We start from the raw sequence: 105,700 nt of genomic DNA on the forward strand, positions 1-105,700 counted from the left end.
CCATCACAGCTCCTGCAGTAAGACGACAGATGTCACCTCCTGCCACCTTTTTCATGAAGATTGATGCCTGTTCACCTCTTTCTTTTTGTGTAACTAAATATCGGCTAAACATTTAGCAGATGTAAAGCTGCATAGTCTACCTGAAGAGAGTGAAGCTTCAGGTGGCAGTGCCAGTGGACAACCTGATAGTGTCAGGCAGAGTGGGATAAATCTCAGAGAGGTCTGTCTGTCTAATAGCTCTGGACCGTGTCTCGGTTAACCAGCTATTCAGTGGTGAACTGTCTGTCTCAGTGGAGAGATATGAGCACTTATAGGGGGTGGCTTATCCTGTCCTAATAGGGGTGCTTAAGAGCAGCGGGATGAATAGCAATTTGGTACCATCTTTCCCTTCACTGTGTGATGACAGAAGACCGTAGGTAGACACACGTACATTTTACAGTCCTCTCAGCTGGCTGGGGGTACTGTTCTTGTGTGAGAACACAGAGGAAAGGGAGGCTGGTCCTGCTTTGTTTCATTTCTTTTCTGCTACATTTTCTTTTTGCTGTCTCCTCTGACTTCAGGAGACAATACAGGAGAGATTTATTACTACGACAAGATGTCAAATTGCTGCGATTAGATCCAGGTTAAATCTACAGTTTCTTTTAGCCCCACCGGCTCTTCCTACCTGTATTCTGAACACCGGGGGAGAGCAGCTTATGAGCTCAAAACTCAAAGGAAAACGAAGCAGCTTTAGGGAGAGAGAACTTTGTGTGATGGGACCTAAATTACCCCCGCTGTAAATCCATTGTAGCCTTAGACAGATTGGGCTGAGGGCAATGCAGGTGATGAACAGTAGGCAAAGGCATAGTACAGGCTGACATTTCTCTGCAAAGCCTAGCTTCTGTCTTACTCATTGCTGATCATGTTATACAGCCTCTATATTTAATAACATAGCAGTAAACTTCTTGATTCTTACTCTTCAAGTTACGCCTTAAGTCTTAGGGGTACTGCTCTGTCCTTCCAGCAAACAGCTCTCGGATCAAATTGCAAAGCAAGTTTCCAGAGCTCTCTGCTGTCTTTGATTGCCAGCATCTTGCATTACTACATTTTATCCTGCAACATCCACTGGATGGTGGGCAGTATCAGCACAGAAATGTTTCATGAGTGAGGGGGCGAGGGATGGCTGTAGTTAAAGGACACAATTTGGGAGACAGGGAACATCCTCTGCTCCCCCCTGACCCATTTCAGAGGTAGGAAAACTGAAAAGTGGAGCTCTAATACTAATGTTGGATGGGAAATCTGCAGCAACAGTAAGGTCAGACCCCTCTCCCGGGGGTCCTGTGTCCCTCTCTCCTCCAAAGGGTTGTACCTGTGGAGCTCCACCTTGGTTCACCCAGCACGGAGAGAACAGCCACAGAACCTGGCTTTGTATCAGTGCTCTGAACGGGGACACCTCAAGCCCTGGATTGTAAATCTGCAATATCTGGACTTCTGCTTCGAGCCAGAGCTCATGTCTAAAGAACAGCCTGGCTGCCTGAAACAGGGGATTTGCTGTGATACCTTCCTCTGAATGCTACCCCATGACCATTATTACTTTTTCCTCTCCTCCAGAGCAATAATCTGAATTTAAGCAGAACAGGTACGGCACACTAATTAATGTGATAAATATGACAGCTAATTAAATAAACAATTTGAATTCAGCCTTTGCTGCCATTTAACTATAATTGAAGTCAAAATATAGTCCTTAAAGCATCCAAAATGAATATGTATTGTACTTTCTGTGGCTGTTTTCATTGTCCAAAAACAATTGAGTCTCAGGAAGCAATTACAATGAACCAAACTGCTTATGTGACAGCCAGGTAAGAGAATGTTCAGGTTGTGATGAGCTCCTTTCACATCATAAAGCAGAGTACGCAGGTTATTAATCTCAACTGAGCAAGGTTTTCTTAATCCATGCCAATGTCCAGACTCGGATTAAAGCATTCTAAATGACTGAACAGCTAAAAGAAAAATTCAGTACCTATTCCTGGACAGTTTGACACCGAAGAGTTGGTATTGATCCAGAAAAGGATAACAAAAATTATTTAAAGGAAGTGATTTGTCACAGGTGAAAGAGATCTGCTGAACTCCTATTTCACCTCTGTATGCTGTCGCTCCTGTTTTCTCTGCTGGGGAGGAACCAAGGCAGCTCAAGCCCCAGCCCTGCTTGCCCCGCACTGAGGCAGCATGTCAGAGACAACCAAAGGAATTTTTAATTCCTCACCTTTTCTGGAGACAGTTGGAGATTAGGCTACAGTGGGTCAAGGCAGGTCCAGCACACACCAGACCTAGTTCCACCTTTTCTTTTCTATTATCTGATCCATCCTATAAGACCATTCCAGCAGCTTGAAACACCCAGAGAATATTAGATTTCAGTTTGTCCTGTTTTCCCCTCCCACTGCCACTACCTATTAACCCTTAACAGACCATGAAGCACCATGTTTTCTTCAGGCAGCCTGCTGGTCCTGTGCAGAGAGATCCTGAATTCTTTGTTGGTTGTTGTCCTTCTCAGTTTACCTGCCTGCAGCACAATTAAAAAGAAAATTAACATTTCTCCCACAGGCAGAGGAATTCATCCTTGTTGCAAATCCCAGGCACTTTGTGCTTTTTGGGGGTTTTGTTTATTCCCCTTGGCATCCCTGCATGAACTCACCTTTGGGTTACCCATTCACATGATGAACTTGATACACAGAAGTGTGGATAATCATGTTACTGAATGCAGGGCCAACGCCAGGGGAGGACCGTTAGTAGCTGCCCATGCCGAGACAACGTGGCTCCATCCCCTTGCCATGAGTCATTCCAGCTGCTTGAAAATGCTATCTTTGTAGATTCCCCTTTGGTCAGGAAGAGGAGTATGGAGATTGCTCCAGTTCAGCAGTGAAAATATCTCCCCAGTTTGCAGACAAGAGAGCTCTTTCAGAGACATTCTTTAACAAAATACCTAATAGTGATGTGCATGGCACAAACACACTCCAGTTGCTGAGGCCAGTGGATAAAAGACACACATGCTGTCACAGATTAGATATGAAACGAGCATATGTTTCTGCACTGAATCAACTACAGAATCGACTTTACTGGTATGTCTGGACACAGGACAGGTCCCTGGCATATGTACAGGGAGGGAAGTGCATAGGTACACAGAGTCAAAAGATTTAGGCTGCTTTGGAGCACTGAATCACAGATGGGGTGGAATGACAGCAATTAGAGATAGAGATTAACGCTGCTAGGTCTGAGAACATAATTTCAGTGGAGTCATTTCTGATTTACAAGAGAAAATGCAGGTCCAGCAGCTCCACAGCCTTGCTGAGGTCTGCTTCATATTTTCTCTCTTGCCGTAACTAAACAATACAGGACACATATGTACACGCATACATACACATATACACATATGATTCCAGCACAGCATTTCAAAAAGAGGGTATGTTTTAAATTTCATCTAAGTCCATTTTTGTTTGCCTTGCAATAGAAGTTAAACATTTTCTAGATAGCTGAGCATTTATTTATTTATTTCTCTAATAACAGGCTAAAAAAAAGTGAGCTTTTTTTTCCCCATTATATTACTTGTTACTGCCAGTTTGTAGACGCAGGTTATTATTCAAAGTGAGGTTTGGGTTAGGTTATTCTCACTTTCAGTTTTCACTACTGCTGATAACTGACAAACTCAGTTGCGAGATGCTGACCATCCCATAGATAAAGTTTCAGACCCTGGTAACTGAAGTTAAGCCTGGCTGGACTAGTCCTGTCCTGTTAATGGCTTGCCTTCTCTGCTGCAGTGGCCGCTAAGCAACTAAGGTACTTCTGACTGTCTAGTCATGTAATCCTTTTATTTCTCCTTAATTTCAAGGAACTGTTTGCAGTTAAACACAACTCAACATTTGACTGTAAACTCATTAGAAACAAGAGAAAGACCAAAAAGTTGATTGCCTGTGTAGTGAAGGAAGGGTGATGATACTGTGTCATGGTGAAAAGTCTAAACGTAGTGCCTCTTCTTGTTAGTTTTTGAACGGTGTTGGGAAGTTAGATGTCTGAAATGCCATTGGCCTGATGAACTTCATCCTCTAATAATTACAGGCTGCTTGGTGCAATCTCTGTACTGTTAACAGCTATCTCTGAGAGCATGTGGAGGATGAGGGAAGAAACAAAGCACACACATGATGCTTATCTCAAAAAAAAAAAAAAATATTGTGCAGGGGAGGTGCGAAGTCCGGGAAGCGGAGAGTCACACACTAGTCATTTCAGTGCCAGCCCATGGAAAACTATTGGAAAAAAATAATTGAAGCAAGTATTTGTTCACACCTAGAGGATAAGAAGGAGGAGAACAAGACAGCACTGATTTGTCAAACAAACTGCGCAAGCAGGCTGACGTCCTGTTCTGGGATACCCAAAACTAAATCCAGATGAAATCAGGTGTTACAGCCAAATTCACAGGCAGGTGACATAGGACACTTTGTACTCTTTATGGTGTATAGATGATAGCAACAGCTGCCTCTAAAAACACACTGTCCTGTGCTTGATTCCATTTCACTATCGGGATGTTACAAGGACCTGTTCTTCAAGGTCCTCCGTGAGTCTGGGACAGCTGTATCAAAAATCACCTCCTGAGTCATAGATGACTGGGACAACACTACTCCTCCCAGGCAATGTGTTCGACAGTACCCAGGAATAAGCACTCAAGAGCCAGAGATTTTTAAAAAAATAAAATTGGCAAAAAACCAGTGAGTTTATTCTGAAGTGTTTCCAAATGGCCACACATCTTTGTTTCAGTGGTGAAAATCCCTTTTAAAAATTATTTTATTTGATCAATTAAATGCTACCAATTTCTGGATGCACTAACCACAAATTTGCTAAATTCCTGAGCTAATGAAAGGCTGGCTTGCTTTGACATGAATGGGAGTTTTGTTTGAGTAACAATCGAAAAAGAACTTGGCCCAAAGACAGCAAAGAAAACATTTAGATGTTAAATATGTATTCAGAAGACCTTTCTTCAAATCTTTTCTATTACAGCAACAGGATAGCAATTGTGTTCTCTGGAAGGGATAGTTCAGCGAGATGTCCAGCACCTCTCAGGAGTTAGCAGAGTGAGCAAGAAACTATGCAAATATTTTAGTTTAGAAATACTTGTAGCTCCTTTTCAAACAATGAAAGCCTCAATTAAAGCCAGATCTCTCTTATTTAAAAATTCCAGGCAGCAACTGAGAGAGAAAGAGAGTGAGTTTCAATTTTTTCCTCTCATTCCCAAACATAACATCCAAGGTATTTGAGAGTCAGGAAAATTGTGTCTAACATTAAAACTGCAAGAGCTGAGAAGTCTGAAGCTGTGATTCTTATCTTCTGAGGAGTTTTGCAGTCATCAATACCTAAAGTAAGCTGAAGTACAAGAAATAGGTGACCTTAATAGATATAACTCTGTATGGGTTCATTGTACCATGAAATTAAATTTTTAATCTGAATTGATGAACAAAAATGCTGGTTTGATCCTCCACACAAACACCAGCTTTAATAGCTTGGTAATATTTCACTTCCAGAATGTACTTGCACAAACAAGATCAGCAACAGAGTAATCCACTTCATGGACCATGGGCCGGGATGATCCAGAAACAAAAAGGTCTTGGAGACTTTTGTTTTGTTTAATTGTTGCAAGCAAGCTTTAAGATTACTGGGGAGGTAAAATTTTGTTCTTTTGCTTCTGGTAAATTGCAAACATAGGGATTAATCCCAAAGTCACTAAAATCAGTCATCACTGAGTCTTTTGATGGACTTAACTGGCTTCGGGTGCGGTTCCAGGCTTCCGTCTTTCACCAGCAGAAGCCATCGGTTTTGTGTATAAACATATTCAGCAACACCTTACCCTCAGAGCTCATCTCATTTCAGCAGGCTCCCCTTAAAAGCGATGCGCTTCCTCCAGGTGTACCTTTGAAATACGTACTGCCAGGCTGAATTTAAAGCAGATATGTTGTCTAGAAGTGAATTGCTAACTATTTGGCTTATGACCACTGGATCTCAAGAATGCTAATATAACCTGTAGAAGCTGAAAAGAAGCTATTAATAGATGATACCCTGCCAAAAACAAAGAAGATTACTTTATTTTCTTAATTTCATTTTTAAAATCCAACTACTTTTCTATTTTTTTAAAGTTCATCAATATTAAAAATACCTCTCAGTCCATGATCTTATTTATGTCTCCTTTTCCCCCTAAAACTACTAACAGAGATTTGACAAATAAAAACAAACGGGGGGTGGGGTGGGGTGGGGTGGGGTGGGGGGGTGGGGAAATTGTCTCTTCGTTAGTATAGAAACCTGAACTTGGATGTTGGTCAGCTGAAGCTGTCACAATGGCTGGAGGAATTATCTGCTGTTATCTGCCAAGTAAACACCATCACAAAGTGAAAACTGATGCCATAGCATTTTTTATAATGCAATAGGCATGGCCCTCGCTACTGAGTATTGGAGCCAAATGTTCTGCCATGGCCCTATACAATAGCACTCTTTGACAATAGCTCAGCATTTAGTTTGTTATGAAATCCAGTCTATTTTGGGAGGGCCCTATTGTTTCCATTTTATATGTGCTGCAGACTTGTGTCTCAGAAAACACGGAACTAATTGCAGAAGTTGTCACTGTTGCTGAAAAAGCTGAAGGCTTTGTCCCACTGTGAGTGGATAAGTGTCTTTATGCCAGCTAGAGCCTCGGAGACAGCTTGGCCCTGCAGGACTGCACATGCCTGTGGAAAGGATCAGCAGAGAGCTACCAAGCAAAGCTTGTCACCTTTTTGTAATAATTTCTAGAAGTACCCATGTCTATCCTGGAGGTATCTTACCTTCTTTGATAGTTCTCAGAGAAGGATCTCATTGTAGCACCAGTCCCTGAAGGAGGATATGAAACAGTAAATGTATAAATATCCAGCTCTTAGAACTCTTCATTTCCTGAAATAAGGTGGTTTTGTCCCCATAATGAAGCTGACTCATTGCTGCCATTAAATAGGAGGGATTGTTTTATCTGTTCTGCTCTCTAATGGCCTGATTCTGCTCTCCTTTCTCTCACAAAAGGCAAGGTCATGCCATTAAAGTTAATAACATGATGCATACAGAAGCGAGAGGAACGTGAGCTTATTGTGCATTCTCCACCCCTCTCCCTCATGTGCAGTGGCTCGCTTTTGCTCTTATTTTCACCATGGGAAGCAGGACCCTTAGTGAGAAGTGACTGCAATACCAAAATGAATGTGTTTGCAAAAGCAGCTCCTTGGGCAGTTCTCGTGGGTTGCCTTGCTGCTGCAAAAGCCCCCCGTCCCTGAGCTTATCTATGCCCCTACTCATGCCCCAAAATGCCCACAGCTCTTGCCTTGCTCTCCCTGTGGGAACCCATTGCCCAAGTCTGTAGCTGCATCAACTCCACAGATCACTTCTTACCCTTTCCAAAATGCCAGTTCTCACTGTAGCATTGCAGCATTGCTTAATTTAATAGTTTCAGGTAAATCAGTAATCTAATAATGTACTGTAGCTGTATGTAAGGTAATCCTAGCCCTGGCCCGTTTTAGGGAGAAAACAAAGCAGACAAGGATTTTGTGGGGTTATGTAGAGAACATCAAGAAGAAAAAGGGTATTTCCCCTGCCTGGTTTTAGTAGTGGGCAGTGATGCCCTGTGGTTGATGAAGGGGATTGATGCTAATATTTCAGACATTCATTAATATTCTGACTCATGATGAGGCACTGGACTAGTCACTGCATTTCTGCTGCTCTGTGCCTCTATTTCTAAGTAAAAAAAAAAAAAAAAAAAAAAAAGACGTTAATATTCCACTCTAGAAGATCATCAGCAGGAGTCAGAGATTTATTTGAGCCTATGAAGATGACTAAAGGAAAAGAAAAAAGTCTCACTGACTCCTTCCTTTAGCTTTCTTTTGATTCGTCTTGGGTTTTATATGTTTCTAAATAATTATTGGCTTTTCAAAACTCCCCGTATGCTTATACAGATAACTTTTCCAAAACTGGAGGCTCAGAGTCAGATCAACAAATGGACTGAGGCTGGCAGAAGGATTCTTGAGGCCTTTTAAGCTTAGTCGTAGATCCACAGAAGAAAATCCTTCCATTATTTTAGTCTCGGACTCTTTGCTTTTGTTCACAGTTCCAGAAGCCCATAGCACAGCTGGGAGCAGTCTGAGGCCCAGGCCTTTCCTAATCCATAGAAACTGTACTTGTGCATCCTCATGCAATTTTGCTTAAGTTACTGTAAGTTTGAACAGTCAGCCTTTCTCTGCTGAGATCGATCTGAGTAAATTTAGACCTATTGAATATCATTAAATATATATTAATGTTTGCTGTAGGTGTATTTTTTCCCTTTTTCCCCATTTAAAACAACTCAAAGTCTGTGCATTGAATGCAAATCGGCAAATGAGAGCTGATGTGAGTTTGCAGACAAATAACGTTGGTGTACTGGTTCCTAGTACCTGTTTCACCTTTCCATTTTAGAAGATAAGTGACAGGTAGCACAGAAGTTGTTCATTCTTATAGTGGCAGAACCTTCTGAAGGACTGTGGCCTCCCCTGGAAGCATCCTGTGAGTATTAATGGAAATGAGGAACACATACTGAGGAGAGTGCAGGTGGAGCATACAGAAAGAAATATTTGTTGTAGAATGTTGATGTCTAGACTCAGTACAGGTGAAAGGAGCTGGGCTGACAGCTCATGGGAAGTACAATATGTTCCCACATGCAACCCAGCATGACAGTAGCAGAATACAGGAGGAAACTTCCCCTAGTTCATCTGTTTATTTCCAGCACTGATTATGGGGAACAATGCATTTCAAGTTTGTGTTTTAGCTTACTCATGGGCTCTGAGCATGACTGCGAAGTGATTTCAGGGATGACAGCAGTCTGGTGTGCCTGTGCTGACATGTATGTTTTTGCACGTGATCCACCTTTGTTCTCCAGTAATGTACTCCACCTTTAAAAGAAATAGTGCTTGGGCTCATGGGCCAGATGCTTACCTGGTATGAATTAGGGACAGGCTGCCAGAGTAAAGCTGAGCTGTGCTAGTTTGTGCTGCCTGGGGAGCAAGCCCAGAGAAATGTAGGTATTTGTGTTATCTATTTTGTAAAATTGTATGAGAAATGGCTCGCTTTGGAAGTTCACCAGCCTTCCCATTCTAAATTTGGATTGCTTACATGCGCCAAAGCATTTCTAGGTGAAGGACCATGCAGTCATCTTCTAGACAATGTTCATATCCTCTAGTGACTAGCATGGTGTAGCCCCACTTACTTAAAATATAGCTGCAATCTGCAACATCAGAGCATTTTACGTCCAGTGTGAGTGCTTTACCCTTGAAAGTAAAGTCTTTTTCTTTTCTCCCTTAGGCCCCCCAACACAGCATGTAAAACACAAGAAGACGTAGCCTGAAGGGCCCCTGCCTTGTACTAAATCATGGGAACTATCGTTTAGTATTGGTATTGCCTTATTAAAGCAATTAGCCAAGCATTTCAGAAGCTTGTTAATGTTTCTAGAGTGACTTCTAATGAGGGCTAATGATAACAAGTATGGAAGGTCTCTGGTGAACTTTAGATAATGATGTAAATCTGAGAAAGGTCAATGGCATTCGTGGATTCAGTGATGGCCATTCCATTTCCATTCATTACCTAGTTCAGTTTTACTTTCTCTTCCCAGGCCATTTACATCTGCAAGAACATGTTCCCTATCCAGTCTAGAGCCCCACCACTTGGTTCACAGATTGACTTGGCTCCAAAGGAAAGATGCTGAGCCTTAGCCCTCCTTGTGATGAGCTCAAGTCTAGACAACAACAAATCAATTAACAGAAGGAAAGACAATACAACAGGAGGCACTACTACAATGACAATGTTCTGCATTTACATAGCAAAACATTTCCCCAGAAGATCCCAAAACAGAGGCCTGGACTTCACAAGGAGCATTGTGTGGCTGTGGAAAGGAGAATGCCAGAGGGAAGTCAGATCAAACAGAAAGATGTAGAAAGCTCATACAGGGCAGCAAGAGATGGAGATTCTTTGCCAGAACTGGACTAGAAAGTTCAGGTATGACAGCAAGGTCTAGAGCTGTAGGAACTATTTGTGTTGGTATTAAATAGGCATTTTCTGGCATAGAAATATCACTAATGTGTCTGCGCTGACAGTTTTCTAGTTTATCCCTGTCCTGGTCACAGCCCACAGAAAGTGCAACACAAACGTTGTGCAGGAGTGCACAGCAAGCCTTCCAGAGGGGTACGGTGTTCAGGAAGGGAGCTTGAGAAGGCTGTGGGGGACAGACTAGACACTGCTTCAGTGCAGGCTGTCACGTGAGGCTTTGGCTCAAGTTCTCATGCAGTCCTCTAAGGAGGCAGATGTGAAGGCAAGAGGAAGGGTATTTCCACCCTTACACAAAGTCATTACAAGAAGTGGCACTGTATATAATTCTGGTATGAACATTGCTTTTATAAAGAGTCACAGAAGTATTTTGAGGGATAAAGGCGATGTCGCTCAGTGATAGACTGAAAAAGCTGTCTATTTAGGAAAAAGAGTAGAGAGAGATGACTTGATTACTCCATGCTGGCATTTCATCGGTACATTCATGAGAAAAAAATGCTAGACACCAAAAGGCCATTTAATCAACTAGAGATAAGCATAAAAGCCTGTTACCAAGCAAGGCAAATTCAAACTGGAAATGAAGTGCACACTCAGACCTGTAGACTCGTCCTCCCAGATTGATCCTGGACCTCCTGCATCACATCACCTTCACTTGATGATCGTAGGAGCAGGAGGTGCATTCTTGCTGGTGAGGCTGCCCTTACTCTTCCCTGTGCCTTAGTTTACCCATCTGTTCGGCAGACCCACTGATGCTTGTATTGCTGACCTGATGGGTGCTGTTATGAGGATTAATAATTAACAATGGGATTTGTAAATCTGGGCTGACTCTACAGGGCTCAGAGGGTTGTTCCAGGCTTGTACAGAAATCAAAGGAGGCAGAAAGTAATTGTAAATCATTTTCAGGAAGTAGTTTTATGTCTTTTGGTGGAAAGAAATACATGAGCGAAACATATTAAAGAGAATGCTTTCCATTCACACGCTCTTTACTAATATTTTGAGTCTGTATATCACCTTTTGATTATTAGTGCAAATATTTGCTCTTTGTTTATTATTCTGCATCTCTTTAAGATTGAAAAGGAAGGGAATGAGGAACAGCTAGTGAGAGGGGGCAGATGGGAATTATTAAATAAGTACATAAAAGGCGAGTCATCACATTAATCACTACAGTCCCCACTCTGTAAAGATCCCCTTGTCGGTGAACCCCTTCCCCTGAGCTCAAAGTCACCGGAGTTGAGAGAGCCTGTGCCTGGACGTGTTTACCCTCTGGCAGGAGCTGCTGCAGGACTGGGCTCTTCATCTGCATCTACCACTCCTCCATCTGACCCTACTTTTTAGACTGCAAGCTCCTATGTGTTTGGGTAGCACAGCACAGTAGGCGACCTGACTCAGTTTCATAATAACTGGTAACTGTAGTGAGAAAGAGAATGGTTTTTTTTTAGGAAATAATCCATATTACTGTGTGCTTGAGCTGAAAGAAGCCAAGCCATCGAGGCTCACTGTAGAAAAAGAGAAAGTTATTGACCTTAAGAGAGAAGAAAGCTTAAAGGGGAGATGCAGAAACTAAGTGACTTGCCTAAGGTTACATGTTTTGTCAAGACGGGATAAACCACTTGCTCAAGCCCAGCCTGAGGGATCGCTGCTCCTTGGGCTACCACACTTTTCCAGGTATATAAAGAAGCTTCCCCCAGTCCTGCCCTCATTTGAAATTTCTTTCTTGACTTATTAATTTGAATTTACCACAGCCAGGGTTTGCCTGGATATCTGCACTGCTTGTCCTCTACACCTTTTACACTTCAGTTCTTATTTAAATGAAACCACCCCACCCAAACTAACACAAAATAGCCCACAAAACCCACAGTTTTGCCATAAATCATCCCTTGTCTTGTCCCTAAGTTTCTCTCTGAAGAATGTGTGAAGAGTAAGAGTTGTTTCATGGTTTGAATGAAATTATGTATCTTTATTAGGTTTCTGTTCTCAGGAAACAATTTATTAGACAGAAGAATGTTACATTATAATACCTCCTTCTTTTTGCCTGGGAATTTACAGTTCACACACTGCACCAGCACATAAATCCAGTTTTATTTCTCAATTTATTCACCTGGAACTAAGTGGATTAAATCTTTTTTTAAAGGAGACCGGCACTGCATTTTCAAATAGAAGCACTGCAAATAATCACGATTGTTAGGCAGACAAATTAGAGGTGGCTGCGGACATGCAGTTGCTTTCTATGCAAACTTTTATGCTTGCCGAGATTAAATGCTGATTTTTTTTTTTTTTTCAGTGCAAAATTTACCTTTAATGACCCCCTTTCCCCTTAATAAACCAGGATTGATTAGAATTTGGCTTTAAGAGATGAAAGGACCCTGCAATTATCTACTTGTATATGCCCTTCAGTAAACTACCTTGTCTCCCCCTTTCTACCTCCCCTTCTTAAGAAGACTTTCCCAGGTCCCTCTTGGCTGCGGTTGAACGATGTTGGCTCATGTCCATGCTGCAACAAAGACCTGGCATTCCAGCTGTCTGCTTCTAATCTCCAGTGTCAGCTCTTGTTAATGTTTCAGCATGAAATCAGAGGGGGCAAAGCTGCATGGAATATTAAAACCATGATCAGAATTCCACTGAAATGCTGATAGTCTGCAAGCACCATTAGGAGGGCCGTCAAATCACTGTCTCGCATTAAATAAGAAGAAAAGATTTCTATCGCTGGGGCACACGGGAAGTACAATCAGTGAATCACTGAACTAAATTAGCATTTTTTCAATTGGAGATCGAAGTTGATTTATTGTTCTACACAACATTAATGTAACTATGTGCTTGACCTGTTAAGGCAGCTAATTTTTCATTTAAATGGGTTCTTTCTGTATGCAAAAAGGTTGTAATCATATTTCAACTTTGCAAAGTGATCAGGAAAGTACTGGACTGTTTCAAAATTGTCTTAAGGAGTCTCTCCTCCCTCCCTCCCTCCCGTCCCCCCTCCCTTATGCCTAGTGGTCAAGGGCAAGCAGTTAAAAAAAACAAAAAACAAAAAAACAAAAAAAAAGCTGTCTCAAGTAATAAGCTTAATTGTCATTTGACTTGAGCTATTTTACACCATTTTGACCATATAGAAAAGCATTTGAGTGGGTTTAAGTTTCACTCCCCCAAGACCTGCAAAAGGGAGCTTAGTGTACAAGAGGATCTGTCCCATTAATAATTTCAGGTTTTGCAAAAAAGAGGGGTTTATTGTTCTACATTTATTTTTCTCACTGTCCTGAGTAAACAGTTGCTGGATATGGCCATAGACATCTTGTATTTTCTGCAAGTTAAAAAAAAATGCTCTGAGTTCAGTGGAAGCAGACTGAATTAAAGACTCAGAAATGTAGGCCAATACAAAGCTCAGTACAGAAGGAGTGATGCAGAAATTCCTGCTGGTTTTAATAGACTTTGCGAGGTCCTATACATGTAGAATAAGAGTTGTAGTTTTCCAGTGAAGTTTGTTTTGCAAATGAAAATTATGACTTACTGGAAGTGAAGCTGCCTGTGAGAAAGTGTTGCTGATGAGTCTGAAAAAAGCGTAGCTATCCAAGAGGAAGTCTACTTTTCTGGTCTGAAAGGCCACTCCATTTTGCAAATATAATTTATAGTCTGAAAAGAGAGGAATGGTTTTTTAAAAGGCGGAAATCCAATCTGTGTGTGAAACCTGCTGAGGTTGTCCCTTTCTTCTTGGTTCAGGAGGGTGAAGAGGTGGAGATTTGCAATCTCCAACACTGGCAGGATGGGAACCCATTTCCCATCTGACTCCAGTATGTTTCCTGTTAAATGTGTCTACTTTAAACCCCGTCATTTCCAACTGTTGCTGCCTCATAGTCCAGCATCCCAACCTGGGAAAAACTTTTGTACGAATGGACATTCTCCAGATGACAATATAGAGCACCCCGGTGCCTCCTCCCTAACAAAGTGAAGATAATATACATTTCCAATTAGTGGTACACATTCTAGTCATGTTCTCTTTTTACTCCCTAACTATCTTTGTTTTGCTAAAAAGCTGTTCGGTCATTAATGAAATCCTGCAGTTCTGCTAATCCTAGATACAATGCAGCTTTTCTCTAGCAAGCTATCCCTGACATAAAACTACAGTTACCCAAGCTCCCCACCACATTAAGATTCGTTGTCATTTGCCTTTCATTACATACCTGATGTAGCACAGTAGCAGTCAAATGTCCTTGGCAGGCAAAGCAAAGTATTTAATTGTATTAGTTTCCGCTTGCTCCACCTCAGGAACAATTTTTTTTCTTGGGAGGGAAGAAAAAAAAAAAAAAAAGAAGAAAATACTGTATCATGGAAACTTATACTTTCTGGTTGGGCATAAATGTAATTGTACGTAAATTCTCAAAGCAATCTTGCACCACCACCACCCACCCCCCCCCCAGCAACAGTGTATTGCCAGTGCCATATGAAATGCCTCTCCATAGAGGCGAACAATGAGGCATTCATCAAAGGGAACTAGTGATTAGATGTTTTTCATTTTCAGAACTTTAAGAGATAAATAGGGGCCCTGTTCCTTCATTTGATGTACAGTACTGTTGGGATTCAATTAATCTCTTCTGATAAATACCGATTTTCTGCAATATTATTTCGGAAGAAAGAGTGTCACACAGAATGTTGACTTCAATTCCTCAGAATACGGGTGCTGGTTTTCAATAAAGAAATATATTATAGAAGGCTTGGATGACCATGGGGCCTGGCCTGGAACAGGGCTGTGAAGCTGTACTGAACAGCCTTGTTTTTTCCCCAATACTTCCCTTCAAAAACCCAACACTGGATGGAATAAGGAGCAAAAGTTAAAACTCTAGCTTATGTTTTCAGGAAATCTGAATTCTGACCCTGGCTTTTCTGTGGAATTTTTGAGTCCCTTGGTGTGTTTGTGCCCAACTCTTTTAAAGGAAGTTAATAAACTTTTTCTTTATCAAGATGTTGGAGGTAGTTTAAACTCTTTTGAAATGCTTAAGTACTACAGGGTTAAGCAATGCAAGGATCTTTATAGATAAATGCAGTTACTATGTTTAATTTCTGCAGTCTTCATTTGAATATGCAGAATTAAAACCCAAGGCAGCTATCAATGGGTGGCTGATCTATGGTCTCTGAAAAATGAGAAAGCAGAGTCTAGGTTGTGTGTCTGTGTTACAAAAGCTGTCTCCGCAATTGATAATAATTTATTCCCATTGACAATTTTATTAATAAGATCAATGACTGAACAGGCCTCAAACACTGAATATGCATCTTGTCATTGCTGGAGAAAATGAGGGATATTGATGGAGCAGGGCGGTGCAGGCATGTGGCGTCGCTCCTGCTGCATGGTACATTATTGGGGGGTGGACCAAGAAAATAGGTCAGATTTGATCAATAGGCCTGCTTTCATGAGCGCTGGATCTACTTGTATAAATGGTCCAGCTCAATTAAAAAAATAAATTAGGTAACTATCAGGCCCAATCTGAACTTAATCTAGAGAAAGAGTAACCATGCTCCTGGAAGCAATGCTGAAGTTGTGCAAGTGCTGTGAGGAAGCTCAATGAGGATGATGCCCATCAGAGAGGTTCCTGACTGATGTCACGGTGTACTCAGGTGGATATTTCGAACTCTGCCCATACTGCCATGAAGAGCTGAGACACTCAGCTGCTATAGCCCTCTGGGGTGATTTACATGGTTAAAGCCCAGCTCAGCACACTCCCAAGCCTGCAGTATTGTGCAGGCATTTTAATGAATCTGGCTTAAATTGCTGCAGCCCCTTTTGGGTCCATTTGTAGTTTTTATCATGATCACATTTCGCTGCTAGAATTTATGATCGGTCTTTCCTTGTGACTATTCTGCACCAAAACTACTTTATATGTTTTGATATCAAATGAGCAGCCATTTATTTAGTGGCACATGCTGCACTGCTAAGTTGAAAGACTTAACAAATGGTGTTTATTAAGGGTTTGATCCTTCTCTTGTTTACCTCTTTGGTAAATCTGCCACTGTATTTACTACAGCAGAATAAGATATTGATTAAATTCAAGTTTACCACTGAGGACAAGATAGGGATTTGTGGTCAAATGCTGCAGTTTCCAGAATATTATGGAAATACCAAGGGACGAGTGGCAGCTGTACCTGTGAAATGAGAAATGTTTCTGACACAAATCTTCTTCTTTGTATTTTAAAGATGCAACAGCTCCTTTGTAGTCTTCAGGATTGATGTTAGACTTTTTGAGGTCAATAGGAACCTTTCAAATGATTTCAAGGGCTTTGGATCAAGTCTAAAGCCAAACTGCTCACAAGAAGTCAAGAACTAGAGATACATTTGGGGAGGGACAAGGAGGTCATTCGGTCAAAAAAGTGGATTTTCTGATTTTCTGCTGGTTTTATCAGGTGCTTTCTGAATGCAGCTCAGCTTGTATTATCTGCAAGATTTTATGTCACTGCAGTATCTCAAGCTACACCGATAACAGGATCTCACAATGTATTCTTAACACAAAACATGTAGAGAGTTTTGGAAGATTTAGTCTCCGGATTAACTGAGTGGAAAATGTCTTTCATTGTAGCTACAGATGGCCCACAACACAGGAGAGGAATCTGGACAAAAAATCAGAACCTTTTTGTCTTTGCAACTTCATTAGATTTTCCAGAACTCTGAGCAAGATTGTTCATAAAATGAGGGAAGAGATGGAGTACTATTGTTTTCCATGTTTCCTCATTCTTTTTCACCTTCTTACTGTTTTCCTAACAGAAAACATTAAATGCATTTCTCATTTTAAAAATATGAATATGGAAAAAAAGATTCAAGCCCTTTGTATTTTTTACTTTATAGGAGAAGTTAATACTTGAAGGAAATCTAGCAAGCCACCTTGCAAATGATATGAAAATGTTATAAACCCAGTTCTGAATTTCAAGCAATGGAAAATAGCAATTTGATGATATTTTATTTCTGATTTGTTTTTCTCCATGAGGTTTCTCCCCATGAGGAATTTGATTCCTGATGTGCTGTAGTGAGATTGCTGAATATTTGGTGTCATGAGAATTCACGTTCCCCTATGACGAGTCATGCTTCGTTATGACTATCATCAAAATCAAAATAGCAACCTTTTTGCTGACTGTATTGCTAATCCAATGGAGACTGGAGAGAGAGAGGTGGGTGGGTGGGTGGGCAGAGAGAAAGTGTAGCAGTGATAATGTCACTTAGTTGGGAACAGGATATCTTCCTGTATGAGATTAAGTTATCAAATTAAAGCCTAGTGTCATGATCAAGAAACTCAATTCTCCATATGATACAATTGCCAGTCTGGGCCAAATTTATCCCTGACAGAAAGCCATCTGTGTGTATAATTCTGTTCAGGTTGAAGTGGGACCCTTGATACTAACGTGACCACCATCAGTAACTAAGGTATCTGTATGTAAACACCATTCTTGAGTCTTGTGAATAATATTACTAAGATGTCTAGGGTAGTTTTCATTCAATTTCTTGAGCCCTTACAGTAAGAGGGTCATACCTCCATGACAGAATATTTGCAAGTGAGGAGACATCTCTGCTTTGTGGGAAAATGAAAAACTAGACCAGCCAGCAATTGCAAAGGAAATCTGCAGCCTGTATTTGTAGCGCATTAATAACATGGCTAGTGACCTTTCTGAAGACAAGAAACGCGTAAAATTGATTGTCCTACCCAGGAGTTGTGCAGAACTATAGATCGGTTGTTTTCAGACCAATCTTTGTTGTAGTCACATTTTTGGTGAGTGCAGACGCAGTGTGGGTATAGTTTAGTCTGGTTAAATCCAAATAGAGCTGAGTAACTAGAACAATGCCTTGGTATGGCTGCCAAAGGTACGGCTGCTGGTAGCCATGCTTGAGCTTGTGCATTACAGAGTTTCTCCTAAAGAACAGTTAATACTCTCTGTTATATTTAAAGCTCCAGAATCTCACTTTTCCAGAATATATATATACCTACACACTTGGTTTTTCATTATGATCTGGGAGGAGGGTGGTAATTCATGTCCCCAAAAGTTTTTATTACTTTGGTAACTTCATACTTTATTAGGGAATAAAAATCCCAGAGTCTAGTGTCCTCCCTTATTTGGAATTAATCCCAAGGGCAGCTCCATTTTTTACTGCTGTGAAAACCCAGAGGTCCCAGGCAATCAGCTTTGCTGGTGGGTTTCTCCAGCCTGAGAGTCAGAGTTTTCAGCAGCTCTCCAGGGTTGTATTTGGAAACCAGAGAGGGTTCCCTGGGTTATGTCCCTCCCTGGGAAATAGTTTGATTTTGCAAGCTAGCAGTTTTCACAAAACTCCGATTTTCTTGACAATTTCTATCTTCCCTAGTAAATACCTGCCTCTCCCATGACTTGTCACTCCCTGAAGACAAATGGGACGAAGAAAGGCCATGTGATTTTGCTGTGGGCCATGGAAAAGATAGAGGAAGTGTGATACTTCTGATTTCTCTCTCACAACCGCAGCGATGGCCTTCTCTAAATTCTAAGGTAATGACAGACCCCAGAGACCCCTGCCAGAACGGCCTGTTTGTCTGTGTGCCTAAAAACTGTAGCAAAGCCCTCTCTTTTCTTGAGAATCCAACCAGATAACAATGTCCGTGTGGCATGGGGTATTCCTGAGAAAAGTCATTAGATAGTGTCACCTGCTCTAAATTTCCTTTAAAATATTGCTGTATCTACACAGTACTATAAACTTCCATTGCAACAAGATAACCGAGAAGGTTAATTTAGGGAGCAAACAACTGGCCTGAAACCTAGTAGGTAATTTGCAAGTTGGGTTTCCGGCATGAGGGCAATAATTGTCTGGTACCCAGGAGTGGGGTGGATGTCTGCTTCCTGTGTGTATCCAGGATTAATATACAGAATCCATTAGAGGGATGCCTAATCATCTTAACCTGTCAGATCCAAACCACCCTCTTTTAAAAGCCAATTTGTTTTCCTGCCAGATCGATGTTCTTATCTGTAATTGCACAGGCCATGAATTGCACCCAATAACCAGTTAATATTCAGTTCCATTCCATGCCAGGGTGGGGAGCAGGGAAACATCTTCATTTAAACATTTATTGTACAACTGTGAAAATGTCCTAAGTGAAATTAATTGAAGCTCAGGGAGAATAACTTATGAATCACCTTGTCTGGCTTGCATAAAATGATATAAGGATATGCTGAAGCCTTTTCCTGGTGCTCTGAAGAGCCGCAGAAAGCTTTAACCCTAAGGTTACTGCTGTTATTCTGGCTCCAAGATGGAAGAAATCTGACTCCTACAGGTTATGTGATAAAGGGAGGACTGATCTAATTAATAATAATCCACAAATTTCTACTGTTACTTTGTACTTCTCCAACATCTCTGCAATGGATTGTACCAGACAATTTGAATGTAGTGTTAATAGTCAGCCATTCATCCCTTATACTTCGGCAGCACTTTAAAAAGGGGTAATAATCCCATCAGGCTGTGTTTTTCCCAGTACAAATGTGGCCAGAAAATGGAAAACCAACCATAGTGATGTTAGCAGAATAGGATATAAACAATGCTGGCTAAAATGCAAGATGGAAATTAGGAAGGCTAATGGGGAATTTGAAGAACACATAAAGATGCAAACAACTTGCAGAGAATTTATTGATTTGCTAGAAACAGTGGAACTGCAAAGGAAATATTTGTTACACTTGAGGAAGGTTAGAAGAACACTTAAGGAAAGTAACAGTATTGCAGACAAATAAAAGCCATACCTACCTATTAAATCTTATGACAGTGAATAGTAGGGGAAGAGGCAATGCAGCGACAGAGAAGGAAGCAGTGACACAGGGATGGAGGGGTGAGATGGACGGTGTCTTTCAGGTTGCTGCTGTGCAACATTCAGCACTGGAGGCCTGATTTATGGATCCTACCTGCTGCTGCAATACGAACGGTAGAAGAGCAAGAAGTTACAAGGACCAAAAAGCGCACACCTGTAATCTGTGAAAGACATGACTGAGCTATTGGGAAAAAAAGTGATAATCCTTCTCAAATCAGCTGGTCTATAGGAAGCCTGCAAAAACTGCCTCTTTGGAAACGTTCATCCTGCATATTGCAGACCAGCAAGGCTTAATTAAGTGCTGGGCAGGCTGAACGAAGAGATTTTTTGAAATAGAATTTGGTCACAACTACTTGATATGATACAGATGAACCAATGCAACTCCTGTAAAGGAAATTCATGTCTCTATAGCAGACACTTGGGAACAGGTCATCAAACTAGTGAATAAAGGAGAACAGGTTGACATAATTTATATAGACGTGCAGAAAGTCTTTGGACAAAGTCCCTAACAAGAGGCTACTAAGGAAGCCAAGTACCTAAGGGCTGACTGGTAAAGCACTGCTGTGGGTTAGATGTGAGTGAAAAGCCCCTCTGCCCCCCTCCCCACCCCCACCCCACAGGATGGGAAGTAAATAGTTGTTTTTAACACGGCAAAAAATTAGTGCTGTGCCTTGGGTTCCGTAGCTGCTTGAATATACTTACTGTTGAGTTGGAAAAGTGAAAATCAAGGCAGGAAAAGCTGGTTTGGGCTAAGCTGGAGGTGGCTAAATGTTTTTAATGGAACCCTACATAATAAGAAGGAAATGTGAGGGGCAGGGTGGAAATTCCTGGCTGACAACTCCAAGGGACTCTTCAAAAGAGTATTTGGACAGCCCATATCTATCTAAGTTATCACTGAAGTGGGAAAAAAAAAAAAAAATAGGTCTGTAACAGAACAGTTCAATGGTATCACTGTTCAGTTTACAGCAGTGGCTAAGAAAAACACCAGTGAAGTGGTAGGAAAAAAACACCAACTAGCATGGAACATGATATTGAAAATATAAAGATATTATATCAGCGTCCCATGATATTGGTCACTCCTACACAAGTATGATACTGAATAAATAGAAACAGCTGGGAGATGGACAACAGAAATAATTAGACGCCTGCAAAAGTTCTCCAAAGAATAATTTCTTGAAAGAGATTGTTCAGATGAGAGAGCATAGAAGTAAATAATAAAAGGAGCAGAGAAGGTGGATTGCAGTACATTCAAAATGGTTAAAAAGAACTGGGTTTTGTACAGTTTACAAAAATCCTGTGGAGTTCTTTGTCTCTTGACATGGCTGAGGCCAGGAATCTGGTGGGATTGAAAAATTCATTGAACATTTGTACAGTGAATGGAAACATCTGCAGTAAAATGGGTGGGACGCTATTCTTAGAAAAGAACCAGCACCAACCCTCCTACTTTGGGGCATAGTTTAAATGGTGACTGAGCAAAGGACAGGGAGGAAACTTCCTCATTAAGGTTTTCCATTGCGATGCAGGAGGACATATGTACTTTCTTCTGAAAAAATTGATTATCAGTGTCAGATCACTGTGACAGGTTAGACATTGGACAAAATAAATATGATAACACATAGTTTTTATTACAGCATATTGTCACATCCAAATTTTTGTGAGAGGAAGGGCAGTTTAAGAGTGGATTGAAATTTCTCCTAGTGGCAATATGGCATCATCAGTGCACATCTGTACATAAATGCTGAAGGCAGTCACTGAACAAGTTTATAACACTCAATTAAAATTTATTGCACAGGTATATTTAAGTGCTAGCAATAAATGACAGACTGAGGGAGATTATTTGTGGTTATTCTTAATAGGGGGGATGAGACTCCTGCATGATTCTTGAATTATTTTCCCAGTTGGGAAAGGACTGAAAATAACAATGAATTTTGATTTATGGCTGGGTTTTTTTAAAAGAAGCAGACAAGTAGCATTTGTCCAGTTTGAGAAGCAGCCCATCCTCAGCTGACATGGAGGACAAGGTGAGAGAGTAGGTGTCTTGGGGGTGCAGGGGATGCCTGTGGGGTGCAGCGCTGGGGGTCCTGGTGCAGGGGCTGTGGGCTGCCTGCCATGCTTGCCCTGGCCAGCACCTCAACACTGCCGGATGCCTCCTCCCAGGGCAGGGACCCAGCCTAGATTTGCTTAGTGCCCCTGGATCACTTCACTAAAGCGTCAAAGAAACCTGAGGAGTCCAAAATTCAAGAGCCAAAAAATTCATTCCTAGGAAAGAAAAGAAACCAGAACAAAACAAAGCCCCAAACCAGGATTTTAAGACAAGCTGAAACTTTGTGACACAGGCAGTAAATCTGACAGCTTCTTGCCACATCCTCCTGGTGTGATTTACTTTGAACTTTTCAATATAAACAGTGCTAAAACTGTACTCAGGTAAGGCTTTTATGGCCAAGATTTGCAACTTTCCTGCAAAGTGCAGAACAGGACACTGACAGTCCTGTCCACCTTTCCCTACTGCAAAACTGTTATTAACTCACTGAAAATGTACATGCAGGGAAGCAGAATCAGATCTCCTAAAGCAGAAACAAAGCACAGAAAGAAAAGTATCATATAGACCAGAAAATGTATCAGGCAAAATAGTTTTGCTTTATTCTTCAATGCAAGTAAAAAGGATTGGGATAAAATATGCATGCGTGTGATGTGTGTGTGTGTGTATAGCTGCACAGGGAATTTTTTTTCTGTTTTAAAATCCAGATCAGTGCAACAGGAAAATAAAATGCTGAGCCACCACACAAACCTCTTGTCTTTCTTTTCTCTGTCAACTCTTACTTGCAGAGAATAGCATTTCATTTCCTACTGTTGAGGCAGCAGCAACTAAAGTGAATGTTCATATGTGTGGTGAGGCATTTGTCCCTGGAAAAATAACATCTCTCCTTCTATTAACATTTTAATTAATCCCTTTTAGTTATGAAATGTAACTTTACATTACATAAAAAAAAATTACATGCAGTCCCTTAATCTGCTAATCCTTTCTCCAGACAAGCTGGTTCTTTTTAAATCAACTGCCATTTTATCAACCCAATGGAGCAGAGATCCGGACTCAACTCTATTCAACAATACATTCTTTTCATGAGAGACTGGCCTAGCTAATATGACACCACAAAGGGCTTGAGGAATTCCAAATACCCAGCTCTTTGGATTAAAAGCATAATAATCCCATGCAGTTTTTTGTTCAGAATTGATAGAATGGTTGTATAGTGAGTCACACTTGTTTGAACTTATCAAAGAAACAATATATCAAGCATTTCATAGGATGATATTTTATTTTCTCAGGTTGATTCAACCTCTTGCAAGTCTTTTGTGTGTGTGTGTGTGTGTATTTGACTGCCAAATGTCCCTGCAGTTAAACAATTAAAACATATAATTAAGCACAGAATCTGATAGCTGTTGTTTTATGACTAGATTTCTATGCAGTTTTTATATAGACATAAGCATTGTTTTCACCAAAACAGTAACAGCAGCACAGCAGAGTACACAGTGTGTACCAGTGTAAAAGTAATTTATACTGCTGCAACTCTCTCCCCTACCCATAGGCATGCCTTTACTCTGTTTCCAGGCTATACTGCGGAGCCAAAGCAGGACAGCTTTTGTGTGTCAACAAGCCCGCTGGGGAGAGAGGAAACAAGGCTGTTAGAATTGGTGGCCCAGTAGCCTTAACGAAATCATGTGTGAAGCTCAAGTTTTGGAAAGAAGGGGGAGACAGAGGAGTGGTGCAGAGGTGTTGCTGTCTGCCCCCACCCGAGACCTGCTCCTGCCGCAGCAAAACCCCCATCCACCCACAGGAAGGGTCCGGGCTCCTGCACCAGTTGGCTCTGCCAGGCACGTGGGGGGGGGGGTGTCGTCTCCCATTAATGCTGTCCCGAATTCAGCTGCTGTGAGCCCGCCCCACATGCCTCACTGTGTTCCCTCCCACTTTGCATTGAATTAATCGAGAGGAGGCTGAGGCCCAACATTTTCTTTCAGATAGGTTTCATAAGCTTATTAGAAAAGCTATCAGCTGCAATTACAAAACAGATAGCCTCTTAAAAGTGAACTGAGATATTCATTGCCATATTGCAGTTGTTGTTGGAGGAATGGGTGTTTTCATTACTAACGTGTTTTCTGCTAGCGTCAATAGGTCTGAAAGCAAATTTCATGCCTGTGAGCTAGGAGTTAATGGGCTGGAGTGCTGTGTAAGGACCTGCACTTCAGCAAGCACGGGAAGAGCACGTTGCAACTGGAAATATTTGACAGGCTCCAACACAGCAGCCTTATGAGGGGGCTCCTTGGCCGTCACTCTCTGCAGGCTTCCAGGAGAGCAAGAAACAGTCTCCCCTCTGCAGCGAGCAGCACAGGGTACTCTGCAACAGCCTTTCACTCCGGTTATGGCTGTATATACAAACCAGGATCCCTGATTCAACATCTTCCCAAAGGAGTGTGGGAGAACATCTTATTCTTGTCATGGGGCAGCCACAATTCCCTATTATGAATAAAAACATACAGAACTTGTCCGGCCAGTGGGGCTGAGCTGGCAAAGTGCTGACTAGAGCATGGCAAACTCGTCCGGTGGGCCTCCAGGGAGGCTCGTTCACTTGCTGGCCTCCACATTCTCTGTGAAAACTCAGGACTGAAAGAACCCCCCATGCTGTTGCCATCTTATCCATGCACTGCTCAAGGAGCAGAAATTTCTTGTGGCTGGAATGGTGAGTCCTTAGTCATGTCCCTGCAGAGAACACAGAACTTCCTTTATTTTATTTATGTTTTTGTTTTCATTGTCATAACTCTTCCCTTGAGTTCCCACCCCTCCTACTCCATATGGCATCTCACAAGGGAACAATAGAGAGTTCTTCAGGGGTTTGTACCATAACTCTTCAGAAGCAAAGTACTCTCTAAGGAGCTGGTTGAATTTTTTATCCCAATTATTTCAATATTTCTACTGAATTTCAAAACTAAATACATTCACAGAAGAATTGGCAGTGTTCAAGTGAATATTTTTCATTTTTACTTTCAATCAACTGTGGAGCTAACCAGAACATTTTGAAATTTGACTCTCTTGCCAATGTCTGCTGCAAAGAAGGGAAATGTGGGAAGGGTGGTGGCAGAAATGTTTGCTAATTTCCCTGTTTCTTCTCTTTTCAGTTTGGGGCCCGACCCCAGAATCAGTGAGCCAGCTCCTCAGGCTAGAGGAATAAAAGTGTTAATGAGGAAGCAAATACAGTTTAGAACTTCAATTCTTATAGTCATGGGGGGAAAAGCAAGAACAGCCACAATTTTTCAGGCCAGACTAGTACGCCTTTCTTTTGCCAAGTTAATATTGTTTGCATGCCTCCTTGAAGGAGGACTAGGTCCTTCCATACTGTGCCAGTGCCCCTTTAAACAAACACCTCGTAATACTATAGCTATAAATAGCACCGAGGTGGAAATGGCTGGATATGTTTCTATGCCCTCCTTTGTATTCACATTTTTCAAACATACAAATCTTCTCCCCTTTTCCCCTGCTTCTCCACAATGTGCAGTTATATATAGAATATTTATAATAGTCTTATTTCTAAGCAATTTTCACCACTGCCACACAGCAGGAAGAAATTGAGAAATTGCTAGTTGTTTATTTATTTATTTTTCAGTGGAAATATGCACTTAATCCTGCACAATATGGAAATATATACTACATATATGGTATGTATTTAAACACATAGCGTGTATATATAGATAGCTAGATGCATGTTTGTGTGTGCATTTTAAATGCAGACCATATTGATTTCAATGTGGAACTTATAAACATGGGAGATATTCTTATCTCTGCAGGAAATAAAAGTGTTTTGGGTAATATTTATGGGCAAGATGGTGACCAGCTTATACACCCCATCATTCACAAAGCTTCTCATTTAAGTCAGGGGAGGGACACTGGGGGCTAACTCTTTGCTAGTAAGAAAGGAAATTGCAGTCTAAGTACAAAGATCCCACCCCTGTCCCAAAGTCACTGCAGACTACTTGAAACTACAGGACTATATTGGGGAAATACCAGCATACACTTGCCCTCCTCTCCTGCCCCTCTTCACTCATCCCTTGTTGGCAGCTATTAATGGGATATTAGACTTAATGGCTAATTGCTGCATAGTCCTATTAGCGATGCCTCCTTTTTGTCATAGGAGAGGGGAAGAGGTTTAAGGGGATCGTGGCTCAAGCCAGCCCGGTGCTGTGGCAGAGGCTGGCCAGAGTTTCTGCAGTGCAGTTTGATGGGGGCCACCGCTGCCTGGAGGGCTTCAGGGTGTCAGGCAGCCCCGGTCAATGCCGCACAGTGTACCTGGGCTCCACATGGCGTGTCTGAAGGATATGGCCCATATGAGAAGGAAATGGAATTCCTATCATTGAGCCTGGCTTGCGTAGGGCAAAGGTGTGTTTACTCGAGGTTTGCTTCTCACTCAGGACCCACCCTGCCCAAAAAGAGAGGATTCAGATCTTTCCATTTTTGAAATCAAGCCTGGTGGCATAGAAAAAAAGAGAGGAGAAAGGGGAAGGGCAAAACTTTGGTCAGCATTTAAGGCAGTCCCGGGTGCTGGGTTTATCCTAGGCCTGCTGTCCTCCTAACCTTTATGAAAGCTGTATGAAAAACCTTACTGGTTTTAGCAGAGTATAATGCTTGTAGAGTTTTCTGTAAGATCTGCTGTGCTGTCCTCAGTTCAGGGTCCTTCTCAGTCAGCTTCGAGCCTCTAGCGGGAGCCAATAGAGGATGCTCAGAGTTCAAAAGCAATGCCAATAATGCCTTCACAGATTCCCAGAACGTGGTGTTAACTTCTGGCAACCTATAGCTTTTGTGTTTGTGAGCTCAGGTGGGCTTTTCTTCTGTTTATTAGCCTACATGCACTTAAAATCCCTGTTAATCAATGGACTTTGTAACCTCCTGCGACAACAAGTTCCTCAAATCCGTTGTGGGCTGTGCGAGAACAAGGTATGGCTTTTACAAGATTTTTCTAATTCAGAGTGGGAGTTCTTTAGGACTGGGACTTCCCTGCTACATGGAGAACATGAAATATGTAATAGAACAGTAGCAGGTTTTGAGCTATTTTTTCTTGAATGCATTTGACAAGTCCTGTCTATCAGCTTAGGGAAATGAAAAAGAGCAAGCATCTATCTCAGCCCTTTTTTCATCGGTATCAGGCAGCATCTGAAGGAAAGCACTATTATTTGAAAGGATTAGACCCTGAAGAATGTGCATGGGACATGAGAAGCATTGAAGCACAGTGGGTGATACCAGGAGCATCTGTGATCTAAGAAGCCCTCAGAAAAGTGAGGAGGAATGTGTGGCTGTTACAATGGGTTCCCTGGAATGTCAAGTGAACATGTGGGTGCCACTGGGTGCTGCTGAGAATGCAGAACTGTCTAGGTGGGCGCCAAGATATGCACTAAACAATATGAAACATGCCATGCGAAGCCACTGTGACAAAGGAGAGGGGTGGGGGCAGGGAGCAGGGTGCTGGAATTAAAACATAGATTAAGCTCCCAGTATGTTTTGCTCTCACTTCTGAAGTATCTGTCTCATGCTGTTCTCCTCTTAATCTGTCAGTTACAGTTAATAGCTGATCAGAGCAGTACTTTAATGAGTCAGCCAGATTGTTTGCATAAACAGTTGCTAGGCTGATGTAACCAACAGCAGTTTGATACTGAATTCTCCCTGTATGACTTACACCTGCACTCTCCTCTCTCTCCCACCCTCTGGGTTGTTTTCTGCCAGAAGGGCACCTGAACAGGCATGGTTAAGCAGTAGGTTGTTTTTTAAAATGTATTTACATCCGTGCAGCATCCTTTTCCTTACCCACTTCCTCCTCTCCCACCACCTAGATGAGATTTTGTGGCTAAAGCACTCCAGGACATGACTTCAGGTGCAATAATTTATAACTAGAGCTTTGCCAGCCTTTTGGAACTGGGTGTGAATTATTAAGCTCTGTTTCTCACCTCAGAGTGCCTTTATCAAGATTATAATAATAAAAGCAGTACAAGAAGAGCTAAGTGCAGAGCACAACTTGGGAGATTACATTCAAATGCTTTTCAGTGTGCTCTGACATATTTACAACTTAAATATTTTGCTTTGAAGTGATTTCAGGCATTTCGTATCAAGGCAATAGTTTTGTCTGAAAAACAAATGTTTGCAGTCTCGTTCATTAATTACTATTATGAGAGATTCGAGCAATCCAAGGCTTAGGGCTACACAGGTTCTGATCCAAATCTGTTTTCCTTGGCCTCATCTCAGCACTAGCAAATGAAAATGGCTTTCCATTTATGCAGTGCCTTTTTCTGTGACATTCTGAAAGCCCTTGATAGAAATTAATTAACCCATAATGCAAATCTGTCAAAGCTGGAAAAAGAACCCCTGACTCTTGAAAGGTATTACTTTGCATGAATATCTGGGCAGAATGACTCCCAGGATGAAACTTCTGATGATGCTACCATGCTTGAAAATGTACCTTTTAAAACATTTTTTACGTAATGCTGTGTGGGCAAAGTGAGCATTCAATATTATTCTCTTCCACAGATGGGGAAAACAGTCACCAAGTGACTAAATAATTTGCTCATAGTCACATAGGAGAAGAACATAGTGTTCCTCATTCAAGCCACGTGCCTTTCTTATTCGTCTCCTGCATACTCACGATAGTACAGGGAATCTGAAGGTTTAGATTCGTATATTTTGCAAATAGTGTAAAGTAAAGATCTGGTAATGTTCTTGTTGTGGACTAGGTATTCCTTCCTAGTAGACTCAAGTTAACCTTAAATATTCTGCATTGTAAAAGGCTATAGCATTCCATCATTGAAATGTTTGCTTTGCAGAAGTTAAGGTTCCCCTTTTAAATCACAGGTGAGAGAGACTTTGAGATCCTCCAGAGGACATGGAGCCATGGAAATGCCTTCCAATTACTGGTACTAATGAACAGAGATGATTTCTTGCAGCTCCTTTTAGGACATTGCTCACGCAAACCTGGAGAGTCAAAACCTGGTGACGTCACTGCACATGGCTGCCTGTCCAAGAATATTGGCACAAAGAAACTGGCACCATTTTGACAGAAAATGGACAGGGATTCACTTGTGCAGTGGGAGAGAGTGTGATCCATGTGATGTTTAATTTAATTTACTTTCAGAGGAATATGCATAAAGAATATAGTGTAACAAAACTACAAAAATGGTTTATGTAAGTGTTGGTTTTTAAATAGAAAATCACACACCAGTTAACAGTATTTTAACATGACTCTAATTCATGTTCCTTTTGTAGTTTTGATCCTATGTGTTATTCAGCATGATGACAATTGGACTTTTTGTGGCTGAAATATCAGGTATATATGGATGTGCCTCCAAAATTTCTCTCTGTAATGTTGCTTTTATTCAGTTTGTGATCTCCTGGGCCTATTTTTTAGACATGCTGTGGATTCGAAGTGGCATTTCAAGTACACAAGATGTTTCATCTTCTACAGTCTGCAGGTGATGCGTATGTTTGGGCGTGGTGATGTTCTAAGGATGAAAAAAAGGAAATTTCATTAAACAAAACCCAGTACTGAACATCTGTTGAAATTTTGGTTGTCTTTTTTTTTTAATTTCAGCCAGTGTACTGGTACTGGAAAAAACTGAAAGTAAAGCCTTTTGATTAGAACTATCTTCCCTATGGAGAACACATTTTGTGGATAGCAGTGTTTATTGGGTGACAGTGGCTGCTTCCCTTGACGGGCTTATTCAGGTCAGCTGGAGCTGGTGGAGGCAGGTGTGGTGCTGCAGCGGGAGGGCGGTGGGGATGCTCAAGGAGAGAGGCCAGCAGGGCTAGTTTGGCTCCTGTAGAGTATGGCTCCAACACCCCTATGGAGAGTTTGTTCCCCTTGCACCAAGGTAATTCTGACTTCTTCTGTAGCAGTTTTGGTAGTGTTGACTGTAGAATGCATTTAAATGAATGTTCTGGAAGTTCATTTGTACAAGTGGACTTGTGGACTTGTCTGTTTCTGTGGTTTTAGAGGCTTAATTAAGGCTCTTTGGTCTTAATTTTCAGAGGCTAGACCTGCTTAGCTCCAAACAGCTTCAGGGAGAGATGAGAGTGCTTGGGAATGGTGTAAATCAAACCGATTGTTATTTATTTCATTTTTTTTAAAAGTCTGAATTGCACCAGCACCTCTTTGATTGAGAAGGTTTGTTACGGTATTCATTATATATTACAGCAGTCCTTAGGGAGCTGCTTGGAACAGGTGTCCCATGCAGCTGGGAAGCAAAAGTCTTCCTCTTGCTGTTGCCAGTTTCTTCCCTTTCCCAGACAAAGTGAAGCTTTGCCACGTTCTGGGCCCCTCACTTGTACCCAGATTATCAATCCAGTGTGTAAAGCTATTGTGCTGTTCAGGCTTGTGGGACATAGTAGTAGTTCTCAGCAGAACTACGGGAGCCTGATGGCCAGTGCCATTTCTGTGTGGATTTGCTAATGCTGAGGTAAGGGTGAGCTTCACCTTTCTCTCAGTGGGGCATTCGTAGGGCTGCTTGCCTTTGTCTGGTCCCTATTTTATTGGCATTTGCATGGAATTGAAGATCTTTCAGGCTTTTACTGTGTGTTCTTGGTTTGTCTGAAATTAGCCAAAAAGTTTAAAATTTGGGATGTGGTAGGAGAACACAGACTGTAAGAAACCAATATGTACCTTTCTGCTGAGAAACCAGGCTGAAAACAAAAATGCTCCTTTTTCACCGTGCTTTGATTGCTTCAGTGCTACTACTTGTATTTTGCTTTAATTTTCAGTTTTTGTTAACAAAAGGGATGCAAAATGATAAATAACACAAATGTGTACCATTTCTTGGCCATGCCAATTTTATTTTTGTTGTTACCCGTACCAATAGCATATCTACTGCAGTTGCATATGTAATAGCATCTCCCAAACTTCTCCTGGTTGTGGTTCCTTACAGAGAGGCTTTTTTCCTCCTAGAACCCCTAACTGAAATCAAGTAACACTCTGATTACTTGCATAAATATAAGATGAAATTTTATATTGTCTGTGTTTTGTGATTTTTTTCATGTAAGAACTACTGGCCCATAGGCAGCAGCTAAGATCACTTCCCCACACCTTCTGGCTATATTCTTGATAAATGCATAGGGGGAGATAGTCCCTGCTGGGGTACTTATAATCTGAATAAACAAAGGACCGAAAGGGAAATGGGCACCAGCAACACAAGGTGACACACAGGGTTAGTGGCTGGGCTCAAGGGGCAATGTGAATCTCCTGATGCGTAAGGCAGTGCTGCAGCCTCTGGTCTAGGCTGCCCTCCCCACAGGTACTTCCCCACCCCACCCCCACCCCCCACTTCATCTACCCGTAGTCACGCTCATTCCTGCTCTCTCCTTCACACACATGCTTCTGCTAAAATATTCACTGGGAGTATGAAAGCAGCTGCTCTTGTAAAGAAACAACCTTGATTGTTATTAAGAAAATATTCCCAGCCGTTCAGGCTTCAGCATGATGTTGTGAGTAGCCACTGATATTTTCCATAAAAAATGCCCAAAGGGAAATAGGTGTCCAGGCTTGTTCATAGCCTGTTGTGGGATGGATTCAGCATGCAAAGGGTTAAAGATTAACAGAGCTGGATATGACAGGCTGATGTGCTTTCCAGGTAATCGGGATAAACTGAAGCTCACTATAACAGGGCTGAGCTTGAGCTGCCTGTAAAATACAAGCACCTTAGAGGAGGGTGGGGCGGCTTTCTTAGAGAGCGTCAGGGAGTAGAGGCAGGAAGGCAGGCTGGAGGTTTTATTCCTCCCAGTCAATAGGTCTGAGGATGGCTGCTTGTTCATTTATTATTTCTTTAGTGAGGCTGTACTGGATAATCAATATGCTGCAGAGGAGGTTTTGATAGTGTTCGTACATCCTGGGTGTGGTACACGGGCTAATCTGAAAGCACTGCTCCGAAGCTGCGCTGGGTTTTTTGCTAAGCTGCCAAGACAGATCTCTGTAAGTGGCTGGGGTTTTGTTTTGGTTTGGTTTTGGTTTTTTTTTCTTCCTCTTCTCTCTCTTCTTCCAAGGCAGGCAGTGGGAAATGGCTGCCTTGCTAAAAGAATGTCAGTGAAGCTTTGTGCTTCCCATTTATCACTATTGTTTTCTGCATCCAGCCTATGTGAAAGGGTGGGGTTCTAGAAACAGGCATCCTATCTGCGATGCAGGGAGACTGAGAATTTCTTTCTGTCTATAGGAAGGCTATAGACCTGTGCTGTATAACTAAGCATATCTGCCCTGCAAAGCACGGGGTCCCTCTTCCCTCCCCTCAATATGTCAAGTTTAAACCTTTGAAACATACTATTTTCATGCTCTGCAGGGACTTTTACAGGAGGATTAAGGTACTTCTTCAGTGTATTACAGAGAAAGAAACATTATTCCCTTTAAAATAAAAGTATTGGGGGAAAAAATGCTTACAAGTGCACTACAACTAAGTATCATGTTTCCTAGCATAGTATAAGTGCTCTTGCTGGCAGGCTCCTGTTCTTTATAGTGCTCTTGAACCTGTGCTAAGTCTTGCTGAATTCAGTCTGAATTGGATATTCAGTTGAAGATAGTGTCCGGCTGATGATACATCTTCTGGTAAGGCAGCAAACACTGCAAAACAGGTGAACTTTGGTCTCCTTTTTACACTCACGTGAAAAACTAAGTGGGGAATATCTGGCACTGGGAAGTATAGCAGAGCTCACGGCATACTTTTTATGATGTACTGGGTGTAGCCTTGGGATCACAACTGTGATGGTCCTTAGACATCTTTCCAAACTCTTTTCTACATTAGGGTCTTGCAGGTTAAGTTCTAGTTACCCAGAGCAATGCAGAGCTCTCTGGTCTTCCCTCTGTCAGGAGGCTCATCCTGTGCCTCAATCTGCCAGGCAGGGTGATGAGGAAGGAAGCTTCTGACATTCTCTAAGGGACTTGGAGACTATGAGAAAGCAAAGTGGAATTTATTATTACAGTATATTAGATCTTCGCAAACCTGTAAAACAGGGTGGGGGGTTCAGCTTAATAGAATGCTTCTTGTGGCCAAAATAGAATTGCTAATGATTCTGAGATTAAAATAAATAAATAAAAAATTCTTATCAAATACGAGCTGTAAATGGTTTCCCATACCCAGAATCCATTTGCTCCGGTAGCTGTCTGACTGTAGGCCATACAGCGTAAGGATGTCCAAAGTAGCTCTGCTCTTTGAAATATAGATATTTTACCTAATGTTGGCTTTTTTCTGCTTTTTCCATTACCTCTAGATACTTGCATGAAGAAAATGTGGTTTGCTGTTTTAGGAACTCAAATATTAGAAATGTCACACTCCTAAAAAAATAAAGAAAATCCCTTCAACATTTCGTCTTTAGACTTTCTAACCTCTTGGCCACCTATCCTCTTTCTCCTTGCTTGACTTTGTCCTAGTTAATATTCCAACAGGTGTTTCCATTTTCAGTGGAATTTTTTTAGGCCGATGTCTCAAGAGGCCTTCTGCATAATAATGCTGTATTCATTATGTGGCAGCATTACTGGGAGAGAACTTTATTTTCTTAACCCCACCATTTCCCCTTCTTCAGTGAGTTCAGGGGGTGGAGGAGGGAGCGAGTTGTGATTTTCACCATCTTCTGCTACTTTGTCTTTCGGTAAGACCGCCGCATGGTACCATTTCACATAAACCCTGTCCGGAGGGTGATGAGGATTAGGGGAGGGAGAAGTGAGGCAAAAAGTCTCTTCTCTTCCACAGTTTGCAAAGCATCTCAGCTTCTCATTCATATTTTGCTTTCCTGTTGAGAGACCAATGGGAATGACAGAGTTAAAGATAATGAAATTAAAGCTTGTAGGCAAAAAAAAAAAAGATTCATCCCTTTGTGCCCCCTGGTGCGTTCTGATATCGCTAGAAATTTACTGTGGTGACATTTTGGTTTGAGGGTTAACAGGAGCTGCTCGTTAATTCCTACAGCAATCTGAAAGATGTGTTGAGGTGACTTCTCTGCCTCTTGTGAAATTCACCCCTTTCTACCTCTGGATGATGCTGAGCCATCACTGCCGGAGTGCGATGACGTTATATGTGAACGTAAAGCTAAAGAGCAAATATTTTTTTTCAAGGTTTTACCAAGTTTGATACTTTTTAAAATGAAGGATAGAAGGGTTTAAGAACTATGTGCCAAAGCTTCTCCTCAGTCGGGTTTCACACTGCATGAAATGCTGGTCTGTACTACCGTTGCACTCTCTGTAGCAGTAACTATGAGTTTGGTTCATTTCCAATAAAAAAAAAAAATGAACCAGGAGGGAAATAGAAGACTAACAATACAACAGTGTAAGATTCTCACGTTATTCAAGGATTAGTTGGTTATGATTTGTCCCAAACTGACCAAAGTAAATGGCATTCCCACCAATGCAAATCAGTGAAATTCGTTGCCATGGGACATCACCAAATCCAAGGGCTTAGATGGTTTCAAGAGAAAAATGTGGCATTTGGAGGAATATCCAGAGATGCAACAGTATATGTATATGCAGATTTGGAGACTGATGCATACCTTCATGTTACGGTACGTGAACCTGACCTAGGAAGTTTCCAAGTTGCTTATTTCATAACTGCGTTAGTAACTGACGGACCAGCCTGTAGAGCTTCATGTCCAGAATACAGAGGAGGAATAATTCTCTCAGCCCTGTAGATTTCGAGTTTATACATGTATAATAAGTAAATACTTGTCTGTAGAATAGTAACCAATCTGCACCCATCAAGAATATGGGAAAAAGGAGAAGACCTGCAAATTAAATTTTAAGGTTAGCTTGAAACCATCTTGTTTGCCCTGGGTTCACTTCCATTACCCACTCAATTTTGAGACCCTTAAGGTGCATGTCACTTGCCTTTCTTTCTCTGCTACCTCTGATAACTATCTGTAAGACCGAGTGAGCAGCTTTTTTATTTTTCTACCCCTTTACTGATACTTTGATAGTAAACTTTGGAGCAGAGGCTGAATTTAGCTGTGCGTATACCCACCAGAACAGAACACTACTCTTGTAACCGCGACTGGTGATGCTCTGCTATTATCTGCTGTTCTGCATGCTGTGGGTGGATGGATTGCACAAAGGCAAGCTGAATTTCTTCTCCTTTGGTAGCAGTGATCACGCTCCTTTTGTGGAACAAAGGGGTGTCCCCTAATGGGTGCCCTCACCTCAATATGTTAGTCTTGATGGAGATGCACAATTCCCTGTCTGATAGGTGAGATAATACCTGCTAGGGGTTAGGAGATCTTGAAGGAAGAAAACTGAGTTTTGCTGCTGTCTGCAAAGATTTTTTTCATTTATTTATTTTTCTTGGTAAAGTGGCCAACAAGGAAGTCCTGGCATTCTGGGTGTTGAGCATTGATTATTGGGAAAAGATGCTTAGATAACCCTTCCAACCTGAGTACCTAAATCAGGACCATATGTGCCAATACTTTCTTGTATACTGTAGATGTAAAATATCACATAATTATATATTATGCCTGGCAGAGAGCATAAGGAAAGAGGGATGTGAGTGCTGAAGCAATATAGGTTCTTCTCTTATAAGTCCATTAAAAATTGAGTGCACAGTAATGTTGTGCTATTCTTAGTACAGATAACTTTTAAAAAGGTTAAGACCAATAAATTTGCTTGCTGTTGCAGAGCTGCTAATTCTAGCATGGAATGGGGTAGGTGACCTCAATATGATGCTACAAATTATTGGAAATAAGACAATTGCAATTCTTGGAACCTCTAATATTGATTGTGTAAGTAAATCATCTATTAAATGGCAATCTAATTTGAAAGGCATACATTGAACTGAACAAATAAGTGAACTGATCATATTCAGATGTTTTTTAAAAAATGCAACCCTTCAGCTTGGTTGATTGGGTTCTTATAAACAAATGTGGAAGTGGAAGATGAGATTACCATATGTACTTAAGGCTTTTTTCTTATATACTGTGTTAGCCAGACATTAAAGACGGGGTCCTCCGAGAGACTGTAGCAATTATCGTTGCTATAATTTTTCCAACACAGTCAAAACTATCTTTACAGTGGAACTTCCTTTTCCAGGTTACTAATACATTAAATTATTAAATAAATAAAAAACAAACCAAAAATAATTCAAACAGATTAGATTTATTCTAGTTGTTTACTTGAGCAATGGCAGTTATAATTGACGTTCTTACCAAGCTCATAGTAAAATCCTAGCTTACTGGTACATTATTTTGGTGTTTGACTCTCTGTCTCTTTAGAAAGATACTTCTTGTTTGGTCATCCCTGTAAATACATGTCAAGTACCCTTTTAAATTTGATGGGCTCACTGAAGTATGTTTTGGGAGCATCTAAACTGTAGACTGTGGGATACTCAGAATCCTGACTGCAACTTATCCTGTTTGATATATAGAAGTACTTTATAAGTTTACATGGCTCATGTGTATGGTAACATTATAGAAATTTGTCACAAGTATAAATATTTTAATAGTTAAAAATATTGACCAAGATAAATACCCCTGTGTCACAAAATCTTCATTTCAAGAGTAATATGTTCTTTTTTCTTTAAGGTGGGCTTTGCGGTATGCAGCTATTACAAATGTTTTTCAATATTTTAAATAATGAATAAATATTATTACCTACTGATCCCATCCTTTATGTTTACATTGCATAATTACTACCCATTCCTGATGCTTCATAATAATTGACTTTATATTGATAAATAGATTAGCTAATACGGTAAATGATTATTCCCCAGTAAATGAATCGGTAAGCTTTTGACTTCAAGTGTCCTTAACAATAAATGCATGGATTCAGGACAGCTTATGCATTTTACATTCAGCAGCCCTTGAATAAACACCCAGAAATCAGGAAGCAGCACCCAGATTTGCTCCTCCTTCTCCATTGCATGTACTAGCCACTTGTTCTGCTCCTCCTGAATTTGCTCCTGTGTTCCTTGGTTCCTAAAACCACTGCTGTACTGACAGCACGGACTGGCTTTTCTGGAAGACTCTGGAGCTGTTTAAACCCTTTCGAAGGTCTAAAGGTGGGGACAGATCAGAATGAACTTCTGGGTGAATGCTCTATCCTCTGCGTCACTGTGTAAAATGTAGGTGTCACTACCCACCTTTCTGGCAGTTTGTTTTCCCCAAAAGAGAGTAGCTATATCTACTTAAACTTTTTTTTGTGTGGTTTTTTTTTGGGGGGGGAGGGGGGCAGCAACAGCCTAGCCAATTACCATAGGATTAGCTCATACAGGGAAATCGGCACAAATGCATCTAGTGTCTGGATCCTACAACAGATCTTGAGCTTATTAGACCCATTTCAGTCAATTCTGGACACTGGCTTGCTGCAGAACCGAAATGCTGGAACTTTCAGATAGAAAAAGGGGATTGAGGCTCCCCCCTGGAATAGCTGGCTACTAATCAAGGCAATTTTGGATCCATGTTACAGACTTCGGTACCTGAAGACCCCCTAAGTCTTTTCTGGGTCTGACCCAATCTGCCGAAGGAGTTGACAGTCAAAATGATTTATGGGAGTAAATTCTAGACCATATGTTGAGTGAAATCTTGGCTCCATTGAAGTGAGTTGTGGGGGAGGCAGGGACACCGGCCTGGATTTCATGGCATCAGTTTTACAGCTGCTGTCTGCATGTGGGAAGGGCAATGGGATATAGAACAAATAACTTTTCTGCTGGCAAGGAGAACGGAGCAAGCTCTGAGCTTAATTCCACTGTTCATTAAGTCAGTAGTAAAATCACCGTTTTAAGGGAACTGAGGATTGAACCTAGGAACGACAATATGATTTCCTGAGTCTGTCGCGCAATTTGGGTCATTTATAAGTCATTTATAACTAAAATAAGTCATTTAAAGTCCCATCACTTTCTTTCCTCTTTTGCAGTTGCTTTGTTAACTATAGTGCTGTCTAGATGATGTATGGGACCTCAAATATCAACACACATTATATAATGCATAAATATGCTATTCCAGCCTCATTACAGCACCAGGATTAGAAAGCAAAAAAAAAAAAGGGGGGGGGGAAGCTAAAATTAATGCAGCAAAATTGGAACCAGCCCTTAAATGGATAGGAATTGTAACCTGACATTACAGTTCTATAGCATAGCATTCAGTTTGCTGGGTGCCTGCAGTTGCTTTATATTAGGGTCCAAATCCTGGAAATGTTTCAGCATGTGCTTATCTTTAAGCACGATATATAATTCCCATGGCTACTCTTTCTGGCCTGTGACTCCATTAGGGTGAAACTGTAGCTGAACTCTGAATTCCCTAGACTTCTGCTGCTTTGCATTTTTCAATGCTTCCCGCTCCCAGCATTGGTATTAGGTACATATGTAAGATTATGAAGATTCTTACCGGTGCTGTGGGCAGATATCTCTGCTCAGCTTCAGAGGATGGAGAAACTTCTCATCGTTCCTTAAAAGTATGACTTATTTCCTGGAGCAGGTACATAGCTACAGGATTGCATCTGGAGATCTTTGACTGGTAACCACAGTGCTGGTAATTTTTCCCTTTGCAGAAATGCAGTACATGTAAGGCAAGTAAACTTCTAAAGGTATCAAGGAACTTACATGCCAAGAGGAATTTCAACTGATGTTAACATTTGGGAATTTTTATCAAAAAATGTTTCACTAGCTAGTGCAATTTTATATATTTAACAAGGCTGATGGCTGCTTTGTCTAAAGCAAACAGGATGTTTCGTTGGTTTCTTTTTCCTTGAAACATTGATGTTTTTCTCCATTATCTTTTTTTCTTGCTGTATTTTCATCATACTTTAGATCAGCTATCTCTTTCAATACTCAGTACTGCTAAGTCAATAGAAATATGATGTCTTGGTATGACATCACAATGTTATAATTCAGCTATTGCTTTGGGATTTTTCTCAGCATGCTTAAGTGAAAATGCAAGAAAAGGCTATTTTGGGTCTGAAAGGTGAATGCAGGTTTGAATGCCAGTGAAGCAGACATGTTGATGACAAAACAGGACTGGAAGGTACACAACAGTTTGTCATCTGCTTTGCAGCACAACACTGGCTGTCAAGGACCTCAGTAAGAATACTGAGCTTATGTGTCTGTGGTAACCTATTAAGTTCACCTTGGTGATCAGATTCAAGATATCTCTGAGTACACTAGACTGCAAAAGCCTGGTTATTTATGGTCAGGTGAAGGAGGATTGTAGAAAGTAGGATGGTTCCAGAAGCTTTTGGATATTGACATAGAGAACTAGCCTGCATGGACAGAGCTAGGAACTGCTCTGTCCTCCAAAGGTAAAGGTACTGCATATGCTAATTTATCCTAGCTTTGTGTGAGATCTTTTTTAATGCACAGCGTGAGAGAGTATGAGAGTAAAGCAATCCAGAATGGGCAGATGGTATGGAGGAAATAGTTGCCTACAGCTGCTGGGAGCAGCAAATAACAAAGCAATAGCAGCCAAAACACAGGCAGATCCAACCATGGGACAGGGAAAGCGGAGACCTGGAGTTTGGGCAAAAGAGTGAGAGGTGGGAACAAGTTCAGCTTTCAACATTTGGTCAGTGACAGGTCTGTCTGTGAGCTGAATTATCATCTTGTTGATTTTTATGATCCCTCTGCACTGTGTCTCAGAAAAATCAGTAAAGAATTAAAAACTGAACTGTTCTATTCTAAATTTTGACAGAATAAGTTGACTTAGACCTTATTTCTCTAACCAGCTAAACAAGATTGACTCTTAAGAAGTGTTTCTGTGACTCCAGGTTTTGGTACAAGCTGTTGACTCTCATCCAGAGCAGAACAACTCTGTTCTTCACTGTCAACAGAGCTGTTGTCAAGAAAGATTTAGGAACAAATGAGCTTGAACCTTAATCTCTCCACAGAGGTACAGTAGAAAGCATACTTGCTCACATTTCTCCAGTGCCCACCCATTGTGTAGTCCTTGAGCAAATTAACCTTTTAGAAAACAAAGCCTGCAGTTCTGATATAATCAATGTTTTCTGGGTGCAGACACACATGAAATCAAGACCCATGTGGAATGGCTCTATGAAATTTAACAATAATAAAACCAGTAATGGAAAAACTTGTTGGTGAACCTAGAGTGCTTACTAGACAATAAGGTTATTTCTTTTCTTGGGTTTTTATTTAGCTATCTTCTAGAAGTCTATAGCAAGACTTTGACTGTATTAAATTACACAAAATGGGTAAATTCTTAGTCAAGTGATCATTACCTGTGAAGACTGGAACTCTTCTGTAATTTGGGGGAAAGGGAAGATCTATAGAACTCCTGTTGTATCATAAAGCCGTTCAAAAGGTTTCACATCTGTGTTTATAAAGATGAAAAGTTCACCATGCAGGGAAACTCAATTAATGCACAGGTCAGATATGATACATTTTTCATTATGGTGCTGCACTTAACCCTGACTTGGTGGTAATGTGGAATTCCTAATACTTTGGTCTACTGAGCAGGCATAGTTAAATTTGCTCACGGGTAAGAAAAAAAAAACCCATATGATGCCTAAGGAAGCAATGTCTATTTTGAAAAAAAACTGAAGCAAAATATGTCAGAGTTTGTTTGGAGGGGAGATTATGCAATTAACTGCAAGTATGAGCCAAAGCCTTGTGAAAGCCAGCTGCTTCAAAACTTCTGGGACTGGATCCCCTTCTTCTTGCCTATACCAAATGTGATGGATATTTGAATCTCCTCACCTTGCTGCATTCTTTATCTGGAAATGGAGCTGTTTTTCCTCAAAAGCTTTGAGTACTTTTGGGAATGCAATGGGCTTGTACACTTTACCATTAGCTCCAGCAAGCGCAAAACAACTCCATCTCAAATTTACAAGGTCCTGTTTTCTCATTCAGCCAGGGGGTGGAGGTGGTGTCCTGTTTTATTCAATTAGATTTTGGAGGTGTGCATTATTTTGGAATGCTTATTTTTTGAGACTCTAGATCATCCTCTGTGATGGGATTGTGAAAACATCTTACCTCAGAGAAACCAGAACATGGATGACTTTAAATCTGTGAAAACTTAAGAACTGAAATCGTATGTGTTGGTTATTTCTCTCTTTTAACAGCTGGGGAGCTGGTAGTCAGAGAGGAACTGATGGGAGCTGGATACTTATGACAATGAGAGAACCCCATTTTCTAATGGCATTATTCTATTCATTCTCCATTACATTATGTGTTTTTCTCTGCCTCTTCAGTTATTCCAGATAACACTGCGGTCCCGAATGTGGTCTCAAGATAGCTCCCTATGTCATACAAGAAGTTTAGGACTCAGCCTGAAGAGAGAGTTGATGCTCTTTGATCTAAGAGCAGGGTTTTCAAAACAGAATTATCCCTTCCTTGAGCCCTTTAAAAACTGTGTTTTGTAATCAGTAAGAGGTGGATTTATGATGTGAAAGACTAAACAATCTGTACCTCTCCTTTATCACCAGCATCACACTCTCCTGCATTCCTCCTCTGCTCCTCTTACTGTGATCATCCTGGCTGCTCTTAGTCGTAGTGCACATGCAATATCATGAGGGCAATGTGACCCATCTGGCGGTAGACCTGGCAAAATGGATACGCAACTCTTCTGGATTTACTCCCACTGCAACTCCACATCCCACTAAAAGGCAAAACAATTAATTAAAAAAATACTTTGCTGCTCTAATAGGATTCATTTGATGTGTGGCAAAACTCAGGAAGAATTTTGAAAACCAAGATTATTTGGTTTGGTTTTCATAGAGCATAAGTAGTTTATTTAAAAATCCCTCTCATTTGAGGAAAACCAGTCTTTCAGGTAATGAACATCCTGCATATAAAACATTATTTCTTGGTTTTACAAGTTCTGGGGGGAAAGACTCTCTGGTTCTATAAGAAACTGAGTAGGATTACATAGTTTTTTGATTTAATCTCCGCATGTGTTAATTCTGCGGTGTGTTAGTTTTTGTTAGTTTCAATATCTTCTGATCAAGCCAAAGGAATTTCGTATTCTATGTAGTGTTGCTTGGTACTAGTCAGACTACCAAAAAAGATCTGCCCTCTTAAAACAGAAATAGCACTCTTACAGAATGGAACTTCTGGGCATCACCCTCACTGCTGCTGTTCTTTTTTCTCTGCTCTGCAGTATCATAAACCACCTTTTGAAAGACTTCTTTTATGAGATCATTTTTGGACAACATAGAAACAGTAAGGTATCAACACCTGCATTTTTAATTTCTAGAAATTATGGGTGCCAGGTGGGAAAAGAGTGGGAGATTGAGTCCTTGCAACAACCTTTGCAACTGGATCTTTACAGCGAGCAAGAGAGACAGCGAAAAATAGTCAACATTATTTCAGCACAGTGGGGAAGAAGGGATGAAAGCTCTGCAAATGAATTCATTGTGACAACCTTTGTGAAGAATCTGAGTGTTTGATCTTTTAAAAGATTTAATAATTCTTTTGATAGATTAAAGAATAAACTGGGTGGGAGGAGGAAAGGAAGTTTCTTTCCTCGATTCTGTCAAAATAGTAAATAGAGCAAATAGCTAAACTTAGTAAGCTTATCCCCACACCACCTTTTTTTGGGTGTTGGATGCATGTCACGTTACAGTCTGAGCACAAGATAAACACTTGGAAATATGACCCTTCGGATAAAGATTGTGGACAACAATCTAATGCGCTTATGTCCAGTGGAAATTGATCTAAAAAGCAAAGTAATTGAACGCTTGGAAATCGGTGTTTCCACTGTGTAGTGATTTATGAAGTCCTACGCGTCTCCAAAAAGCCAGACCTTCGATCACAGTGTTGGTTTTGCTTTTTTTCCTGCTTTACCCATATATTCTGTCACTTGCTGAGGCCTTCAGGTATCTGAGTGATGCAGGGTTTTCCCTGGCAAACATCTTCAAATGGCCTGCAACTTGTGAAGCCAGGCTCTGAAGGTCTTTGCACTGACACTGGTAAACTATATATTAGTATATTTTGGGGGTTCTTTTAGCTTTAAAAACTTTGCCTCTGAGATCCTGTTTTTAAACCTAACTCAGACTTGTGATTCTGTGTTGCAAAAAATAAACTCCTGTTGACATTTTTTGAGGTATTGCTTAAAAAACCCACAAACAACAAAACAAAACCCCTCAAAAATTTAAAATGGGTAGATTTTTCTGTTAAAGGACCTAGTACTACTGTCTTTAAAACAAGGAAATTAATTGCAGAAAAAGGTGTTCTAGGGGAATCAAACCTCTCCTTTGAAACAGTACTGATTCCTAAAAATTAACAGAATTTTTGGTTTAGGCTGGCCATTAGGTTACCTTTAGTTAACAAACAGAAGACAGTTTTGACTGGTAACAGCTGTCATATGTATAAGTGGGAAGGGGTAGGAAGACTGTATAATCATTTCCTGATCAAATGCTGCCCAGCCTTTCGTATGATAAGACCCCAGGGTCCTACAGAGCGAGCCAGAAACTCATCTGGACCAGAGCTGAACAGGAAGGGCACTCAATATAGGTATCTATTTCAAATGACTCCATGTAATGAAGATTAATTAGACCTTATTTACCGATCCGACGTTAAATACACATATCCAAGGTCTCGGGCTTGCTCACACTACCAAAGAGCTTCCATGGAAAGCCAAGAAGAATAAACAGTGGTAAGCAGAAGAAAGAGGATCAACTCCTCTGCAAAGTTACTTTAAAAATGTACCAGTAATTACTTTGCTTATCCACATGCAAGTATAAAATGTCATAACACGTACTTCCAGCAAAAAGTAATGCAGGAATAAGTTTAAACGTCTGTTTGCACTAACGTAGCTGGCTTCTCCAACCACGTTATACATAATCTTCTTTTCAGTGGCTGAGGGCGTTGCTTCTCCTTTATTTCAAGCACACTATTATCGGATACAATCAGTTTCCTAGAAAAACAACAAATTCGGGTACCTACTTTTAATTTTTTCAAGTTTAGTCTAGACTATGAGATAGAAAAGTTACCATTGCAAAACTCTGAAGTCCCATCAAAACCTTTCTGATCTGCTTTCCCCTGAGACATCGCTCAATTGGTGTACAGCTCAAATAAAGTTTGCAGTGATCCTGTACTTTGATCATACAGTTTCAGGCCTAGGATCTAAGCTAATCTTTCAAACAGCACCAATGGGGAGTAAGATGCCAATGCAGCATGTACTCAAATTGAGGATGTCGGAAAGTGATGGGAATGACTTGCTTGTAATTTTTCCAGCTGAAGGATGCATTTGAGTAGCTGGCAGAATGAGAGACTACATCTGATGCAATCAGTAGCATAGGCCATTGCAAAGGCAGACTAGGGGGTTGACTTAATAAAATACTTACTGGGTACAGACTGTCCCCAGTTGCTACTTTAGAAAAAACAGGCAGTTACTATCAGTACAAAGAAAACTTAGGCCATGAGTGGGAAAGGAGCTGATCCCTGGCTCCTCATGGAGTGTCTCCAGCACCTTTTGGGCATGCAAAATCCTTGTAGTGTCTTATTGTCGAGGCTGCTGACTGCTCTCATTAACTTCAAGTGGAATCGAGTGCTCAGCACAATGGAAAATCAAGCCCTTCACTTTTTAAAGTGATCTTTTGGGTTTCATATTTATTTGCAAAACAGGGTAATATAACCTGAGAAAATGTTTTTCTCCTTGCACAGAGTTTTAGGTAGACACATATAGGAAACGCATGTTCTTCTAGCACAATAGCAACTTATGAATAAAATCATACTTGTATTTGCATTAACACGGCTGGCTTCTCCAACCAGTTTTACATAATCTCCTTTTCAATGGGTAAGGGTGTCATTTCCCCTTCATTTCATACAACTGTGCTTTGAAAATGTAGGGAGGAAGTATTTAAAGAAAGTCCGCATTTTATGAAAGGGAAAATTGCCGGCATTCCTTTGTGTGTCTCAGTAGGATTTGGATAGATTACTCATACTTAAAAAGGAAGGGAGCTTTTGCTTTCTCTCCCCCTTTTTTAAAAACTTGCATTAACATGATGTATTGACATATTACAAAATCCAAGGAATGCTGGAGACCAAATCAACCGCGACTCTGTCCACAAGTTGCAACAAATTCTTAAAACATCGTCACCTTCTGAAATAAAATTGTCACGTTTTGGATACAGGCAACTTTTATAAGGACTAAAGCTTCACATATTCAATAGGGACAACAGCATGCTCTCTCGCTTTCTCTTGCTTTCTCTTTAAAAATTTATTTTCCTTTTTCTTACCCACCCCCCCCACCCCCCCATCATCCAATAAGCTTGGTACGAAAGCAGCACACTTTAACAATTTTCATAAATCAAGCAACTGGAATAGATTTTAATACAGAATTGTATTACTGCAAGAATGCAAGGCACGCAGGCTCTAAGCACTAACATTTCTATTAGTTGAATGGAAGCCAATGCTTTAGCTGTAAGCATGTTAAAGGAAAGTAATTCTCCGCTATGTTTCTGGGGTCTCTGATGTCAAAAATCCTCCCTGTAAGTAACTCGCAGCTTTTTCAAAGTTGTCCTTGTCTCATGGGTGTTACAACTGGTCAGTCACAGTTTGAAGAGTGTGTTTTACTCTTCATGGTCAGATATGAAAGTCTATTGAACTATTGTTCTCTCTGACATTCTTTGATTAAAAAAGTCATGTAGAAGTAGAACATCAAGCTTCAATGCTGTAAGGAGCTATTAGCTTAATAGTACATTTCCATAAAGGCTTCCTATGCTTTCTAGGGCGTATGTTTATATTTGCTGATAGCTCTTTGTCAGTTCGACACTTGTTAATCAACCATTGATGATAATTGTCATTCTTGCAAAGAACACTTCCTCCTATGAGGTCATAAAGACATTTTATACACTTAAATGCACTGTGTGCATATGTGTGTATGAATCTACGTGTCTGTTTATATTTACAAAAGATGTTTATGCTGACACTACTTTTTTGGTATATTCGATATTTCTCTTCTTCCTTCCCATTTTTTTATTTAGCAAATACTTTCCATTGCTAAACCATTAACAAAATTTTAAAGGTAGAGGTGAATTTGCTGCTTAAAACTGAGGAAAAAATGTAAGGAAATGTTAAAGGTGCTTTTGTAAAAAACTGATAAACATTCAACAGTCTTTCTCATCTTTTTTCTTAAAAAGAGAAGGGGTTTTGTGACATCAGTTGATGACATTTTCATCTAAATCCACTTTTTTTATCTCATTTGAAAAGCACTTAGCTCAACAGGACTCTGTACTTTCACTGAGATTTCTAGGTATTATGTCAAGCGTCCCAACTTAAGCATGGGCAAAAGATAACACTATTTACCATTCTCTCCCTCAAAAAAGAAGGCAAATACATTAAGACATCTGACACTGAAGGTGTCAGCCTTCAAGCTGAATTTGAAGGTATCTCATTTCATATTTCGGCACTGAATTTTATTTTATTTTTCTTTTGACATTCCACAAGTTTTTGATGTCTTAGACTAGCCATAGTCTACATCTCTGAAAATTAATCAGATTTTGAATTGTCTTTCAAGGCACCACTTTACTAATGATAGTACCTGAACATGTGGATTCCTCAATTTGCAGTTTGGGTTCCCAACATCAGGCATTTACCTTCAGAGACCAAAGGATTCAAAAAATTTATTTCCATTTGCATGTGCCATTCTTTGGAGAACAGAGCCCTATTCTACACATAGCAACATGTATCTGTTGTCACAGGGCAAAAAGATGGCTTGGGCATTGCAGATTGCTTTTCTGCTGGAAGGGAATACTCTTACATTCTCAGTTTAATTGCCCTATTTAGACTGGTGTACCAGTCTTGGAGCAAGAGTGGTCAAATAATATGCAGGATAATCCCTTCTTATAGGAATTTCAACCTAACCTCAGTGACTGGTACCCAGGGACTGATTCTGGCTCAAGAACTGACCTCAATCAGAGTGCAGGGCATATACAGAAAGCAAATTATCTCACTGTTTCCACAGTTTTCTCCCGAAGGACTACAGAACCTTGCATAAACAAAACTAATTATAACACCAAAAAAAAATCATAAAACCTTTGCTTGCAGGCTAACAAAAAAGAACCTGGAAGAGTGTATGTCACAGTGCCATCTACTGACGCCAGTCACAAAAATATAGGAAAAATACCTAGTTACAGTAACAAAATAAATAAATAAGGCCAGGAGTCTTGGAAGGATTATAGTCCTATGTTTAAAGGAAGGACATGACTGCTAATTAATCTGACAAAAGAGAAAGCCTCACCTGCTGGTGCGCTGTTCATCACACCAATATTAGAATTCTCTTCAGTGCAATATGTTTGGTTATTGTAGCTCTTGGAAAGAGACTGTTGCATCGGAGGAATGGCTGACCGTAACTTAGTGCCAGCTCCCATATTTCTGTTTTGTCTTGATGAACGCTTTATACTGTAGGAGAATTACAGCCTACTAGGCAAGCAATTTGAAAACATAAAGGAATTCCATAAAGGAATGCAATTGTGAAATAAAATCTGTTCAGTCTAATGTGCAATAACTTTATCTGGCACAGAAAGTGAGCAGTAAGTTGGAGGCAAGTAGGAGCAACATGTATCCAGTTGACATAAATGAAAAGATGATACTGGCAGAAAATTGGGCTGCATATGAATATAAAGGCTGTTGAATAACAGGGGTGGAAAATGACATGCTTAACAGTGGTAAGGTGAAGACAAAAGAAGTTCAGGAAACATTCGTATGAGAGTAGCCAAGTACAAGTCAATAAGGACTGAAATTCCTTGCTCCTAGAAGCAGAGTAGAATGCTGAAGCCTACAGTCTTAGCTGTGTTAAGGGTTGCCAAATGGTAGAGTGTCAAAACAATTAGAGTTTATTCTCTCATTGCTAACATGCAAGCTAAAGTGGCAGCTGAGATGTTCTGCAAAAGCATTACTAAGCAAGAAGATGTATCATGTTCTGTATCACTTTCAGTAATTCCAAGATAAGAATAAAATGAAGAATGAGAAGGGAGTGATTGGGAATTGAAAGGCAGGCAAAAAAAAACCCAAGTCAAGAGGTAAGCAGACTGCAGAATGTTGATTGGGAAGAAAAAATAACCACATATTCTTAAGCCTTATGTCAAGTATAAGAATTCAGAAGGAGGATAAAAGTGAGCACCTGAACTGTATTTGCTAAGATAGGTTGTGGCAGGGGGAGCTGACATCCTGAGGGAGGCTAAGAGGTGAAAGTAATCTTCACAAAGTAGAAGTAGAAGAAATATTAGAGTGGTTACAAGAGAGCAAGCAGGAGATGTTTAGATTTATGAGTTCTTTTGGATAGCAGCCATGGTTTGTCTTTATTTCCTAGTAACTGGTTCTTGGTTTGAGCTTCATCAGGTCATCAGATTAGTGCCATCAGCTCTAAAAGGTTTTCAGTGCTTTTTTTGGATCATCTAGCAGGCAAGGAACTAACATGTGGAGTGCAAACATGATCTGCTTTTTTCTTTTTTTTTTTTTTTTGGGGGGGGGGCGCATGTCTTTATCATAAAAGCAGTGGAAATAAGTAAAAATAGAGAGGGGATTTCATTATGGCACCATCTGTCTCCTTGCCGTTAATATTTTTCTCAACTTTTTGAAAATTGGATTTAAGGATGCGTGTTGTAGTTCAGAACTTTGCTGCTGCTATCGAGGGATGGTTTCAGGAGGGAGACCTAATCCATGATAAAAGCTGTCCATCCGCTACAGCAGAAAGCAGATGTTTCACGGAAGTCAACTGGATGACATTGATCTTTAAAGTAACACACACAACAGAGTCTTTCCTTGGATTGGGGCCAACAAGTGAATTCTAATTTATTGCTCTTCCTGGGTCTTGGTTAAGCCTCATGCAAGGCATTTCTCCTGATACTCCTAATCTCTCACTCTTTTCTTCCTTGCATTACTTCATTTAAAGTCAGTTAATGAGAGTCCAGACTCATCTTGAACAATCTACTTTTATGCAACACCTAGCGCCATGGAGTAGTCAGCTGGGCAAGCACCTACTGAACACTGGTGAGCCCTGGCAAGTGCTTTGCTATCACATTGCAATGTATTTTTCAGCTGATGCAGATATAAAATAGCAATTTCATTTTTCTTTTTTTTTAATTTAGCAGAAGAAAGTAAAGGAAGCTTCTGGTTTTTACTCGTAGATCCTGATGAGAAATAAAGCAGTTTAAACTCAATCGACCTTAATCATGCAGGTAATACTTAGAACTTTAGTTTACCTCCTGTTGAGCTGCTGGAGCTGGGGGGCAAAGCAGCTTTTGGTTACTAAAACCCCTCGTGGTATTGAATTCTAACCAAGTACATCCAGACCTGCCAGCCAGAAATGCTAAAAGGAGGAAAACTGCTGAATCAAAAGAAAATCAGGACTGGGAGGATGGTAGGGAATATGAGAGTAGTGCTCGGTGGGTTGACTTAATAGACTTATTGCTGTTTTGTATTTGCAGATCATCTGGGAGTAGACTTAGAGTTTGGGGGGGGGTTATTATTACTGGGTTTTGTTCCTAAATTATTTAGCAAATGTTTTATGAGAGCAACTTCCAGCAAATAGATTAGTTATCACCAGCCATTTGCTGTTCTTGAGTAAGTTTTGCTGTTCTGAGCTGAATTTGTGAGATGCCAAAAGCTTTTGAAACACCCCAGGCTGTGGTCTGAGTAAATGGGAGTTCGTGGTGTGCTGTGCCTCTTGGGTTCAAATCCTATTTGCGTGGTGTGGAGTGGCCACTTAAATCACGTGGGTTTCTTTCTGCTACCTAACTGAGTGACTCTCAAGGGCCTTTCAAATCGTTCACGTGAACGGTCCTGCCACAAGTACTCTGGCAAATAGAGTAGCCCTGGCACTTTCTCCTTGTCTGCAAACCCAGCTGTATGACCTCATGGGCTGGTAGCACATGCTGTGCCAGTGGGAGGTGACAGTATGAGAAGGTGGTATAGCCTGTGGCCAGGCGCCAGCAGAAGGAGGTCACAGCCTCTGGTCTCTTGCCCCTATCTGAACTGCAAAACGTCTTTCCTGTGGGTCTGCAACATGGCTCCTCAGTGCCTCCCTGGTACAGGCCATCAGTCGGTCACTGGCAGCGAGCTCGGGAACAATCTGGGAAGTGAGCGCTGCCTTAAATACCAGTGTTCTGCTTCCCTGCCCAGATGGAGTGACCCTGGGTCGGCAGGATGGACAAAGGGCTCTGCCTTTGCAGCTATTGCTTGCTGTGATGGAGCATCTCCTCACTGTGGTGTGGTGGCAGAGTCGCCTGCCAGATTTAGCATGCAGTCATTTCTAACTTTTCAAGCAGAGATGGTCTTTGACCCAAGTGTAATCATTTCAGGGGGGGGGGGGGGGGGGGGGCAGTGTGTGGGAACTCCAAGCGGATGCTCATTTCACTGTCCACTTTCTTGTACCTATTGGGGCTCCAATCCAAACCTAATTTAGTCACATCTTTGACTTTGAGACAATGAGCATATTCTCAGCTTGCTTGTTTTTGTAAAAACCACCAGTCTACTTCCTGAGAAGTAGGGTGGCATTATTAGGAAACGCAGGAGATACACCACACTGGCCTTGCACAGGAATGTGTCTGCTGAGCGTGGCTTGCTACAGTATGCTGTGTAGTCACCAGTTAATTAACAGATTTATTTAGAAATATAGTCTAGCCATGGCTGCCTGCTTTTCCAAAAGATCCTGTGTATGTCATTTCTCTACCATACTCAGCAGAGTATGTTTGCTGAAGTTGCTGTTGCATATGCTTAAGCAATAAAACATTTACAGCCATTTCAGAAATTGTTGCAGTAGGCAATTTTCCTCATTATTTTTACCATTGTAGATGGGATTTCATGAGGTGTGAAGGCATGCAGAGTCATACCTTATACTATCCCTGATCCTGCTTGTAACACCAACCCTTTAAGGAAAAATGCATTGAAATGAAAAAGGGATGCTTAAGGGAAGATAGAACAAGAAGCCTGATGTGCAACAAAAGCAGTGACTCTGTACAGCTCCACATCCAGCAATGTGGTGACTTCTGCTCTTGCTCTGCACTGTTATATTGATTGTCTTGTATCAATCTACCTATTACTGAAGTATAATCTGCCAGTCTGCTTGGAGATGTTTTAAAGGGCATGTTACCATCAAAATACACTTTACTGCAGAATGAAGAGTCATGATTCTGTAGGTGTCATAACTGCCATCGACACAACCAGTGGAAGTGCCATTCTTCCACTGAAAGCCAAAAGCAAGCTCTTCACTACCAATGTGCCTCAGAATAAGTAGAATTCAGTGTACTTGTCACCTAACAGTTTGGAAGATTATTTGCTCAAATTTCACTTTTCCAGTTACATAGGTATTTCTCCTTCACTCCACCATAGAAAATTGTGCTTTAGATGTGTATCTGGTGACAGTGTACTTTCACAGACTTGCCAGCTTGCAGCTGAGAAGAGTATGATGTGCCAGGGCACTCTTCACTCCCTCCTCCCCAAGACTTTAAAATACCTTTGGGACCCTGCAGGAAGAAATGGGCTATAAAAATATAACAATAATGACTTCTTCCTGACACCTTCAACTAAAGAATCTCTAAGCATGTTTCAGATATCAAAGAGCAAGAAACACATTGTAGTATTGTCCCCTGGGTACAGGTGGGAAATGGAGGCCCAAAAAGGTAGACAGAATTGTACAAGGCTAAATGTAAAGCCAGTAGCATATCAGGAGACAGAACCCAAATCTGGCCCTCGAGTCTGACCCTTGCAGGAGTTGTCCCCATCTTGCCTTCTGTATTGGGATATTTTTTTTAATAAAAATACATACGCAAACACTTAATATCTGGTAAATACTTTGATATGTCTGTCTTGCAGAAAGAAGGCTTCTCTTCCATTTTAGAAAAGCTACAGTGATGCTTACACATCTGCAAACTAGAATATAACTACCTACCACTGCAACAAACGGCAGAATGCTCTGTCCCGTCCTATCGGTCATAGGGCTGTATCTCTACTTGACTCTCCTGTAAATATTAAGACACATGATAGATAGTGATAGGTCAATGCAGAGGAGATCTGAAATTATTCCTTTCATATTCCAAAACGATCAGCCTTTGTTATTTCTCGCAATTCCATATTTCCCCCAGTTTATGGGGTAGATAAGGCTTGAATTTTGAAGAACGACATCATGAATTGCTTTTCTTATTGATCTAGCTTTTAATGTGCAAACAATGAAAACAATAAAACTTGCATTTAAAAACAAACATTTCTAACACAGGAGCTACATTAAAATGACACAACTTGCTTTTGTGGGCTGAATTTAACAGAACACCCATGAGGTTCCACTTAAAAACAACAAGCCAACAAAAATCAAATTGCATTGTTTTACTAGCAAACAAAATGGTGAACATGCCTTGGGCTACGTTTTCAGCATGTTTTCTTGGAAGATCAAAGCTTAAACCCCATTAACCCTTCAAATGTCAGTCTAGTGAATTCATTTCTTTACCTCTGGGCTTCTAATACTCCCTTTAACGTGAACCAAACTCTTTGCCTACATCTGATCCTTTTCCTCCTCCTCCAAATGCAGTTAGTGCTTCACTTGTCTCCCCCACCAGCATCTCTACGGAAGCGCCACCTTTTAAGTGGGTAGAGTTCAAACAGACGGTTATCCATCCCACATTACTTTCCCATTTTACTAACTTGGAGATCTGGATAGAAGCCAGAACTAAAATAATATTTTTTATTTTATTCTTTTTTTACCATTCACTGTGACACTGCATACCCCGCTGGCGAATGGCTGAATAAGACTCAGTTCGTTGGACAGCAGACCCATTTTTAGAGCAAGTTGGGATCTTGGTTTGACCCCACCATGTTAATGATCTCCTCTAGACATCAGGTACATTGGTACTTCCAAGTGTCTGGCAGTTGGTTGCTCATAGTGAAGGAAAGCTGATCTGTGTTGATGTTTTTCACAATTACTGTCACCTGTTCCAATAACCGCTGGTCATCTCATGTCCCTCCTACTCACACGAGTAAGCGCACACAGGATGCTTCCTCCTGAGGGTTAGCTGTTTTCTTGGGGACAATAAACTAATATCTTTACAGAAGCGTGCCTGTTTTGATGTGGCCAGCCAGATCCTAATCTGATGTTACCCTTATTTCAGTGCTCTGCTGGGACCCTGTTTTGTGTTTAAATACAGAATCTTCCAAGTAGTTATTAATTCCAAATATCTGTGTGTCCATATGCATTGTGTAATGTCGGGAAGATTAGGAAGATAGAACAGATGCACCCTTCTGGTATTGGTTTGTCCTTATGGGGAAGCGTGGAAAGATTTAGATGCACTGGAGAGCAGCAGCATTCTCTTCCTGAGTGCCTGGGAGCTGTAGGCTTATCCATCCCAGCCTGTGATGATACCGATAGTCCAGTCTGGTTCCTCAGAGTGTTTGGAAGCTTGCCAGAAGGCAGTGGTCAAAAGGGAGTATTTTCTTGTGTGTTCAGAATTAAATTTCTTAAAAATAATTAAAAAAAAAAAAGAGGGCAGAGAGGTGGGGGAAGCAGCCTGCATGAATTTAGTTCCAACCAGCTCTGCATTCATTAACTTAAGCTGTGCAAGAAGGTGAATGTGTCCCAGCTCATACAGAAGCAAACTGTACTTTCTGGCTGTGCTACCCTTCTTGGGCCTCCTGTCGACATGCCAGAGTTGACTCTTAAAATGATTCAGTTACAGTACCAGCCCCACAGCTGTCTACAGCTGTATGCCTCCCAGCTCCACACCGCTGGCTTTTCACACAGAAATGGCCCCTTTTAAAAGTGTTCGCTCGAACAGATTGCTTCAGTCTAACAATGTGTAAAACGTGGTACTTCAGACAGGCTCTCCTTTTTATTGTGTGGTCTTTTTTTGGAGTCTTTTATACCCCTAGATGAGAAGAACTATTGCCAAATAACTCAGCAGTGTTTGTTTTTTTCACCTGAGTGCTTCACAAGGAGGGTTTCTGCCTCCCCCGCTGCCCCTTCCCCTTCAGAAATGCCTCATCCTAGCTCCAGTTCCTTCTAAGAAAAAATGAAAACCAACCCTGCTGTCCTTTCTTTTTGAATTATTGCAATGCAAAGCCCCAAAAGGCCAAGTATACAAATCAGACTATAGCCCCAAGGGATGTCTCCTCCTAAACACCTGCAGGGAAACCATCCTGCGGGGTGGCTTGTTTGTCACTGCAGCACCAGTTTGTCACTGGTGCAGCACCAGGCGCGTTCCTGACCACAGACTGTGGCAGTCCCTGGATCTGTGAAACAAGCTATAAGCACAGAATAAATCCTCCCTTTTCACCCTTAATGTAGATATTTCACAAGAGCGCCCTAAATCTGTGGGAAGTGAGTGACAATAATATTATTATTTTATTTTAGTGACTACCTGAAGTGTGCTTGCTGCTGCACAGACTAGGGTTAAAGGAGAGTCTCTTCCTTGGGAGCATTTGCAGTCAGAGCAGAAGGTGCAGAAGTTTGTCATCTTCCCTCCTACTTTTACTCGACTATAAATCTGTGTGGAGGAAAATATTTTATGATGGGCGGGCAAAAAAAAGTGTTTTCCAATGTCTTTATTTCTGGTAGTTTGGGGATATCTAGGGATGGTGGGGGTTGTTATTGCATACAGGAAGGCTGTTATTGCTTCCCCTTCAGTACAAACTAGGTCATGTCTCTCCCCTTGATTTCTCATTTTTCTGCTGGGATGAGGAAATGAAGAGAAAGGAGGGAAACAAACAAAAAAAAGCAGCACGTTTTTCCCTTTGTCTGTCACTCAAAACTTGTGCATGTGTTCTGGGGGAGAGGGAGAGGGGAAATTAAAAATTATCTCTAGACAGTTGATTATTCCTTATCAGACATCACTTGAGAGGAGCTGTGAAACGGATTGCCTTTGCCACCCTCTGCCAATAGTTTTCTCTCTCCAGTTCAGCAGGTCTTGCAGAGACTTGTTCTGAAATGCATGCATACTGCGGCGATACCTGCCAAGAGGTTGCCTTTTCTGTTGTGCTGCAATTTTTCTAGGGATTTCATGGACGTGGAGAGTTATAGTAATGCTGTGCTGGAAACCCAGATTCCAGGGAGAATTTCCCTACACAATGGATTGCATTTAAAGAGGCTTGCTCCAAACAGAGTGCGGTGACTGAGTCCAATTTCCAATGTGAAGTGAGGTGTGATTTTTAATTTAGTTTTTATGAATTCTTTTTTCCTAATCCCATCATCATTATTCTGTTCTAAGGCCTTTGCCAAATGCTGGCATTTGGTATTGATTTGAAATACAGCTAACTCTCTTGGTGCCAGCTTGCATGAAATAAAGGCTGACCTGGGTACTGGGTAACTGTGTCCAGAGCTGGTAGGACAATGACAGGGCTTTCACTGGTCCCTAGATGCTTTAAATCTGCTCTCTCCTCTGAATTGAGCTGCTTTTCAATTAGCTGGAAATTCACCCATTTTATACTAGCTGTAGAGATGATGGCAGTAGTTTCTACAGCAGAGAATTTAGATGAATTTAGTTTCCATCTGAGGGCAATGGGGCTGCTGGCGTGACGTAGCGCAGCAGCCTCACCTCCTTATCGGGTGTTGGCAGTGCCACTGGAGGGGGTGCGGGGTTCCCACCCCTCCGGTGCTCCCATGAGGTCAGGGCTGAAGCACGCCAGACTCTTTTCTCTGCCATACGGCAAATGGAGACGCTGAGGTTGGTGAAGCTGAAACTTTTCACCGGCCCTATGTTCTCACAAGCCGTTTTTGTAAAGGAAAGCTAATATCTTGGCTCTTTCCTTTGGGAAGTGTTGTGGGATACCCAGGAAGCAAAGGCATCAAATGAGTAGGACCTTCTGGGATCAGAAGGCATCCTGGAGGCATTAGATATGGATGGTATTTGATACAAGAACTGAGGTTTTCCTGTTTTATTGATTTAACCTATTTGTGGTTGTACACACACAATGGGCTACATTATGAGTGCCATGTGGATCTCTGCTCCTGCCAATAAACCCAGAAACCCCCTGTGAGTGAGCTGAAGGGCAGATGTTTCCCACCCAAATGCTCATTCCTCTAAGGGTGAGAGAGGGAGAGGCTGCTCCCCAGGACCTCTGCAGCAGAAGGCACAGAGGTGCACATTTCTGCATATTTGTTCACATTTGACCCTTCCGTAGCAGCAGATAACTTGCTTCCTGTGCAGTCTGCTCACATTCCCAGCAGAAATAATGCTTGCAGGCTGAGGAGCGTCAGAGGAGAACGGCTGCTCTCAGCTGGAGCATGGTGAGGGGTCTGTAGCATGAACACACCTGTACTTTAGGACCATTCTTTTGCAGCATATCAGAATAATTTACTGATCGTTTGTGCTTGTGGTGATGCTTCTTTGATAAAAATGCTTTTGGAGAGGGTGAGATCTTATGCTCAAGTTTTTAAAAAGGGATGCCTAGCTTTAGACTGACACCCAGAATGGGCACACGCTAAGGGTGGCAGGGAAGACAGTGGGCAGAAGATGTGAACGCCAAGCTCTCAGTGTCTCAAACTGAGCCCCTCATGAGTGAAGCTCAAAGATCACGAGAGAGTTAACTCAAAACCAGAAAGTGCTGTGCTGCTGCAACTGATTGGGAGATGCTGTTTGTCTTTCCATGTGTAGCTCCTTTCAACAGAAATCTTGACTCACTCAGGCACAGTCCCATCAAAGATGCATTTCAGGAAGATAAGAGAACTGTGAAAAATCCAGGCACTACACATGTTGGTCACTTGCTATATAAATGAGGTACAACCTCGGGGTGCCAAGGTGGTAACGAGTGTTTCACTCAGAAAAGCGTAGCAGTGGCAACACTAATAGCTGTTTCCTTAGGTGCTAGAGGGAGACAGCTTGGACACAAGGTATAGGCTGGTATTTGCTCTGCTCAAATGGAGGTTTGTACTCTGTTCAGACAGCAATGTAGGTGTGAGAAACGGGATTGTGCTCTTCTGCAAGACTGCAGCAAAGTATCCTTCTTCACCCTACATAGAAGCAGAAAAGGGAATGCTTAGTCTATAGATGTTAAGCTGCTAAAATTTCTATGATGGGATTTTTTTCATGTAAGCTCTTACCTTCCTGAGAAAAGCCTTTGATTTTGAAAAAAATAGTTATTTACTCTGTTTCGGATCAAGATGGAGCATTCCAGTGAAGCTGAGACATGTTTCCCATCCTCTTAAAAATTAAATGCTTCGATTTTCCATTTGAAAATTACTTTTCATTTCCATTTTTGTACAATAAAAATACTTTTTTGTTTGTTTGTTTTTAAAAAGTCAAAATTGAAATTAAGCACTTTGGGTTTTATTAAAGTGAAACCATTCTGTGGAGGAAATATTTTGTGGTGGGAACAGAGAGGATCTTTAGGAATTCTCAGTATTTTAGTCGTCCTGATTTTTAAAAAGCATTAACATCAACAAAATGTGGAAAAATCAGAATTACCCACAGAAGAGTTTCTAGATTACAACCGGTCCCAATAAGCAGATCAGTGGAAAGATTAGCTGTATATGCTCTTGCACAGCACATACCAGAATATTTTACAGTTGGGACTGAAAGTCTGTGTTTAAGTAGCAATAATTTACACAAAGAATTGACAGATTGGAATGCACCTGGTTCAAGCTGCTTGTTACTAATATCGTTCCAAGTTTTCTCTGGTGGAAGCCAGCTAGGATACTTAATGGGTGCATACAGTCATACCTAGGGCTGCCGTACTTAGATATGCCCTCAAATCAGACTCACGCTATCAGCTCCCAGGGCTAAATCTCTGAGGGACAGCTGAATTTCGGAGGTTCCCAGCACAGAGGGCTCTGCATCTCGCATGCGAGTGCACAAATTTGTGCACCAAACCGGTCCCTTTAAGGGGACTTCAAGCAGGACCCAGAAAATCAGAACCACCCCAAATCAGTAGTTGCTTTTAAAAATTGAGGCCAAGCTACTTAGCTGCACTGCTGGCAATATTGTTTAAAAACAATGGGGCTCAATTAGATGAGAATTATTTTAACACTGCGGAAGGCTGCCAAGTCATTTTCTTCTCCTTTATTGATTTTTTCCGTTGCCAGTAAATATATATGCAGCAGCAGAATGAAAGAAGTAGCATTAGATAGGGGAAAAGTTAAGTGTTAAAAAGGAGACTGTAACAAGATATGTCCTTTCAACCTCTGGGAAGGAGGAGGACATTTTAAGACAGAAGGAAGCAAGGGATTCATGGAGGCATTTCACAGGGTTAGATGTGGTAGCAGACAGCCCAATATTATTTTCCTTCCAGTGCTTGCCTGATCCTTTACTTAGATTGGCTCCTGTTTCTTCCCCTTATTGTGTAGTCCCTGCGTGAGCTGGTCTCTATGTAAAGACATTCCACCTACATTCCTTTGCCACCGGGTGAGAGGAGGGGGGAGTGCAATTATGTGGGCTAGCAAGACACAAAAGGCTCTGCTCCAGAGCTAAAGCTTATAAACTTGTGTTAACTTTCTCCCTTAAAAAAATAAAAATAAAAGGTGGAAAAAGAAGGGGAAAAAAAAAAAAAGAAAAAGGAAAAAAATAAAGAGGATGTTGCTGACAAGGGTCTGGTTTGTTCCCCTCCTTTCCTACCATGCTAAAAATGAAGGCTTTTGAGCTGCAGCTATCTCACCTGTCAATATTTCCCTTCCCAGCACTCCATAGATGACTACAGAATAAATACTTTTTAATATTTTGGCAATAACAGTGTTTCTCTCTGGCTTTTTTCATGTGTGTCTTCTCTGTACTAATGGGTAAGGTGGGAGCAGATCTAAATGTTCATTAAATAAAGGTAAAATAAGTGATTAATTCTGTGGGGGTACTTGTGTCATACGTCTGTTGGAGTCTAATGGGGGACATTATAGCATCTATCCAACTACTTTCCAGGCTTCAGCTGTGACCCTGCCTTTCTCCATCTTCACCAGCATCCTCGAGAGTCATGTCACTATACTGTTTGTAAAAGCTAGGCATATTCCACTATATGTACCACTGGAAGGAAACTTGCTCTAGAAGATGATGTGGCAGAAGTTGTCTATAAAAGTGCAGTGAGACACAAAAAGTCAGAGTCTATCAAATTCTCCGGCCAAGTAAGCTGGAGCATGGAATAAATTGTTTAGAAGTTCACATAAACTGGACCTTTTCCAGGTGAACATCTTCAAGGATGTTATCAGTGCAGGATTTGTTATCAGCGTTATTATACTTCTCAGCAGCGAACTTCATTAGCTATGCTTTTTCCATGTGCAGTGCTTTCTAAATGTTACTGTCCTGCTTACCATATTGATTTCTGTGCCCCTGCACTCTTTCTTCCCATTTTGTCTAATAAGCAAATTTCATTACCTGACTTCACAATTTTTCCTCTGGGCCATTAGAATTGCTTGACTGTATTCCTGGCAGAGCCCTTAATTAGAGATGGATCAGAACTGATGCCATTAAACTGATCCATTAACCACACTCTTCCTGTGGCTCGAAATGCAGGTGGTTCAGATAAAACATGACCTGGATCCAGATCACCGTTGAATTCATTGTGCAAAGCCTCAGACCTCCTCAGATTGCCAAATATGAAGAATAAAAGTTAAACAAAGCCAGTCACCCCGTGGACCTTTCACAGATTCTGCTGAAGTGGTCCTGACATAGGAGGCATCTCGGGTTTTATTCTGCAACCAAAGCATTTCTGATGTATGAATGATTTCATTTCTCCTTATTGCACTTTTTGGAAGACTAGGTCCTTACTTCAGCTAAATAAAAATGTTATCGTTTTCCTTTATTCACATAAAAATCTTCTGAGACACAGACTTTCTTCTTTTAGCACAGACGTACTAAGAGTGCATGCACATTCCCTGAGCTGTGTGCTCTTCCCACACCTCCAGCTGTCTCTGAGTAAGGGTCAGTCACTGTGCATGCTCTGGCACGCTGCTTAGAAGAAAACAGGCAAGCTTAGCCTAGCAGGACCAAGCAGTCCTGCTGTGTTATGCTTCCAACTCAGTGTCCCAGCCTTTCTGAGCCCCTGGCTGCCTGGATGTGTTAACCTATAACTATCCCTTTAACCCCAGGGGCTCTAGTTTCTGAGACAGTAGAGCATCAAACCAGGGAGCCAGGTTCAGTATATGAAATTTACTAACTGTATTCACTTTGCTTTTAACCAAATACCCTTGGGAGCTCTCTGAAAGCTAGTCTAATTTTTAAATCTCCTTACAAAACCCAATTAGGTCAGAATCCACAAGGTAAGATAGACCTTTTGGCTTTCTGTAGCCCTGTCACATGCTGCCTTGTCCAGCAGCCTGGACACTTGCTTGAAGAAATTATTTTCTTTAAGATTCATTTTCCTCTGTTTCTCTGTGTATTTTATTCAGGTTTCAAACATCTCCATCAGCTAGAGTGTGTTGAGATGGTCAGTGTGTGCTCCTGCTTGTAGGAGCCTCTTGTCTTGGTAGCCTGTGGTCTCTTTTTAGAGCTAGAGCATAGCCAGAGGTGGATGTAGATAAGCTGAAGATGATGATCTCAAAAGCAATGCTCTGAATTAAGCGGATGGTTGCTATGCCATGGGGCTGCTGTGTTCTCTAAGAAAAGTTACAGTATTGAGTCCTGACATAGAATGGGGTTTTCCAACCAAAAAAAGTCTACAAAGACATACCCTTAGGTGGCTGTGGTTGTAAAAAACAAAAAAAAACCACCAAAAAAAACCCCAACAAAACAAAAACAAAAAACAACCAAACCTTGAAGTCATGTAGGATTTCATCTCATACCTCTTGCAGCATCCATTTCCCCACAAACAAACCAAACAAAACCAAACAGCCTCCCTCACCCCAAATCCCTGAATGTATAGCATTGAACTCTGCATTGTTCTGGTGCTTATATTTATTTACATAGGTATTACAATAAAAAAATATATTTGATTCTCCCCTTTCTTCCCTGGAATGGTTGCCCCAGGGTTTCCCCAAGGATGGCTCAGCACATATCTCACACCATCCATCTTTCCGGAAAGTTACTCCCACCTCTCCTCCAGCCAGAGAGGGTTAATTTGGCCTTTCTCTGGACCTAGCAAGGGAAGCACCTGCTAGCAGGGTGGGGTGTTCCCTTGCACAGCTTGTCAGAGGCAGGTTATTATTATTATGATTTTGTAAAATAACACGTTTCTTCGTCTGCATCCTACCCCGCAACCTTCAATAGGGTGTCGCCGGTCTCCCAGCCCTTGCTGCCAATTTTGCTGCTTTCCCTGTTTGCAGAAACCTTAATGCTCTGTTTGAATTGGCCTGCAGAATAACTATTTGAGAAGGGCAAGAGACTGAACAAAAATGGGAGGCTTCCCCTCGTCCCCCCTCTCATCCCCCCCAAAAGAAGTGTAATTTGCCTTTAAAGGCTCTTAAACAGCAAACACGTTCTGTCTGATCCTCCTTAATAAAGTATCCCAGCAGTGCTACAGTGCCTTATTTGAGGTCTGTGCAGTCTCATTAAATTTGATGTGTCACAGAGGGCTTGGACATGTGAAAGGGAGGCTGCAGGAACCAGGATTGAAGTTTGCCAGATTTGCTAAGGAAAAATGATTCATTACGGCTTTTCAAAATGGACGCCCTTCAGGCTCCCTGCTCCATTGATTGTGTGCGCAGACAAGGGAGAGATGGGCGAAGGGGCCACCGCAGCCTGCAGATTTAACCCTTATTAATAGATGGATAAATTAAGGATTCGGTTTGATCTCTTAAGATGTGTGCTCATACTTCTGTGCTCTGAGTAAAGAAAGGAAAGGTTATTAAAGATTTAAGATCTGGTTTCAGCTGAAAACTTGGTGCTCACTTTTCCTGCTGCTGTGCTGCTGTAGGGCAGGGAGGAGGGCAGCAGCTCAAGGGTTTGCCTTCCTATGCTCCAGCCATGCCAAGCCCTCCATGTTCAAACCAGTGTCCCACTTCCCCAGTGACTTGGAAAGGGGAGAGTGGTTGGCAAGAAGCATGTTTGGGACATCCCTTTGATGTAGCTCCAACGTCATCAGGTTTGAGACCTGAACCTGCCGGCACTACAGAGCTCAAGGGCCATTGTGCAAGGACCACTTTGGTGGGGCTGTCTCCTCCTTCTCTCCATGCAGGAAGATTGCATGAGGATCTAGTTTCATGGACTTGTGCCTTGTTTAGGGGCAGGTAGTTGGTAGATATGCTGATCACGTATGCTGCAGTCTGGGGCAAAAGATGCTGTCAATGCATTGGAATCTGTGTCAGAGCTTGAACCCTGGTCAGCTCTTGCATCAGTGTAGCTGAGTGGCTCCGTCCCTGAAGCCCCCCTCAGCTACATGCCCTGTGCCTTGCTGGGAGGAGAGCCATGCTGCCCTGCTGGCTGGCTGTTCTTGGGGGCTTCTCTCCTGCAGTCACTTACGCTGTGCTAGTACTGGGTGAGCTGGAGGAGAAAGGTGTCGTACGAACAGTACCAGAGCAGAGCAATGCCACTGCCCTGGCAGGCTGCAGCTCCTTGGAAAACAAGGCAGAAGCAGGTTAAGCTGGACACCAAAAAGTGATGTTCGCAGACTTAGCGAGCATATCTGGAGACAGTGTCCTGGGTCAACGGCTCCAGGCAGCAGCAGGAGTCAATGAAGTGAGAGATGTTTCACAACATTAGCACACACTGCCTTGCGATGAGAGCGGTGATACAGCCAGGTTTGTGGGTATGAAAAGGTGTTAATCCTGGGCAAAAGGCTGCAATAGTGAGCTGATGAGCAATGGGCTCGCGCGTTTACTTCCTCTCCTTTCTCTCTCTCTCTGTCCATGAGCCTATAGCATAAAGTTCACAATACAGCCAAATTTCAGTTCAAGACACCGGGGGGAAAAATGTCAAGAAAACGCATCTGAGGGATTCATGTCCATTTCTTTGGATAGCAACAAAAAGATGGGAGAAAACCAGCAAGGGGGATTTCCTGATGCTGCAAAGATTTCTCCTGATTTGTGGCATCTGAGTTAGGGGGCCAAAAAGAAAAACATTTGTGCTTTTAAAAAGGTTGTAGATCATCCTCTGAATGCTCACCATTTACATTTTAAGTGAAATAGGATGTCAAACCATTTTGCTTTATGTTTATTTTCAAATACTGTACGCTTTACTGTCCACTTTCTCTAGTGCCTGTGCCATTTAAATCATATTGTATATAGCCAAAGATGCAGGGAATATAAATCTCACATGGTGTATGTATACACCAATTATTCTTGGGAAATGCAGCCTGCCAGCTAGAATTTGCGGTACCTGAGAAACACGCATACAGTGGGCTACGCTATTTCTGCAAAGCTTTAGGCGTGATTCTTACCCAGCATAGATTTAAGAGTAAATCCACTGAGTTCAGTGGTGCGACACAGGTATAAAATGCATGTAAATGAGATCTTTTAATTTTAGAGAGAAAATTTCAGCTGTAGACGCATGCAGATGCTGTGTGATAAATGCAGTCTCTCAACTGCATATTTAAACAAAGCATTAAAGCATTCACACTTCCTGTTAGAGAAGTATTTTATTTCTTTTCCTTTATTTATACAGTGTGGCAGAAAGAGCGGAGATAAATTTCATCAGCTTCTTACTGCCTGCCTCATCACCAGCAGAGACACACAGGAACAAGATGAAACATTGTTCAAATAAAATGTAAATTTAACTTGCATGCCTTGTCCAGTAAAACACTGTGAGACTTGGCAAGGACTAACACAGTGCAATATGGAGAGCTAGACAGGGCCACAGGAGGGACAGACCTGGTTGTGGTCCAGAACTAAATGAAGTGAAGTAGCAGGGGTATCGGTATACAGGCTATGGGCTCAGCTCCATCCTTAAGGTCCACGCTCGAAGCATGTGTATCCATTCCCTGAGTCCTGGCCCTAACAAAATTTGGTTTGTGTTGGAGTTGTGCCTCATTTTTGCTTCGCTCAGCCTTTAACAAGGTGAGAGCTCCACTAAGGCTTTTGTAGTGGCGGTGCTATGCGAGAAGTGCTCTCTGCCATACGCTCTCTGGCCTTTGATAAGGTGTATCTTTTCAGCTTTTCACCAAACCAGAGGGTTTGCCTCTACTCTGAGATGCCTACAGTTATGAATATCATGGGGCCGTCATTTCTGTTGAGACAACTCTGCCTTTGGTGAAATTGCTGAGCAGGTGACAAAGGAGTTAGGGATGGAGATGTGGTCAGCGTGACCGCCCAAGCCTCCGTTCTGCAGGAACGCATGCCAAACCCAGCAATGCTGGTGATGCAGATAGGGCAGGATCTGTGCCAAGTTTGTACTTTCTGGACTGAGGAGCTCTGTGTGTTCTTAGGAAAAATATTTCTGTACCAGCAGCGTAATGAGAGGTTTGGATCGCCTTGCCTTGAAAATAAAGAGACCGTCCTCCTCTGCCCTTAAGTAGCCCTGCTTCCCTCATCTCAGTGAAACTACATGTTTACATCCCCTCAGCTTCGGGCACTAGGGAGTGCAGAGCAAGGTTCCCCAATCCCAGTGGCACCCCAAGTGAAATGGGCCAGGCTGCGGGGCAGTGTCTGTGCCTGCAAAGCTGCACCTGCGCTGGAGCCGTCCCAGCTGCTGTACGAGCCCAGATAAATCCGGGGAGAGGAATCCAAGTCATCGGGAATTTGATTTGCAGCTACTGCTCTACCTTAATTTGTGTATGTTTTTCTCACAATGAAGCTGAAAACTCAGCTAAGAGACAGTGCTAGATCTTCCCTGAGCTGCCCTTCAGCTTAATTAAAAGATATTCTCCCCAATAGCTTCCAGCACAAATCCCATTTACCAGGCTTTCTCATGGGCAAAGAAAGGCTGAAATTCAAGCTATAAGGCTAAATAGATCCACATTGTGCTGTGAAAAAAAAAAAAGAAGAAAAAAAAAAAAAAAACCAGCACCAAACCACATCACAATTCAGTTAGCTGCTTTAAAAGCTGCCTTGCTTATTGCCATTGTTATAAAACCTAATAAATCATGAGATTACTTTCTCAGGGTCCTAAAAGCTATCCTGCGGGTGGAGAGATTTAGACAGCAGATGAAATCAGGATGTTTGCTCAGCACACGTTCAAATCAATGGGCACAAGCAAACACCTCTCGGAGAGCACCCCACCCCAAGCCCTGAGTGGTGTGGCTCACACATGAGGGATTTGCACAGGCTGGGGGGTGCTGGTAGGAGGGAAGGCTTGCAAAGCCTCTGAAGCGTTTAGGGAGTTTACAGGGCTCTGCTGCTTCGTAGCTGACATCTTCTGTTGCTGAAGAGGCTTTGCTTTGCAGTCACCCAGACCCCATGATACTTCTGAAATTTGAACACAGGCACCCTGTATAGTATTCTGCCTTGTGTTTTATAAAGGATATTCCTCAGGGTTTTAGTATCAATAGGTCTGACAGCCCTCAGGATTGAAGCTGGAGTAGAAAAGATTGTTGTGGTGTTTCTGCATTAGACTCAGCCTGTCCACTGTATTCCAGACCCCCTGTGACTGAGGAGCTACTACTTAACCGCTATACAGGGTCACATGCCTAAAGAAATTGTGGGTGTAATATCATCCAAATATCTGCCTATGTTAGAGGTGATATTTTGATAAACAACTGATGGAATAAAACTGAAAAGTATGTACGCACACCAGGATAATTTGTGAAGCCCCTATTATAAAAATCTTGTTCTTTAGGAAAACTAGTAGGTTTTCTTAAATGTTTTAATTTAAGAGTCCTGTTGATTTAATCTGTAATGTTCTGCAGGCAATGAGTTTGACCTAATGCCCATGTTTTGCCTATAGAAAATAAGCTGTATTAAACTACAGCTTAACCTGCCTCCACCTAGCAGTAAAACATGATTTTCAGAGCAGGTTTCTACTGCAGACAGCATGGTGCGGTGGATGGGGCACTGGCGGGACAGTCAGAAAGCATGAGAGCTCTTCCCAGTTCTGCCACTGGCCTGTTGGGAGGCTGGGGTGAGTCTTTTAATCTATTTCTCTTTGCTTTCATCTATTTAGATCGCAAGGGCTTTGAGGATGAAATGGGCTGTGTGTGCATGTACAGTGCTGAGCACAACAGGGTCCTGCCCCATGCTGGGACCGACACACTAAGCCCCAGTGTAAAAGAAATGAACCCAGAATGAATTCGCACAACTCCCTTTCTGTCAGCAGCACTGCACCAGCTGACACCAGCCGAGCACCTGGTCCTAAATTTAGCTTTAGACCTGACACACTCTTCAAGTCGAACTGGGACAATCCTGTTCTGGGCGAGCAGATAGGAGCAATTCAGAGATAACATATTCCAGGTCTTTCTCATTACAATTCTCCTCATGCAAGATTATCTTTGATTTTTCCATAGCTTCTCCACACTGGCAGCCAGAGGCTTTGTTTAAAACACATCCATCATTATCACTGTAATGTAGTATTATTATTATTATAACTTATTCATTCATACAGCATTTTTCCACAACAACCTAGGAATCAAAGTGTTTTACACTTAGCAGTCTGAAAACAATCTGAAAGAAGAATTTCTGGGGGAAGGGAGAGAGTTTAAAACTACCAAAGTAAATCTGTGAAACTGATTCGAGGTTCACAGTGAAAACTCCAGGTCTAAGCAGAAAGACAAATAACAGTGAGGAGCTGTGGGTAGCTGAAAAGGAAACTACAATGTTGTGTAACATTAGATGAAAGAGAATTTAGAAGAGACTTTGCCTCATCTTTACCTTGAAGGATGTTCTCCAGCTAGCTTTGATACACAGTACCTCATCTCTAAAGCAGGAATCCAGATCTTGGTTCAGCATATGGACATCTGGGAGCTAAGGTATAGATTTAGCTAGACATAATTAATAAGGATCGAGGCTGATGCCTTAGTAGAACAGCAGTGATACTGACATTTGAAACTCTCCAGGTCTATGTTTTTCTCTGCAACTATCTAAAAAAAAACCCAAAACAAACAAACAAACAAACAAAAAAACCACATAACCCCAAAACAGAAACAGAGAAATCTACCAAAAGAAGGACTTGGAACTGTGTGAGGTCTGTGTAAACATCTGTTAAAAGCAGGAGGTGAAACCCAAATTAAACCCTAATTATGCCCCAGTCCCTTCTCAAAGAGTAAAACTGTCTCACGTTTGCATCACTCCAATCAAAGACAGCAAGAGACCTTGAAAGAGATTGTAGTGACATCTTGATTTTAGTTCTATCCAGACTAGAGAACCCTGAAGCCTTCAATAATTTATTGTTTTCTCCTCTTAATTTCCTTTCCTGCTATGAACATGCACCATGCCGTGTATTTCATGCTCAAGGTTTTGCTGAAGGTGATTCTGTTTGTGCAGCTTTTAGATGCAGCTTCTTGTCTTTTTAATTTTAATGCATCATTTTAAGGATGTCTCCTGAAAACCTTGATGTCTGCTTTGTGGAGTATCAGGAAGGCATGAAAAGATATGACTAAGGAAGATTATGATATCAGTCTGGTTAAGTGCAAATGCATTTATAAAATGCATTGGCTTCTCACCAAGAGGAAGTGACAGATCATCTTTGGCAATTTTATTAATGCATCTTTTCTGTATTGTTCTATATATCCCCATTATTTTTTAGAAACAGATGAGGACCAGCATTATTTTTCTAAACCTTTCCTGTCTTCTCTCAAAGAATCTTGTATGGATTTGGAAACTTGTATCCCAGATCAAAATGATCTTTCTTCTTTATTTATATATCTGAAATCATTATCTGAATATGTGCCCACTGGTTATTTGCATAGTTCAACTTCAGCCTGATTCCCCTGTGAGATTAAAGTATAACAGCCAATCTCTTGGCATACATTAGCAGGACTATTACCTGTCTAGGAGTTCACCTAGATGTCTTTTGAGAGCTGCCACGTTTGCAACTAGAAAATAAGGTAGAGAGCCACAGTGGCCAAGAATTTCCTGAGCACCTTCCTAACCAATGTTCCTGACAGCCAAGAACCAGCGTCTCTGTCACCACCATCTCCCTGATGCATTGCCATCCCTTAGGGTAACCTCCAAGGTAAACAGGAATGACTGGCCTATAAAGTCTGTCTTTTTGGATGCTTGCTTGCTTGAAACAGTTTTATCCTTTTTTTCTGCCCTGACTTCCTTCCACCACAAGTTGAGTGCCTTTTCTGGTGGGACGGGAGGCAGTTTATCCTACATAAGTCTAGTTTGAAAGGTATGTCTATGGAACATGGTGTCCATTTGTCCAACAATGCAGAATGAACCAAAGCATCATTACGTTCTGAAGGCCACGTGGTGGTTTTGCCACAGGAAGAGACATAGGGCTAATTACAGTATCAGGGAAATGCTGAGAGACTAGTCAAATACAAAATATTCAATTCATTTAATATTCCTGATGAATAGGCAAATTACTCTAATCACATTAGTTATTCTATTCAATTATTAGCTAAGAGTGATTAGTAGTGAATAGCTGTAACAGGATCTTCCAGGTGCAAAAATTAGGCATCTATAGTTTCATGATGTTTATTTTCAGCTGAAGATAATTGTCTCTTTAGTTCATCTCAGACATACATACACACTGACACACGCAGATACACTCTCTTTTGTCCAGGCATGGGGAAAAAAGGTAGCGGAAAACAGCGTTGGCCCACAGGTGTGGAGAGATAAGGACAATTCACTACAGAATTTAACAGGATTTATTTCAGTACGGTTGGGAAGAGATTTCTCAAAGATTATACCAAGTGAATGCAATGGGATTTAGATCTCTGGTTCCCACAGAACGCGCGGATAATGCCATTTCAAGCACTGGGCTCTACTACATTCATGCTTGATTTGATTGCACAACTGTGAGTTGTTGCTTGGCTTTACCTGTAGCACAAATATGACATAGGTGCCTTGTGTGACAGTGGCACTGCCATGCTGCTCTGTTTTCACCGATCCTCACTAGCTGCCAGATACTCTCATGCGTTGTTCTCATGCGCTAAACACGTATGCTGCCTGTGTGCAAAACTGTGGTGGCTAATTTACAAATAACGTAAAAGTCTAAAACTTCTCCTTTATTAGCAGCTATATCATTGCACATAGATGATTCCAATACATAAGGAAAAGAAACTGAATCAGCTGCAAGATCAGAGTTTGGATTGCAAGCAAGGTATTTCGCTTATTTCGCCAAGTAGAAAATCAATGGGCAATAGTATTTGGACAGTAAATTGACAATAGTATTTACTTCCATATTGCACACAGCATTACCAAGTTGCGCTAATTTAATGTTCTCACGCACTTTCAGGATGTTATGCTAAGCAAAGTCTGAGCTGTCATTACATTTTTATGAAGTCAAAGCAGTTTCTAACAGCTTAGAAAAAAGGAATTTTAAAAAATTGATCTAATATCTCATTTTTCTAAGAGAATCTGTTCCTCTGGATTTCCCTGAGCTGTCAGCTTTCATTGATATGATCTGATTGATGCTGCTTGCCACATTAAGAAACATTGGAAGCTAATCTGTTTTAATCCCATTCTCTGTTTTTAATATAATACTCTTGAAGGGAACTGAAGGTTATTACTTGTTTAAGATACCTTAAATATTTGTGTCAAAACATTGTCCTGAAAGGTTCAAATCCAGCCTTTGCCACAAGGCTTGGGGGGAAGAAAACCTCCAAACCACCAATGTTGAGACCATTTGGAATGATCTAATCCATGCTTCAAATCCCTTTGTTCTCCTGTTCCCTTGCAGTGTTGGAGAGTTTGAGCTGAATGCTATTTATTAGATTGTTAGAGGGTGTGCTGGCTGCTAAGTCTCATTTCAAAGATTTTCTTCTGTAGGCTGTTTTGGGATGCTGCATTTTTCAAATGCATGATTTGCTCCCAGTTTGGATAAAACCCGCCATATCACAAGTCATTTTCCATGGCAAGGACTAAGAATCCATCACCGCACTGCAGGGAACACTCCATTATATTAAACTGATACCTTTATTTCTGGGGGAGAAAGCTATGCTTTTCTGGGACAGGAATTGGGGGGATTGGAAAAAAAAGTCCTCAGCTAATGAGAGTTGTACATTATCTTAGAAGAATCATTTATCTCTATGCCAGTTGTTTAGCTGGGTTTGCCAGGCTTGAAAATTTAGATTTATTGGTGCCAGAAATAGGAATGGAAACATTTAATGGTCTTGTACTCTACAGAGGTGATGAGGAAAAGCAAAGTCAAGTCAGGAGGTGGCTGCGAGGATGGTCAAATTGTGCATCAATGACTTTTTTCTTTTTATCTTTTTTTTTTTTTTAAGAATAAATTCTGATTGCTGGAAGAAAAGATGATTTTTAGGAATATGCAAGATGTAAGATGCTGGATATGCTACAGGCAAAACTGGTCAGAATTCCAGCATTTCATCTGGGAATTGATGTCATGACCTTAAATTGCTGACAAAATATTACATTTGAATTTTAAGGTCGCACCTTTCCCTTTCTGACCGATATTGTAGCAGTTTGCTGTGGCCAGCTGGCCTGAATTGTGACGGTTCAAGCACTGCCATTTCATGAAGCACAGCTCTGACTTTCTTTTAGTCACCGGTTAGCATGTACTGCCTCCATCTTTGCTGCAGTGCACCCAGGGAATAACCAGAGCTGTTCTGCTGAGGAACTGGCTCTGTGCAGGAGCCGAAATGCTGCATCCCCTTGTTCAGAGAGCAGGGAAGGGCTGGGGACGCCACCACTGCCATGGCCAATAGCCCTGCTCCCACACACCAAGATGGAGATGGGGAGCTAACCTCGGCAGGGGGGCTTTTTTAGCAGAGAAGGGATACAGATCCAACCGGCATGTGTACAAGGGCCAGGGGTTGCGTGCGAGCATGATCACAACAACCAGCACCTTTGTCAGGGCTCAGTTTGTTTTATCCCCAGTGGTAAATGTTCACCTGCAGAATCGCTCTGCAGCCCAGCACAGGAGGTGTTTTCTCCTCTGCTGCTGTTGCCAGACAAGGCGCCTCTCCGTTTCCGAAGGTGCTGGGCTCAAGATGGCTCCCATAGCATATGCACATTTGCTGGTGCTTGTGTTTCACTAGTGATGCTGTTGTTTACACTACATGTTAAAACAGGGCTTGCACTGGCTTCGCAGGAGCAGATGTGAAGCATAATCTTGGATGCTTTCCCAGCCCTCGCTCAGAGCGTCCAAGTGCTCAGTATTTCCTGCACGAAGCAAGTCTAGTCTGACAATGCCAGCTGCACTAAATGTGCTCTCGGACTGAATGCTCAGTGTCTGGGTGGCTGATAGCTCTCATACAATACCAGCGTTTTCAGTCAGTCCCATTTCTAGCTCATTTGCTTCCTGCGCAGCCGAACCTTAAGCGTCGCGGTGCTACTTTTGTCACCTTGCCAAATCTCGGTGTTGCTCCTGCATGGAATACCCTCAAGCAGGATCATGATGTCGAAGACAGAGGTGGTGAAAATACGTCTGTCATGCCCGACACGCTCCCCGCACACCTGCTGCTGCACGTAGCGAAGCAGCTGCCACTGCTTTCCCTGGACCTGTGGTGGTCCAGCATGACCCCTCATGTTGCACCTGACCATGGCCTGTCCTCAGGGAGGTACAAACTGTGGTCCAAAGAAATGGGTTTTCTCCTGTCTGTTGCCTGCTTTTGATCATCTCTTTGGATTTAGAGCTAAAACACACACGTGCATTTACGGTTTATGTAGATCAAGCGGCAAAGCAGTGAATACTTAGTTCCTTCCTGCCAAGTTTTTCACTCACCATAGTACATAGTCCACTTAAGAGCTGCAATCTGGTTGCTTCATTTGCTTTCAAACTCGGTTCCCATTTGTTCCTCCAAGACATTTGGGTAAGTGGCAGCATCTGTCTTATGTTTGTGTTATTCACACTGAATTTCCAAATGGACATTTTCAAATGGGTGCAACATGCTACGCTGGCTTGAAAACCAGACCTCTCCAGGCTGCACTTGACTTATTAGATGTTAAATAGATGTTGGTGTGGGGCAAGATGGAAGACCTCCAGAGCAGCACCGGAGCCTCCGTGAGCGGGACGACCCCCTGCTGGCGCTGCTGCCGCGAGGGCGCGGGCAGGGCCGGAGAGCCGCGGCGGGGCAAGGCCGGAGGCCGCGGGCGGCCCCGGTGGGTCCGCGGCGGCGGCAAGGTGCCCATGCCGCCCGGGCTAGAACAATCGGAGGGTGTTTAACCCCGCGGCCCGGGCCCCGCCGCACGGCGCTGGCCCAGGGCCCTCTAGCGGCCCCGCCGCCGGGCGCTCGGCCTCCCGCCCCCGGCGCGCAGCCCGGGCCGCCGGCCCTACCTGCGCGGCAATGGCGGGCGGCCGGCCGGCGGGCGGGGCGGCACCTGCCGCGTCCTGCCCCGGGCAGCCGGAGCCCAGGCGCCCTGCGAGCGGGGCCGCGTCACGGCAGGCTTCCCAGCAGCCCGTTACAGGTTTGGGGGTACAGCAGCACCCGCCCTGCGCCCCCGTGCCAGCCCCTCCTTGCGAAAGGTGTTTCTCTCCCTGAGCTGACGCAGCTAAACCGCCCCGCGGCCCTGCTTTATGCTTTGTCCTCCAACGGCGTGACTGGTTACAGCGTTATGTTTTTCCTGCGGGGGGGGAGGGGGGGGGGGGGTTGACGTGGTCTCCAGTCTGGGGAGCCGGAGAGCCGGCCGGGGCCGGGGCTGCGAGCGGGCGGTGGGCACCGGGCGGGGGGAGCCGCAGCGGGCCGGGCCCCCGCGGCTGGGGCTGCTGCGGGGCCAGGGAACGGGGGGCAGCTCGTTTCGGTCTGGCTTTCCCCTGGCAGCTAATGTGACTTCTGTCCAAGCTTGCTGGTGGGAACCCATGTAAGCAAAGGAAACATCTCTGCTGTTTTATAATACGATAAACACCTGGGCTTACCTGCGTAGGATCTGTGCCTCAATTATTTCTACAGTTTTTTTGTGTTCCCCCGATCGCCTTTTTTTTTCATTCTTCAGATTTTCTGCACCAGCACTTTCTAGGGCCCCTTTTTCAGCCTGTTTGCAAATAAATTTGCCACCGTCCATCCCCTTTTTCCTTATACAATCAGTTTTTTGAAGCTGTCAGAGAAATTGCTCAGATGTTCCCCCCAGAAAATAGAAGCTTTAAGTTGTTCCCTGTTGGTTTTACTTCTTATCCCTTTCATTTGCAGTGGGGGGGAAATACAGGTAATTGCAGATGCCATACATCTCAAACTGTTTGTGGTGATAGTTACAATTACCTAAAATAATGGCAGAAAGATCTGTGGACTTAATGTGCCGGGCGACATTAATACTTTAAATACATTGTAACAGTCTGTGTTTGTGACGTTGCCTGTGTTGGATCTTCTAAAATGGGCTAAATTTGCCATGCTGGACATAAGGAGGCATAAAAAGGTTTCTCACTCGTTTCAGATTGAGGCTCATCTGAACAGCTATTAGGAAAGACAAGGAGGAATATCACTTGCACCCATAGGGATCTACTTTCTTCTCAACGTAGCTGTGTGGCCCTCATCTCTCAAAAGCTTTAAATAGAGGCAACATTTTCATCTGCAAAACCATTTGCAGGTTGTCCAGCCTGTGCTACATAGACAGTCAATCTTCATCAGTGTTTCTCATCCAATTTGCAAGTAAAACCCTCTTCTGGGTTCCTCCGTCTCCATGGACGGCCACTGCTTCTCAGACAAAATGGCAGAAGCTGTTTTCTGCTAGTTTAAGGGAGGGGAGAACATCTGTAAATACTGGGTTCCCCTTCCCCAGAGGGGCAGAGCTGCCCGACTGTTGAACAGTGTCACTGTCCTCAGCAGTAAGTGCAAAGTGTTCCTCAGATCCAACCTCAGTAGACCTGGACAGGAATTTTTAGAGATACTGTAACTGGGGTCAGATTCAGCCAAGTACTTGTGAAAAATCTTACACTGTTCAGGGTGGGCTTGGCCACTCTCTGGATGGAGCCAGGCAAAACCTCTAGGAAAGGGAGATAGGAAAGGGGTGCAGGTGCAGACAAGAGATGGTGTTTTGCCTATGGTCACGCAGACAGCTCAGGAAACAGAACCGTGGCTCTGGCTTTTGCCAAGAGACCTCACTCCCTCACCAGCCAGACTGTGGGGAGAAAGACGTTGGGAGTGAAGGGCTGACAGAGTCTGACAGAAGCTTAGCACCCTGCTGGATCCAGCACTTTAAAATCTGCGATGAAAGATAAAATTCTCTGCACTATGATGGCAGCAAAGTCCCTGGTGCAGCCCTTTGTCTGAAAGATGCCAGTGAAGACTGTGCCAAGGTGCTTTTCCCTGACCATCTGCCTTATGAGCCCACATGCCAGGGTTGATGCAATCCAAAGCCTGATAGCACACAGTCCTGCTGGTTTATGAGAATCCATTTCGCAATTAAAACAAATATTTAGGATTTCTTCTAAATGAAGCGGCCAAGTCCTTGGAAGGAAAGTCTGGCAGATCTGAACTGGATAAAGAGGCCTCCCTTGCTCTCCTGACAGATGCAAATAGCACTAAGTTTCGAAGGACTACAGAGGTCATATACGTCATTAAAAAAATCACACTGGACCTAAATAAAAAATAAAAAGGACTATAGAATCTCTAAAAATCCAGAGGGAAAGAATGCTGGCTGAGCTCCTGGGCAGAAGGTATGTCCTCTCCCTTAGGCACATCCCTCAGCTTAGATATCACAGTGATAGGCAAGGCATAAAAGGTAGAGGTTATCTGGTTACCAGGATGCTGACTTTTACTCCATATTTCCTTTACAATGTGCCACAGGGCACCTACTCTGCATCTGGGGAAAAACTCCATCCTGGCTCAGGCTGGGTCACTTTTGTACTTCGACCTGAGCTTTCAAGGGCAATATCTCTTGCAACAAGCTTGATGTTTCCTGAGCTTCCTTCTAGTGCCACCACCATGGTAAACAAATGCATATGCTTCCTGCAGTTCCTTGGCAGTCCTTTGAATGTCTCCTACATGGTAATGATGAGGTCTGGCATGCCACTGTGCAATCCAATGGTCTCACACCCCAACAGTGCTCAGCTGCAGGTCATATGTTCCCCTCTGAACCATATTTTCTGATGAAAATCTTTTTGGCTGCAGCCTCATAACCAGCTTGAGTTAAGTCAACAAGACAGAGGAAATTATTTGGCCAAGATGAAATGGCAAGTTGGTAGCAGACCTGGGACTGGAATGGGGTCTCTTAACTGAAGGGTAGTTCTTTATAGCTGTGGCTGATGAGCACAGTATGAACGCCAACCCATCCTATTAATGTCATGCACACCTTCATCTGCTCGTATGTTTCTGATGAGCAAAGAGAAGGAAGAAAACTAAATCTGCTATGCACATTGCAGTGTTGCACATTACAGAGGTAATCCTTAGGCTCCCCCATGGAAGTACCTCCAGGCTGTTGGACTTTCCCAGCCATGCAGTCAGGCATCTACCCTGTATCTGAGATATGTCAGCAGCTGTAAACCACGTCTTTTGTTTCACCTTGATCCAGAGAGGGAGGATGGACTTTAAGCAGTGAATGTTTTTGAGACTCCGAAACTTCATGTGATATGGTTTTGGCTACAGTTACTTAGTGCTATGTACTGGTGCTACCTACTGAACAGGGGACGTGTGAACTGCTCTGTCTCCCGGTGCTACTCTCACTTTTTAAGCTGTGCTGTAAAAAGGAGTGGGGGACCTCCTTTTTTTCTGCTGGCAGGGTTCTGGCTATCATTCTCCGTGGATGGTTTCTAGACACACATTCCTTTGTTTAGGAAGACCCTGTATTATGTTGACACAGCAGCATGCGGCACTGGAAAAGGAAATAGAAAAAGCTTTTGAACACAAACTGGACTAGTGGTAGTAGAATGCAGGGGTTTGCAGACAGCTGTGCTCCTTTTCAGGAAGAAAGGTGATTAAATATGGGGGAGCAGTTGAAGTCAAAAATTCAGATCTGCATCTCTGTTTTCTGAAAAATGTTGGGCAGCAAGCCCCAGTGATTTATTCCATTTGTAGGGCAGTTACCAAAGTGGGTTCAATGTCAAAGTGGTGAGGTTCCTTGGGTAGAGTGGGGCACTATGTGGATATTTTGCGTACCAAGAACAAGGAAACACTGTGGAAGCTGTTTGGGCTCCTTGCCTTGTTCTTGCATTGTGTCACTTCATGGTGCAGTAACTCCCACTCCCTAAGCCTCAGTTTCTCCTCTGGGAATATTAATGCTTATTGGTAAAGTGCTTTCAGGGCTTGTCCATGAATTTTTAAAACACAACAGAATTGCCAAAAAAATCTGTGGTTTCGTTCCAAGTCAATAATTTCCCACACCCTAAGGACCATGTCCTCAATCAAAACACATCTGTTGCAGTCAGTGAGGCTCCATCAGTTTATAACACCTATGTCAGAAGTTTATCTAAGCTGTTCCACCGATCTCTGTTTCCCAACGATCCTAATGGATATTCCATGAAACAGGCCTTTTGAATGGCCTGCGAGTTCTGGGCTCTTTCCCGGGATTCCCAAGCATAGATTGAATTCCTTATCTTGCTGCAAACTCCCCACAGGTCTGTGCACAAAACCAGCTTTTACGCTTCTGCTTGGGACTCATATGCACCATTTCCATTTGTAAGGCTTAACTGTTGCTGTGACTCAGCTGCAGCACACGAAATAACCGTACAGGGGCACAGCCTACTGTGATAACAGGGAGGTTTGATTGTGTGCCTGAGCACCCAGTGAAAGCAGCACGAAGGGACATTTTACACTGTCTTAAAAGTCCTTTTAGAAGAATGCCATAGGGTAAAAGATCCTTACAGTGTATGAGAATTAGGTTTAATCTCTCTGTGCCTCAGCTCTGCAACTGTGAAATGGGGATAACTGATATTTTTCACATGGCTTTGCCAGTTCAGGTCATAAGGACTTTCAGGGTAGGCATGTAGCATCTCTCTTGATGTTGTTGGGTGTCTGGCAGGACCATGCCCCAGCTCCACATGGTGTACTGGGGCATGACTGCAGTACAGCAAAGGGGTACAGAATTTGGCCAGTGCTGTGAGCTGCCCCACAGCCCCCAGGTCCCACTCTGTGCTTTGCTTCTCAGTCCTGGTTTGTTTATCTCTTGGGGGCCTTTCTGTTTTTAATCCCATTGTTCCTCACCTGGGAATTTAAGGCTATTATTTAATTTCCTTCCAGATTACAGCCCTTCCCCCTTGCCTCCCAAGTCTCCTGCTCCATTGCCAGCCCCAGGCCCTCAGAGAAGGCATTTTGCTTTTCTACCCCTCTGTGTGAGTCAGTTTTCCTTGGCTCTCACAGCATCTCCTCTTGTCAAGGCATTATCCAGTGGGGAGCCTGATTATTTAGATTCCTCCAGTTTCCCCTTTTAATATATCTCCTCTGTGTCCTGCAGCCTGACCCCTGCCAAAGGACCTGCCACGAGGGTTGTTTCTCCCAGTCTGAAGCCCTCCCCCAGCTTCCCTTTCATCTGTGTTTTCTAAGAGGTCTGTGCTTCAGGCAGCAAAGTCAGGGAAGGGGCCTCCGGGTCCACCGCAGGATCCCTCCCCCATCACCTGAGAAAAGGCAAAGGCAAAAACCAGTTCCAGGGCCAGTCCTGGCGGGTGGGGGGGGTGGGGGTGGAGGGGGTGGGGAATAGCTGAGCCCACGAGGGAAAATAAACCATTTAATCCCTTTTTTAATTTGCAGTATGGTTCCTAGCAGACTGTAGGCACTCTGGGCCAGATCCTGTGCTGTGCTCTGCAGCTTCCTTTTCGGGCAGCAGATGTGGGAGAAGTGGGGAGGGGGTCTCTACAAACCAGAAAGCAGATGGTATTAATTCAGTGCTGGCCCAGCCTGGGTGTGAGCTGCTGCGCTGGAGCCCAGCACCCGGGAGTGCAGCCTGGGCTGGTCCTTGACAGGTCCAGTATGCCCAGTGTCCAGAGGGACCAGTCTGAATCCCCACATGGGGACCTCGGGCAAGCCCCTCACTAGGTTCAACATAAGGAAGAGATGCTGAGTGATGTGATTTGATTCCCTACTCCATAGAAATAGTATTTAGCACTTCCCAGCCACCAGTCTCCAGGGGTTTTGCATAGCAAGGCATAAGCAGTACTGGTGTAGCACCGAGGTGGAAATGGAGATAGGCCACCCAGGGCTGCTGTGAGTCTGTGAACCTGGCAAGCCTCTGCAGGCGCAGCACCACAGAGAGCAAATTCACTTCAGTGAGATTCACATGTTGAAGGGCTCAGGGAGGCCTCTTTAACAGAGGGTGCACATCTGTACACCTTTCCTATTCAAGGTGGTACAACCATCATCTCATTGAATTTGTCACATTGCCCCCTGCTTTCACAAGCCACTCGGAGATCCCACGGGGAGCACTGACACCAGCTGCAGTTGTCAAGATACTTGGAGCAAATCCCCCTGTGACCTGTATGATGGAGAGCATATGCACAGCCCAGGGTCTGAGGGAAATCACCTCCCATATGAAGAACATAAACATGTATTCCTAGCTCTCTGCCAGCATTTTATTTGTGAATTTGCTAGAGAAGGAGGAGACCCTTGGAGGTCTCCAAGCTCTAGACCCAAAATAAATAAAACATTGCTAGCATATATTTAGCAAAACTAATGTTGAACACAGAAAAACAGAGAGGGAATGATGGAAAGATATAGCTACTAGAAGCTATTCTCGCCAGAGAGCAGGGCACTCTCTGAATGTTTAGGTGGGTGGTTCCGTGTTCGTGGCTTAGGCAATGTGTAAGGCACATGCAACCCGCCAGTGTTAGTCCTTGTATCGAAACCCGGCCCTACCAGAGTCCAGGCTGAAGGGCAGATAGAGGGAAAGAGGGTGTTGTCCACACAGCATTGCTTGTTAATCTTGAGATGGGCACATGCTCTCAAGTAAGTTCTCAAATATGACTCCAGACTGGTGCAAAACAGCAGCTCAGTGGCCCATGATGGTGTTAGGTCCTTCTTTAGTTCATACTTCTGGCACCCTTCTTTGCTGCATCATGCAAGAGAGATGGATGATTTGATCTTAGGAAATTGTTTTGTGGTCAGCAAAGCTATAGGAGCCAGAGCAGGTGGGAAAATGTCTCCCTTCCTGTCTAGGTATCACTCTATGAAACAGCCAACTGCAGTAACCTTGCGTGGGGACAAAGGTATTATTGTTCAGTGTGTGGCCCAGAAGGCCTGCAGCTTGATGTCAGTGCTAAGAACTACTGTTAACAACTCTGACTTGGTTTAGTTTTTCTTAATCCAGTCTTCCAAGAGTAAAATCCCACTCTTGCCGAGACCTACCTCCTTTGGAATCAGCCAGCACTGATGTAGTAATTGCCACGACTTGTCGTTCCCTGTCCCATCTATCACATAGCACAACATGACACCTCAGCCAGGGAAATTCAAAAAGAAGCGGTTTTCTGTCTGCTTCAATTTACCAATAAAGAGCAAGAAAGGCTTTGAAAGCAGGGCTTTAAATAACTATATTCTTGATGAAAACCTCCTTCATGAAATGTAACGGCACATTTCTCTTGGAGGACTGCTGTGCCAAAAATGCAGTTAAAAGTATTTCCCCCCTTTCTCTACCACCATCCACCCTTCCCCTGCTGCACCAACAGTGCCATCAGTTTTTAGCTCAACTGAGGGTCAAGGGAGAGTCCTGAAACATTGCCCCCCACCTAGGGATGTGTCCCAGCATTCATCTAGGTCCAAGTATCTGAGCAGTCCCACTGACACACACACACACCTCATCCTTCATAAGATGTAAAGGAAAAGTTATCGGTATTAAGCAACAGCTTTTCACTGGTATTTTCAAAGGGAGGGGCTAGGATCCATAAAAGAAAATGTTCATCCATAGCTAGGACTGTTTCAGCTAAAATCTTATAGATCCTTTGAAGTCCTGCAAGCCCAGGTATTTCTTTGAATTACTGATGTTAGTACCACTCAGCCAAAGTGAAGGTTTGGGCTGATATGACTGTGTTGCAGCTATGTAAGTTCCATGCCTCTGTTAAAATGCATCTGTATCATACCCAATATGCTACATTTTTAAACATTTGGTTCCAGGAGTACAACAGCACTGTCATATGGTTTCAAGTAAGCCTCGTGCTTCTCAGGCCAAAGGCTGTAGGCAACCAATATTACAGGAAGCAGAGATTTGACATCTGCATCAAAACTGCCATGCGGTTACCTTCAAGTTTAAAAACTCCCCTAACATTAACCTCACACTTGACATAGTTACCATCTTGCCCCTCTCCTACCTGTCTGAACAGTGCTGTAAATACAACTTTCTGGCTAATTGTCTCAGCCCCGCCACCACCACCATTTATTTATTTTTTAACCCCATAGTGAGCTTAGCCTGGGAATCCTTATCACAAAGCACGCAGCAGCCCTGGCCCATCTAGGATCTCTCTCTCTCCACCCCACCCTCCCACCCCCCACCATTACTTCTTGCTTTGCTAGAAGCGCATGTCTCATCATCTACCCCTCCTACCTCTGGCCAGACTCTGCACTGCAGAGTGTGGTGGGAGAAAAAACGTCCTACCAGCTCATGTGTTAGGAGAAGGAGAAAAAGAATTTCTCTCCATTGTTCTGCAGCACACAAGGTGTCTAACTTCAGATTTTTATTGTGGAATCTGTGGAGTTGCCTGCATCCCTTTTAATGTTACATTTATTTGGTATATAGTGAAGTGGGGAGAGCCCACAAGCAGGATGATTCAGGAAGGGGAAGGGCAGGAATGAATGAGAAGACAGGCTGAAGCCTCCACTGGTGTAAAAGGAACAAGGCATCCCTGGTTTGGGAAGATTTCTGTCATGTTGAGAATCTGGCCTGGTGAACAGCACAGCAGTGATTATTTTCCAACACACAGAGCACATATTAACTCAGAGTTCAAAATTATTTTCCTTGACATAGTGAGAAATGAGACCTAACATGGCGATCATACATAATACATGAAACAAGCAAAAAGACAGAAAGCAAACAAAAACAAGATCAAATGCACAGGATACACAGCGGTATAGGGCAACCCACCACTTGTGTACTGGTGCTAACAGCAATAGCAGTGGCTCCCCTGCACCTTTCAACACAGGATCCCCAAGTATCTTGTAGAAAACAAAACTTAAATCAATCAGCCTCCCAGCGCCCATTGGAAGGAAGGAGAGGGGGAAATGTTTGCTCACCTCCACAAGGAGAAAAGCCGCCATCCCTAAGGGTAAACACAGCCACTGTGTAACCACACACAGCATGGCTGAACGGGTGTTTAAGCCAGGCACAGGAAGACTCTACTTGTGCTGCCTAATTCGGACTCCTGCAGTAGCTGTGAGGCACCTAGCTTGCTGCTGTAATCATTAAAGAGGGAAAGTTACAGAGTTGGTTTTAAGCCAGACTTTGTACTTTGGCCCTTTGGCAGAACAGTTTTCTCTCTACGGGCAGTGGCGTTTATAGTCAGGGATTGTAGGGCTCTGCCATGGATTCAGCTGCAGATACAGGGAGGGAGGTGCTGCTCCTTAGTGCATGGTCCTTCTTGACATTTTCTGAGCTGGCCTGCAGACACTCAGCTTGATGGGGTTTGGGTGAGGATCTCTTTTCCCTGTCTCTGTGTTTGGGTTGGTGCCTCCCCTTTTCCTGGGTCAGTTTACCAAGAAATTATGAGTGATGGAGACCTGGTTAGCTCCGTGTGACCATCAGCAACAGAGGTTTTGATGGTCTTCTGAGCATCCTGAGAGAAAGGTAGGTCTTCCTCAAACAGTCCAAGTAAAAGAATATGCCAGAGCTTCAGCTGTTAAAAGATGTTAGAGCTCTATTAACTTTAATGAACTGAGTCCCTAACAGATATTTCTGTCACTCTTGAATTGTATGTAAGCTGCAAGGGACGTGTGTGTTGGAAAACAAATTTGAGAAGTACAATCTTGAAATGGTGTTTAGCAAAATAAGGGAAGTCACAGTATTTCTTGAGCTTTCTTTGTTTAATCACTACATTGTGATTTTTCCCCAGCAGCATGTAACACATCCACCATCCCCCTACACACACACATGCACACACATACACTCTGCACCAGGGCAACTGCTCTGAATTTTATTGGAAAAATATAAAACGGCTTTGCATTCTTACCTTTATTTCAAGACCTCCTACAAGAAACAGGAAGGGTAAACATGAAAGATCTGTTTCCTTTAAATTGTGAGTGTGGGGGAGTTTTCCTGTAGTGAAAGGACTGTTTTGAAAAGCCCTAAATGCTTTTGAATTGAATACATAGAAGTAATGTACACACGGTTTGAATTTACAGTTCTGGGTCTCCTATCCCCCTCCATATGAATCCTATAAGTTAGACGTGTTGCTACAGTGATTCCCACCGGGAAAGTCTGGACCTAGACTAGGAACAGCTGTAGATCTACAGTCCACCAAAGTCGGCTTCTGAAACAGATATGAATTATTGGTTCAGTCAGATAAATATGGCTTTGCCTTTTCCCCATAGGCAACCACATATGGCACTTGGAAAGAATTAAAACCTTTACCCTTGGCCAGGTCTGGTTAAATAATGGCTCTTTCTTATATTTTCCCCCTCTCTCCATTTGCTCTCATTCATTCTTCTTTTAATTTTCCTTTCATGATCTTTTTGGCACCAGTATCCGAAATGTCACCTCCTCAAAGTGACCCTGAATTTTACAGTGTCACCTACAGGGCTGCAGGAGCACAGGCAGGCAGACATATGGGGAAAGATGTAGTTGTTCAGCGGGGATGGAGCTCTGAAAGGAGAAACAAAACCAGCTTTCTGCTTCTCAGTGTGGCCACACTGAGTCCAGAAAAGCCTCTGAGGCTGCAGCCGTGCTGCCAGCTGAATGCAGGCTGGCCCTGGAGCCCAAATTCGCCCACCATCCCAGGGGTGTACATGCAGGAAGGATGCTCTGGCACCCTTCTCAGGGGGCAGAGATTATGTCCTCTCCCACACCAGCAGTGCCAGGGGAAATATACAGGATTTTTAGTGTAGCTGTGTTATGGTTTGTGTTAAACTGCTCTAACAGCGAGGACCAGCAGTCTGAGGATGAAGCATCACGGCAAGATGCAGGATGTGAGAGTTCAGTTGCTGACTCTGCCATGAGCAGCATCGCTCTGAGCCAGAGCTGTGCGTGGCTGGGCACTGAGCCGAACCTGCTCTCCCAGCCTCTCCTCTCCCTTCATAGGTCTCTGTGCTGCTGGTGTACGTGTGTCAGCATCTGCCCCTCCAAATCCAGGGCATGCAAGCGCAGAACAGTATCCCTTAGAGGAGGATTCAACCTCATAGCTAATAAATGCTCTTACCTGCATCTCTTGGAGTCCCTGATATCCTTTCCTCTCTCTCTGCTCCTTTTTTCTACCCTCATTCATTCATTCATTCATTCAGCCTCACAAGCTTGAGGAGACTGCCCTCAGCCAAGCCCTCCACTAGGTTTAACCCAGTTATGTTCCTAAAGCTATTTCATGGGCTTTAAAAATCTGGAATTAAGAAACCTGTAAGTTGCTGCTTTATCTCATTATCTCCTGTTTTGCATTTTAATGTGCCTGCTCTAAAAAAGACCTCATTGATATTCTGGTTCAGCATGTGTTTGTTTGTGTCTCTTGGGAAAATTGGGTACAGATATTACTAAGTCAAAAACACACACAGGAGAGTTTGCTGCATATTTTCCTTTCCTTTTTTCCTTCTTTGAAAGATTATGTGATTTTCTTCACTTTCCTGAATGGCAAGTGAATAGAAATGGCAGAATTTTGAGACAGCTCAGGACGTAGGATATAATCTACTGATCTTGGAGATAGATATCTGCCTCCAGCTCTGTGGCTGTAGCTCCTGGAGTCTTCCTCCCTCTCTGCAAAAGGACCCCAGGATTGTGGTCTGAAATGCAGGTCACTGTGCCTGGCATCCTCCTAGAGCTTCCTATTCATGCGGCATCTCTTCCTGAAGTCCTAAAAGTCACGGTGCTGACAGGGGCAATCCAAATAGTCAAAAGCAACTGACCCAAGGACAGTGTCAGACCAAAGGTGACCCCAAAGGCCAGTATTTCTTGCTGTGCAGCCAGCCCAGGAGGGTGGCACTGGGCAGGAGTATGCCCACCAGTGCACATAGGCTCCTAGATGTGGGGCATGCACAGCAGCTTTGAACGGATGGGATGGCCCCAGATCGTCTGTGGGTGGTCCATGAAGTGGCTGTGTGGGCAGAGGGCAGGCATATTGCAGCATCACCCTGACTCCAACAGCAGGTCCTCAGCAGCTGTGCTTCTGGAAAGGTACGGGTGACTTAATTTGGATGGCTTGCTTTCCACTAGTCACTGCTCCAGCAAGAGCTTGCCAGAGCTTTTTTTCTCTCCCTTTTGAAGTGCAAAAGTAACTTTCTGCCCTTGTGCAGCCATTAAAGATCCCTCTGGTGCTCCTCTTGGATGGTCATTTAACTGCAATGGTCCTGACATGTTTCCGCTGTGTAACTATTTGCCAGTTTCTGCTATAATCCTATGGTTTGGAGGTCTTAGGATGGGAGAAACAACCCTCTGGAGGTAGCGACGCCTCTGCGCTGACTAGAGAGGGAGTTTAAATAGCTACTTCAGACTAGACATTGAATTTTTTAGGGGAATAAAAATTAGATGAGGTGATCCCCAGGTTGGCTGCCTGGGAAATCAGTGTCAAGCAAATCTGTGAACAGATTTTTAAAAATGCAGTTGTTTTCAACATGCCCTCAAGAATCATAAATGTTAAAATACGTACTGTTAGCCTGGGACTCAGCATACAAGGACTTCTTGATTGTACCTCCTGTTTTTTTAGCACTGTGTTTTGTACACGTGGCATCTTCATGGTGGGAGGGGAGACTACGTTAATAATGAAGGAGGCTCTGAGTATGTGTGGATCTGCCTCAGAACTGTGGCAGCTTTAGGGCTTACCCTAGGCAGGGGATGATCTGGTAAGCCCTGCCATCACACAGAAGCCTTGGGCTGGATAACTCAGCAGGGGCGTTTTCCCACCCAAAAGATGTTGTTATCTTTATTTAGTCATCTTTTGTGTACAGCACTGCGATGCTCTGGTGTAAGCAATGAATGCCATTCTGGTTCCGCAAGACCCCAGGTCCATCCATTGACAGCAGCAAGGCTCCAGGTGTCCCTTGCAGTCTCTTCTGCCGCTCTTTTAGTAGCTTTGAGCAACACCACAAACTCTTCTGGCAGCCTCCCCATTCCCCCTGAGTTTGCTTTATGTCAGCAGCAAAGAAAGGTATTTCTGAAGCGTTTATCTCTCAATTTCTAGAGTGCTTTGCCCCGTATGAATTGGAGCAGTGAGCAGCTCAGTGTCGCTAATGGCAAAAAGACTGCAGTGAAGCATTTTTCATCTTCATTGCTCTTCAGGGGCCCAACATGGGAGACTAAGCAGGGACTTCTCATACGCAGTTTGAACTCCGGGGCTGGACTGTGTGTGCACAGTGCGTTCAGATCCCTGTGCGGCAGATAAACGTGCTTTCACCTGCACTTACAGTGCTTGTGGCACTACAGCCACCACCCCAAACCTCTCCCGGGAGGTGACAGTCTTGAACAGAAGCATGTCCCAGTGGTCAGGGTCCTTGCATGTGTCGCAGATCTCTGCACCAGCAGGCGCTGTCTCTGGCCTTGCACTGTGTCGCTTACCTTTGAAAGAACTTCAGACCTAGGGTGGTTCATTTTGCTGTCCTGCTTTCTGTACTCCCAAATGTGGGGCACGAGTGAGACCTGCTTTCTGAGGAAGCAGACTCATCAACTGCACAAAATTAGGCTCCTTTATGGCATCTCAGCTATTGAAATACAGGGCTCCCTCTCCCCGTGGCAGCATCTCCCTGCAGCAGTGACTTTCCCTGCATTGCCAGCCAGCACGGTACCGATGCGCCTGCGGAGGGTCAGTGGAACGTGGCCCTGCTGCAGGCAGGCAGTGAGCACCTGTAAGTCTCGCAGCACCTCGCTGGCCCACAGCCCATGCCTGGGAGCACGCTTTGAGCCGGTCTCTGACAGCAGCCAACCTACAGCTGCTGCAACGCTTCTCAGCACACCCCTCCAAGAAACACGGAACTATGTGAGGCACCATTGTAATCTAACTTTTCATTGCCGCTGTTTCTACTTCTTAGGCATGCATTTATTTAAGTGTTGTAGGTGCTTTTTTATTTTTTTAAATGATCTTTTTATTTTCTTTAAGTTTTCTGATATTTCCAGTGGGACTATTGAAGCCACTGCCTTTCTTTTTCACCTTGTGCTGCTGACCACCCTGACACAGTAGCCCCTGTCAAAACTGCAGAGAGCAGGAGCAGCTTTCAGGGGATGGCTGTGCAAGGGAAGAAATGGCACCATTGCCAGATGCTCCAGCGAGCAAACAGTTTTGGAGCCCTGTGATTTCCCCCTGCTGTATAGCAGAGGCTGCTGCTGTACAGAGGGCTCCCGACAGCACCGCAGCCATGCACTTAACTGACTTTAAAAGGGGCCAAGGTGAAGTAACCCTTCTTTCTTTATTTTTTTAAATACCCTGTGGTGCCGAACTGAAATTACAGCCAGCTTCTATTTTCAGAGGCCTCGGTAAGAGAATGTTTTTATCTGGAGATACAATGACTGTCGCCCTGTAGCCTGCAGTTCCCATGCTGGTGCTGCCAGGACCCATGAATGCGTGCTTTATGAGCTGCTCTCGCAGGTGTTCGGGGGGCATGTAATCACTAATGAATAGTAGGGAGACATAGAAACTCGAGGCAGGCTCTGGCACAGGGAGCTAGGCCAGGCTTTTTTCACTCTGTGAGAAAGGGGGTTGAAAAAGTGCAGTGCCTTTCCTCCGCTCCTTTGCGTACTTGACTGCAGACAGCTCTCCCAGCCTCTGCTGGACTTGCTAGTTACCCGCTCCATTTATACTGACACAGATGTAAATTTGGCCGTAGAATTCAACATGCTTTTTTTTTTTGCTTTTTTCTTTTTTTTTTTAACCTTTCTCAGGGAGCTACCGCCTGTAGAAATCCTGAGCTGCTGGAGCGGGCAATGCTCCCATCAACGTGAAGTTTGCAGGAGCAGGTCTTTAGGATTTGGCTCAGGATTTTGCACTTTATGCCCCTTGCTGTCTTCATGCCAGGGCTCATGCATAAAATGTCAGGAACAGTGACTGCAGGGCAAGCGCAGTCCTTGGCATAATTTGGACTGTGTGCGTTATGGACGGGGCCTATTATGATAATGATGATTAATTCACCATTAAGCCTGTCTGATACTTCCACTTCTACAACTCTATGACAATCATAAAAGCTTGCCCAGTAACATATAGGCACAAAGGGAGGTGGACTGAGTTGCACGGGCAGTTTGAATTTTGGCATACTGGACTTTCAGATACTTGACTTTGCAGCCAAATAATGTGTCCTTAACAAAGTTCTGTGTCACGTCTGAAAAAAAATGTAGTAAAACCAACCCCAAGCAGGGTATATTTTAAAAGAGGAAAATCTCTGTAATTTTCTGAAGCTTCCACTTTTAACTGGTCTAACACAACAGCTCAGCAAAAGAGGGGAAGTCAGTCCAGTTTATTTTCTGATTCCCAGAGCCAGAGTCAAGTGATTTAAGCCTTCTTGACTTCCAGGACAGTGCAGAGGTGACAGACACCCAGCAGTCGCACCATGTTTGCTCAGGGCTTGAGCCCCGATGGCCAACCCCTCGCACCCCAATACACTGCCTCTCGCTTGAGCTTTGGTCTGTGAGGGAAAAATGGCTTTCCAAGCCGGGAATGCCAGTGTGCCGACACGAGTCTTCTGGCTTGGAGAACCTGGCCTCCAACTCATCTGTAGCTACTGCAGGTGGGGTGGACGTGGCTGCTGGCTCCTGATGGCAGAACTGCTGGGTCACAGCGTGCCTGGAAAATTCAGGTGGAGAACCTGAATGTGAAGCCAACTACCTGCTAAAGTGTTAGGATTTCCCTCTGGGAAAACTCACAATGATTTCTGATTATTATTATTGTTATTATTTATTATTTAAACATTCCCTGGAAGAGAATAGCCCCCAGGTTACAATTACTTTTATCGGTTGGTGTCAGGTTAACAGTTATCTATAAAGCAATATATCCTTACACTTAAAAAAATGACATTATTTTGGAAAATATTAATATTCAGGGTATGCAGCCTAAGCCAGTGTTTTTATTTGTGCTTATAGTTTTCATTGCCTTTCTTTTGCACCTCAAGGATACATTTATGATCTCCTCATGGTATTTCACTTCTGAGGTGATGGTAATGCCCTGAGAAAAAGCAGATCTTACATTACTTTGCCCCCAAAGCCATTAAAGTGCTTGTGGAACAGGGAAATGAGTACAGTTCTTGAATATTTGGCTGTATTTATCAGGAATTTGCCATTTTTTGCTTTATATCTGCAGTACCAATATATTCAAAGGCCTAATATTGGGGTAGCACATGTTTTGTTTAGCAATAAAGGGAGAATGAAGGACTCCCTACCCTCTTGGAAGTAGTATCCCTGAAGCATTGTCCTTTACATAAAAATCTAGGATGCTGTCGAACATGCCAGAGAAAATAAAACCTTCATCGCTTTGCACGTGTTTGCAAGTAGGGCTTTACCCTCCAGAGGAGGAAGCAGAAATGCTGAGGTGATCTGCTGGTAAATGAGGATAATTACTGATGAAGAAGGATAACACCTTGCTCTTGCAGGATACCTTTCACGCTAGGCTCTTAGTACTGGGATGCTGGTGTTGCATCTCCTCTATGGCTGAGGGAAACAGGGGCAGGAGAGATGCTCAGGATCATCTGTAGGCTTAGTGGCATACTAGGAAAGAAAATCATCACCTCCTGAGTGCCAGAACATGCTTTAACCCACAGGAAATGCAGCTTTTTGGTTTGAACACGGCTCTCCAGCTGGTAATGCCATGCTCTGCAAGCACTTTGCAATCAGCAAGGCAGCACCTGTAAAATAGGAAGTACCCTGATTTACATGAGGGAAAATGAATCACGCAAGGAGATCACCACACCTTGCTGCAGCTCTCCAGAAGTCAGGCATCACTTTGAGGCAACAGACAAGGCTCAGCTCAGGAGCAAGGAGACAGACACTTGTGGTAGGCAAGTTATCCCAGCCAAGATCCTGGTGGGTTGCATCACCCTCCAGAAATGTCCATCTCCACTGAGGGCTCTGTTTGGAGGGCGGGTGTGGATGGCAATGCTGGAAGAGGGGGCTAAGGCACCGTTTGGGGGTGCCTCTGGGACATGATGGGTTCTGGAGCTCACACACAAGATGTGGTTATAGCTAGGGTGGGTTGACCAAGGCCAGACATAGGAATTGTAGGAGACACACAAGGATCTAAATTCAGGGTACTGAAGTCTCAGTGAGGACACAGCTACCCCTCTGTCTTGACATGGAAGCGATATTACTCTGTAGTTTGTCATAATCTTGGCTTCTCAGTATCTCATTTCTGGAAAAGAAAAAAAAAAAATATTAAAAGCCCAACGAGCAAAGACAGCCAACCTTTTGTTCAGGGAAGAACAGATTTCCCCAACCTGAATGGTGGCACCAAGTCTTTGCTAAAATGTGAATTTATTACTTCGCATTTGTTTTCCAGAAATCTTTTGCTTATCTGGAAAAGGTGATTGTGTATTATACCCCCAACCCCACCCCACCCCACCCTGCACCTTTTTATCTTTGGCAGGCTAAACAACTCCAATTACTTTCTAGCTTTCCTTGTACGTCATTTTCCCAGGATGTGAGCGCCCTTTCTGAGCTCCTCCAGAGGGTCTCCACCTATCTGCAAGCTCAGAACCTTGAGCTAGATCTAGTGCTGTAGCTGAATCCTCACCAGTTAGCAGGTGAGCAAAAATGTTCTTCCATGTACCCGGCAGGCTCCGTCCCACCAGGCGTACCCACCCCAGCGCCGTATTACTGACTCGCCTTCAGCTTGTTATCCACTCTGCCTGCTGGGTCTTTTTCTGCAGAGCCTGGGGTTTATTTATGCTTTGAATATTCCTGCCTGTGTCCAATATCTAGTACTTATATCCCTATTGGACTTCATCCAGTTATTTCAGACAATTTCTCAATTTATCCAGATCATTTTGAAGGCTAATTCTGCCCTTAACATACTGGCGGTCTCTCCCAGCTCTGTGTTGTCCACAAATTTAATAAACATACTCTCTGTCAAGGTCATTATGGAAAATGTAGGATAGAAATAAGAGCATGACAACTTCTTAAGTTTGACACCCACCATGCAAAAACTTCCCCAAATCATGCTGGTTATAGCATCAGGGGAATGTAACTTCTGCCCAGAAAATCACAGGCTAGCAGCTCTCCCAAATACTTCCAGTTCTGCTTTATTGTCAGATCTATATTTCACTTAAAAAAAAAAAAAAAAAAAAAAAAAAAGAGAGAGAGACCTCCCCCATATGACTGAAGTATTTTGAGATTTTTAAATAGCACCTTTCCATTTACAAGTAATGGGACTGCATATGTACTTAAGATGACATTTTCATTCATAAAGATTTCAGGATCCACCACAACTCTCACTAGCGTATTTTACTATCTCCAAAGTGGGGTATGGCAGCCATTTTAATGATGCATAATTTAAATTTGCACATTATTCACTCAAGTCGTGGGTTTATAATTCTGTGGAGTTACAAAGTTCTTGTTCTGTAATCAGTTGCTTCCTAACTTGAAGTCATCTCCAATTACAAACTGCTTCTCTAACCAATTCAAAATACGGCAGCATAATGTCATGATTGATGCTATAGAGAAAACTCTGGTACAGTTTGCATGCTATCAAATATAATCCTGGTGCAGGTGGGTGACTGAAGCATGGGGTAAATGCAGTTGATTAGATATTTTGTCTCATTCAGGATCCTTTTCTGTGAGCACTATATGACTAAATGCATATTGCATGAGGGGCCTGTTCCAAAGTCCATTGAAACAAACAGAAAGACTCCCGTTTCCCTCAGCGTACTTTGGATCAGGGCAAAAACACTGTCAGGCAGACAACAGAGATGTTGCGTTTCGGTTTGTGGAGACTGTCTCTTCTAATGACAAAACCAAATGTTTTGTCTGTGATGTATAAAGCTATTAATGACAGTGATTCCTTTGAGAGCCCGATGATTTGCAAATATTGAATGTATTTCCATTTTACAGAGGAACGGCAGAGTTGGAGGTATGGAGAATTAAATGGGATGGCCAGGTCCTTAGAGAAGAGCTAGAGCCTTGCCCTCTGCAACAGCCTGAATATGCAGGGATACTTATCCTAGCAGCATTGCAGCGAGAATATGGCTGTGATCACATTCCTTGCTTCTAGCATCATTCCTGCTAGGGAAATGGATGCTTTTTCCTCTGTACATCCAGTGCATGAGTTCAGGCAGGTTGCTGTTTGTCCAGCAAAAGACATGGTAGGGGAGACCTCAGGCTACACCAAACGGCAGTGTGCTCCAGGAAGAGAGCAGGGAAAATTAAGTGTTACCATTTTCCAGGTCTCTTCACTATCTGAAGTGCCATGGCAGGAACAGTCCCAGCCTGTGGCTGGTCCTCAGTACAAGTCTCATCCCCTGCTCCCGTCCCAGCAGGGCTGCATCCTCAGCTGGTCTGAGTGGGGCTGGGACCCAGGAATTCCTCCTAGAGTCCAGATGAGGAGGTGCGAGGGCAAGTAATTGCAAAGCTGAGTTTATTTTTCTCTGTGTTTTTCAACTATGTCCGAGGGGTTTTCTGGTTTCCTTTGAAAAACGTCTTTACCTTGCTTCTGTTTATTTGTTGCCAGTGGCAAGTACCAGGCTGGCTGCTGCTGCTGCTGCTCCTGCTCTGCCGGGCTAAGCCAAGGCAGAACGGGCGCGGGCTGCCGGGGGTGGGGGAGGATCAGTAACGGTGTGCGGGCATTTCAAGCCCACAGGTGGGACAGACGTAGGGGCACTGTTGGCCAGCCAGGCGGAGAGTCCCTTACCCCTACGACCATCTCGTTTTGCTTTAGCACCCGCAGCCCAAGACCTAGGGAAGCAGCTGAAGAGGGGAGGGAGGGATCCATGCCGGGAGCCAGGGGCTGGAGAAGTGCAGGGAGCCTGCGACGGGGCGCCTGAGGCTGGCAGCCAGGTCTGTGACCCCAGCCGCCTTCCCGCCGCCTGTGACAAACTGGATTTAGATGGGTTCCTGCCTCTGCTAAATGTTCACGTTTGTATGTGCGACATTTCTCCTTCTCGTGCCCCTTCTTCTTCCTCCTCTGGCCTTATATAGTCACGGGAGGCATGGCTTCAGGGAGCCAGGGCAGCTTGCCAGAGCCTCCGACCTCCCCTGCCAACCCGATTGCTCTCAGGAGCTGAAAATTTAGTCAGACCTGCGGCTCTAATATAACTATTTGCTGCATCATGAGACGTTGTTTGTGTTTAAACACGGGAAAATAAATAAAGTGGTGCACACCTAGAGCATAATTCAGATCTGTAGCTGGAGGTATAGCCACCCCCTTGCATCCCTCGCCGCCCTTGCAGCCCTCACCGGTGAGCAATAAATGAAACTTTGTTCCCCCCGAAAGGCATGTGGTTTTTTTTCCCCGTTTGCTGGTCTCTAGCAGTGCTCGAGACCTCCAAGAGGTCTGGGCGCAGATTGCAGTGACTTCCAACCTCGGCTCCAGCTCTTTGTGCCAGTATGGCTTTATCTGCGGCTTTTCTTCTTTTTCTTCTCCTGCTTTCTTTAAAAAGCCATAAAACAGCAAGTACTATTCAGTGGTTAAGATTATTTGGGTTCACTTGGGTCCTGGCATGGTGCTAATAAAAAAAAAAGTTAAAGGATTTGTTCTCTCTCATTTGCAGAAGAAACCATCTCACTATGGGAATGAACAATTAACAACATTTAAATGAGCTGAACTTGGTCCCTTTCTTCCATTGTCTTTGTGCCTTTTGAATCATCTGGAATTGGATTTTCTCTGCTGTATATTTTCCGGTGTGCTAAAATGTTTTACATAAACTGTGGAACAATCCTGAGATGTAACCCCCTCATCCCTGTGGTCCACAATGCCTTGAAAAATTATGAAATGTTGTGGGTAATCACCTGGTTCTGTTGTACAATTACAATCTTTGCTGATCACGATTTTTTCCCTGCCATTTTTTTCCCCCCGAAGGAAATACAGTACAAAGATGGGGAGGGCGTTCTCTCCGATTCCGTATCTGCAGGCATTTCTGCCTTCATTAATTAAAAATGATAGCAAGGAAGGCAAGCAAAAGGTTTTGATCTTTACATCGAGAAAACAGTATGCAGCCTCTGCTAAAACCTTTTAGCAAGCGATTTAAGTGCACCTTTCACACAGTGCAATCTCAGTGGGCTGTTTATGTCTTAAAATATTGCCTCCCTTCCCCAGCAGCATGGTGGGATGCGATGCATTTGGTCAGATACAGGGTAAAACGATTGGGAAGATACCTCATGGGTTTTTGTCTGTCTCGCAGGTGCTGCCTCAGGTATTCCCACCGGTTTATTTTACCCGGAGCGCAAAGCGGTCCTTGAGCGTGGGCAGCCGGCAGGCTGCAGAGTGTTTGGGCTGGGCAAGCTGGGTTTGTCTCAGCTGCAGCGCAGCGGGAAAGGCAATGTGGTGGCATTGTGCTTGGCTGGGGGGAGTGAGCTGGGGAGAGGATTTAAACGCGTTTTCTGCAAACTATTAACCTACATATGGGGCCGGGAAGCCGAGGAAAGTGCAGCCGACAGTCAGCGTGGTGTGTCTTTAAGAATCGAGACTGAAACACCTTAAATGAACTCTGCAGCAGACAGCTGAAAAAAGCGCCCTGGCCCCACTGCCGCCCGCTTCTTCATGATGTCATTTTTTCAGGTGTCAGTTTGCTGGAGCAAGATTGGAACAGGCCTTGTTGCTAGGACATGAATGGAAAAGTGGCTGTCGATTGGCTGGCGGGGATTTCCCAGCCAGCCAATCGTGGGGGAGCAGTCGGCATAGAAATGAGAAGCAGAAAAGCTGCTGGCTGGGACAATTAATGTGTTTGCAGTGTCAGAGCAAATTGTGGTGCAAAGTACTGTGCGGGTACAATTAAACCAAAAATCTTCCCCTGTGTAGGCTGGTGATGCTGCCCTAATGGACCAGCCCTGGGTCTGAGGCAATTAGCAGCCGTGCTGCCTTCTGTTTGAGTTAGCAGCGCAGGGCGGCTAGCACAGAAAGAGGACATTTTGCACTTGCATGGCGCAGGGGTTTACATAACACTTTTATTACCTTTAGCCTGCAGAAACAGAATAGGTAGAATTAATTTCCTCTAATTTTTGCAATTATTGTAATATAAGTCCGTCATGCAAAGAGAAAACAGTACCAGTGTACTGCAGCACCTCCATGTAGGAGCAAGGAGAGAGGAGAAAGCAGCTCGTGGGAAAGGTTGGGCTCCTACCCTGCGTGGTTCTGGAATAAGCACTGCAGCAGCGACGGCAAAAAGCCAGCAGGAGCCTGCTCTCTGCAAAGGTCTTTGAGTAGAAAGTATCGCTTTATAAAGTGTAATTGAGTATGATTCTGTTATTTCAGACCCTGGCTATAAAAAGCATTCCTACTTAAGTTGTTAGTAGTGCCTGGCTGACAGAGGAATAGCCAAGTAAGCAGATTTGCCTGCCTGTCATCCTTAACTGTTTGCTATCGCCACACTCCTGCAACGCTGCCGTAGAGGTGGTTTTCTTACATAACCACCCAGCTTTTCCACAGCCATCCCCCTTCCCACAGGAGTGAGGCATCTCCTGGGTCATCGCATCCATTCCCTCACTTGCTGGCAGCCACTGTGAGCAGTCTGTCTCGGAGAGGGATGGAGCTCCCTCTCCAACCTCCATGGGGCTGGTGCCTCTTCTTTTCTTCTCTCTCCACCGTTACTTTCACTGGAGAGTCATCCCAGCCTGTCCCCGTTCTGTCAGGAGTGCAGACCCACCACTGGGATGTACCTATTGCCTCCCATGGCTCTGCAGTGGCATGCAATTCCCCCTCCGTGGCCACTGCCGAGATGCTTTTGCAGAGCTGTACATGTGCCAGGGTGGCCCACGGGGACAGTGGTTCCACTAACATAATTACAAGTGGCATGTATGGGACAAGGTGGCTGCAATGCTGTTGGGGGCCAAAAGTGGAGAGTTGCTTTTCTGAATCCCTGTGGGGTGCAGGGTCAGGGAGGTAGCTCCTGTCCCGCTGGTGCCGTGAGGTGGGGAGCAGTGCTTCTCGGGGGCTCCACGCTCTGGTCTTGCCCACTGAAATGGGAGCAGGTACCATGTGTGTCAGCACTGGCTCATGGTATAAGCCTCCAGCTGCTGAGAAGGCCTTGGGGCTGTAGGAGGGAAGGAGTACGTCCCATGATCTGCCCCTTTCCCCAGCACTGCTGCTGAGCTTACTGTGCAGCACACTTCCTCATGCGGCTGGGAGGATGGCTCGTTCTGCAACACAGGCAGAAGCCCCACCGGTTCTTGGACCAGATGTAAAATATACCAGCACAGAAGCATTGGGTCTAACCTATACCAATTCCAGTTTCCGAGCATATGCATTTGCGGCCCATGTCCGTAACGTAAGAAAAATACATATAAAAAACATTTCTCTGTGTAACCAGAGCTCATCCTTAAAGCAGCCAGTTAACCATTTCAGCTCCTCTGTCTTGCCAGAGCAGAAGCCGTTTTAGATGGGTTTATATCCTGGAGGGTGAAGCATACTGAGTATCCTATCCTTGTTGGTGTGCTCATGGATGCATATGGGCAGCCACAGGCTTGCTCTGCTTGGCTCTCCTGTACCAGCCGGGTCGTGCCTACTGTGCGTGCAGCCGTGTCCTGTCATCACATCCCTATCCATCACCTGTAGCCTGGCTGCCTCCGAGCAGAGCCCACAGGGCTGCGTGGCTTGAGGAAACTTTTGTTTGCAAGTTCACTGTGTTAAAATAAATGAATTTCCACGTATGAGGCTAGGAGGGGGCTGAGAAGAGGGAACACAGACACACAAACCAGAGCCCTGCTGCAGAATTAGGGCAAAAGTCTGGCCTTGTTTATACTCATGTAAATCAAGAGTAAACCCAGGCAATTTTGTCATTCTCTGCTCTGACGCATTACTGTAAATCCTACTTTCGTAACTCTGTCATTATTTATGAGTATTACCACAGTGCTATATGAGATCAGGGCAGAGTTATGCCTGGTCACGTGCGTGTATTAAGGTCGACAGCTTGTACATTTAAGTAAAGGAGACAAAGGCAGTCGATCATCTTCATTTTACAAATAGGGGCGTAGGATTACATGATCTACTGGAGAGTCTGCAGGAAGCCAGTGTCTGGTCTGGACAGGAAACGGTTTTCCTGTCCTGAAAAACTTTTCATAGTAGAGGGAAAAAAAAAAACCCAAAAAAACCAACTCCTGTTTGACGTCTGGGTGAAGAGTTTCAAGGGCAGGAAAATGCGATCAGTAACTGCCCGATACGAGTTCCAGATTTTGAACCCCTGGTCTGCAAGGAGCACAAGGACGTGCCCTTGGCAAATCACTCCTTGCTCAACAGCTTTCCCCTTGTTGGGGTGCTTATGGGTCCCCCAGCTGCCAGTGCAGTCAGGGATTTCTGCTATCCGTGATCAACAATAATCGCTTGAGCAAGATTGATTCATCCTCAGTACTTGAGGTTTTGTCTACTACATCATGTCCAGAGCACGGTGGAAAAGATGAATAATTTTGAACAGATCATCACCTACTAGGACAAAGGCATTTAAAAGAAAAAACAGGTTTCAGGATGAAAGGCTCTATGTTATATGTCTACAGTATCTATGCTATATGTGCACTGTATCACCTATTTAATCATCTTATGCGTAGGAAGGTGGCTTGGTTGAATCTTCCCATCCCCTGCTGACATTGCCCTTAGTCTTTGCTCACAAGCTGAGCTACTGAGAAGGATTGCCCTCATGACCACATTACCTGCTCCTCAGACTGGTGACTCGGTTGGTTGCTGTGTACTGGGGTATCTGTTGCTGCTATTCAAGGACCTCCTCCTGTTTTGTTTTGCCATGTTATTTTCCTATATTTAGCTGGAGGACTTAAATCATAGAGGACAAACGTAAATACCGTATAGTAGCCTGCCTTTCACTGACGAGGTCACGCATGCAGCGTTCACACAATCACTGCACCTCAGTAATCTCATGTTTCTGCATAACTCCACACCCCCATCTGACTTTTCCATCTCAAAAGACTGTATCTGCTAAAACCAGATCAGGTAAATGTAACGCCTTGGTATTGACCTAGGAGGAGAAAATTACTTTCTAATCTGTTGAAGACAGTGTTTTCTTCTCAAATCAGCTCGTCCCCTCCTCCTACCGTCATGCAGTGCAGTAGCCAGGAAAGATGAGGTCTCGGTCCACATATTGCAGAGGAGCAGCCTTTGTTAGACACAATGTGTGGATACCGCAAAATACTTGGGAGAACTGAGCAGGTATCTTTTAAAGGGGGGAAAAAAAAGGCAATTAATTAGACTAAATAAACATATATTAGAATTCAAAATATGCACAGCCAAAATGAAAGCCACATTCTGGTTCATTAAATCTGAAAAGACTTCACACTTTTTAAGCCTGTAATCATATTCACAGATGCATATCCCCTTCCCAACCTCCTCCCCTCCCGCAGATTTCACACCTTTGTAATGGCTATTGTAAAAGGGAGCTGCCGATCTGAGTCAGGCGAAGGTTTGCAGCACAGGCAGCCTGCTGCAGGGGATGGGCTGGGGGGAGTGGATGTACATGCGGCAGGAAAATGACTGTTTACTGTGGCATCTCTATCAGGTCCTCGCCGCAGAGTCTGTCATTACCAGGAGGACATGGGCTGGCGCAGTTCAGGTGCGTGAGGAGGAGGAGGAGGCACGAAACCTTGGCTCCTGCGCTCCTTCCCCACCCTGCTCCTGTGTCCTGTGTGACCGGGGGCCACTCGCTGAACCCCCTGCTTCCAGCCTTCTCTCCCTCCCCTGAAGGGTGGTATGTTACCAGGGAGCTAAGCTAAAGAACATATGGAAACATCGTGCGTGTATATATAGAAGAGGAGCAAAAAATGGATGCTCCTGGGGACAATAAACATTAGTGTATCGATGGGGGGTGGGGGGTGGGGGAGAATTTCAGCTATTTGCGCTGCTTTTGTGGATTTTTGTCAGTGGCTTTTCACTGCTGTTTGTAAAAATAAATATATATCTAATTTATTTGAATTAGTAAGTCTGTGAAACCCAGCAGTCGTTCTTTAAGTGAAACCTCTGGTTTATTCCAAAACAGCACAGTCAGAAAGAAAGATGGTATGTCTGCGTGCCAGCGGATATTTGTAAGGAGACATTTTGGAAATCTTAAGTGATCAGTGTGAACATCTTCAAGGTGTTGGGGCTTGTTCTGGAATACCTTGGTGATTCAATGCTTTCTTCTGGCTTTAGATAAAATGAGATCAAAATTAAAACGTTTCTAGTATACAAAGTCTCACAAGCAGCTTTGTTCCACCATTTCCTTCTTTTAGGTTTGGTTTTGGTGGGGTTTTTTTTCTGATTTTTTTAAAGGAAAAAATATCTAGAAAGATTTCACTCTGCCCCAGTGTGTGTGTGTGTATTATTCAGCGAGGAGCCAGCTCCCTGGTCTGCAGCTCACTGTATTCTCCCTTTTCAAGAAAGAAATCCTGGGGAATTGGATGCAGTTACTCAGGAAAGTAAGAAAGCTCAGCGTAAGGTGACTTAGACAGAAACCTGGATATCGTGGTTTCTGTGCCTGGATATCTTGATCAGGTTAAGCTGATTAGAAAAGCTTCTTGGTTCATTCTTGGGCAAGCTGGAAAATGATCCCTGCTTTGTATAATGAAGTATGTTATCTATCCTGCCCTATAATAAATCGAGAGCAGAGTTGGAGGGGGATTGTCATCTGGTCTAAATTAGCATTGCTCCACTGATGTTGATGGCGCCTTGACAGTGCTCACCAGGTGAGGATGTGGCCCATTTAGGGAGTTCCCATGGGGTTACAAAAGCAGCTTTGAGGACCACAATTTCAGAGAAGGAAAGAAGCCAAGAAAGGAACAGGACAGCTTGCAGGGAGTCTTAAATGACATTAATTGAAATCTTATCACTTCCTTCATCTTAAGGTGAACCCAGGGCACAATAAAGAGCAATTATCTGCCATCTTCCTTCATCTGTCCCAAGTGCAGGGAGGGGAAGAGTATATCCATCACTCTTTCTGCTCTACCTTTTTTTTTTTTTCAGTAGACAATACGATATATTTACAGACCTGTCACCCCTTCAAACCCCTCCTTTCACAGGAGAGCTGAACAAAAGCAGGTGAAAGCAATGGAGCTGGGAAAAGAGAGGGGATCTGGAAACTGGAACCAAGTAGAAATGGGGGCTTCAGCCCTCCGAGAAGTTATTAAAGGAACTTGAGTTACCACACGTCAGGGGAGCTGCCGCAGGAGGTTTTGCCACAGGCTGGAGGGGTGTGTGCTGGCAATTAGCAGAGCTGAGCGGAGGCCTGGTACTCTGCATCCTGGCACGGGTAGGCTGGGTGCAATGCTTGCTGGAAGTGGAGTGAGGCAGGGACTTGTTAACAGCTCATGGCAATTGCCACAGCATCCAGCATGGGGACCGCTGGCAATTTTTTCCCCCAGCTGCCCTTGTTGGGACATCTGGGACATGAAATGAAGCCCATGGCCCTGTTTAAAGCATTAGCAGGACCAGCAGTGATCGCCACCTACTCTTGGACAGACACACCAAGGAGATGCAGAAGCTGGATCACATCCTGGTAGGCCAGGAGGGAGGTGGGTTCAGGAGGGGAGCTTTGTCCTGTCCTCATACGTATCGTCTCTATTCTGCAAATGCATGGAAGACTGCAGTCCTGGGGCTCCTAACCTGGCACTCTTCCCTGGTTGATGCTAAAATCCCCACAGAAGGTTTCAAAAGCAACATGGGTATGCAGGGTCGTGCCTGGATTCCCTTTACCTAGTGTTTGAAAGCAACTGCTTGGGTACCTGAAGCGACTGAGGACGAATCAGCTCACTCTGCAAAATGTAACCCATACCTTTGTTTGGACAGCAGGGAGGCAATTTTATCAAGTCATAACAGGAAAATGTGACCAAAACCTTTGAGATGTCTTAGCTAGTGAAAAGAGGAGCAGAAGGATGTGGTGTGACCATAAGAGTCTAGAGAACTAGATTTCCTTGTTGTTGCCCACTTTCTTGCGATTCCTTGTGACCTTGGCCAGGATTTTTAATCTCTCTCTGCCTCAGTTTCTCTGCCAGTGAGCAAACAGAGCCCTACCTCCCAGAACATCTCAGATGCATTGGGTTTTGTGAAGTGCTTCGAGGTCTAGAGAGAGAAGGCTGCTGTGCATGTGGTTGATGGTTTGGAAAGCTGGGGTTGCACAGAGAAAAGCAGGGCTCACCAGCTCACTCTTGCATTGAAGAACATTCTGGGGTGTAAATTCAAGCCCTGGGGAGGAGGGAGGAGTGGACGTGCTTTCCTGCAGGGTGCATAGCTTGATGGAGGGGCATGGACGGGCCATGAGCCGTGGGGCCCTTCCCCTCAGCCCCTGCCCAGGTGCTGCTCCCCGGGGAGAAGGGCTCGCACCCCCACCGCCCCCAGCAGCGCTTCCCCCGCAGAGCCGCTGGAGTCTGAGGGGAGTGGGAACGGGCACCAGCACCTGAAGCACTGAGTGCAGCCCATTGCGGGGAGCGGGGATGTGAGAGGGGAAGGTTCCAGTCGGCTGGATTTTGACTGTGTGTACAGAAACTCCAAGGCCATGTTGCTTTCTGACAGCAAATCGATGCTGCTGTAAACAGGAGAACAAAGGAGCTCGCAGAGGAGAGGGGGAAGGAACAAGGAAAAGGGAGAGATGGAGATCTGCTTCGCAGCCAAAGCTAAAACAACATTGGGAAAAGCTGGATTACTTCAGTACCTGTTCATACCCTGGCCAAAGCTGTTGCTCACCGATTCCTGAGGCCATCAAGGAAGCCGAAGCTGTGGCTTCGAGCGTGTTAGGTGTGAGGGCAAGAGCCGGGAGCAGGGGGCGGCTCAGGGGAAGCACATCCTGTGCTTCCGTGCACAATTCGCTCCCAAGTTTTAGCAACCATTTAATCCCCGAGCTGAGGGTTGGATGAAGCAGACACAGTACATGTGCAGCTGGTTAGGGCTGAGCGTGCCCCTCCCCTGTAAAGAGTTGTGTCTCATGATGAATATCACTGGCAGGGTGAATTCCCACTCATTTGTCCTGTGGCTTTGACAGTGCAAGTGGTTTCCATACAGATCCCGCAGGAGAGAGTACCGTGGAAAAATGGGGATTTGGGAGCCAAGATGCTGGGACTTTTTTCTTCCCAGCTCTGCAGTGAAAGAGCAGATCTGGGGCCTGGCAGGTTTAGGTTTGGGATGGGGTCTGGCTCCTGACCCGATATTGAGGTCATGTTGATACACGGGTTTAGGGTTTAACCCATTGTATATAGGCTGGTGAAAGGGTTATTGCAGATAGCCTAGCTCGGGGCACCATGCTGATCTGCAGGACAGGAGCACAGGTTTCCACCAGTGTTGATGAGGTGGCAATGGCCAGCTGCTCTGTAGGTACAGTATGTCATTGGAAGGCTCAGCCTTCGAGGAAGGCAGGGTTTTCTTGTTTGGTTGGGGTTTTAAGCTCTTACGTTTCCTCTGGCTGTCACTGGGAAGGCCACATGGAAGAGCTTTAAGGACCGATCCTGAATGGGGAGAGGGGAGTTTGGAGCACACAACTCAGTCCCTGAATCTACCCATCTGTAAAGAATCAGCATAACAACACTTAATATGCTTCCCCAACATGGCAGTTGTGGGGCTTAATTAAACTGTGCGGAGTTCTCAGAGATCCTCAGATTAAAAGCTGTGCGTACAGTGAATTACAAAAGCAAACAACATGAAATTTTCCATGTGTTGTGCTAGAGCCGTCTTCGTTTACCAGAAACAATTTAATGTACCTCTTGCATGTAACTTGTTTATATAGGATGTGCTTATTATTCCAGTAGGAGGGAAACCTGGTAGTTTTGATTATTGTTTCTGAAGACGTAATCCACATAAGGCATAAAATCTGAATACAGTGGTAAAATAGTACAAATAGTTTTTTTAACTAAATATATGTGTGTGTGTAATTAGCCATGGGAAACGTCATCAGTTTTAATAGGCTTGAAAGATGGTGGGAGGTAAATTTAATATAGTATAAAAATAAAGGTAATCCCAGCAAAAGACAGGCATGGAGCGGTTGCTAGAGTCACCGCAGGCAGAGACAGTACATGTTTTGTGTCCAACAATAGCAGCAGCATACGTGACTTGAAATGCTCTTTCCTTATCAAACAAAATACCCACTGGTTTGGCTTATTAGTGCTAATCTTCAAAGGGAGAAGCAGTCCTGAGGTTCCTGGTTCAATTCATAAGTTCAGCTCCGCTCTGGCAGCACTTGCTTGACAAAGTGCCATTGTTGCCCACGGCCGGGGCCGTGTGTGTGTGTGTGTGTGTGTGTGAGGTTTAACCTTCTGCATTTCCCCTTTTCGGCTGCACAAGGAATGCCCAAAGCTGTGCAGAAATATGTCTCTGATGTATAGTTTACATGTGAAAATGCTGCATTTGAACTTGTACTGACTCTGCTCAGAGTGGATCGGGTTAAATGGACTATTACAATGGCAGGAGCTCATCTGGAACTAATAATTTTTGAGGCCACCAAAAGTAAAAAGTGAAAAAAAAAAAAAAAAAAGGAAAGAAAAGGGGGTGGGGGTAAAAGGGGGGGTGGGGGGTGGAGGAATCCTGGTGAGTTTGGTGGCCAGTGACTAAAGCTTCTGCTGCCACCTACTGCACATGGCTGGCAGCAGGGCCGGCTGGGAGCTGCTCGCTTTGGGCCGAATTGCCCACAAAACAGGTTAAAGAGTGAACATCGGGTCTGGCACGGATGGAGCGGGTTCGCAGCTCCGCACACCCCGCTCAGCCCTTCGCGTGGGGGTCTGGCCCAGGCTTGTCTCCAGCTGCTGTGGAGCATCTGGTGGGTCTGTTATAGAGGGAGAGGGACACGGTGCTTGGATTGTCACAGGTTTTGAGCCGCGCTCATTTTGCATTGTTGCCACTTGCTTAGGATTCACCACCATGGAAGAAGTTTTTGGCTCCGATTTGGGGGGCCGTTAACAAAGCCCTCATCAACTGCAGGCAAGTGGCTGCATCACAAATCACACGACAAAACCAGCGCTCGGTGACCGACATCTGTTTTGTCTCAGAAAGCGCAGCACGAAAGAGCGATGCTGGTCGGTAGCCCCACCCGCTGGAACCGGCTCAAGCATTACCGTGCTTGCTGGCCTGGCTAGACAATAAACGGAGTCTATTTATTTATGATGGCTGGACTCTAGCAGGTCATTGGCATGGTCTCCAAGGGCGATGCATTCGAATCCCTTTCTCAATTTTCTCTCTGCCATCTCTCCAGGCTGCTTTCTATTCTTTGTGCCTATTCTCCCAGGAGATCTGGTCTTGAAACAAATAGCTCACCATCGTTGTGGCTCTTGGTTGTGAGGTTAAATAAGTTTAGGAGGAAGAGTACATTTGAAACGGTGCTGAGCCAAACACGCTATTGTCTTCACCAGCTCTGAGTCTGCCGTGGCAAGTTCCTGGGTACATAGGCGTGTTGGCTGAGTTACATATAGCTACTGCAAAGTGGAACTGGATTGAAAATGAAGCTCATCTTGTGACTAAACACACAATTGGGAATTAGCCTCTGGGCTTCTGTTTCTGGCTTTCCGAGGGATCTCAAGAAAGCCACGGCAGGGGGAAAGGAAAGCTGTGTAATTTCAGAAAGCCAGCCTAAGCCAAATGCCGGGCCAGTGGCCCTCAAAAGGGGTAGCATGGAGGGTGTGAGGAGAGGACCTGCCACACTGCTTTCTGCTGGCAGCGTGAGCAGAGCCTCGGGAAGCTGCTTGGGGAAGGGGTGCTAGAAACACAGAGGTATTTGGCAAGGTCTCCTCTCCAGCCTGCAGCACGGGGTGCGCGGCTCTGAAGGCAGCGCATGTGCTTCAGGAGCAGAAAGAAGCTGCATCCAGCAGCCCCTGGGCCAGCGGGGGAACGTTCCTACCCAAATCATGGGGTCTGGGATTTGTTTCATGTGGGCTGTGGTGCCTTTTACAGTCACAGGCCTCAGTATGAGGTAGGCACCTTGAGTTCCCTTTATAGTAAAGAGTATCTGACCTGTTTTAAGATGAGGGGAAGCACTCTCTGAACTACTGTGCCTCATCCTTGGCCACAGAAGGAGCCTGGAGTGACCCTCTCAGCTCGGGTAAGGATGAATCCTGCCAAACATTACACAGAGCCCAGGCCAGGATGAACCTCCAACCTCTTCTCTATCTTCTTGCCGTTATTCTTCGGGATCTCAGGCTTGGGGAAATACAAAATGTGCAGGTAGCCATTCTCGCAGGGGAAGGGGAATGAAAAAGTATAGAAGAACATTTCAGAATGGCTCACTCAGGTTCCGAATTCCTCCTTGGAGGGCATCTGCCTCCCTCCGCTGGCTACAGAAAGATCCAGGGAAAATAAGCCTTCTCGTTTGGCTGAGCCACCCTGGAGATGTGAGGCTTGGTGATGTGAATGCCACACCTCGGCCAGCTCTGCCTCAGATCCTCCATCTCTAAATTACATTCCCCTCCTGTACAGCCAGTGTCCAGTTGTAGCCAGCTTCAGAGTGTATTTAATTAACTCCTTACCAGCTCACACCCTTGTTCACCATTCACTGACTGTCTTCCCAGCCTTCCTTCCCAAATCGCTGCCTAGGTCCTTTTTCATCACCCTCTACTGTCCTCCAAAGCTGTGGGATTTTTTCCAGCCCAACCCCATGCAGGTGCTCTTGCTGAATATGAGGTCAGGTCTGCTCCGCGCTTTGCTCTGCAGGGCCCAGGGAAAGCAAATCTGCTGGGCATCATGTGAGCCCAGCTATGAGAATCTGGGGGATGTGGGCTTCTGGATGCCTGTAATTTACAGGGAAGAGATAAACCACACATCCTGGAAGAGCCCTGGGCTGCCGTTTTTCTTGTATCCCACATTTGGCAGGTTGAGAGGTTTGTGGCAGGAGCCAAGATGTTGATCGTTAGCATGAAATCCTTCCTTCCCACAGACCCTCTCTTCCCTCCCTAGAGCAGGGGCTGGGCTACCTGGGAGCTCTCGGCTCCTCCATCTCAAATTCCAGCTTGAGTTCTGCTGTGAAATGTCCTCAGTTATTTCATCTTTCCTGCGGAGAAAGGCTAAACAAACGTTCAGCAGTCTGGCAGAAGAAACTCTGCTTACTCAAAAGAGGACCAGCAAGCCAGAACTTCAGCTGCTCTCTTTCAAGATCAGGGTGCATCTATTTTGTGAAATGTTTAACCCACGTTGGGAAGTGCTTTTGCAGTCTTAGCCTTGCCGCGTTTCCACCTGGCTTCCTCTCTCCTGCAGGCAGCTCACTAAGTCCCAAACCAATGGATCCCCATCCACCCCTCCATGTGGTTGCAGGCCATCTGCTGGAAGCAGCCCCTGATGCTATTTGTGGGAAAGAGAGATGTAGTGTCAGGAGCAGCAGGGTGCAGGGAGCCTGGATCCAGGCCTTCTGCCTGGGTTTGTGCCATGCACTCCAACCAAAGCTCCTCTGGCAGTTGGCATCTTCCTTCTTAAGTACCATAGTGGGGAAAAATGTTTTGCAGCAGGAATGCTCACTTGGATCTCTTTCCCCTGCATAGACACGTGTTTTCAAGGAGCGCAAGGGATAGTGGCATCTTTTTGAGACCTCTCCCCCTTAGTCAGATGTGCTGTGGAGAAGAGGGAGCTTGGAGACACACGTGTGAGCAATGCAATCATGCCTAGCTGAGCTTCTCCACAGAACTCTGACACCAGCCTGAAACAGTGGGGAAAAAGAGAGCTGGATGCTTCCTGTGGCACACTTGGGTTTGGACGTAAAACAAGAGACAACTGGGGTCTCGAAGAGAAAATGATGTCACGCAATGAGCAAAGCTGGGAGATTTATTTGGGAGCTGCCAACATGCTCAGCGGTTAGGAGTCATTGCCTAATACCATTACCTGAAGTGTTTGAGAGCAGGGTATACCTACTCACATGGGTACTATAGAGACTCTACGAGAAACTCTCTTATCTTTCAAGAGCTTGTTGCATTTAGAGGCTAGATAACAAGGACAGGTCATACAAGCAATAAAAGGGGAGAAGATGCAAAGAAAAGAGCCAGGGGAAAATTCCAGTACAGACTTCCAGGGCAGGTG

General features: G+C 43.7%; 1 long non-coding RNA gene across 1 annotated transcript; it reads right to left on the reverse strand.

The window, feature by feature from the left end:
* Positions 1 to 33,420: 33,420 nt before the first annotated feature.
* Positions 33,421 to 80,886, reverse strand: LOC114013746 (uncharacterized). The gene is made up of 2 exons (XR_003556909.1): positions 80,733 to 80,886; positions 33,421 to 33,678 (listed from the first exon to the last, which is right to left on the reverse strand). It is a non-coding gene; the product is annotated as an uncharacterized LOC114013746 (long non-coding RNA).
* Between the last annotated feature and the right edge of the window lie 24,814 nt (positions 80,887 to 105,700).

Source organism: Falco peregrinus, chromosome 15 (assembly GCF_023634155.1).
Source record: "Falco peregrinus isolate bFalPer1 chromosome 15, bFalPer1.pri, whole genome shotgun sequence".
In the NCBI taxonomy this organism is placed as follows: Eukaryota; Metazoa; Chordata; class Aves; order Falconiformes; family Falconidae; genus Falco; species Falco peregrinus.